The 144,179-nt window shown below is 37.2% G+C and overlaps 1 long non-coding RNA gene across 4 annotated transcripts; it reads right to left on the minus strand.

Annotated features, from left to right (window-relative positions):
• Window positions 1–10,660: 10,660 nt before the first annotated feature.
• Window positions 10,661–120,734, minus strand: LOC139142379 (uncharacterized). 4 transcript variants are annotated; one of them, XR_011554384.1, is made up of 4 exons: window positions 120,497–120,734; window positions 116,528–116,637; window positions 16,218–16,327; window positions 10,661–12,176 (listed from the first exon to the last, which is right to left on the minus strand). It is a non-coding gene; the product is annotated as an uncharacterized lncRNA (long non-coding RNA). The 4 variants fall into 4 exon arrangements; XR_011554383.1 differs by having other exon boundaries at window positions 116,528–116,643; XR_011554382.1 differs by lacking the exons at window positions 116,528–116,637; window positions 120,497–120,734 and adding an exon at window positions 23,536–23,789 and having other exon boundaries at window positions 16,218–16,333.
• Between the last annotated feature and the right edge of the window lie 23,445 nt (window positions 120,735–144,179).

The following is a 144,179-nucleotide window of genomic DNA, read 5'->3' on the forward strand; positions in this document are numbered from 1 at the left end:
ATTCAATATGCTGAGCAGATGACTTTCATTCAAAGGGGAATTAGAGGTGGTATCAGCCAGTGTAATATTCATCATTTACAGACAAATCATCCAGCTTACGGGAATTATGATCCGGAGAAGCCGCTGTCCGAAATAAAATATCTCGATGCTAATAATCTTTATGGCTGGGCAATGAGTCAGGCAATGCCAGTGGGCGGACTTCATTGGTTGACGATGGAAGAATTGTTAGAATGGGAAGACGGAGCAGCCTTGGATTGGGGACCCGGCGCTAGATTTCCTCCAAGTTTTCTAGAAGTAGACTTAGAATATCCGACTGAATTGTGTACAGAACATTCCGATCTACCACTCGCGCCGCATCACTACGAATTTCCTAGGCAGGGCAGTCGACTGATTACAAGTCTTATGGATAGAGAGAGATACGTCTTACACTACAAGTTGCTTGAATTCTATCTTCAGATGGGAATGCGTCTGAAAAAGGTGTATCGGGCGCTTGCATTCGAAGAGGCGCCGTGTCTCGCGAAATATATTGCCTTTAACACTGAAATGAGGGCAAAGGGGACAACACATTTTGAAAATAATTTCTATAAGCTTATGAATAACGCGATGTTCGGCAAGACAATAGAAGATATTCGAAAGTACAGAGACTTTAAATTTGTTTCGGACCGGAACGGTACCGATAGTGGTCATAAAAAGATTCAGAAGTATAATCCAAAGATGAAACATATAACTCTCATAACTTCCGAAGAGGATGGTGATACCTGCGAAAGTGCCCTACTGGAACTGAAAACGGATGAGCATAGATATGTAAAACCAGTTTTCATTGGCGCGGCAGTGCTTGAACTTTCTAAGCTGCTTATGTATGAGACGCATTACAATTACTTTCGAAAGCAGTTCCCTGGAATACGATTAGCCTACATAGATACTGACAGTTTTGTTTACAGTGTGCCTCTTCCTTCTGCAGATACAACTTTCAATGATATAGTTCGGGAAGATGTGGAAAAGAATGGTAAGGAGTCGATATATGATACTAGTGGGATGAAAGATGAGATGGGAGTTCCGAAGATTAATAAAAAGGTGATAGGTAAATTTAAAGATGAGTTGAATGGTGTACCTATTCTTGATTTTGTTGGTATTCGTTCCAAAGTATACGCTTTTTGGACTCCAACTTCCGAGACGAAAAAAAATAAAGGAATAAAAGATGTTTGTGTTAGAAAACATTTGAACTTTGAAGACTATAAGGATCTGTTTGAAACTGGGAAGGAGCCCGAGCGGGCACAATTTGTACAGTTTGTACGGAAAAAACCTGGAGAAATCCGTAGTGAAAAGCGTAGTAAAATCATGATGGCGCCAAATGATATCAAACGTGTGCAGTTATACAATCCAGACACGGGCGAATGGCTGGCAGAAACATGGCCGATAGGACGGAGTTAAAATTGTAAAGACTTTATTCTACTATTTTCAACAGAGACCAGGGCATCGCTAATAACATAAACATGGGCAAATATATTATCATCCCGGCCTTCGATTTTATTATCATCGCGAGAGTCGACACTTTTCACTGAAGTATCTTTCTTCAAGATTTCAAGCTGTATTCCATCCTTTGTGTTCATTACTCTAAGACCATTTCCATGAAATTCAATATCTTTAAAACTACGCAGATCAATAAACAGACAGAATTTATTCTTCAAATAATCGACTTCATCTATATCAATTTCACACCAATCTTTATCTTCAGCAAAATACCGTCGTGTTTCTTTCCAAAATTGTCTTGGTAACATCTTCTGAGCGTACACTTTATTTGCAATGCCTTCGATTGATACAGACACAGATTCAATGGATGGATTAAAGAAAGTTCACTATTCAGTTCTGACTGATTCTGATTTTTAGTGAAGAGTATAGCGATACCTTTAATGCTACGTCGTGGTACATTCACATTTTAATTGATAACCGTGGTTGATTCTTTCATCGGGATTGTTCTAAAATAATGTATATGCTCGTAAAGGTAACTTTTTCCGCCGTTGTAATAACCAGCAGTTGACCTTGCGAGTACGGGATCAGAAATTGTTTCGTATTTCATTTGAATGTTTTTTAATTTATAATTGGGTGTGGGAGCCGGATTACTGACAAGTAATTGGGAGGCGGGTGCCAACGTAATTTCCCATTCGATATGACTCCCTAACTCTTTTGGATATGCAACCCAATGGCCTGTCACGAGGGGATGATTCAAACGAATAGCATATTTTGTTTTATATGTGGTGAAAAGTAAATTATCGTCCAGGACAGCGTGATCTGCACTGGCCGCGTGACTTCTCAATTTTCTTAGATTTTCGTTCTGAATTCCGTACAGTGTCATGTTAGTTCTCTCCTTTTTATGTTTGAAGAGATCACGATAACATTCAATAAGGTTATATTTATTCAAATTGAAAAGTGTGTTTCCCCCAAATGTGAGAACCATACGCCCCACCAAATTTTTTGCAACATTTTGAACCACTCGGTTATCTTCATGACCCATTACTTCGAGATCAAAAACCAGGTCGAAAGTGTTAGGAACTAGGACTACTCCGCTTTCTAACTTTGGACATCGTATGATAAGTGTCTGACCTGGATCTGCCTCACTTGGATTATGAGCATCACATGATGAGTTCTTTCCGACTTCGTTCCCTTCGGTATTCGGTTGGTGAATTCCGGTATAATGATCTATTGTAACCCGTTTTCGTGTAATGTATAAGTAGTGTGGAAGAAAAAATTACAGTTAAAAAGAAAAAATAAATCACATCTTTACATAAATATTTCCGTCTGATTGAAAGATAAATCGATTACCTGTGTCGCGAATCAATCGAAGAACCCAATATTCTTGTAAATGTTGGACTTCCATTTCATCATTGTCAATCTCCTGAAAGACGTTTATGAATTCTAGTCGCTTAAAGAAGTTAGTCTTTTGACATTCCTTAATGAAAGCTAATATGTTATGATATAGATTATCATCTTTGAGTCGGACACCTGGATTTGCTCGAAGTATATGTCGATTTACTCGTCGGAGTTTGCACCATTCCAATTCGACAGAGAAACCAAACAGGTCTTCATTTTTAGAAAGAAACTTTGCAATATTCTTTTCACCAAACATGCTTGGTCATATATTAATATTTATTTTATTTATTATTCCTATGGAGTCGTCTTCAGAATTCGTTAGACTCTGTTTTCAGAGGTCTGAGTCTCTACACTTTTCATGAAAAATTTTCTACGGAGTTTTTCTGAACGCGGCCCGAGTTAACTAACTTTCATATCCATTTAATCCATAATGTTGTAGGTATCGTTCCAGCGGCGGACTAAATCCTTCTTGTTTTTGAATTTCTAGTGCCTGATGAAATATGTCCTGAATAAGTTCTGAGGTGCAGGTATCTTTCTCGTTCCGAAGAGATGCACCTTTTTCTTGTATTTGTGTAAGCAGCTGTTTATAGTGAACGTAATAATGTTTATACTTCTCTCTTCTTTTTGATACTCCTGTTTTTCCTTGTATTACATCAATAATAACACCTGGTATAGGAGTTAAAGCTAAAAGAACTGGAACTGTAGGAATTGCTGCTATGACAGCTGAACTTACAAGAATTCCCTCAGCCACATTAAGAGCCATATCAATTCGACCCATTAATTCATAACTTCGTCGATATGCGGCGCTAGTTCTTTCGATATAATCAGCCAATTGTTCAACACTTTCAACAACTGAGACTGCATCTCTTTTTACTGTATATGTAGGGATGATAAAAAATAATTGTAGTAATATAGAAAGACAATATGGCAGAAGGAGGAGAAGATATACCACTCCAGGATTTCGATGATGCAAATTTAAATAACAATGATGCTACTGCTGAAACAACTTTTTCCTATGATGATACAAACCCCGACCCTTTAGTGTATAGCCCAATGGTGGATACTTTAATTGAACAGAGAGTAACACTTACAAAACTAATGGCTGAAGGACTCTTAGACAAATATAATATTACTAATCCTGTTGCACGAACCGAATTGTTTTTAAATGCTAAGATTATTGGTTGTGAATTGTATTATAAAGACATCAGAGTTACAACAGATAAAGGAAGTAGCTTTTTAGAGAAATCCACATTAAAAAAGAGGAAAGGAGGATCTGAATTTATAAATAAAGTATACTCAAGGAATGGAGCCGATCGCTCTAGCGCAGAGCCCGAATTTGTGAGTTCAACATTGTATTCTGAAGATGTGAGAAATGATAAAATACCGGCTGAGAAGATGACGCCAGAAGACATGGGTATATACAAAGATGAACTGACATTCTTACGGCAAGATGCTTCTGGTAATGCACATAAAATACAAGCTTTTGAAAATAAAATCGATGAATGGAACAATCTAAACCCCGAATATAGAGCTATTAATGATGATTTAAGGATTGCGAATATGCGTCTTGACGATCTTAACAATGAAAAAAGAAAATAACGCTAGAGAAAAAGAAGTTGAAAAACAGTTAAAGGATCCTGAAACGAGCACCCAAGGAAAAAAAATGCCGAGAAACTACTAGCTGAACTCATAACAAGAGAAGCTAAAATTGTTGATCGAATTGAATATGAACATGATAAGATCACTGGGGCACGTGAAAGTCTAGCTACTACTAGGTCTCTTCGTGCTACTACTAGGTCTCTTCGTGATGTAATTTCTGATCCAGAATTATCACTCAGGCTGAAGCTGACTGAGTTATTTAAAGGAAATTGTATTACAATTGCTGCATTACTTACTGCCCTTGGAATGACAATATCAACAATTGCCCTAGCTGTGACTAAAGGAGGAGGAGCAGCAGGAACTGGAGCAAACACAGGGGAGCAGGCTTGCCTAAAATATCACAAAAGCGAAAGAAATTGTAAAGCAATTTAGCGAATGGTTAAAAACATTGGCCGCAAAAAGTGCTGCTGCAATACCAGGTTTAATCGGCTCCCTTGTCAGTTTTCTTTTAAAAACAGCAGGATCGGTGGTCGGATTTGTTGGAGAACAGCTATGGATATTTTTAACAGGTTTAACATTAGTCATAATGAATAAAATTATGTATTGATCTCGACGACTGCACATCATCCAAAGATATGAAGAAGCGAAGTGACGTTTTAGTCAAACTTGGTTTCAGTGCAAGACATGACGGATTATCTGTCTGGGTTTTGACTCAACAATATACTAGTATTAGTAAACCATTTAGGGAAAACATACAGATGTTAGTACTTTTTTACACACCAAGCAAGACAGACAACAAAACTATTATAAAAGAATATGGAATGGAGGTGTCAGAACGGGAAGCCGTGGACCTAATCAAGCAATTGAAAAGTACACCATTCAGTAAATTAGTATTTCATTTACGGCATCCGTACGACATACAATTTTTCGTATAATATGGATCAGTCATGCAGTAGGAAAAAATCCGCATACTTACATCAGCTGGACTCCGTCGACTGACTGACAACATGAGGTAAAAGCCCCTTTATATAGACTAGTTTGATGGTGATGACTCACACGGAATTTCCCTCACGTGTCTATACATGTTGTGTTTATAAATAGGTCAGACAGCTGTGTGTGACGGCTGCATGTATAAACATGTCAGGGAATTTCCCAATGAGTTCAGGACAATGCACTATCTGCTGTATATGACTCATCGCCAGCTGTCGCGCGTACGTGAGTTCATATATAGGTTAGGGTCACACTTCAGCTACGGGAGGGGGTTTTTCCCCTCTGTAGCTAAAATGGGGGTCTTGTAAATACTAATTTGCATCACAAAAGGGAAATTATACTTACTACTTTCAAGTACAAGTGCGATGAACCGCACCTTTCAGTTGTTATTTCACTTGCGGATGCCTCAACAACAGTGGGACGCAGGAGAGTAACTGTGTTCTTCAAAACTATCTGCCCGCCCTTTGTTACCCGGTATACGGTGAAGACAATGGCCAACTCTGGACCAAACAGCCTGCCTGTTGCTAACATATTACAGGAAGAGCTTCAGCTGCATCTAAAGGACAACCGTTTCCCACAGATAGTCTTGAAAATTCCCAACGGTAAGTCACGATCGTCCGACCTCCATGACAGGCCCCACGGTCTTACTGTATTTACAGAGTTCTCACTCTTGTTTCCTTAAATGTGTGGTGTTTCATCATTTTATCGTCAAGGCATGGGCAACTTGCAGCTGAACTTAATTGGGACTACAACATGATCTTAAACGTCATTGAATCTGCTTTGTTATATATCTAACACATGTCACCGTTTTACATATCCATCGACATTGTGTAGCAGAGGCCATGACTGAGGTAATTCTGTGAAGGAATTCATACATCATTTCACCACCACAGTAAGACAGACGGAGAGAAGATAAGTCGTGTTTTATGAGATACTAATTCGTTTTGCCAAAAACTATTGTGTAGGTATGTTTATGTGTGTAGAAGGCTAACAAAAATCAAATTAAACCTCTGCTAATCTTCAACTAGAAGGGATTTACCCGCCAAAATTCTTTTTCGCACCGCTTGTGGTATCAAGTCACGATTGGTTGTGCATAAATGATATGCCGTGTGTTTGATTTTCAAACGTCATTGCTATACTATACGTTTTACTATTTTCACAAAAGGAAATTTTCTGCGCAGCGGAAAAACTTATCCTCAACAATTTCAGCTCTGCGGTCAGTAATGCAGAGCTGGGACAGTGCTGAGAAATGTTATGGTAGAACATATAAAACCCTCTCATCTGCTCCTCACACAGATGTCCCTTGTTTACACTTCATTCTAATTCAGTCTCGCAAGATTTATCTGTAACCAATGAAAGTCATTTGCCCGTTTTACTTTCTCGCCAAAAGTTATTAAATTACTGCCAACGTAGTCATAAGGTTCAGTGTCTCAGACTTCATGTGTTCAATCTTATTGGTCAACATGATAAAGCAAATTAAACTTGTTTCCTAATTTTATTTTTCTTTTGCAGATCAAAAGATTGATGGGCCTGGTTTTCTTTCCTTACAATCGAGTTAGGCCGAAGGGCCATTTTGCAGTTCATAGAGAAGTGTAGGTAAGGTTTAATTTCTTTCTCACCATAGCAATGTATTATACTGTGTATTCTGTGTGTGTCTTCTATCAAATGAATGATATTCTCAGAGATGATAGGCCACCCTATCTAAATCCAATATTTACAGTATACTGTAACAGTTATCATAATTGATCATGCTAAACTAATGTATTTTGTGTTTAGTCCAAATTGATCATAAAATTTATTTGCAAATAATCAAACTTTATATTTGAAATATCAAAAACTATATCATACAGAGAATTTTGTAAAGTTTGTGATGTTCACATTTGCCTAATTAGCTCCGCTGTCATGAGCTTATCAAACACGCTGATTTTCTGTCGTTGCCAATATGTCAGTCCATCATCCCTCAACAGTTGCTTTCTCCTTTGCAAATGCAAGTCTGATTGCTTTGAAATTTGATATGCAGCTTATTTATGATAACCTTGTTCAAATAAGTTGTTAAAATCGTAGTGAAATTTGCATATTTTATTTTTAAGCAATTTTCATCATTTTTGGTAAAAAATATTTGAAAATCTTCCTCAAACTCACTGGTCAGATAGCTTTGATATTTGCTACATAGGTCCATAGGGATGATCTATTTCAGATTTATTCAAATAGTGGAGAAATATGCAATTTTTTATTTTCAAGGCAACTTTTGTCATTTTGGTCAAAACGATTTTTTCAACAAAATCGCTTGTCTGTCAGCTGTGATATATGGAATACAGGTTTAAAGGGATGAGCAAATGTGATATATTTACATTATGATGAAATTTACAGTTTTCGGGCAATTTTTGTCATTTTTGGTCAAAAATTGTCTAAAAAGTATGGGTCTGATAGCTTTGATATTTGCTATGCAGGTTCATAGGGATGATGAAATCTTTTTTTCAAATAATGATTAAATCTGCAATATTGTATTTTTGCAGCTAGTTTTGCCTTTCTTTGTCCAGCCACTGCAATGATCTATCAAAGATTTCCACCTTCATCAATACATGTCAAAAAGTTATTCTCTACAAAACACAGCACAGCTATATTGCCCGCTAGTATACTACTGACAGCTTTACACAATGTTTTGTTTGCATACAAGTGAGTAAAATAACTGATACACAATTGCACAATATGGATGAGAACTTTAAAAAACCAGGTGGACCCAGTGTTCAAAATTGTGTCAGTGTGAAAACCAACTACATATCATGATACATTCGGTTCATTAATATTTACCATTTTAAGTATCAAACAATGAATTCCATCAACTTTATTTCCTATTTTCTAAAAGGTTTCCCGGTTGATTATGGAAAGATAGTTTGTAAAGATAGGAAGAAGCGAACACAATTGCACAATCTGGATGATTGAGAGCTTTTAAAAAAAGAGGTGGACCCAGTGTTCAAAATTGTGTTAGTGTGAAAACCAACTACATGTCATGATACATTGTGTAGGTGTGTGTATGTGTAGTGTGTCTCAAAGCGTAGCTCCCTATAGCACTTGACACCGGAATGCACAATTTTTACACATTTATGTAATTATAGAGTCGCTGCCAGTGAAAAATTTTCCAATAGGATTGCACGCGATGTATAAGTTTTTCGCTGTGTTGTGCGTGCAATGTATGTTATCCTATGTTTTGGTGGTACACCTGCCTATGCGTCAATTACATTCACAATCCATAAGGAACGATAGCATTACACAAATATGTTCACATATCCTCAATGTCAATTATCTTCAGTTTTAAAGTAGCTGGATTCAATCTCAAGTGAAGACTGATTTAATTCCGCACACGTTGTGTTCATGAATATTTACCATTTTCAGTATCAAACAATGAATGCCATCAACTTTATTTTCTATTTTCTAAAATGGTTTCCCGATTGATAATGGAAAGATAGTTTGTAAAGATAGGAAGAAGCGAAGGAGGAGAATAAGACATATAAGTATATAATTAATTTTATATAACATTTTGTAACATATTTTTCCCTCACACAGCGCTCTATGATGAAGTCACTTCCTTCATTAGTGAACCATAGAGTTTGTATTATGTAGTACAAACCACAAATTCAAAAGCATACATTTTCCCCAAACTTTTCTTCAGGAAACATTTCACTATTCACCTTTACTAACAACAGTCCTTCAGTGCCAGGGGCCTCCATGGCAAGCTTGGTAAACATTTTACATACTGTTAACATTCAAACAAGCCATCATTTGTGTATGAAGTTTGTGGGGGAAATTACATGTCAACTTTCAATGTTTACAAAAATATGTATGGCGAAATCTTCTTTTGCTCCGTGAATATCATCGTGATTCCTCATTAGTGATGAACTAGCGATTGTTTCAGAGTCCAAAAAACTGAGCAAGAGGCGCACACTGTGTATTTCAAGCTCAAACATGTTTTTCTCTGTACAGATTGTAGAGGATATGATATACATCATCCAGCAAAATACAAATTCACCAAAAACTAACCAGAGATGAGCTTCAGGCTGATTGGAAAGCAACTGAAGACAGTCTCATCACGAATGGCTGTTACAAAACATTGATGTCAAAGGTAAATATTGTTACCAGGTATTACAAGCATAAAAAACGGGCAGAATATGATAGACAGCAAAGCAATGACACATACATTGCTATTCTGGTACCGTAATGGAAGTTTCATAAACAATGTACACATAAATGAATAGACACTACTCCAGGTCTCTGTTTTTAGCTACTATAGACTATTGTCTATAGAAGCTATTGGGATGGGTATCCGTCCAGTGTCAGTCTGTATCACTATGTGAAAAAGCCAGAATCCATCAAGCATTGTTGTGGATTCCTCCGTGGATTCAATCAGAATCCAAGGGAATCCAGAGATATCCATTGTGGGTACTCAGGGAATCCTAAGGTATCCAATTATGGATTCTTCTATATACGGAACACTTTTAGAATCCACAGCAGAATCCATTACAGCATTTTAATGGATTCCATAAGACAGTCTCCTGAATAATCCTTTGCAGGATTTCAATGGATTCTGCGTGAAATTAGTGATCATGGGAATCCACCCTCTTGCCTTAAATTTTCCCATGGTACATTGCGTGAAATCGAATAAAATATCACTGCTCTGCTGTCATTCCTTTTAATTTTTGAATTTCTCATGAATCGATATTTACTTGAAACAGTAACCTGTACCTTTTGCACATTTTGTACTGTTTCATCATTTTATTTTCATAATTGTATACCAAAATAACCTTGTATTCTGCTTCTAAACATGGCCTCTGTATCCTTTATGTTATTTTTGACAGATCCATTTCAAAAGGCCTTACTTCAGTGCAATTATCAACAATTACACAGGTAATAATGCATAGACATGCTTAGAAAATAGATATGGGGCAGTTAGTTCTATTATGGGGAAACAAACAGGACCAAGTTGATATATATGTACAGCGTGGATATTTAATATCTTTTCTGCATTCTTCCATTTTGTGTTTACAGAATTATGTGCAGGCATATTGCCATAGGATGGTATGCACAATATCTACCATTATTGATTAAAATGTATTACCGGTATTCTCATGATATACTAGTATTCTTTCATTTTACTCATACTCACATGTTACACTACACACATCAACAATTTAAGTTCAGACAACTGTTATGCAATTAAAAAAATAATGTCCTTTTTATTCACTAAATAATACTAATCCAATGAAATATTTACAATAATTGACACATGTGTTAATAAAAAGCTGCGGTTTCTGAAAAAAAATCACAAACAATAATATAACCAGACTTTTTGAAACCAATATTTCAAGTCATTCATTGAACGTCTGTACAATTGTAGCAGCGATTTAAAAAAAAAAGACTTGGCAAAAGACAATGGTAAAAATTTTGCCAAAAATACAATTATGCAAACTTCACCAAATTTTGAAACAGTCTTACTGAGCTGTACCCTAAAAACCTCCACACCAACTTTCAAATCAATTGGAGTTGTGGTCTCAGAGAAGATTTCTTGACCAAGAATAGAAAAAATTCCCAAAAAATACAATTATACAAATAATCACTGTTTATGACTCGTCGGTGTAATAACATGAGTACAGCCTGTATCTAGTCAATAAAATTCAAAGTTGAGTGGTCTTTGTTCAAAACTAAAAATGCATCATTGAGCTTTTAGCAGAATCAAGAAAATGCAAAAACATATGCTTATACATTAAACATTGTCCTGTAATGAGTTGTCAGCGCTGTTGATATTGTCATTTGTCTGTATAACGGCTCATGGCCCACAGTACAATCAATTACCCACAATGCTGTTCGATTGTACCAACGACGTTAGTGTTCTTGTAACTTTTTCAGTTCTGCATAAAAGCAATAATGTGAAGTCTCACGATAATTGATTAATTATATTTATTAAAAGTACGTTGAAATATTGCAGTATAAATTTCAAAGAAACCATTAAATAACCATAAAAGTCACATTCTTCAGGTACTACAAATGTCACAGTTTTGGGAAGCAAGTTATTACCAACTGAAGGGGTCATTCTCTGAAAATAGTTAGCATGTAAATTTCTTTTGTCTTTTCTATTTGGAAAAAATCAATAGCCTTTTGTTTCATAAAACAGGTGCAACAATTCTCCCTACTTTCCATCACTTTATTCTGTATGGCTGAGGACACAATCAGTGGAAAATTTACAAAAATCCTTTCTCTTCTCTCAATCAAGCACAATTTTCTTAATCCTTTACAATGGGAATTGAGAAGAAAGGTGTTTTTAAAAGTACGTTCTCAGAATTTCTACACGTGGTCCAGGAATTTGTCTACACATGGGAGACATGGTAGACTTCACAGCGGAATCTACATTGGTACAAATCATGATGTATTGTGGGAAATCTCTAGTACTGTGATGGCCCACCATCCTCATCCTCAGGCTCTGGTCTGATTGGGGCCACGCCCTCAATGCAAGGTAGCCTCAATATGCATTTCCTTTGATGCAAGTGTTTTTCCATAATGTACGCAGTTTCACTTCTCTCTCTATCCCATGGCAAGTGTCTCCGAATAAAGGCACCACCCTTGCAACTTCTGTCCTGCTCGCTGTCCTCAGAAGAAACACACACAACTACCAAATGTCTTCAGCTTCATGCTAGTCCTTGGATAGCCCCGTTTGCGTCCTTCAATTTCTGTAAATAACGATACACAGAATAAATCATCAGAATTGTACATTATCCATTTAGTTTGTTTTTGTTTAAATCTGTGTATTTATAGACCTTTGATAATTCATTTGAAAGTACTTCATTAGACTAGAATGGTTAAAAGTTGATATGTATGCAAGAAATTTGATTTCTGAATCTCACTGAAATGTTGATTCACTATACACTGGAGTCTATGAGAAAACTATGAATAATTTTTTTACAATGCTTAACAAACACATTCTGTGCTTTCTGAGGTGTTTGACAATTGATACAAATGTACTTGATTCAAATAGGGTGTTTGAAGGTTCAGATGTGGACAACAGTAATGATATTGGAATTTCAACTAAACACTTCTATTTTCATGGTACTAGTGGTCAACAGGTCACTGTTAAATATTTTCCCTGACAAAACTTGCTATATCTTTAATATGTAAGTAATAGAAATTGTTCATTGCTCTCAGTGAGCTCGATTTACAATAAGACAAGCCTCAGAGTTGCCAAGGCAAGATGTTTATGTGGCAGATAATTATACTTTTGTTCAGATTTACACTTAAATAACTACCGAGAGTGAAATAATGCAGCGAATCATTTTATCTCCCAAACATAGGGCCAAAGTCCCTGAAGCTACTATAGACATGGATACAAAATTAAGTATTTCCTGTCTGTATGAAATTATCTCACTAAGGTCATCCTAGGGACCTGTAAACCAAATATTAAAGCTGTCTGACCAGTGGTTTTGAAAAAACAAGCAACTCAACAGTTGACAGAGCTCTGCTGTGTTATGTAGAGAATAACCTTTTGTGACACATGTATTGATGAAGAAGGTGGATATCTTTGATAGCTCATTTCAGGATGGCCTGACCAAAAATGGAAAAAATTCCGTAAAAATACAGATTTGCTTATTTCATCACACTATATTAGTCTATAGTAGCTAATAAACGAGAGTTAATTACATTCTAATTAAAGTAAACAAGACTTGCTTAAATCAAGATTTACGTCATAAAAAAACAGCATATCTGTCAGGTTATAAAGAATCTTGAGGTGAATATCTTTTAATATCAGTATTTTCATCCTATTAACCAAGCACATTTTAACTTTCAAATTAACATCGTAAGTTCTGTTGAATAAGTTGATACTGTACGTACTCAGAGAAAGCACACTGAAGAGACAAATGTTTGAAACTTAAGAAGTTCAAGGTCATCAAAAGCATTATAAGGAATCATGTTACAATTTCATTGCACTGTTTACACAGATTGCATAATTGCTATAAATAGCACATGAGGAATCTTACAGCCAAGCTTTACCATAAAAACCCTATCACTTTGACCACTCTTTTAATTGACCACTCTATTTTTTTCCTCAAAAAGTAATCTTATTTTATCCTTACCAAGTCAACCATAAATGGAAATTAGAACTTTCTCTATCTCTATTTATTTGACCACCCTATCATGACAAACTATTTTGAGCAATTTCTTTTAGATAACATAAATGGTGGTTCAGAATATATCAAAGTTAGGATTCAGGAAAGTTGCCTTTACATGTTTTAATCCTCCAAGATGGTAAGCATTTCACTATGAACTGTCAAAAAAAGTTGAACTTTCTGATAATTCCACACTAAAATTATATTGGCTTTGATGATTTCCTAATTAATTCAATTATTTAAAATCATATTAATTATTTTTTTCTGGGTGAATTGATAGGGTTTATACAGTACAACAATACAATGTAAGTCAAATTTTGACCAAAAATGACAAAAAAATTCCTTAAAAATACACATTTGCATATTTCATCACAATTTGAACAAATCTAAGTTGGGTTATCCCTAGGGACCTGTATACCAAATAACAAAGCTGTCTGACCAGCGGTTATGAAGAAGAAGATTTTTTACCGAAAACACCTTTTTTGGCATTAATTTGCCTATTTTCAACAATATCAAAAAATTAAAAAAATAGTTTCTCAAAATCATATTTTTCATCTACACAACAAATATCAAATCAGTAAGTACTGCGGTTCTCAAGATATTTGAGTGGACGGACGCCTCACAAACGGACATACATACATACATACATACATACATACATACATACAGACTGACGACGGACGCCGGACGGATACCCATCCCAATAGCTTCTATAGACTATAGTCTATAGTAGCTAAAAAATGTTTTGAACACTTAAACTACTTTTTTAACAATTTAAAGTGAACCCCAACCCATTCAAATTGTGCTGGCTGTAATAACTGAATGCTCCCTTGATGAATAAACTGGTCATCTATGTACTGTTGCACATCAAACTGACAAGTTTATGCCATAATATACAAATATGAAGATAAAAATGTTTTTTCACTGATTCATTGCCTATTTTATTATTTACTAAATATTCCTGTTTTTGTTAGGAGAGACTAACATCAATGTATCTCCAAGACACATGGTGTATGGTCGTGCTTCCACTATTAATTTTACAAAACATATCATCAATTAATGCTTCAGCAAATGGACCAAGTCTTTGTACGTTGGTCGAGAACTAATACAGTAAGACATATACGTTAGAATATTAAATCTGCCTTGTAACATTTACATATATTGAACTAAAAAGAGGGCATGTCATGCTGGGGAATCACCCAAATCAAAGACTGAACTGACTGCGTATGGGTGCCAGTATGGATTAAAGGCAGGGGGACTCGGAGCCTATAAATACCCCCTATCTCCCTGGGCATTCATAATCCAACATGAGTGGCACATGGTAACAGCATCAACGAATGCTCCCGAAAATCTGCAGTTTTCAACAACCAAAGAGTAAATTAAAGCACTGTTCCAACATATTACTTTTGTGAATACTTGTGGCATCACCTTGTTGGTGAAATTCTCTTCATTATATCCATTTTAAGTTGATTTTTGATGCGAAAACTGCTGCGATGCTGTGGACGTGTTCGAAGCATTCAAAGAACAATAGGGGAAAGCTTTCAAACAGCTGCCAATCACGAGGGGATGCACGATCAAACATTTGTTGTGTCAATCAGATCGATACGATGTCAACAATGAATAAACATTTGTACCACTGAGCCTTTTATACCATCCAGAAATTTCAAAGCTACAATTTTTTTACCCTGACATATAATACAGCGACCTTGCACAATAATGATCATTCCACTGCTTCTGTTGGGTTTTGTTGGTTTTTTTAAATTCGCTCCGTGGCCCCAGTAGATTTTTTTCAATATGATACACAATTTGAATTTTTTTCAAGGTAAATTTAGTATATTCTCTTGTCCAGGTTGATAGAGTAGACGTCGAACCCGGCACTGTTGACTGAGATCAGGCTTGGGGTCATTTAATCCTGCAACCTGAAGAGTTCTGTATGATCATCGTTCAGCATTTGGGTGATTTTTGTTTGGTCAAAGTAATCAGTAACAATGTACGCAAGATTCCTTACGTTGTTACTATATTGTCACCATCATACACGTATAGGAACGGTTTTCGATTAAACATAGGGCCAAAGTCCCTGAAGCTACTATAGACATGGATACAAAATTAAGTATTTCCTGACTGTATGAAATTATCTCACTTAGGTCATCCTAGGGATCTGTATACCAAATATTAAAGCTGTCTGACCAGCGGTTTTGAAAGAACAAGCAACTCAACAGTTGACAAAGCTCTGCTGTGTTATGTAGAGAATAACCTTTTGTGACACATGTATTGATGAACAAGGTGGATATCTTTGATTAACACTGTGAGTTCTGTTGAATAAGTTGAGACTGTACATACTCAGAGAAAGCACACTGAAGAGACAAATGTTTGAAACTTAAGAAGTTCAAGGTCATCAAAAGCATTATAAGGAATCATGTAACTTTCATTGCACTGTTTACACAGATTGCATATTGCTATAACCCTTTTCCTGCCAAGTCGGTGAAAGTCCGCTTGAAATTCGGTGTAGCCAGAATCTAAGCACTGGTGACCAGCATGTCCTTCAAAGTTCACAACTTTAAACAAAAAACTTATCAGTGCAGACTTTGTACATGTGTATGAAGTACATACCTCTCATATTCTTCTCAGTTGTTGGCATGCCTTTTCGTGTGACTCTGTCATTCCTTGCGGCACTACACTTTTCCTATTTGTTCAACGCCTAATAAATATCTCCACGGGACCTGCAACTTGCAAGGAAATAAATAAAAAGTTAAAAATCCTACTGTGAAAAGTTAAATTATCTTAAAACACAGATGATGAATCATCAGATTTCACGTGACAATAATGACGATGAATCACCATATTAATCTGACAGTCCATCAACACATATTTGAATCAGAAATATATTGACAAGCGTTTTCATTGCCTGAAAAGGCTAAACTTCATTGGATTCACACTGCACTATGCATTCCTGCAGTATCTCAGAGCTGGTAGACTGTCAGACCATTGATGAAAAATTGACTCTTTTTACATCCATGGTCATATCAATATCTAAAATGTGCATGTTGAAAGTAACACCACATTTCATTTTCAGCAGAAACAGAAATAAAATGACATATCATGTTTAGGTAAGATTAAAATTAATCTCATGTTAACTTAAGCCCCCACTAGCTGTATCTTCTAGCATTGTTTTTATGATTTTAACGTCAAGCCAAAATAAGTTTGTGAGAATGTTCTAATTTTGGTGATGTATACACTTATTATTAACTAACACTGGGACTGTACATGCAATTTTGGACAAGATAAAGATTGCAATGTGATTAAATATTTGCCAAAACATTAAATCCCATCACAGTGCATACAAGCAAAAACCCTGTATACTGTGCATATCTGCACTGAAATCTTCACACAAACTGCACAAAGCAGTCCAATGTAATGCACAGAGCATTGTGCAATTCATGCGATAAAATGTTGAATGGCCCTTACTTCATCATTTGATGGGCCACTCAGGGCGCTACATTCTCTGAATTGTTTGGTCACACAGAGTTCATGCTAATGCATGTAGTTCATACATTCCCGCAGTGAAGTTGGGCTCACCTCAGTCATACCGGTAGTGTGAAATGTTAAACAATTTCAATACCCAACACTGTAGCTAACAGAGGTGGAGGTCTGAAGTTTAGTGGAAAGAGATGATTATGTTAACTAAGATTTCTGCTAAAATATCAAGCGACCAGGATGACATTTGACCCAGCCAATATGGCTATAGGTTTGATTTTTGCTGGACGGCCATCATGGGAGGAAAGTGTACAGCAAAAATATCAAGTAACCAGGATGACCTCTGACCTGAATTTAACTTATTTGCTAGTATTAGTGCAATAGCCTTCATATTTGGTGGGATGAGGCGTCACATCATGAATTACTTAAGATCTGTCAAATAAAATATTATTGATGTTGACTATAGCACGTACAGGGACAGCATAACGATTGGGGAGAGTCACTTTTATCAGCATCGTTTTGAAAAATTCGCCCTCCCTCCCTATAAATTTTTTCCAGTCCCTTACCGGCCAGCACAGGTTGAATTCGTGAACACACATATCACAGCACAGGTCACCACTTTATGCACATACAAGGCCTCATTAAATGTGATTTAACAGTGAAGATTAAACGATAAAGTGAATTAGAGTGAAAATTCACCTATTTCTACTAGCTTAAAATGCTAATCATGCAAACTGAACTTTGGCTCGCGGCGAGTGAATTAGCCTTTTTCGTGGTCGTACAGGTAACTCTCTTGTGCTGCAGTGTATGAGTAATTGTCTATGTTTGCAAAGCAGGGGCACTCTCGGAGAAATCCTACCGGTGCGCACAGTAAAAATCACAGTCCTTAGCAATTTGTAGAGTTGTGCAAGTCCAACATATCAATAATTTGTCACATAAGTTACATAAACAATACTATAGGGCAGAATTCAGAGAAAACCAGGACAAAATTGGGAGATTCATTTTTTTGAGGTAAACAAATTTCAAGACTTACAGCTAGTGGTTCTTTAACCCTTTGAACCCGGCTCAGACATAAATGTCTGATGACGTCATAGAGTACCAGGGGGTCAGGGTGCAAAGGGTTAAACATGCTAGTTGTCATGTACATGTAACTTTGCATTATTTATAACCTTCTAAATTAATACTATTATTGTGACAAAGGAAATAAATTGACAACATAAATCATTAAATGTAATGTCTCCCATGACTATAGAAAACAAGTCATCGTTGATGACACAGTCCCCACTTGTTAATGGGTACTTTGATTACATGTCCTCAGAGAGGATAGAGTCCTCTTCATTAATTAGGTCTGTGATAAAAATACTTTGATACAGATGGCGCTCAATGGCCAAGAATGAGTTCCATGGTGATGAAAACATACAACCAATGTAGGCCACCATCCTAAAGTTCAGAAAATGAGTCAACTAGGAATTAATCAACAGGATGTGCAAAACATTTGTGCACACAATTCTAACACTTGACAGATTATCACTGGTACCATATTTCATAAAGTTTGATTCAGTATTTACAACACTATGAGATCAACATCTGTATCAAGTTTCATCACATTTGACGTTGTATTAATTTATGGCTATATCACCCTAATTAGGAAAGTTCATTACTTATGCAATTACAAATTAATTAAATGACACTGATAAATGTCTTTTTCAATGTTAAAGCAATGTGAGCTTAACATCAGTTAGCATCTGTATAAAGTTTCATGAATTGATGCAGTACATATTTCTTGACATATCAGCCTACTTACAAAACTTCAATAATTGACATGTTACTGCTACATGACGTGAAACAAATTGACGAGCATATGTATGAAATACTGGTAGGTCAATGTCCTTGTACCAACTTTGAATGATACTGGTGGAAATATGTCTGATTATGGCTCTGTACATTTGAAAATTGTAACAAAATCACCGCCATGCAGCAATATTTGATCTTACTGTTTCAAAACTCAACACGTATATGTATGACGTAAGTCAATGTACATGTACCAACTTTGAATAAGATCAGTTGAGACTTGCCAGAGTTATGGCTCTCGACATGAAACAACCATAACAAAATTGCTACCATGTGGCCATATTGGACCATCTCGTGAAACCAATCGACATACATAAATAAAAGTCAATGTCCTTGTACCAACTTTGAATAAATTCGCTTGATACATGTCTGAGTTATGGTTCCAGACATGAAAAAATCGGAAAAAAATGGCCACAAAACAAATCAATGTGCATATGTATGACATAGGTCACTGTCCTTGTACAATGATTAAAATTGGTGAATAAAATAAGTTGAGACATGCCCAAGTTTTGGCTAAGGACACGAAAAAATTGTAACAAAATGGCTGCCATGCAGCCATATTGGATCATATCATGAAACAAATTGACATACATATGTATGACATAGGTTAATGTCCTTTTACCAACTTTGAATAAAATCGTTTGAGATATGCCTGAGAGTATATGGCTCTGTACATGAAAAGTCGTAACAAAATGGCCACAAGGCAGCCATATTGGATCGTATCACATAACAAATTGACATGCATATGTATGACATTAGTCAATCTCCTTGTACCAACTTTGAATAAAATTGGTCGAAACATGTCTGAGTTATGGCTCTATACATGAAAAAATCGTAATAAAATGGCCGCCTGGCAGCCATATTGGATCGTATCACAAAACAAATTGACGTGCATATCTATGACATTGGTCAATGTCCTTGTACCAACTTTGAATAAAATCGGTTGAAACATGTCTGAGTTATGGCTCTGTACATGAAAAAATCGTAATACAATGGCCGCCTGGCGGCCATATTGGATCGTATCACAAAACAAATTGACGTGCATATCTATGACATTAGTCAATGTCCTTGTACCAACTTTGAATAAAATCGGTTGAAACATGTCTGAGATATGGCTCTATACATGAAAAAAATTGTAATAAAATGGCCGCCTGGCGGCCATATTGGATCGTATCACAAAACAAATTGACGTTCATATCTATGACATTAGTCAATGTCCTTGTACCAACTTTGAATAAAATCGGTTGAAACATGTCTGAGATATGGCTCTATACATGAAAAAAATTGTAATAAAATGGCCGCCTGGCGGCCATATTGGATCGTATCACAAAACAAATTGACATGCATATCTATGACATTAGTCAATGTCCTTGTACCAACTTTGAATAAAATCGGTTGAAACATGTCTGAGTTATGGCTCTATACATGAAAAAATCGTAATAAAATGGCCGCCTGGCGGCCATATTGGATCGTATCACAAAACAAATTGACGTGCATATCTATGACATTAGTCAATGTCCTTGTACCAACTTTGAATAAAATCGGTTGAAACATGTCTGAGTTATGGCTCTGTACATGAAAAAATCGTAATAAAATGGCCGCCTGGCGGCCATATTGGATCGTATCACAAAACAAATGGACGTGCATCTGTATGACATATGTAGTAATCCTTGTACCAAGTTTGAATGAAATCGCTTCTTGCATCTCTGAGATATCTGCGTGAACGGACGCACGCACGCACGCACACACGCACGGACGGACGCACGCACGCACGGACGCACGGACGCACGCACGGACATGACCAAACCTATAAGTCCCCCGGACGGTGTCCGTGGGGACTAAAAAAGGTCAAAAAATACCAATGGGCCCTATTCTGTCCTTGAGCCATAGTACATACATAAATTTGAGCTTGAATAAGTGGACTTGTGGGATTGAATTAAAAAATCGGCCAACATTCAACTGATTATAGTTTCAAAAGAAAATAAAGGATAGCAAATCTTCATTATCTTATTATTAACCTTCATGCACAGCCATTTTGAGTAGAGGTTCAACAAACAATAGAGCGTATAAATCATGTGTTCCTTGGATTACTTTTCATGGAGACTGAACAGAAATTACAGGGGGTAAGGCCTTTTTTGGGGTCCATTTTTTAAAAAAGCATTTTGAATTGTCATGCATGCCTTTGGGGCAGGGTTACCATTTTTGCGCAATTATTGAAACTATTTGAAAACAAGATGTGGCCAATACAGTGCTTTACCAAAAAAATATCAAATTTAATACATTGGAATCTGTTAGGCAAAATATTGACAGTTTTCCCCTATGCAACATGCATTATATGTACATTTATCCATGTTTGATAATTTATGTTATTCTAGTAGTTGGAATTTGGATGCAAAATACATCTGTGTACAAAAAATTTGATTTTTGGATTATTCAATATACATTGTAGTCCATGAGGAAACCATGATTTTTTGCAATAAATCAATAGCTATATCTGTGTGTTTATAGTGCTTAATTATTGATATTAATGCCAGTGTTCGAAATTTGTGGAAAAAATCAACCAGTCACCAGGACTGGTAACTTCAAAAAGTTGCCTGTCCTGCCAAAAACTTACCAGTCCTGATACTGCGATTGCTTTTTGTGCCTAAGTATTTTTGTTATGCGCTGTTGAGTAGGATGAATTTACGGGAAACAAAACTGTCTTGCCATAAATTTGAATGGGAGCCCAGAGAAAAAATAGCAGACATAGTTTTAAAGAAGACTCCCCACGCTAAAGTCAACCTGTCCGCCAGACTGGTAACTTTTTTATTTTACAAGTCCTGCAGAAATACAACCAGTCTCGGACTGCCAGACAGGTGTTATTTTGAACACTGTTAATGCACTTGATTAGATTGAGCTGGTTACTAGTGAATGTGTGTGCAAGAAATTTGATTTTGGAATTTCACCGGAATGTTGATTCACTAAACATGTACATTCTGGTCTCTGAAGAAAATATGAAAAGGTATTTTGAAATACAACACAAGCTAAATCTGTTTGGCAATTGAAAATGTGCACAATGAGAATATTGGTTGAAAGAACAGATGTGAACAACAAATGTGATATTGGACTTTCACCCTAGTGATTTTTTGTAAAGGTTAAAAGTATTCTTTAACAGTTCAAAGTTAAATGAGAACTTATATGTCAATTATTAAGATATCATTTATACAGACTGTGACTCACAGGGCACATGAAAATTTTGGAGGGACAATCTTTTCCTTGCTAACACTTTTTGAAGGGTCATTATTTTCCATTTTATAAGGCACTTTTGCTGATCCCTGGAATTGAATTGAATTGAATTGAATTTATTTGGCAATTAAAATAAAATATATAAAATGTACATTTCACATTACTGCCGAGGATAACACAAGAAAGCAATTGATGCTTATTTCCGTTGTGGTCCTCGATGTTAAAAAAAACAAAATGACGGATTTGATTTTGACTAGACGGCAATTGTTCTGCTTGATCTATTGGAATACATGGGGAAAATGTCATGACAATTATGTTTTAAAAAGTGTAGATAGATATATATCATTCATTAAAATCAGAGAAACATTCTTGACATTAAGTGGTCTTTACTCTTTTTTTGAATACACTGATTGACTCACATCGTCTTAGTGACAAAGTAAACTATTCCAAATTATGGAACCTGTATAATTAAAGGAATTAATGCCACAACCTTTTACCCTTGGAATCTTGAAAGATGCAACACTATTTCTTGTATTGTAACAGCTTATGTGTCTTTGTACTTGATTTCTCATGTAATCGGGAGCATGGTCATTGAAGATATTATGCATATGATTAAGTTTAAGTTGGTTTACTCTCTGTTCAACAGGCAACATACCTACTTGACGGAATTCGCCCGGCCCAATGTGAGCTCTAGGCGGGACATTCAACAGAAATCTGATAACTTTACTTTGAGCCACTTGTAGCCGTGATTTAGATCGTTTTGTGAGCCCAGAGTACCATGCAGAACAAGCATAATCGAAGTGACATTGAATCAGCGCCGAGACAAGGAGCTTCTTTATATCAAGTTTAAAATCCCTTGCATTTCTGTAAAGAAATTTCACTTTTTTAGAACATTTACTGACAATATCATTTACGATGGAATCACCCGACAGCGACTGATCTAATTTTACTCCTAAATATGCAACTTGCCGCTTTGACTCAATGTCAGTTCCACAACACTTGACCTGTTGCCTTTGTTTAAATATGTAGGAGGACTACCTTTTGTTTTCCATTGAAACTGTAATCTGGTTGGTAAATTTTCTGGTGAGACAATCTGGTGCCAACACAGGCCTCTAAAAACACCAATCAATCCCCCCGCCCGTAATTTTTGTCCAGTCCCTGACAGGTATCAACACTCATTAGCATAAAGTGACCCGGAAATTCGATGTTCATTATTCGTTTGAAATTATCAGGAATATCGATGATTTAAAACAAACAAACGTTCGATACTTTGCCAGATACAGATTTTGCTGGACACGTTTATACCAGAAGGAGTAGACGTATCCCAGACACATTGGCTGGTCAAGAATAAGTGAATAGCTATACTGTACATACATACCTGGTAAATTGTAAGCTTACACGAGAACCGTTCAGCTGATGCAGGACTCTTTGGCGATCACCACACTGGCACTAGATTCAAACGTACCGCATAGTCGTCGAGACGGTCCAGGATTAGAGACGGTCAAGGTTAGAGTCTTTAGTGGACATTCCTAGACACCGGCGGGACGTGTCAGTACTAAAATATAGACGACGCAACGCAACGCTGAGTAGGCGACGCGACGCTATCCATAACAATGGCGTCTTCTGAGTATGGCTCCCCAAGTGCTCAAATATTCACGAAACGAACTTTGCAAAGAATTTGATAACTATCACTTTTCACTCAATCTTGAAGAAAATGTTATTTTTTTGCTCTCGTTAAATAAAAATATTGCTAACTGAACCATATATTCGTTTTCGCCAGCTAAAGCATGGAGGTAGAAAGAAAGAGAGCAGCAGGCTACGAGCTAGCTAGGGGGTCAATTTTCATCAACAGGCTGCTAGCTAGCTGTGCAGTTTACCTCTCAGCATGCACACAATGGGATTTCGATTTACGCATTTTTTACCTTCATGAATATTCCGGTGGCGAGATCTTTATCAAGATGGTCAAATATAGCAGCTATTAGGCCTAATTAAAACTTTGGGAAATATGAACAGGGTTTGAAATCAGTCTGATATGATAACTACCAACCTGTACATGTAGGCCTACTGACGGGAAAAGCGAAATTCTAGCACTTTTTTATGAAATCCATCATCGTATATCACGGTCGCAATTTACATGCGGGACTGAGCTCAGAGTTCACTATGACTTGACGTTGGATTTAATGGACCACGAAGGTAAATGCAGAAAGTGGAAAAGACATTTTCTTGAGCAATAGTCGCTACAGTCGCGGTATCTTTTCCCATACACCCGCTTTTCCGGAAAAGTGTTTTTAATATAAAAATGTGTACAATGTAAAACTTCGAAGTTCATCGTCTAAAAGTTGATTTGATATGCAGCAGTACGGTCTTTTTTATATCAATGGGTACACTGATATTATAAGTTCTCGAAACTAGTACAAATAATTCCCCTAACTCTGAAATTAATGCGCGTTAGTTCAGAATTCATCACGATAGATCGATGCATCAAAATTTACGGATTCATGTGACTGAACTATCTTGTGATTTGTTTGCTATAAATTGACGTTTCGGCGGCGAAAGTCCAAGGCCCAAAGAAGAAGTATGCAGTCCAATCACATATTTTCGAAGAAATAACCACAGCTTTCCATATAATGTGCGAAATCCGGCCCTGACCAATGCTGCCGTCCTGTTTCCGAGAATAACTTTCGAGCGGTGAAGCTAACATTGCCACTGAACAGCCTTGACTCGCCTCCGAGTCGATTTTTGATGTGGTTGAAGCACGGTCCTTTGGTTGAATTAAACCACTGGCGAAGAGTATATTGGCAATATTCAAAAACATACCGGTGTGAAATGTAATGCAGATCTCCTGGTTATGTGTCAAATAAGCAATTTTTGTCGAAAGTCATATCTTGTTTTTCAGAAAGTCGAACTCACAAGAGGGCAGATCGTCTGTGCAGCCGACAAGAACACAAACTGTCATGATACCGGCTACCAAATACTATCACAAGATAGGCTGTCGTCTACTGACTCCACACATTTGTCATTTGAATGAACGATGTGTGACGAAAAGGGAAATATCCCATGTGTAACTGCTGTGGCGATATCGATGACAACCCTAACAAATCGTTATGAGACTGCATGAAGAACGAGCGCATTTTGCGAAAGATTATGATCTTAGTCGTTGTTATAAAACGTGCCTGCCTTTGAGAGTCGTAATTGCTAAAGTCAACTAAAGGGACTGGTCAGTTTATTCGGCGGGGGGTGGATTCATAGGGGTCACCCCGTTTTTGACTATGATGATAGAGGGGGGTCACCATGTTTTTTGAAATGTCCAATTGGGGAGGGGGTTCAGTCTGTTTTAGAATTTTGACACGGGCTCATACTTGCCTACAATGCATCGTGCAAGCGACAAATTTCATCATTCAGTTGCATTCATGGCGCGCCCTTTAGGCGCTTAACTTTAATATTAATAATACTTTTTTCAGAGCCCCCTTCAAGCTAGCACGAAACTTTAATATATCAGACATATATGTCAGAGATATTTGTATGTTTAAAATGTTGTCGGTGCGCCCTTCGAGCGCATTACTTTAAAATATCGAACTTATTTTTCAGCATTCCCTTCAGCCGCATGATTTTCATATATCAGACATATATATCAGTGATATCCAGATGTTAATATTTTTCAGCGCGCGCTCCGGGCGCTGTACTTTAATATATCAGAAATATATAAAAATATTTTGATGTCTGTAAATTGAACGTCTGTTTTGCAAAGTGTACTAATCATAATGAAACCTGCAGCGCATATGAAAAGCATAATAAGTTCCTGATACTTTTCTGTTTTCTCAATGAGAATTCAGCATTAGAAAGCAACATGCACTAATATTTTACAATCAAGCGTCAAACTTCATGATATCTGATAGGCACATTAGATGCTGTTTTATACTATTAGGAAATTAAATTTTAGCCCAGGATTTATTAACGGAACACAGTCCCAGGTGTAGACTGGCCCCCAGTCGCGCTTTCTCTTCAGTTGAGTTACTTGCTGACCAGGCGGCGTTCACTCCACGATCTGCGCAATAGCCTACCATTAACACAACGGTTTGCCGATGTTTAGTCCTTCAATTTATTATTTTTTGATACTTATATGCCCACAGACTTGGAGAAGTCTATCCTGATACTCTTACACTTACATACCCCATAGACAAACCTGGCGGTCATACCGTTATGTGAGATACAACGTTTGCAACTCTAAAATCTGACCAGAAAATACTTGGTACACTAGGAAGCACAGGGAAAAATTTAAAAAAGGGACACATCTTACCTACAAGAGCAAAATAATTTGACCTTACAGCATTGATGTATCTTTTCACATTCATGCTTACCGATGGCTGGCTGTACCGATTTACTCATACGGAAACTATGACTATAGTAGGTTCCCTTTGAGCGTATTTCAAATTACTGGTGCCATCAGCTACAGCAAAGTATTTTCAGTATTGTCGATTCTGTGTTCAGCATTTAATTTTACTCATTATTTTAAAACATTCGTTGTTCGATTTTGAAAGGTAGTCGATTCGCCGGATAATTGCTATGCACTCGCAAGGGCACAGGCGATTTGATAGTAACTATGCGAAACCCGCACGATGCAAATGACAAGTTGTATCATAGGGTTTTCGTCAAGCCACAGACCCTCTGCACACAAACGACGATTGAAGCATTCGTGCACCAGAGTGTTCATAACATTATGCCATACACGTAATGTGGGAGGACATCAGGCAACCTCTCCACGGTACGGTTTTGTGGAGGGACCATGACCACGGTAATTAGGGAAGTCCCTGCCCTGACAATGCTTGTTGCACACTCAAACAAATAATTCCCTTTGTCTGTGTTGCACACTTCACCCTGACTGTACTGCATATGCATTGTGACCATAGAGTGCGTACCGGGGGCCTTGGTTCGACCACTTAATATCGAAAAGGACACTAAATCATCTGGATAAAACGACCGATACATTCACAATTTTCAAATTTGATAATGGCCTTCCCGTCTCAGCAGTCTCCGACTTTTGCCATGGTAGTCAGCTGAGGTCGAGTAAGACAGCAAAGAAAGGCTGTTTTAATCACGGCTATATCACGGTCATCTTTATTTCACGCAAAACTACTCAAGTTACTTTTTTTACTGTAGACGTTCTTAAAAGTTGTAGAACGCACTAGAAGTGGAGTCTGTGCAGTCGTGAATGTAAGGGTACAGGAGGGCCTGATAATCCCTTTCACACCTATTATTTTATCTTTGTCGACGCTGGCCTTTTCAGCTGTGGCATGATCAGGACGGCCAAGACACTCCATGGACGTATCTGTGGTACGTCCAGGGACCACACACACACACACACACACACCACACACACACACACAAACTTCACTCATAATTTTCTATGCATCACAAAATCTTTCAAATTTATAACATTCCTTTTTTCATCCATAGTGCAGTAGGGCTGACAGCGATCCTGCAAATGTGATTCGGGTACAACTCAATGACAATGAGTTCAATCAACTTTTAACAAGTTAAGGAAAAGAAAACAAGTTTACAAGAATTTGATGCAAATTTTAGACTTGAACAAAGTCTATTTTCAGTTAAACTTTCTAGCAACAGTGACTGAAGCAAGAAAACCGCTGTTGTTTATACATTCAAGGGGTTCCTCCTGATTGTTGTTAATGACATATGGCTATTTACACCTTGAGACAATGGAGCAATGAATCAGAGCCCTGCATGACTTGCCATTGCCTGACCTATCACTATTTTCTTCATGACATACCGGTGCAAAATGTAATGCAGGTCTCCTGGTTATGTGTCAAATAAGCAATTTTGGTCGCAGGTCATATCTTTTTTTCACAAAGTCGAACTCGCAAGAGGGCAGATCGTCTGTGTAGCCGACACGAACACAAACTGTCATGATACCGGCTACCAAATACTATCACAAGATAGGCTGTCGTCTACTGACTCCACACATTTGTCATTTGAGTCACAGTCCCTCTATCGGACTGTGTTTGAGTGAATGATGTGTGACGAAAAGGGAAGTATCCTATGTGTAACTGCTGTGGCGATATCAATGGCAACCTTCCTGATATGTTAATGACATATGGCTATTTACACCTTGAGACAATGGAGCAATGAATCAGAGCCGTGCATGACTTGCCATTGCCTGAACTATCACTATTTTCGTCATGACTGCAGCAACATATACTGTGGTATACAAAACGCAAGCTTTATTTCAGTCGAAAGATAAAAAGACAGTTGCAAAATGATAAGAATTCAAGGAGGGATATGTGTCTACTACAGTGCGGGGACTCCAAAGTGCAAACGCTAAGCCCTTCAAGATGGTTTCCAGATGGGTATATAGAGTGAACGTTAGAAATGTGAGCCCAGGGAAGTGATTATATGTTTCTCACTATACATCCAGCTATTCTTTAACACATATAGTCCTTTTCAATTTGTAGAGACTGTAAGTTGTCATCCTCAGTGTTGTTTTACAATCTTTACCTCACACGTAAAATTATGCAACTTTATTGGATTGCATAAAGGTACATAATTTTAGTGAGCCATTAAACCCTTTTATACAAGTGCATACAGATGCATATAGGCACCACCACTGACACCATGTTTACACACCTTTATGCACTGCATAAAGGTGCGTAAAGGAGCTGACCAACTTTATGCAAATTTATGCAATTGCATAAAGAATGTTAAATTTGGATTTTCATCCAGTGAGCTAGTAAAGGTCACTTCCACATTTCTGCGATTTTCTTAGTTTTTTCGGCAATGTGACGCAAGTTCTTGAGAGTATAGCTCGTCGTCACGATGACATATTTGCTTGGTTTTATTACACAGATGGTAATGAACGATTCCGTCCACTATATACCGTCTCAAATTGTAACGAGCTCGAACAAATCCTGCTATCGATCACAGTGGATAGAGGGACTGTGTATCGATAAACGTAAACTTGCAGCAGGAGAGGGGTCAATTTGATCGGGGGAGGGGGTTTCAAGCTGATAAGTATAAACGCAATCCATGTCTTGACTCAAATGATTGATCATGAAAGGCCATAGTCCTCTATCGTTAACGTTGTAGTTCTTGACGTACATTAAGTTTTGGAATTTTGTTTTATTTGTATGTGTATAGGATCTTTAGGAAAAAGCGTTTTTGACACTGCCAATGTTGATTGCAAAACGAATTTACAAGTGGTAATATTTTTAGCTGTTTCAACTTTTGCAACGCTTTCACTCAGCATAAAAAAGTGTCTGCAGTAGTCATACTTTCCGTTACACTGGCTAGGCTAGTATCCATCATAAATACTTTTATGGATTCTCAAAATCTAGCCAGGTCTGTGTTTTTTAGACCCACAATGCATTGTGACACTAGAATCCATTAGTATCCAAAATGGATTTTGGCATGTATTCCCCGCAGCCTTAGTTTTGCTGGATACTTGGGGAATCCATTATGTATTCCGGTGCTGGATTCTCAGTACTGGATAATGATGGATACTCTAATGGATTCTGCTGTATACTGTAAGAATCCATCAAAATGGATATTGCTATAGGTCTGTGGATACGGAACACTTCACATGGTGTATGTATGTATGTATGTATGTATGTATGTATGTATGTATGTATGTATGTATGTATGTATGTATGTATGTATGTATGTATGTATGTATGTATGTATGTATGTATGTATGTATGTATGTATGTATGTATGTATGTATGTATGTATGTATGTACGTACGTACGTACGTTTGTTAGGTGTCCGTCCATCAAATAACTTTAGAACCGCAGTACTTACTGGTTTGATATATGTTGTGTAGATGGAAAATATGATTATGAGAAACTAGTTTTTTAATTTTTCGATATTGTTGAAAATATGCAAATCATTGCCAAAAAGGTGCTTTTGGTAAAAATCTTCTTCTTCATAACCGCTGGTCAGACAGTTTTGTTATTTGGTATACAGGTCCCTAGGGATAACCAAACTTAGATTTGTTCAAATTGTGATGAAAATATGCAAATCCTAATTTTTAAGGATTTTTTTGTCATTTTTGGTCAAAACTTTATTTCATCAAAACCACATGCCTGACAGCTTTGATGTTTATTATACAGGTTCCTACAGATGAACTAAATATGATATATTGAATTTATGATGAAATCTGCAATTTTGTATTTTTGGTGCAATTTTTGCCATTTTGGTCAAAAATGTGTTTCTCAAAAACTACTTGTCTTATGCCTTTGATATTTGGTATACAGGTTCCTAGGGGTTGTCTTAGTGTGATATATTGAAATTTGATGAAATCTTTGGGTCAATTTTTGCCATCTTTAGTCAAAATATTTGTTTCTCTAAAGGTACTCATCTGATAGCTTTGATATTTGGTATACAGGTTCCTAGGCTTTATCTTAATGTAATATATTGAAATTATGATGAAATCTTCAATTTTGTATTTTGCAGCTAATTTTGCCATTTTTGGTCAGGCCATCCTAAAATGAGGTATCAAAGATATCCACCTTCTACATCAATACATGTTTCACAAAAAGTTCTGCTCTACATAACACGGCAGACCTCTATCGACTGTTTAATATGCTTTAATATTTGGTTTACAGGTCCCAAGGATGATCTTAGTGAGATGATTTCATACAGTCAGGAAATGCTTAATTTTGTATCCATGTCTATAGTATCTTCAGGGACTTTTGCCCTATGTTTTTAAAGTTGGAAAGGTTGGCATCGCAATAAATCTATCCATGTTTGCTTTGTTATTGAGTAGTACAGTATTGAGTAGGGTAGAATATTGTGCTGTAGTACATATTTGTATAGTCAATGATTAATTGACTCTCTATTGCTATATATTTTTTTACATTTCGATGCAATTTTGAGTCAAATGCACCTGAAATTTAAAATGGAATGAGATGCAATATGCTAGACTTATGTAATGTCATCAACAGGTTTGCCGTAGAATGAGTGTAAAAAGACTTTATTTTAATGATAAAACACATAATGCATAATATTTTTGGCATTTACCCTATAGGGATCAGAACATTGGCAGCAATCAGAGTGTTGGAGATCACCTTTGGAGGTGAAAGTGCACTGGGGAAGATTGTAACCGTTGTTGATGTAAGTATCATATCTCTCAGTAATTCAACGTAATGTGATAACTTGATAATATTGTGTCATGTTCAGTATGCTGTTTGTCACTTTTGAGTGGCTTCTGTCACCACAGTAGTGGTTTAACTCCGTGTTCACATGCTGGACAAATTTAAGAACAAAGCCTTTCAGAGTTGTATAAAGAACGTTGTCTTATATTGGTTACATATTTTTTACCATGATTATTCTTTCTTTATAGGATGCTGGAAAACTTTCTGTGAAAGGAGAAAAAGATGGCAGACTACCTCGTTTGTGTGTTTTGGTGCATGAGGAGAAGGTTAAGCAGTTTGTTATTTTCCTTGAAGGAATAATCTTTTGCAATGTTGAAAGCAATAATCTTGTTCTTGCACTCCTTTCTTATATGGGAGTGCATTTCCTGTGTAACTTTGACTATGCTCGAGCTGTAAAGAGTGCATGTCAGTTTTTAGAATACTTTTGGCTCACATCTAAAGACAAAAATACAATCCGGGGTAGGGTCAGACAGTTAGGCCTTGCTATTATATATGTCTTCTGAAAATCATGAAACATCAAAGTAGGACTTTGTATGTATGCCTATTTTCTCAATGGGAGTATTAAGAAAACTTTTCATTTGCACAATTTTTGCTTTGCTGTCAGAGATGGGAAGCTGATCAGATAAGCTGACTCATTCATTTTGTCTGTCCTCAAATTTATTCTTCACTAAAACTGCTCACAGATGACATTCATCATGTGACATTTGGACTACAAGCCACTGACTATGACTGATCTATGATATTATCAAAGGACAAATACCTTGCATATGCAAATTTTTTATCTGATTTTATTTGTGTTTTCAAACAGTCTCTTGTCTGATGTGGTTGGTTTGACTGCTTCTCGTCTGATATGGCTGGTCTTACAGCTTCCAAAGTCGATGTGCAGCTTCCTTGGGAGCACTTATCAACTGTTAATGTCAAAATGTAAAATAAGTTTGTACATGTACATGTGTTAGCATTGTTTATATTGCTCAACTTACTTCAGAAATCTTCATTGAAATTGTCCACTGCGAATATTTAAAAAAACGTTTTGGTAAATTTGCTACTTTCTCATAAAGCATTTTCTCACATAGTGTTTATCTGACAGCTCTCAAGTATAGCTTTTAGCTTTGTAGGGATGCTATTTGTAGGTGTTTGTTAAATTAGCATGAAAATAGATTTTTTTTTTGCAAGTACTCTGACTTTTATGCAAATGTTGGTCAAATTTGTATCAGCAAGTTTTTTGGTATTTCCTATGATAAAAATATTGTTGGTATACCACCGGTCCCAGGAACTCCTAATTCAGCAATCTAGCACTTGCATAATATGTTCGTTTGAATTTTTAAATACTTTTCCAGCTTATTTTTGTGATCTTTTTCTCCAATACCATTTGCAATTAAAATTGATTTTGTTTCCAAGGATGACCTCACTATGGTTTGTATGGTCATAACAAGTACTTACTGATCTGGCATGTGCCACTAGAAATTATAAACATTATTCAGAAATGCTTTTATTTTATATAAAAATCACTGAGGATAACCATACTTGTTATATTGATATGATGAGGATAATTTCTTATATAAATTTTTGGCAGCTCATTTTATCATTTTTGTTTGTCTGACATTTATTTAGATGTTACCAGTCGAAAGGTTTTCAATTTTGCTGTGTCGCTGTCTTTCAATACTCGCATGAAGTAGCGTAACAGTTACAGAAACATTGTTAGATGTGTAGAGTAAAGAATGAGGCTGTTCAGGTGGTAGAGTTATTAGCTCTGCTGTCAGCATGCAGACCTTATCAAATATGTGTGGCATTGTCCAGGTGTTTGTCAACTTTTAACATTCCAAGTGGTGCCTTCAAAAGAACTTCTCCAATTTCTTTCATTTTTTTAGTACAGGTCCTCAAGGATAACCTTATCATATTTGTTCTAATTGTTAAGAAATATGCAAATTCGTATTTTAAGGCTTTTTTCATCAATTTTGGTCAAATATTTCTTTTACTATAATTGCTTGTCTGATAGCTTTGAAATTTGGTATATAGGTTCCCAGGTATTATCCTTATATTATGTATTTAAATTATCATGCAATCTGCAATTTTGTATTCTTCTGACAATACTTACCCTTTTTTGTTAAAAAAATTGTTTCTCAAAAACTACTTGTTTGATAAATTTGATATTTGGTAGACATGTTTGTAGGCACAATCTTTATGTGATATGTCGAAATTATGACGACATCTTTAATTGTGTATTTTTGCTGCCAGTTTTGAAATATTTGGTCTTGCCATCGTGAAATGAGCTATCAAAGATTTCCAGCTTCATCAACACATTTCTCACAAATCGTTAGTCTCTACTTAACTTAAATCGTTAGTCTCTACTTAACATAGAAAAGCTGTATTGTTTAAAGAACACCAACATTTTGTGTGACACACACATTGCCTTCTTCAGGTAAACACTGATAAAGGATTTCTTTTATCATGGTTTACCCTGAAGAAGGTGAAATGTTTATCGCTGAAACATTGGTATTCCTTAAATACAATATTTTACTGAAGATTTAAGACCGGTTAAACTTTCTCATTCTTTGCTCCCAACGTGTGCTATGGTCCAGGCATGTTCCCAAACTCCACTCGTAACTTCAATGGCTCTAGTAGGCTTTTGCCACCAAACTAAGACATTTTTAGACTAACTTTTTTATAAAAATTATTTATTTTTTGCATTATTTCTTGAAATACTTTTTCTTGTAAAATGCTTCAGTAGAAGTGATGACATTTCTTTTATAGCAACAATGGAATTATTGTATTGAGTCTGCAATGGTGATGAAATTCACAAATGTACATGTACATGTACATTTACAAGTACGTTGTTTGTCAAATTTTCTCCCTATTTGTTTCAAGTATTGTTTTTTATATGTAACTTGTTAGGTTATTTTAAGCTTTGTTTTGTAGCTTTCAAGGAATGCAAACGGCTCAGTAACAATCAGGGTGCTCTAGAGTGTTTCACTTTTGTCAAAATTTCATTTTGTAGACACATATCTAAATTTACTAAATTCACAAAGCTTAACGTTTGGTACATATTTGCTTGAAAAGTTGTGGACCAAACTTTCTCAGTATTTGCACGGCAACCAGTTCTTTATTGTGTTGACACACCGTCACGGACACTACAAAATATTATGAGTTGATGGAGAAATAACATAGTAGACTATACAACATTTGTACAAATATTCTTTTTAAAAGTTTAACCAGAAAATATATACATCTGTTGTAGAAAATAAGGTGAATGTATCAGGATTTTACCAAGCTTTGCATGATTTCCTGCAAAATGATTTGTTACGAAAAAAAAGAATTTTTCATTTTTTTCTCCCCATGAGCTTATGATTCTTTAAGTTACAGATTTGCCCTTTAGTACATTTAAGTTATTTTTTACTGCAATTGTTGAAGTCTTTAGAAAACATTAATAGTATTTGCAGCAAAATTTTGCTTATTTTTTGTTAGTTTTCTAGTCATTTTTGTAGTATGGTAAAAGCGTCACGGACACTACACATTCAGGAATATGTGTGTGAAACAAACTATTGTTTTCTATAACCAGTAAACCTGTAAAAATAGTAAAATTATGACAAGAATTGATTACAAACAATTCAAAATCATGTTATTAAGGAAGTTTGACATAAAGAATATTTGTAGTACTTTTTGAGATAACTGGTATGTAAACAATGATAACTGGTATGTAGAAAATGCTATACAATGCAAAACTGTCCTAGTAACACTATAAAGTGAACAATAAATGATTTACTGAACATTTGGTTTCCAACATATTATTGTGATCTGTATTTCAGTAGCGTCACGGACACTACACATTTGAATACTTAAAGGGGCAACTTCTTTATCAGTTTTAACGGACAATATTAAACACAAATCTGTATATCAGAAGTCTAATTAAAGTCTTGAAGAGTATAATATAATACTCTTTTGCCACTCATAGTGATATTTGTTGGTGACTGGAGTATTTTAAGTTTTGGTCAGCATCTATTGTGTATAAGGGGGAAAGAGGTTGCATATCTGACTATTTATGGTGGTACTGCAGTAGTATGGGCTCCATTATGGATCTTTATCAATAGTGATGTATATAAAGGGGAGGATTTATGTCCCGTAATGTTATTTTTCTGTTTTATCCCTTATAAGGTTGTATTATTTGTGTTTGATAAAATTTCAGTCGTGTGTTGTTTGTTTAGGGAAAGCTATGGCGAGACATAGTCGGATCTAGCATGTGGTGTCTTTTGAATGCTGTGATCCTGAAACCAATGTTTCAAAACCCCAGTGTGTAGTTTCTCCTCAGTCGCAAAGTCCTGTCTTTCCTAAGTTGTTGTGTCAGATAATTTGATTTTTATATGCTTGTTCTTGTTGTTATTGGCTTCAAAAATAAAGCCGATATTTCCATATTTTTATCTTGATTGAGATTTTTTTGTGATTTTTTTTTTTGACAAGTGTGTCTTTTATGTTTTTGTTTTTTTGTAGGCTTTTATCGGGGGTTCAGGAAAAGGGTTTTTAATGTTTCGTCCTTTTCAAGTTCCTCCAATATTTTGCAAGACTTTCTTTCAAATCTTTTGTTTTAATGTATGGCCTATATGTTGTTGTGAAGATTAGATTATTTGTTGTTTCCTTCTTTATTTTTCTTGTACTTTTTGTTGAGTTCAATTCCTGTGTTTGATTTCTGTTGTAATTCTAGTTATTTCTTTTTCCGTGTATTCTCTGTAAATTAATTTTCTTGTAAAGAAATCAACTATCTCCTTGAAATCGTTTGGGTCATTGCATGCACAGCAGTATCTGAGAATTTCACCTTCAATTAGTCCTTTAAAATTTGATTTAGGTAACATGATTCTCTGTGCAGGTATTGGAATGTTCCAATTAGTTTTGTGTGGGTTTTAATATCCAAAATATTTTCTTGGTTGTGCCTTGGGCCCTTCAAAATTTTGAAGTCGAGAAATGTATTTTTTTCTAGTGGTTTCTTAACTGTACAATTAAATGTTGGGTGCTGTTTGTTAGTTTTATGGCTGAACTCTGCCGTTGGTTTTGTGTTCCAGTTAAAATTATGAAAATATCATTTCTGAATCTTTTTCGAAAGTGAATCACATTTTGGTATTCAGAGATGATTTCCATTACCAGTTTAAGAAATGCAATCATGGCATCTCCAGCAATGCATTTCAGCCCATTAAACAGCCACATATTTAGCGGTAGAATTTAATGTTGAATAGCCCAAAGACTTGAAAGAAAGTCTTGCAAAATGCTGGCAGGAACTTGAAAAGGACGAAACATTAAAATTCCTTTTTACCAAACCATCCAATAACAACCCACAAAAAGAAACAAGAACATAAAAGACACACTTGTCAAAACAAAGTTCACAAAAAGAGACAAAGCGTTAACAATAATCTCAACACAAGATAAAAATATAGAAATATTGATGTCATTATTTGAAGCCAATAACACGTGAAAACATTAACATCAACAAGTATAACAAAAACAACAAAATATCTGACACAACAACTTAGGAAAGACAGGACTTTGCGACTGAGGAGAAACCACACACTTGGGTTTCGAAACAGATTTCAGGATCACAGCATTCAATAGACACCACATGATAGATCCGACTATGTCTCACCATAGCTTTCCCTTAACAACCGACACACGATTGAAATTTCATCAAACACTTATAATACAGCCTTATAATGCAAACAAAGGCTTAAAACAGAAAAATAATTTTAAGGGATATAAACCCTCCCCTTATATACATCACTGTTGACATAGATCCGTAACGGAGCCAACTCTACTGCAGAACCATGATAACGTGCAACCACTTACTCCCCTTATATATCGCCATAGCTTTCCCTTAACAAACAACACACGATTGAAATGTCATCAAACACTAATAATACAGCCTTATAATGCAAACAAAGGGTTAAAACAGAAAAATAATTTGAAGGGACATAACCCTCCCCTTATATACTTCACTGTTGACAGAGATCTGTACTGGAGCCAACACTACTGCAGCATCATCATAAATAGTCAGATTTGCAACCACTTTCGCCCCTTATATTCAAAAACACATTTTTGTTTTTAAAAGGATTTATTATGGTCTATGAAGTTTACTTCAGATGTCAGGTGAATTTAAATGTCAATGCAGTAAAAAAATGGTTAACCATTTGCTAGGTGTAGTGTCCGTGACATGATGCCAGATGCAAATGGAAAGTGGTTTTATGTAAAAGTAAATTAGTTTGTTAAGTGTTATGCCTTAATTTCACTGTAAAAACACTTCTATCTTAAAGTTATATTGGGAAATAACTGGTTACACTATTCCTGTTCCTTTTTTAAAACCCCTACACCGTTATTTCATAGGACAGTTTTTTAACATTACAATCTTAAAAGGTAGAAAAACATCTTTCACTGGTTTAATGTATTTCATTTGATGTCTTACTCAAAAACTAAGTTACTCTCTTATAAAAATGTAACTTCAGCTGGTTAAGAATAGAAGTACCAGCTTAAATCACTGTGACAAGTAATGTATGGGTTTGGTGTCACGGATACTACAGCTGTCACGGACATTACATTTGCCCCCTTTTTGATATACTGAAACAATACAAGTGATAAATGGATAATATTTTTATAACACATAAGGAAAGCAAAGAGGTCCACTTTGGCTAATGACGTCAGACCTTTGCTATCTGAATATGGCTGAAAGTTATGAGGGTGTCACCGACACTAAAAAATTTTGGGTCAAAATCTGTGGGCAACTTTCATGATTTGTCATTCATAATCAATACATTGACCCTATCGACATTAGTACCAACTAAACATAGTTGGTCTTCCAATCAAATAGATGAAACATTCTAGGGTAATGTTTTCCAAGTGATAATAGAGAGATAAATCAATGCTGTTGTCAAAATATAAAAAGCGTAACGAGACACCAATCTCACTTGTTATCACGCCATTTCCATTCAAATCCATGTACTAATAAGATGAAATAACTTGCAAAAGAAAGAAGAAATGCTATGTGATACTTTAAATATTCTGAATCATCGAAAAATTAATCTAACAGTTTCAAAAAGTGAGTTAAAAAATGTGCTTTTTCAGATGAAATAGTGTAACGCCCATTTTGACCTATTTTTAGGGTACTTTTTTCACTACTCAGCTCAAAATCATCACAAAAACTCATTTTTTTCGATGGGGCCTGTTTGGTTCTGGTTGTTTGATATTAAGAACAATGTTTCATTAAATTTTGCTCAACATTTTTTTATATTAGAGCGTAACATGTCGAAATCTGTCTAGAGCACCCTGATTGTGACTGACCCGAAAAGGTAATGTAGTTGCAGTAGAATTTATTTACACATTTTTGATAATAATAATAATAATAATAATAATAATAATAATAATAATAATAATATTTATTTCTTATAGAGCGCATTACATTTTTAAAATCTCAATGCGCTTTACACAACACTAAAAAAGAGGTAAATTATAAATAAAAATTACGAGAAAACACCAATAAATGCAAAAGTTAAAATTTTAAAAAGTGTCTAGGAATACAATGATCTAAAAAGATAAGTTTTTAACTGACTTCTAGAATAGTTATAAGAATTAGCAAGCCTTATCTCAAATGGTAAAACATTCCACAAATGGGGAGCGCATACAGAAAAGGCTCTATTGCCATAAAAAGCCGTGTTGCAAACAGGCTGATACAAAAAGAGCGCACCACTAGACTGGGACCTAAGTGTACTACCAGTATGACGTACTGTAAGCATTTCTGCTAGATAGTCGGGGGCTTGGCCTGTAATAATTGTGTAAGTGAAGCAAAGAATTTGAAAATCAATTCGTTTCTGGACTGGAAGCCAATGTAAATTTTGTAGTACTGGTGTTATGTGGTCCCTTTTCTTCTTTCTGCTAACAAGCCGAGCGGCTGAATTTTGAATAGCCTTGAGTTTACGTATTTCAAAATTCGGAAGACCAAAAAGAAGACTGTTGCAGTAATCCAAACGTGATGTAATGAAGGCATGAACAAGTTTCTCCGTGGTACGTTGGTCAAGAAGATCACGAATCTTTCCTAACCTCTAAATCGCATGTTATGCTGATCTACAATTATTTGTAACATGGTCTGACATGCTGCAGGCAGAGTGCATTGTAACACCTAGATTGCGAACTGATTCAGATGGATATACACGGACATCACCAATCCGAAAATTACAACGACAGTTCCCTCAATCCCAAATTTCCCAAATTTTTATTAATTATTGTTATTGAAATTTATATACTTGTTTTGTAAGGGGCAGTTTTACAGTTTCTGGTCCAAAAAATCATTTTTCTATTAATCAGCTCGACTGATTAGTCTGAAACTTGGCATTTAGATTCCTTGGAGTGACCTCAGGAGTGCCTCCATTTGTTTTTTGTTTTATGCACATATACCAGAGAGCTTATATAGTTGTTGGTATCTGTATGTCTGTCAGTATGTGCAACGTGTGTCCGTCAACATCTAAATATGCAAAACAGCAGCACCTACTATCTTAGTATTTGGTGTACAGGTGCACCCATGGGTGGAGATGTGAATTTGTTCAAACGAATATGTCAGTGTACAAAATATCTAATGAAGTTATAAAGGGAAAATCCAGTAAATTGGCCAAAATTCATTTTCTCTCAATTAACCATTCTGATTGCTTTGAAACTTGGTATACATGTAACTAAAGGCAACCTTATTTGAATGTCTTCAAATTTTGGTTGAAAATTTTCTTATATTTGTATATTTAATCAATTTCCAATTTTTGGTTATAAAGATGATTTTCTCTGAAAGTGATCATCTGTTTTCTGTGAAACTTTGTATGCATGTTCCCAGGGGTGAACTTTATTAAGTATACTCACTCTGGCCTGCCACATAAAATGTGAGCAAAGTGTCATTGAAGCAATTTTTCAGTTTCGAGTCAAAGAATTTATTCTTCAGAATTACTCATTTAACAGCCTTGATGTATTCTAGTCACTGGAAAAGACCTAGTTTAAATTTGAGTGACAGCGTTATTGACACTATGTTTTGGAATCCGATGTTATTTTATGCCATTCATTGAACAGTTGGCCAGTATATATTTTGAATTCTTCATCAGCACTGACTCATTTTAGAGTCCTGTAGTTTTTAAAATATTTTCCACATACAGGAAAACCTGTCTACCTCCGACTCACTTGGACTGGAAATTTTTTGAGATGATATTTAGGAATATTTGTGATTGTGCTGATAGGCAATGGACTTGAAAACCTCTAAAGTTGGACTGTTCTATTAAGGCAAAATTGAGATAACACAGGTTTTGCTGTATTTTATTTCTTACGAAGTTACACTTATTATTTGCTTACGTATATATATATTCAAATCATTATTATTATATTTATTATTATTATTATTATTAGCATAAATGTTTGTCAAGTCATATTCACCGTAATTGTTAAACTTTGTCAAGAATTTTCATTTTATCATAATAATCATAATAACACTAAAGACATTTCTCTGTGTGCTTTCTTTATCAGGTTACCGCCATAGCCCTCTCCCTTTCACTGGACAAAATGCCATTTTATTGGGTTTCTTTACTGTTTCTTACAGGATTATGCAGTTTGTCATCGTTTAGTGTACCGGGAATATACATCAAGACTAAGTCATTTTAATCCTCTTTCTCCTAAGTGATATTAATATCCAAGCTTTGTGTATGGAACCTAATAGAAAGAGGATTAAATTGACTCTAAGAGGACAACAGACAGTAAAGGCATCGTCAGTGCCCAATCACTCCATGCCAGCCCCATATCCTTCCTTCCCCCGACTAGCCCCGCCCTACCTAAAACTTGATGCTCTCCTGGCCTGCCGACAGACCACAAATGTATTATGGATGGCTTGCAAGCAAACCACATTCATGCCTGTCTAACAAGGAAGACCTGGATTGCCTGCAAACTGATGTTTTTTTTGAATTTGGTCTGAATTCAAACTTTTTAGATACATGTAGTTGATTGCCAGCAAACCAAGTCCTACACTCTGTGTGGTCTGTTAACTTGCCAATCTGTTCAATCAAGTGGCCTGTAGGCAAACTGAAAACAAACCAAAAAGCAAGCCAATTTAGGGAAAATGGAGCAATCCGTTCAGCGACAAATAAACTGTTGCGAATTTAGCACGAATTTAGCTTGCCAGAGAGCTAGAGAATTTGCAGTGTAGACATGGAAGTATTAGAGAACTACTTCCATGGACTAACGTACGTTAGTGGACGCCAGAGTAGTAGCCGAAGCCCTTGTGTTATTGAGCATGTTGTCTTTGGTTCTGGCAAACTTTAAAGCCACCTAGGTCTGTGTACTGTGTTTTGTATTCGTCCACTATGTTTCCCTTCATTGCGGTGCAGAGAAATGTAGTGAATGTACAGAAAGCTCCACACAGCATCGTACCTATGGTGCACCAGCTACGTTGACAGTAGCCCACGGTTACTGGAAAACACCGAGAGTAGCCTAATATAACCTGATCTTTCGTACTTAAGCGTCTTTCGTTTTCTGGAGTTCACTACGATGTTGCTTTCCATAACCCAACCATTTAATAGGGCTGATCAAGAGGGCTAGAACACCTGACTTTGACAAACCACATTCAAGAACATGGAAAAAGGTGCTAAAAGCATGCGATAGATATATTGTCGACATAAACATTGAGAATAGGAGAATTAAGAGAGGTTTAACCGGTCCAACCTGTTCAGTTTCTGTGTGGGGGAAAAGTTTGAATGTATGTCTTTTTCTTATTTTGTGCGGAAAGTTTCGGATTCTCTGAGTGTAGTCTGAAAATCGGCATCGTCGAGTCAGATAATAACTGAAACTTATGACACAAAGTGAGTGATTGACAGAAATATTGCAACAAATTAAATACAAACCGCGCACGATCATCGTGTCTCGCTGTCCCCAAATTTGATGAAAGCAGATATGCAGCATGGCGTCGGAAGGAAACAACTCTAATTTCTTTCAAATTTGCTCCACGAGTCCGTGAAAAAATGATTCAGAGGGTCCATCGAAATACACTATCGGGCTACCAAGCATGGAGAACATGGAGAGGCGCAATGATATTGAACCCATGCCGGAATCCAAGACGTATTGTTCTGTTGTCTTAAACAACAGGGGATCAGCGCCACGGTGAAGCCGTGAGCCGTTACGATGATGCGCCGGTCGGCAACGGTCGGCAACACACATGCCTGTGACCGTGGATTCTAGTACGTAAAATAATCGATGAAAAAAATACCCATTCAAATAAACAGTTGCTTCTAAAAAATCAGTTCTAGCTCATTTTTTTCATATAGAAAATGCGTCGGTATTGCTTTGAGAATAACTTGATTTGTTGAGAACATCATACTCGTAGTGACCGTGATGTTGGCAGCCGGCGAGGCTGCGGAAAACTAGCTGCATTCTCATGAACTTCAAATCGATCAAAATCACATCTTTTCGGCGCTTTTTTCTCACAAATTTAGCGAAATTGAAGTTTTTCGTACATAAACTAAATATATATTTGGAATCAAGTATACCTTTCGAACGGACTTTCTTCGGAAAAAATATTCCATCGGCAAGGTGCCAGTGGCCGACGCCACATTTCTTTTTGACGCCAGCATTAAAACTCATGACCTTAGATGGCCTTCATACTAATCAAAACAATTACACTGCTCGTAACAAAGACAACACCATAGGCGCGTCCATCAGCCATCAAACTATTTAACAAATGAAAGATCGGGCTCAAAAAGCCACAAACGGGTATTTAGAAACTGTTTTATGTTTGTGCAGTTCCATGCGGGGAATTCTAAGGGTCGCGAAACTGTTAATCGTACGTGTGCCGTCTAACAGCTGGCAGTGCAATCCAGAAATTACAGGTCTATAAAAATAATCTAATGACGTGAAAAGTATTCGGGAAAACTGCAAAACAGCCGGGTTATTTACCCGGCACCCAGCTTCTAAGGAAAACACTGCATAGTTTGTCTCGACCTATTTTTTGGAGAACTGCTAATGTGATGAGTCGAAGTTAATCTCGATTGTAAAGTATGCGATAATTCACTGTGCAAATTCACGTCAGAATAGTTATAGGGTTTACATTTCCCAGCTTATTCGATATGCAAGAGCATGCAGTTCATATGGTGATTTTGTAGAGAGACATGGTCATCTCTCTAGATCTTACAAACTGTTAAATCAAGGTTACACAAGAGCAAGACTTGTTTCGACATTCAAACGGGTTTTTTTGCAGGTATCGCAAGCTGGTATGTAAATACAATATCTATCTTCGACAAATGATCACTGATGGCATCGGTGACTTGGGCCTTAGTAGTGACCACTACCTCTCTGACTTACAGATTGATATATGTCGGGTGCCACATGTGGGGCAGGATGCGCTTACTATTTTCGAACCACCTGGCATCACTTCTTGGTCTTTTGGCCAGAGGTCCATATATCTTTCTTTCATGAATTTGACTTTGTTTGTGTACTGCCTATTTACATTCTGTTCTGTGCTGTTTTATGTCTATGTTTACAACTATTGTCTTACGAATTCTGACCTAGTGTTATTGGCTTATGGATTGGTATGATTGCGATTATTTTTCTAAATGATTGCGATTTAATTGTTATTAGACGTAATTATACGCTTATGCACTTAATTTAAAGAAACGAACAAAATAATTTATCTGAACTTCAAAACAACCACGAGCGTGCTTTTTCGAATCTGGTTGGTTTTAAGTGCATGTGTGTGCAAGAAATTTGATTTTGGAATTTCACTGAAAATGTTGATTCACTATACATTGTAGGCTATGACTGAGGAAACTATGAATAACACATAGGTTATCATCTCCCAAATTGTTATTCAAAGATTGTTTGACCTGAAGCTTCCAGTTGTTATTGATGACACTATGCACTATTCTAAATAGTTTGTATTCTGTCAAAGTCCTCAAAAAATAAAAATGTACATACGGCGACATGAATGTTTGACACTGACCTAGACCCCATGTATTGTCAATGGGAGAATGTTATCAATAAGTTATCTCCCAAATTGTTATTGAAAGGTTAAGTTGAAACTTTAATTTATTAGAGGCCACTTTTGCTCAACAGAGGGGCTAGGTAAGTAGAATCATGACAACCTTAATCTTTTGCCTCAAGGTGGCTGTTTGGATCAATAATTATTTGATGTACTCTAAAACTTGCGGCCGAAGGGCGCGTGGAAAAAGGAAATGGCAGTAAATGAAAGAGGATATTTGAAAAGGAATTTGATATTCAAGAAATTTTCAAGTTCCCCCTCTGCAATGTCAATATTTTTCACATCCCCTAACATGTTATAAATTTTTTCAAGCCCCCCCCCCTGAAATCTTCTGCCCCCTCCAGAGGTGTTTGTGAATGCAGCCTAACGTCAGCCATGCACTATAAACGCTGCTCTAAGGTCGGAAACAGAGAATTGTAATGTTAGTCCTTCACTGAAAGTATAAACGCTGTTCTAACGAGGTCGGGGACTTAATTGGGTCGTACAACAACACGTAGTTGACACAAACTGTAAGATTCTTAGAGTAACACGTCCGCGTCCAGTTCTAATACCCTGGAAGACGCAATAAGCTATGATGCAACTACCATTAACTCGGGCCCCTCGCTCAGCACTTGTGCCCAGGAAAAAGTTTTATGTTGAAAGTACGGAAAGTAAAAGCTAGTGTACTCAGCTAAGATGAGCGTACGCTACACGGCGTATCAAAGAACTTCACAGCTTTGTCGCTGTAACATGTCTTCTCCGGACAGGAAGCTGAAAATGCGGTGACGATTGCGCAATCAAAAGAGAGGAAACACACTTTCATCGGACTTCGCATTCAAAATCATTTCGTCGCTTAATAATCAGATGTAAAGTGGTACACTACGGTGTACAGTTAATACGGGAGTTTGTATTTAGCAAGACGATTATCCCCATATTTAACTCTGAGTGACAATTGTTTGAATAACACCTAACGCTTAGGCCACGAACTGTCCATTTCAGTGTTCATTTTCTTCCAATTTTCACGTCATATATTATTTTATTCATACCATAAATTCAGACAATTGTGTAAAAAGTTTTGAACTGTATTTTGGGCTCGGAATTTCCACAGAAAATGTGAGCAAACCGGATTTTTACTTGACTTTTTACGGCTCACCCATGGCCATCACTCCGTCGAATATATACCTTTTGAAGTGAACAAAACTCAAAAAACACACATATTTGAGCAAAACAAACACACGCACGCAGATTTGAAATATTCTTACAACTTTTGTAATCTTCAATTGTCGAGCTACCATAATGAATGTTAAGATTCGTTTTAATAGTGAAAATTCAGGTTAAAAGACAAGTGTCTGAAAACATGGGTCTCCCCTTAAAAGGTCTTGTGAAGAGTAAGACTGAAATTGTTTATTACCTTTTACATTTTTAAATGATATTTGACCTACTCATTACCTCTATAGCTAAGCTATGGCAATATAGCTAAGCTATGGCAATATTTCATTCTAAGAAGAAAATCCGAGATGGTCTGGCGTCAATCGAACAATACCAGGTATAGGACCAAGTTTTACACCTAAATTTCGGGAACACCAATTAACCTTTGACCTGTACATCATTTCTGACCAAATTATGCAAATATCTAATTCTGGGCTTGCAAATAGAGCTACACGTTTGATTTTGGTGTACAGGCAAAAGAACGGAAACAAAGTTTTTTTGACAAAACTTCATATGATGGGACACTTCCTGTACCTCATTATTTATGCACATGTGAAATTCTGGGCTAGCCAAAATAAATTGATGTGTGATTTATGGTACAAAAGGATAACTATGAAGGCATTTTTTGGCAAAATATCACATGACCTCGATGACCTTTGACGTCAAATATGCATATATGCCTAAAAATCAGTAACCATAACTGCCATACCCTTCATATCCAGTGTAGTGGGGACCTTATGGCACCACATCCTGTACCTCGTTAGTTATGCACATATCTAATTTTTGGCTGACCAAAAAAAGCTAGAAGTCTGATTTTGGTACACAGGGATAACTATGGACTAAACGTTTTTTTGACAAAACGTCATATGACCTGATGAACTTCGACCTCAAATATGTCTATATGCCTATAAATATGTAGTGCTACACCCTGAAGGTTGAGATATCTTATTGCACCACACCTTGCACTCATTAATTATGTGCATATCTCATTTGGGCCCACCAACAGGGATATGAATGAATTTTGTATATAGGAATAAATATTAGAACACATTTTTTGCCAAAATGTCAAGTGACGCAGATGAAATTGGATCTTGATTTCACAAAAATGCCTATTAATCAGTCACCACAAGTGCTACACCCTTTAATTTGATGGGATGAAGCGCCTAACGGCATAAGAGGGTGATTGATTATCATTCGCTATCTTTTACCAGTGTTTTGCAAGCGCTTCGCCCAAGGATGCTGCTTGTAACTTTAATTTTATTTGTGATTAATATTTTTTGATCGATAGATCTAGATATATAAATAGATCAAGAAAGATAGATGGACAGACTGACAGATTGATAGATTGATAGATATAGCGACAGATCAATAGTTCGACCGAAGATAGATAGATAGATAGATAGAGAGATAGATAGATAGATAGATAGATAGATAGATAGATAGATAGATAGATAGATAGATAGATAGATAGAGAGATAGAAAATAAGTGTATAGGGCACTGAAAACGCCTTAGACGTGTATTTAAAAACTATCGTGCTTTCTTCACTGAATGGACTCTTTTATTCAAGGACCATACACTGTAAGTCAAACTTTTTGAAAATAGCATTTGTACGCTTTGAATGTATTAAGTTTAAAAGCACAGGCAACTCGTCAGACTATAACATTTAAGGGAAGTTCACCAAGGATATTTTTACATAAGTGCTAGCAATGTGGTCACTAATTCCGGAAAAGCCAAGCTTTGTGTTTTCATCACGTGATATGGCAGGGACATCTTCCGATGGGTACACTGCAAATTCTTCTAGCTGGAAATTTAACCACTCCATTTGTAGGTGACTTGCGGGTGAACCAGTGTGTATATGCTTGAAATGTTTCGGTTGGCCCAAAATCCACTAAGATTTTTGTGGTTGAAGTCATTCCACCACACAGAGTACGAATAGCGTGTATTCATACCAATACATAGGTGGCTTATTATAAAGTCCGTCATGGCATAAATTTAAGCCGAATGGCTTCTTAATAAGCCCGTCACAAGATGATTTATTGTTTCAAATTTGAGCCATTTACATCATTGGTTTGTTTGTATACCAACAAATTAATTGGCCCATGTTTAAGCCAACAAAAAGTGGCAACTTTGCGGGCATGGTTTAAGTTTAAACCATTCACGCACTTTAAATTAATCGGCCTGTTTCCAAGCCATGTCATCACAGTCACTGGTTAATATCTAAACCAGAATTGCACATCACGTCACTACATTGATAAGAGCAGGGACCATCCATATCCATGCCTGCATGCCGACATATTGATTAGCTTTAATTTTGTTCGATACAATTTGGTAAAGTTTTCAAATGAACGTGTACAGAAGATATGGACTTGCTTCAAGTCTGGGGGCATATATATATATATATCAAAACAATAACTCAGAAATTGTTACTGACAATATATAATTGATCGCAAATGACGTCATTTTTCTTTCATTAACATGCAAAAATAAATATATATGTCGGACTGTCCTCATTTTCGGAGAGAACGACCAAAGTAAAAACAACAATAATTTATGGCTCAGACTAAAAGCTGCCACATCAGCCACTCATGCAACAACAAACCTTGGCCGAATTTCAGGCAGCGATGTCGCACGTATGCAGCTACGGCTTATTTAGTAACAACCTTACAGTACGATTAACACTTTGTACAGACATATCCTGATTTTTGCCAGGCCAATGCCTTGATCCTGAGACAAGTCCGATGCATTTTATTAATAAGGACATGTTTGAAATGGACGTTCTATGCGCGCCCCTAAAGTGTGCCAAAAATATACAGGCCATAGCTTAGCTGATAATAAGACTGCTGTCAATAAAGGTCAACTGTCCTTTACATTACTGAACAAAGTGAGGGACGCTATGACCTTTGACCCATGTTTCACCCTTTGTAACATTACACTTTAAAATAGTTCAATTTTATTAGAATGATTCGCCGACCGACCTACTTTTAAATTCGTTTTAAATATTATGTCTCCGCGACAGTTTTTAAGAATTATAGTACCGTATTCCTCAGATTCTAAAACCCCGCCCGTTTATAACGCCCCCAGGATTATTTTATGGATTCGTAATTGGTCGTTACACCCAAATTCTGACTGGAACAATAGAGCCATTGTCATGTAATGAGACAAGGATATCCGCGACACCTACGTCGCTAATCAAAGTCACTAACAAGTGCCAAAGCGAAGTATTAAACCTCAAAACAAGTACACTATTGTTTGCTGTTGGAACATGTCAATTGGGAACGGTTCTATCGTTCCTAGCGATACAATTCCACTTGGATTTCGCTACGTAAATGAACATTAAAAGAGTTGGATTTGTGAGCGTCTCGATCTAGTATAATGCCGTCTTTTCGTCACTGTCATTTTGCTAACGTAAAAATAAGCAGATTTTTTAACATCATGATCAAGTACGAATCGAATATTTCGATGCCATTTGGCTACCATAACATGAACATAACGATAGTCGGGTTTTTGAACGCGTCGATCAAGTACGATTCACTCATTTCAGGTGGTGAAAAATTCGTTTCTTTCCACGGGGATCGCGAATGCGCTCGACGGAACTGAAGACAACATGATTTCCGAGGAGATTCCGGTACTCGATGACGACTTATCAAATGAAGCCCTGGACCCGTGTTTGATGAGGAGGGGGAAGATGACGATATAGACTTCGATGGGTTTGACTTCGATGAAGAGGGCAATTGTATCGACAAACGCGACATCCGAAGTTTCTTCCGCGCATGAACTGAAAATACTCTGAATTTCTTTCTTTTATCAATTTTGTACATTTTTTCCCCATGTTATAAATGTATTTATTTTTTGAATGGCATTTCTTGCTTGTGTGTGTCCTTTTCCTGAACTAGTCCCGGCAAAGACTAGGCGATAGTGTAACAGATTTTCAAGATTATGCATGCTTTCGAAGTCTCGCGAGGGAAAAATACCCAACTTCATAAACGGCCCTATACACTTACAGTTAGAACAAAAACGTGCATGTTCGTACCATTCCGAACAGATGATCATAGATGACTGAATTCCACATCAAGAGACATTTCGTTCATCGATACAATAAAAGAAACCCTCAAATTTTATTGCCAAAAATTCAATTCATCAAATTGTAAGCATATTGACGTAGCAACAACTTTCGTCTCTGCCAGCCGGCCAATGCTTCAACACTTTATAAGTTCGAGCCTAGCGCCTACCTTTTCGTAAGATCACATTTGGTTTCGAGATACGGTAATAGACTTTTTGAAACTACTGTAGGAGCAAAATAATAAAACTCACAATGTGTAATTGATCGTTTATTTTAAGGAGTACGCTAATTGAAAATCATAAATAGAAAACATCGGACGGACACACTGTATGCATGTGCTGAACAGAATTTTACCCTGACCTCATGCACTGACACCTTTGACCTATTGCGTAAATTGACCAATCACAGCCAGTGGAACTTCAGGGACTTTCCCTTTACTCCTTGTCTGACCTTTGTGGCCATGCTACGGGGAGCTAGCTACTGCTGGAGCGTACTTGTTGCAAAGAAGTATCGTGGTGATTATCTATACTCGAAATACGAAGATTTATTGCTATCGTATTTTTTAGGAAAAGAGGGTATGGCAAATACACTAAATTTCATAACTTGTCGATCTCCATTAATTTATACCGTACAGATTCGACTGTCAGTATCGACGCAGCATGGCCATGAGTCGATATCAAAAGAATGAGTTGTCTGCAGCGCTCACATGAATAAAAAACATTGGCATAAATTTTGCATAACATTGCATCAATTAGCATAAATTAACTACGACGTTCAATTTCGCGGTGACATCCGTTTATACAACCCCCAAATGTTTTCCGTCACCTTTGGTTCTGAAAAAGGGTTTTAACAGCAAAAAACAGGATGGTTGAACATTCTCATATCATTACGTTTACTTTTTTTGTACGTGGCACACAAGTTTTGTAGATAACATTGAAGATAAAAAGAACTGGTTCATTTGTGTGTCTGGATAGAACACACAAGGGAATAGCTAAATTAGTTATCGAGTTGATAGTAGAGACCGAAGTTAATTAGGACAGCACTCTGGCTAAACAAACCATAATACAACGTATACGTACTGATCCAATCTGTCTAGACACACAAAGATAAACAGTGGAGTGGAGAGTTACATGATTAGTATTTCACTCAAATGAGTCGGTTCTTTTTATCTACAATGTATCTACAAACTTGTGTGGGACGTACAAAAAAGTAAACGTAATGTATATGAGACTGTCCAACCATCCTGTTTTTTGCTGTAGAATCGGAGGAATACGGTACTTTCTGATTGATCGTACGCTCAAAGGGACTGCTGGCTAGTTGAATTCTCATCCCTTCACTCTTGGGAGTTGCGTATTAAATCCTCTGTAGCACAGATTGCACGCCAAAGTTCAAAATGATTTAGGCATTCGCAGCCGAGGTGGTTTTCACCATCGTCCCACCTCTCACGATTCCGAATCAGTACTTCGCATTCCGCAGTTTACCTACAATACCCCGGACAAACAGTTGGTTGTAATGGCTTCCATCATCGATGAAGAATGATTTGGGAAGAATGGTCATGTATCTCAGCGATAACTATTTGCCATAACATTACGTTCGTGATGCAACCGACGTCTTTGAAGTTGAAGGCAAGTAAAAATGAAACGTAGGTTTATACGTATTCCTTTTTGCGTATTCCTAAGTCATTAATTAAAATCGAGCTTGTTTTTCCTAAAAGAATATCGGTCTGCTTTAACCATTTTAAGTAACATGCATGCTTTTGAAAATTGTTTTAAAAAGTGAAACTTTCCTTGTCACAACTATTCGCCATTGTATTCGACATTTACAGCTACACCATGGTGCTCAGCGCAAAATTGATAGCACTGCGTATATTCATATAAATGATCACTACCAAAGATGTAACAAATTGGCCTTTAATTTTATCATATCAGACTGAACTGATATGTGTGCGCCCCTTTGTATGTTACAGTATTGCGTTTGTATGGATTTTATACCCCATTTCATTATCATACATGACGGAGACACCAACAAATAGCCTCAACAAGAGCTATTGCCATATTAGAAAGATACCCATTTTACAAGAAGGAACCAGAAAAAGTGAGTAAACTGCACATTTTGTTTCACGCTACCTTTGTGTATGATCTTCAGGCAAACTGACTTGCCACCGCTCAGATGCAGGTATCCTCATGCCATTCTTTCAATATCAAACATAGACTGTTTCATGGATGATTTCTTATTATTTTGATAATAACCTCACACTGGAAACTTCGATGATTTACTACAGACACATATACCTTTCAAATCTTTCGTCCAAAATGACGGTATGGCTAATTCTATTATTCAAGGCAAATTGATGTTTACACAGGCATGATTTGAACTTTGGTCCCACAATATCATTGCTTATGCAAATCTTGTGAGCCATCTTGTCATTCAGGCAGGTACAGACTAAAGTGATTCATTATCAGCAAATTACTTGATGTACAAATGTTGACTACTGACTATCAATTACCAGTGATAGATATTTATTTGTTTCTTTTTCAACAGATCGTTCAGGACATGATGTATTTGATAGAGAAATGAAATTCCTTCAGCGCCGTAAATTAACAATGGATTCTCTGAGTAAAATGTGGAAGCAGATTGAAGAGTCTACCCTCAGATATGGTGTAACTCAGAAGAGTGATAGTAGGTGATCAAATATCGTTGTGTGCAGCGATAATAATTAAGTCAGGTGTGAATATTTCTCATGTTTCCACATATTACTTTAACACTATTAGTTCTTTTATTGCATATCTGTAGCGTATCTTTGTCGCGGTCACACAACAGACATACACGTTTAGGGGCCGTGGATAATTGAAACATGCGCACGGTAAACAAAACCTATTCCATTTGGCCTCAACCCCCTCCCTAGACGAAAGTTTGGAAGTGCGAAAATCCAACCAAGTCTCATTCTGTATATGCACACCAACGATCTGTAATTACGTCGCTATGAAATCACACGTACGCTAGCGGACCAAACAACCAACCCCTACCCTCTAAAATCAATCTCCGTTCAGCGCCAACTCAACAATGATGCAATCACTAGAATGAAATGAAAGTGTATCCAAAATGATTGTTACGGTTATTTTACTTGTGCACTGATTCACATGCATGATGGAGACTGTTGGTGTATCGTCGGTGACGTACTGGCCTGGTACATGCAAAACAAGATAGCGTAATTTTTTGCGAAACATAAAAATGTTTAGCGAGATGTTGCGATATGAAAACTTGTAGTGAGATTTTTTGCGCGTGATAATGAAAATACAGCCAAACCCCCTCCCGGAAACAGAGAAGTTACGTTTATCGTCCGCGTATTTTACATTACACTTGTTATTGTAATAATCAATCATATCATAAGAACCAATTGTATGTACTTGATTTACGATATCGAATTTTAGTCTGATGTATCGAGAGTATAATTAACATAATTGCCATTTTCCTGATTGTTAATCAGGCATCAAACTTTGACAGTTTTTGGGGTTCTCAAGGGGGTTCTCAAGAGTGTTTTTGGTGGAAAGAATGCAGTTGGCACATTAGCTATAAGTTTTAGCCATTTTGTTCAGTCTTTATTGTTGTATGTACAAACCCTAGTTTCGACAGCTACAAAACAGCATCTTGAATACCAACATTCTGCTTGACAATGTACTGTGTACATGTTTAATAATATGACATTAAACTCAAGTTCAATAATCATTTGCATCCAAGGTAATTCATTACAAGGCCCATGGGACCCCGGCATGGGACATTTGAGATTTACAAATTTAGGTAGGACCATCCTGAACCACTGATAGTTAGTGGTGGTACCAGCAGGTGTCCGGAATGGGTAAGCGTACCCTGCTAGAATGCTTCACCCGTCAGGATTGGCCCCAATATTGTCTAAATATTGTATGAGATGATACAGTATATGAATCATTGTAATAAGTCAAAGCCGGGAATGCTGACCGAGGTGTCATATTTGGCATAATGTCATCATATCGACCGTAGAACATTTTGAAAGTCCTAACGAGTATTTTTGATGTATATCCCTGTCTCACTAGTTTTGATGCTATGAGCTGGGTCGCATTTGAAAATCAGCGTAGGAATCACAAGCCCTACAACATCAGAGAGTTCAGACACGTACACACCATAGTTATCGTTGACAAAGGAATTCTTTTCCAGAGTTAAATTCGATTTTCAACAAACACAATGTTAAATGTACACATATGAAGTGGGTTAATAATATATGCTGGACATTTATCATGCTTTAAGAAGTAGAACAAGAAACTACAGTATATGTACAAAACAAAACCACTTGGAAATTGCCAAAAATTACAGCTAATGAAGCTTTAAACATTCAGGATTTGATTTTTGTTAGATTCAGTACAAGGACTTCCATGTAACCCTACACTTGAAATTTCTCACAGCTCTGTTACATGTACCTTCTGAGGGCTAGTTCAGGGTGTACACATAGCTGTACCAGCCCTGAGAAGCTACAGAGACTGCCAGCTATTAAAACATATTCTCCAATTTAGCATGGTAAGGAAAATATGTACCACAGCTGCATTTCACGTCCACATACCAAGTGTGTCAAAAGTTCTGTACAACAGCTTTGCAAATAGTACAGGCAACACAGTTTTGAAAAATCAGCTTGAACATTTGATTCCAAATCAGCCTTGTATAAGCGATGTGTAATAGTTCTGTAATGGGCGGGGGGATTTCAATGTAACTGGTACATAAATGTCTGCATAGGCCCAATTTAGGCCCAAGTATTGCACTGTGTATTTACAGTAAGGCTGGTACAGGGAGGTAGCTTCTATGTGACCTGGGAGAAATAGGGATGAAAATTTCAACAGGGCTGGTATGCGGATGTGTCCATCATTGTGCCTCAAATGATGAACACAGACCCTTGTACAGGGAGGTGAAAATCACTTCTGATACATGCATAATATAGTGCTATGCACGTTGTATACTGGTAACACACATCCTATGACCTTAATTTAATGTTGATACTCAGACATGTAAGCAGCCGACTTGTTTAGCCTTAGCCCATTGTCGAGTACTTGTCTGTTTACTTGTAAAAAGATATAAACTGATGCCGAAAGTGGTCTGGTAATTGTGTTTCACTCTGCCAAGACCAGAGCCTCTAATATGTTTCTAAGTAAGTCAATGATCTATATGCCTTTGCTAAAACCAACCTTAGTTGTGATTTTCTAACAAAAACAATGGTTAAGTAAGATGGGAGCTTTTTCCCTCGACTATCAATGCATTTCATGTACATTTAAGAACAATCTTTGTGATTCACACATTATTTCGAGGTTGATATGGAATCTGCTGAAGTCACATTTAATCCATGATTAGTCACACTTTCAAGAAAAAGACTATGGATTTGGAGTACAATGACTTAAATAGATATTTTTAAAGCTAATGGGGTTCTCTAAAGGTAAAAGGGGAAGGCGGCTCCGCACACCATACTATTTTTGAGGATGTTCAGTTTATTCATATGTTACTCAAAATATGTGTATTTTGGGGGGTTTAATTTATTTTTCGATGTACTACGACGATTCGTCGTTGGGTCTGTAGTGTCAAAATCATTTTGTTATCCACTTTAACTTGCATTTCGAAACTCTTAAATGTGAGTTCTTCATCAGTCTCTTAATATTGTTATCCTAATTTTGTTCGTGTATGACCTCTAGAATTACATTTGTTCATTTAGTAACGAAACTAGTATTGATATATTTTGATCTGAATCCAATCCTGTGTGAGATTGTATATTTGTATTGTCTGTGTATGGCCTGTTTTCCTTTTGATGTTGTTGAACTCTTTTTTTCTTTACTTATGTGTTTTATTTGTTTGTTTTTTTCTCTTTTTTGTTGATCTTTACGTTGATTTTGGCTCTTACTGCGAGTAATTCATCTTTTACGTTTTTTTCTCATGTATACTATTATTGGTTTTTCAGGGAACAAAAAGTGAAAACGTTCATCGCTTTCAATTACTTTGTATTTCATTGTTAGTGCTCCTTTTATATCGTTTGTTCTAATTTGTGGACTGTATTTGGTTGTATATGTATATTAGTTATTTGTTATTATTGATTTTCTCTAGTTTGAGGTACGCTTCGCGCTTTGTGTGTCCAACTGTGCGGTTTGTATGTTTGTATGCGGTTTGTTGGTCTAACCTATAACCTCGTTTTTTGTAATTTGTGTGTTAAAAATTCAACTTTCTTGTCAAGGTCTTGGTTATTATTACATGTTGTTACACGGGCATACCTCAGCAATTTACCTTTAATTAACCCACAAAAAATACCTTTTCGGGTTGCACGAGAATCTGTCTAGATATTGAAATGGTCCGTTGTTTTGGAGTGAGTTTCTGTGTCGAGATTTCTCCCTTTAGTTTATTGTATCCTGGACCTTTGTAAATCATTATTGGTACTTTGAGGAGAATAGTCTTTCTTAAATTTGAAAGATCAGTGTAACCTATTGATGTTAGCCATAAATTCACATTCAGCTCAGTTTCTGTTCCCGTATAGATCATTAAAACGTCATCTCTGAATCGTTTCCAAAAGGAAAATCTGCTTCTGTGTAGTTTAATGACCTCGGTTTCAAGGTTGTAGAATGTTGTATCAGCGATTTCCGGCGAAACTGGTGAACCCATGCTATAGCCACAAATCTGTTTGTAGAAGAATCTGTTAAATTCAACCGTGTTATGTTGCATAATAATTGTTAGTAATTCCTTAGTGGAACGCTCGATGTTTTTTTAATTTTACTGCTGTAATTGATAGTTGATACTGAATCAAGTGCGTTTGTGGTATTGTTATCTTGCTTATTTTGTTAGTAAAGTCCGTTGTGTCTTAATGTACATTGGCTGGTTTTGTACAGTTAGTTTTAAGAAATAGTCTATCTTATGTATTCCGATATTTTGTATGTTGGGCTAGAGCAGCCACCAATAATTTGGACCGTGACGACAAACGAATTTTTGCTGATGCTGGTGATTTTTTTGTGAATTTTTGGAATGGATAATGCGTTGGTGTGCATATTATGTGTATTAAAGGTATCACGATATTTGAACGTATCATTTGTCTATTGGTTTATTTAAGTACATGTCCGTGTAGTTTTCTGGTTATCTTGTCGCTGTCATTTACATGCACTTTTGTACAGCAATCTGTTTGGCTTAAAAGTCTGTGACTTTCTTCAATGTAATCTGTTTAATTTGATATGCTAATCCACTGAAATTTTGGCAAACCATATGTCATTCATGGATAATTTTAATATTACAACAAAGGATGACCATAAAAGTTGCCTAGCTTATACTGGATACCAAAGCTCCACTAAAACACCTTACAAAGCTAGGTTGATCGCAGGATCTTCAAAATGTTCAACAACAGAGTTATCGAAGATACTGACTTTTTTTCTTTGTACTATTAAACGGGGACTTCAAGCATACTGTGATGTTGTCTTTTCTCGGAGTGGTATATATCAAATGTGGATTTTAAAAAATTCGAAAGAACTCTTGGAAAATTTGAAATCAAGATCTGTTTCAAAAATAACATCTATTAAAACTTTCGATTTTTCCACATTGTATACCACAATACCACATGATAAATTGAAAGAACGCTTGAAAAACATCATCAACCAAGATTTTTTCTACAAAAACGGTTCACGCCGTTACAAATATGTGGTATTAGGGTATAATTCTACATATTTTGTTAAAAATATTACTAACGCTAAAGTGTTTTATACCGAGAAAGACATTATCAGTATGCTTGATTTCCTCATTGACAACATATTTGTTGAATTTGGAGGACACATTTTCCAACAGTGTATAGGAATTCCCATGGGCACTAACTGTGCTCCCTTACTTGCCGACTTATTTCTGTTCTCATACGAGGCAGAATTTATCCCGAACCTTATAAAGCAGAAAAGGGTCTCTGTAGCTCGTACTTTCAACCTTACATTTAGATACATAGACGATGTTATTTCATTGAATAATTCTGAATTCAGTAAATATCTCGCTATGATTTATCCTCCAGAATTGGAGATTAAAGACACTACAGAAACGGCCTCTTCTGCTTCATATCTGGACATTTTACTTGAATTTGACTCCAATGGTCACCTTTCTACTAGGCTATATGACAAGAGAGTTGATTTCAACTTTAGTATAATCAATTTTCCACACCTCATCAGTATTATTTCACTCTCACCTGCTTATGGGGTATACATTTCCCAGCTTATTCGATATGCAAGAGCATGCAGTTCATGTGGTGATTTTGTAGAGAGACATGGCCATCTCTCTTACAAACTGTTACATCAAGGTTACACAAGAGCAAGACTTGTTTCTACATTCAAACGCTTTTTTGGTAGGTATCGCAAGCTGGTTGATAAATACAATATCTCTCTTCGACAAATGATCACTGATGGCATCGGTGACACGGGGCCTTAGTTTGTGACCACTACCGCTCTGACTTACAGATTGGTATATGTCGGGTGCCACATGTGGGGCAGGATGCGCTTACTATTTTCGAAACACCTGACATCACTTCTTGGTCTTTTGGCCAGAGGTCCATATATCTTTCTTTCATGAATTTGACTTTGTTTGTGTACTGTCTATTTACTGTCTGTTCTGTGCTGTTTTTTGTCTATGTTTACAACTATTGTCTTACAAATTCTGACCTAGTGTTATTGGATTATGGATTGGTATGTTTGCGATTATTTTTCCCCTGCCTTTATCCAATGGTTTTATGGTAATATCATGTTTAAATTTGCAAGTGTTTTAATGGCACTTTTTCTGCCAAAGTTATGTTAAATTTTGGTTGTATTGAAATAAATTTCGGAATTTTCCAGGGATGAATTTTAAGCCTCTATTCAATGTTATTTCAGGAGTTAATAGTTTAACACGATTGGAACTAATTGGGACAATTGGATGGTGAAGTAATGTCGATTTAATCTTCAAATGTAATCTCATCTGCTTTTCTTTTTATATTACACTCTTGTTTTTATGAGTAATTTGCGATATTGCAACACTCAGCTATATGGCACCTAACACTTTTGAGAAATTTGCAAAATATGAAAATTCAATTATTCCAAATTAGTTCCAATCCTGCTGTTCATATTCTGAGAGATATTTTAATAAATGTAGAGTTCTTAGGGATTTGTATTTGGTATTCCTGATTGTGTTATTTTTTGTTTCTTTCTTCAATTAATTTTTTTCTTTTGCTTCCATTATCAGAGAAGCTTTCCTGAATCTGTTAAATTATTTCTATGTGTATTTTGAGTATTATGGCCAGGCCATCGTATTTCAAGTGTAGTTCTTCGGCTGAAAAATGTGGTGGCCCTGAAAGAAGGGCCCTTTGGTTTGGTTTGGAGAAGTAGTTTTTTGTACGTAACAACTTATCTTTTGAGTTTATGTGTAAGTTGTTATTTGACTTCTTCTTCGAAACGTCCGAGGAGCTTCTTTGCTTGTTGTATTTGGTGTCTTTCTGTTAGAGCTTGTATTTCTTGTAAGACTTTTGTGGTAGCCTTGTTTGCCAGTTATTCGGCAGTTTGGTCAGATGTTTGAGCAATTGCAAATAGTCGTACAGTTGCAACCACAATAGGATAACCTGGGAAGCAAGCTTTTACCTGTATTTGTAGACCTTTTGGCACTATTCCAGTTTAAATGAGACGACTGAGTGCTTCTTGTTTGTGTATATTGTTGAGAGAGCTGCATGAAGCACAGAGCCTACTTGTACCTCGTTGTAGACTTTTTGTTTCGCCATAGTGTCCCAACACTGTGTCCAAAATTATAGAAGACAAATATAATAAACATATTAAGAGTAACATTTGAAAACACTGAATATCCGCAAAAATAGTATGGTGTGTGGAGCTGCCTTCCCCTTTTCACTGCTGCACCAATTCATCGAGCATTCATTGTAGAATAGTTTATAATCTATTTGGTACAGTTCAACCTTTCCTATTAAATACGGTTTATGTGTTAATTTATGCAAATTAGTATTAACATTTTTTCATCTATGATTACTAACTTTTTTAAGTTGAAGCACTAATAGAAATGTTCTTTTACTAGCAGACTTAAACAATATAAAGCCTACTTATACTGCTTCCATTGGTAATTTGTGATAATTTGGCGGCCGTTTTGTTTATGCTAATTATCTGAAATTGCTCAATACTGACAGAGATCCAGTAACTATTTTTTCGCTTTGGTTATCTCGACTAGCAAAATCCAGTTTCAAAAAAGTTCAGACCCTAAAACAAGGTTCAGTACAAAAAGTAGATTTGGCTGCCGGACTATTACAAGTTGAAGTAAATTTTATCATCAATGACGACTGTTGCACAGCCAGAGTTATAAATGCTTTCTCAAGAATCTTTCCAACTTTTTTGCAAGTCTCAAAAGGACATTGCACTATGACTCTAAAATATCTTGCCTTTTCATAAATTCATTTTGATATTCTGGAATAGAAATTCATTATCGTGCCTTGCTGCATCACTGCCAGTGCACTTATGCAGCAAGACCTATTACTTTGACAATGACTTATAAGACCTATCTTTTTCAAACTAAGAGACTTTACCCTGAACAGTCATGTCAGATTATTGGTGCACCAGGAAAGAATGATTGTGTTCCTGCGGCCAAATATGTGTTTAAGAACATGACTGTAATTTAGAATGCTGCAAATGAGCATTTAAATATGTATTTGTATAAATTCCCTAAACATACCAGTAGTTAGGCCTTGCCTTCGTTGTACCAGTAGCTGGACACTGAGTGTTTTATAAATTGCAATAAATTTGACTCTGAGATTAATTTTGATGCTTTGATTGTTGTTGTTGTTGTTATTTCTATGTAGCATGCAAGATTTCTAACTACTTCAGCTGATGTCTGTTTTTCAGATGTACTACAATTCACAATTTAACTTTGAAAAAAGGTCAGAAATAATTACTCCCCCATTATGGTTTTTATTGAACTGGTGTGTCAGCAAGCCATACAATAGCCCTGGAGTGTGGTATGCCTGCAAGCCAGCTTATAATGGCTTGTTTGTGAACCAGAGGAATCTTCAGTGGCTTGCCTGCAAAACGGAGGTAGTCAGAGATTGGTCTGTCAGTAAGCTCGTCTTCAAGCCACGTGGAGCCAGAATTGGCTTACTATTGAGCCAGAGAAATTGTGGTATTGATTTGTAAATAAGCCATTGTTCAGCATTTTCTGGTATATGGCAGGCTACAGTATCTTAAACATGACTTGCTAGCAAGCCGTGTTCGTAGTAGATTGACTGTATACCATTGTTTAGATCAAACTGGCTTGCTGGCAAGCTGAAATAATCTTGGCTTTGCATGTATATATGCTGTATCATGTTCAGAGGTAGCTTGTATACAAGTCATTAAATTCTTAGCTTGGCTTTCCCATAAGGCAATATTGTAAACCAAACTGGCATGTATAGAAACCAGGCTTGGCACGCAAGGAAGCAAAAATAAGCCAAACCTCACAACTCAAAGCAATCGTTAACTGACAAATAAGCTGGTTTATTTTTGGCTTGAATTAAGCTGGTCGGCAAACCAGAAAAAGTAGCATTGTATGGCATTGTCCACTCATCCACATTCACGCCAGGCTGTGTGTAATTTTATAAACTATTGTTTATACTTGCATAAACAAAAAGATCACATATTTTTTCGAATACCTCCCTAACAAACTCGCAATGTCTTCAAGTCCCTCGTTCTGACTTGCTATAATTTTGGAGTCCCCGGAAAAAGGATGGCAAAATGTGGCCGATATAGTGCTTCGTCCAAAATACCAAATCATATGTGGATTCCGTTGGGTACACTATTAACATTTGTCCGCTAAACTCAAGCTTTATTTCTACATTAATATGTGTGTGGTAATTCATGTATATGTAATTTGCTTAAAGTGGCATGTTAAAAGCACATGTATGTACCAAAAAAATTGATTTTTTTTTATTTGATCAATATGTTGATTCACTTTACATTGTAGTCTACAAGAAAACTATATGAATGTGTATTTTCCAATATAAAACTAGCAATATCTGTTCATCTATAGATGTTTGATTAATGATATAAATGTAATTGGTTAGCATGGGGTGTTTACATATGCATGTGTGTACAAGAAATTTGATTTTGGAATTTCACTGAAGAATGCTGATCCACTACTACGTGGGAGTCTATGACGAAACTGTGAATGATTTTTTCTTAATTTAAAACTTGCAGTATTTATGCATATATGGACCCTGAATAATTGAAATAATTGTACTTGATTAGTAAAGGGTGGTTTAATACATGTGCATATGGTACAAGAGATTTGATTTTCGAATTTCGCCAAAAATATTCATCCGCCCAACATGACAGTATATGAAAAAACTGTAAATATTTTTCTTCCAATCTAAAGCTTGCAATATTTGTGCATATATGGACCCTAAATGATTGACATAATTGTACTTGATTAGTAAAAAAAGCGTGGTTACATGTGCATAAGTGTACACGAAATTTGATTCTTGAATTTCACTGAAATGTTGATCCATTATACATTGTAGTCTGACGAAGCTATGAATAATTTGTTTACAATACAAAACTCGGTAAATCTGTGCGCTGTTTTGCGCTTGAGTATTGATATAAGTGTTCGTCATCAGACGAAAGAGGATACAAGTGCATGTGTGTGCAAGAAATTTGATTTTGGAATTTCACTTCAAGTGTTGATTGACTATACATTGTAGGCTATAACTGTGGAAACTACGAATAACACATAGATATCATCTCCTACGTTGTTTTTCAAAGTTTTTTTACCGGAAGCTTCCAGTTGTTATTGATGACCCTATGCACTATTCTAAATAGTTTGTATTTTGTCAAAGTCTCAAAAAATAAAATATGCATACGGCGACATGAATGTTTGACACTGACCTAGACCCCATGTATGGGAGAATGCTATCAAATAAGTTATCTCCCAAATTGTTATTGAAAGGTTAAGTTGAAACTTTTGGTCATTATAGAGGACAGTTTTGCACAACAGATGGGTTAAGTAGAAATCATGACAACCTAAATCTTTTGCCTTAAGGTGGCTGCTTAGATCAACAAATTGTTTAATTACCCTTAAACTTGCGCCCAAAGGGCGCGCCGAAAATGGAAATGCCAGGAATGAAACTGCTAGGGGGTAATTGAAATGTAATTTGATATTCAATAAATTTTCAAGTCCCCCATTTGCAATGTCAATATTTTTTCAGACCCCCCTGGCATGTTGTAAATTTTTTCAAGTGCCCCATGAAATCTCCCCGCCCCCTTCCAGAGGTGTTTGTGAATGCAGCCTAGATGAATGATATTTCAGGAGATCGAAAGTAACCACCGACAGAAACTTCAATTTTCTCAATCTCTATTCATTCGATCGAATGACCGAGCCTTCTAAAGATTGCTTCAGTCGGGAAATGAACGATATTTCAGGAGATCGAAAGCAACATTGTTACGGATGTGTCGAACCACAGCCAGTCCTGACGAATGACAGAAATGTTGAAATGGTTTACAGGCAATCCACTCTCATATGAACTAGGCTTGCAAGCAAGCCATGTTTAAGATACTGTGGCTTGCCAATGTACCAGATAATGCTGAACAGTGGCTTGTTTGTAAACCAATACCACGCTTCTCTGGCTCAACAGTAAGCCAAATCTGGTTCCATCTGGTTTGAAGATAAGCCAATATTACTGCAATGTTGCTTACCAACAAACCAATTTCTGACTAATTCTGGTTTACAAGCAAGCCACTATAAGCATTCCTCTGGTTTACCAACAAGCCATTACAAGCTGGATTGCAGACATTCCACTCTAGGGCTTTTGTAAGGCTTGCTGACAAACCAGTTCAATATTAGCCATATTGCTGGGGGAGGGATAAATATTTCTGACCATCCTTCAATTTAAATTGGATTTCTTCAAATTTTGCAGACACAGGGGAAGATTATCATCCCATGGAATGGCCTATTGGGTTCTCTATGTGATGGAGCTACACAAAGCAGGACTATAAAATATCTGAAAAACAACAGCTAAAATAGTTAGAAATTCTGCATGCAAGCTACATTGAAAAAACAACAACAACAATCATCAAAATTAATTTCAGATTAACATTTATTGCAATTTACAAGAAATGAAACAGTAATTGTGGCAACATAATTAAATCTAATACTTACAAGGGTATACTCACTGAAAATGACATTCTTATGAATGCTACTTGTAAGATCACAATGATAACATAATTTGATGTTATAAAGATTACCTCATGCATCTGATGCAAAATTGCTAGCTGTTTCACCGGGAAATCCCCTGCGCATTACAGACCACTCATAATTGTCAGCACATTTAGTTCACATCCCACATTTGTCAAGCCAGAAGTACTCTACAAATTGACAAGTTCCTTTCAGATATCTGATGTAATTAAACTTTGAATGCCTAGATAACTAAGCAAACCCAGCAAAACATTGTCTCTTGTCATGGTGCAGAATGTTACACCCACAAGAAACAACACAAACTGCTTGCTCCTTCATAGACGAGCATACCTAAACAGGGCTGCTGCTTTGCATCTCTTCCTCGGAGTTTTCCAGTATCCTGGAATATAAAAGATGTAAATAATTAAAAATTTGAGGCACAAGATTAGATCATGGTTAAACACTCAGTGCCAAGGTACTAGTACAATGAGGACAAGGTCTATCTACTGGTATGTTTAGGGAATTTGTACAAGTATATTGGAATATTCATTGGTAGCACTCTAAATTACAGTCATGTTCTTAAACACATTGTTGACTGCAGGTACACAATTATCAAGTCTTTCTTGGTGCACCAAAAGTCTGACATGACTACTCAGGGTTAAGCTCTTACAAGTTATTGTCAATGTCATAGGCCTTGCTTGATGTGCACATCCCTGAACCAGCCCTAAGAATGTAACAGGGCTGTGAGAGATTTCCAGTGTAGGGTTACACGGACGTCGTTGTACTGAATCAGACAGTAATTATAAATCCAGCATGATGAAAACTCCATTAGCTGTAGCCATTGGCAATTTCCAAGAAGTTTGTGTGTATATACTGCAGTTTCTTGTTCTACTTCTTAAGGCATAATGAATGTCTAACATACATTATCAACCCAGTTCATATGTGTATAGCATGGTTATTGTTAAAAAAGCAATGTTGAAGGACCCAAGTTCAAATCATGCTGTGGAAACATAAATTTGCCTTGAATAACAGAATCAACCATTACATCATTTTGGCCAAAGGATTTGTGAGGTATGTGTCTGTATTAAATCATCTAAGTTGCCAGTTTGAGGTTATTATCAACATGAACAAGAAATATCATCCATGAAACAGTATGTTTGTTATTGAAAGAATGGCATGAGGATATCTGCAAATAAGCTGTGGCAAAAAAAAAAGTCAGTTTGCCTGAAAATCACACAGAAAGGTAGCGTGAAACAAATGTGCAGTTTTACTCACTTTTTCTGGTAAAATAGGCATCTCTTTACTGTGGCAATAGCTCTTGTTGCAGCTATTTGTTGGTGTCTCTGTCCTATACAATAATGACAAAGGGTTATTAAATGCAATTTTCCTGTGAACTGATGGATGACAAAATTTAAATGATTGCCATCTTTCCGTTCAGGATGGACAATGGCAAGGGGTTATTAAATGTACAGCGGACTACGGACGACGTACACCGGACAACGCATCCATGATCCACCTCTCAGAATAGCCCTGCGTACAGGTCTGTGTGTTCCCGGCGTTATAACTTATAGTTATACGGCCTCCGCCACAGCCCTGCAACGGTCTATGGAGATAACTGGGGTCTCTGCGGTCCGGATGAGGACTGCAACGAAAACGCGGTCTTTTTGGCCGAAATTCTGCTCTATCGGGGCAAAATCCTTTCCCTGCCTACCTTTACCTCCTTACCGACCCAAGGAAAGATGCGATTAACTTCTCCTAACATCCAAAACCGCTCGTTTTCTGAAACATAACGTACTCGACAAGTTGTTTACCCACGGGGATCGCCATTTTGAATCTCGCTGCAACAACCCCAGTTATCTCCATAGACCGTTGCAGGGCTAGCTAGTGGTGGAGGCCGTATAACGCCGGGAACACACAGACCTGTACTCAGGGCTACTCTTAGAAAAGCTCCTCGTCGCTGACCAGCTGACACAGTGGAGCTAAGAAAACGCATTTGATTATTCACCGAGCACGGAAGATTTCAGGGAAACACATTCATTCGCGGTGGTGAAAAGCCATACAAACACGATAACATATAAAACGGACAAACACACATCAGTTTGGCCTATTTGTTACATCCTTGCAATGATCATTGATAGTGAGTAGCAGTGCTATCAATTTTCGCTGGTGTACCCGTCCATGGTGTAGCGGTATGTCCATGGAGGTAGAAGTAGAGACGCATGTATGTTACTTAAAATGGTTCAAGCTAATCGATATGCTTTGAGGAAAAAACAAGCCCGGTTTAAATCAATGACTTTGCAAATCTTCCACGGAATATGCAAAAACAAGCTTACGTTTGATTTGTGGCTGTGCATTCCATTCCAAAACGTCGGTTGCAACTTGCATCATGACCCGTGTATATGTGGTGGCGAATAGCTATCGTTGAGGTACATAACCAGTTCTTGCTTGCGAAGTAATTCTTCATCGGTGACGGAAGCCATTACTGTCGACTTGTGCCGGAGTACGGAATCGTAAGCGCTGATACGATCGTCAATAACGCCTCGGCTACGATGCGAAGGCCAGTGGAATTCGGAATTTTGGCGCGCAGTATCTGTGCCACACAGGAATTAATACGCAACTGCCTAAAGTGAAGGGATGGGGATTCCACTAGCCAGCGGTCCCTTTAAGAGTACGATCAATCAACAAGTACTATAATTCTTACATATGTCACGGAGATATAATATCTATAACGAAGTTTAAACATTGGCTTGGTGAATCATTGTGTAAAATTGAACTATTTTAAAGTGTAATGTTACAAAGGGTGAAACGACGGTCAAAGGTTAAGGACTTCCTCCTTGTACGCTGTTTTGGTAATTTGAACGACCGTCTGAATATCAGTTGCGTTTGCTATGGCTTGTGTATATTTTTGGCACATTCAGGGGCATAGAACATCCATTTCAAACATGTCCTTATTAATAAAATGCGTCGGACTTGTCCCAGGATCAAGGCTGTGGCCTGGCAAAAATTCAGGATATGCCTACAATCCGGGCCTACAGAGAATAGCATTGATCGCGATTTCAGGTTTGTTACTACTGCACGCGCGCATTCGGCCAAAGTTTGTTGTTGCATGCGTGACTCACGGTTGTGGTAGCTTTAGTCTGAGCCATGAATTATTGTGGTTTTTACTTTCGTCGTTGTCTCGGAAAATGTTGACAATCCGACGTATAGGCCCTACATTTATTTTTGCATGTTAATGAAAGAAAAATGAGGTCATGTGAATCAACCCTTTTTATTGTCAATTAATTCCTTCAATTTGTTTTGATATTTATGTGCCCACGGACTTGAAACAAGTCCATGCGTCTTTTGTTCAATTGAAAACTTCACATAATTGTATCGCCAAAAATTAAAGCTAATCAATCTGTTGCAATGAATGCGCACGGTCCTCCCTATCGTGCGAAAAGCCTGTCAAGTCGCGACGCGATATGAAATCCTGGTTTAGAAATGAACCAGTGACTGATGATGACAATGACTTGAAAACAGGCCGATTAATTTCATAAACTTGAATGGTTTAAACTCAAACTATGCCCACAAAGTTGCCACTTGTGGTTAGCTTAAAGATGAGCCAATGAATTTGTCGGTATATAACAAACCAACGATGCCAGTGGCTCAAATTTAAACCGATAAATTATATTGTAACGGGCTTAAAAAGAAGCCATTCGGCTTAAATTTATACCATGACGGGCTTGATAATAAGCCACCAATGTATTGGTATGAATACACGCCATCCATACTCTGTTTGGTGGCGTGACTTCAAACCATAAAACCTTAGTGGATTTCGGACAAACCGAAATATTTCAAACATATACACACTGGTTCACCCGCAAGCCACCTGCAAACCAAGTGGTTATATTTCAAGCCAGAAGAATTTGCAGTGTAGGGGAACTGTCCTGTGCTGTACATCGAAAACCGGAAGAAAATCGGACCAATACTTCGGAGAATAGGTAGGTTTTCGCAGTTTCTCGAATCTTTTTCAACAAAAATCGTTATTTTCAGAATCTAAAAATGCCCTCCGTAAAATTTTTTATAACAGGTCGGCCGTATTTTTCCGTGCAAGGCCAATATTTTTTCGTGAAAGATCGTGTCACGCTGAATCAAACAAGATGTGTCATGACAAAATCGATCAGCTAGTTTTCAACGGCTGTGATTTTGAATGGCATGCTGTTTTCTTGTTTTAAAGCATTTCAGATAATGAACGACCATGAGAACGAAATAGGCAATACATGTAGGATATGTTCGAGGAGTCAATTTAGCGTAGAAACTAGACTTAAATTAACACTGTTAGATATCATGGACGTCAATATACATAATTATATAGGGCTAGACACACCAGATGCAAGTCAACCACTATTTACAATCGTGTCATATAAATTGTAGGAAGATTTTGATTTGATTTGGATCTAAAACTGGTGACCGGCGACGGCAGCTTTTTACGAGTAATGTTCGTTGATTTCAAGCCACTAAATGATGATTGGCAGTTGTGTTTTTCCAAACGTAATAAGATAGCGTAGAGACAAAAATTTAAACTTTTTTTTTTAACTTATCTCTTGAATTGATAAAGTAGTTTGTGCATGCTATCATGCTTACTGTGAACAATCAAAAACTGTCACTTCTGTCGTGCATGGACATATACATATATTTATCATGAATATTTTTATCATGTGAAGGCTGCTCATGCATTCCATCCAGTCTACTGTAGATTAATATGTTTCTCATATTTTATTTGCAGAAGGGCCTATTAGTAATACTATTGACCACTCTATGGACTGATGACAGACTTCAAAAAGAGGGAGTCACAGGTTTTGAATGGAGAGATAATTTATTGTACAATAATTGCTTTATGTAACGAATGTATGCAAGTGAAGTATGTACACCTATTAGGTCACATTTTCAACAAAAACAAATCTGTGCAACTAGTACTGAGTTTGTTGGCAGCAAGTGACTGATAAAACTGAAAGTGTGAGAGTACACTGTCATAACGTTGAAAGAATGGCAAACTTCTCATGTAGTTACTGTCTTCTGAGAGTCTTGAGCTGGTTATATGCCATACCAGGCAGGTTAGTTTTTACTGTTACCTCCTCAAGCAGACAGATATGTATCATCAGATACAGCAGCCAGCTGCAGTGTGACTTCTGAAGGTATAAACAAACCTTCCATCACCTTTTACAGTATTTTTGTCTCTTTTTTAGTTTATTTTGCTTATAAGCCAGAGGGCACACTTACCACAAGGGCTCACAATGCTGCTCCCTAGGGAGCAGTCACAGTGAATTATGACGTCATCGACAAAACTGAGGATGCTCAGAACTCATTGGAGAAAAGAAAGCTCCCTCAACCAAACCCAGCAAATTTCTAATGGTTTAATGGGCAACAATGCGATGTGTACTCTATGCATGGGGAGACACCGATGTCACAGTATTAGTCTTTCCAAAACCGGGGATATTTATCTAAGGGGATATCTAAGGAAACTAATTTTATTTGTTTGAAGAATTTATCATTTCATTTGTGAAGAGCATTTATGGTCGATATTTGACGTGGCGACTGCGCGCGGACAGCGAGATATAGATGAAAACATGTCCTCAAAACAGTAAAAGTTTGAATTCCGGTTGTCCACCTAAGTTCAGCTTCCGAACATCGAACGTTCGGCACTGGAGCCATTGTCAACTAAGCTACGGAAAGCTAGTCTACGCTGACGCTACTGTACGCCATACTACCACTCGTGTCGGTGATCGGTCATGACCCTGGAAGAAAGCAGAGTCTTACTGAGTGGACAAAGAATCGAAAAAGAAAGTTTGCTGATTCCACCATAATTTGCATACATTAGGTAACTAGTGTAGCCGCTGGAAAAACTATCGAGAACGCGATAGCATTCTGACCCATTAATAATCGATACATCGATGGTCTGTGACTCATTGCTGGTCGCACACAGATTAACCCTTTCTACAGGAAAACTGTCTAAATATTTAGAGTACATTTGACTTGAAAAACCAACATTTCATCACGGAAACACCCTGGATAATCGCGGTCGGCACACCTAAGTATAACACATCTTTGCCTTGCTAAGAGCGCACTGCACGGATAGCCGACTCGAGTCGACAATGCAATACAATACAGTGGCAATGGACATTGACAGGATTTCAACATTTTAAAACTGAATATGGCAAAAACTACCTTGACGCGGTAGGAGATGATATCAGTGATATAAATCTGAACTGTACATTTTCTTGCATATTCAAATTGGAAACATTTTTACGAAACGGAACTTAGTTTCGGCCGACAGGCTGTCTCAGCACTGGCAGACGACAAAATGTAGTCATCAGAGGCGGCTAATATTTTACACGTAAAAAACTGATATCTATGTGGTATTGGTTAAAAATATAATACAACTGATTGAGAATGATGAAAACGACAAAAACTAAGGAGAGGTTTTAAAAAAACTTACCTAAGGTAAAGGCATAATGCTGTATAAGAAGTCTTCGCAGTGGGAGGTAAATCAATTGCGTAGTTCGAACTTATTATGGACTCCCTATAATATCGTCAATCAGCACAACAACAAACCTTCGGGGGATTTCTGGTCATAATCAGAAACGATCGTAACACTTCGGGATGTGAAAAAATACGCTCGTGATCCGCGCGCAGTCGCCGATTCAAATATCGACCGTTGGCATTAAACATGTTAATAGTGTTACCGAGAGGGAGTGCCACTTTGATATTGGAAAGTTGAGTTACTGTCACGTTCAGCCAATCCAAGCCATTTACAGTTCACACGATGCCGTTGATAAAGCAGCACACCTTATGTCTTTGTTTTTAGTTCAGGATATGACTCAAAAAGAAGTTTCATCGCTAAATTGTCAATCTTGTATCAATGAAATGTGAAGTCAGTTTGATTTGAAACAAGAAAATACTGTGTCAGCTAATCTAAGAAATCATCGCTGAGTTTTGCTGTCTTTTGGCATTGGTTGATCTATCAACATGTTATTGTGGCATGCCGGTTCATAAAGATCGTGAGAACATAAATCTAGTAATTTTCGTCCTTAACAATTACTGTGGATGGAAGTCGATTTTCAAAAATGATTTTATTTCGAGTGGTGCTAAATAATCGGACATAAATTGGAATAAGGCAGGATTGTCAGAGTATAAGCCCCTCCCAAAGGATAACCGCACGTAGTTTTGTGTTGCCGAACCCAGCAAGGGTCTTCACTCGGATGAGTACGCTAATGCATTCCTTGTTGAGTACAATGATTGTTATGTTAATCAATAAATGTATCAAAATTTACAGACTGCTCTGTGCGACTCTTCTACAAATGCGATTTCTATAAAAACATCTCGACAATGAAAAACATAAACTTCTCAGGTGCTATAGGCATACAATATTAGTTCGATGTGCGAAGGTTCACAGATGACAAGTAATTTTCGAAGTTCTCGAAACTGGGCAAAACAAATCTTCGCGCGCTCATTGATGGTTTCTTCTCGTGAACGACCTTGAACCCTGGCACGCAACCATTGTTTTTGATGTGTCCCATGGTTGATTATTGGTACATTAATGTATAAAAATTTGAACAAGAAACATGTCACTGAACTATCTTGTAATTGTTAGGAAATAGACGGTGTAGAGGCCAGATGGCGAAAGTCAATGACCCAGGGAGCATGAGTAGTGTGCAGTATGAGCCGTTGGTTTTTAATAGCGACTACGGGAAATGCGGCTTCACCAATGACTCTGTCCTTAGCAAATCGGAACAATCGAAACGTCAAAGCCAAATATCTAGAGGGTAACATTTCTGTAACCCCTTCCCCTGTAAAGATTTTATTTCGAAGCGTCATGTCTGCTGTGAAGTTTGTGCAAGTGCTGGTGTCTGGAACATTTATCCTGCTTGTCTTTCAACTCTATGGATTTGCTCTACCCTGGCATGGCCGTGACGGTAGACAAAGGGACCAATTCAATACAGTCGCGAGTTGATATTGAACTTTCGTTTACACACCGATATTAGTAATCTTCATGTTGTAAAGTTTCCGGAGGTACTGAAGTCAGACAACAACCACACTACCGATAAAACTACCAGTAGTTCTGGGTGTAAGCAAGGTAAATAAGGAGGCGTAAAGACACGCTTGAAACGAAACAGAGACAGGCCGCAACTTCCTTCGATTAATGTGTCCAATGTTCGCTCCATCAGACCAGGTACCAACAGTAACTTTGATGAATTTCAAGCTAATGTCAGCTCCTTGACCAAGTTCAAGTATGCATGTGTGCTGTCCTTCTCGGAAACCTGGTTGAGCGATAACATCACAGACGACATTCTCTATGTGAATGGGTTTGGAATTCCATACAGATCGAACAGGAACAGAGATGTGAAGGAAAATCACGGGAAGGAGTATGTGTCTATGTAAATGAAAAGTGGTGCAATAGAATTAATATTTTTGTTAGGAGACAGTTCTGTTCATCTGATCTTGAATTGTTATCGGTGTCTTTGCAGCCAAAATACCTACCGCATGATTTTAGACAGGTGTTTCTAACTGTTATGTATATGAAACCACCGGCCAACACAACTGTGCGGCTATACAGACTGCACAATGTGCGCAAAGTTTACAGTCACTTTCACTTGTTGCACCGAATTTTACGTTCTCGAATTTTAATACCTGTTATCTAAAATCAACTTTACCCTCTTTCTAACAGTATGTTTCATGTTCAACTAGGCTAAACAAGACTCTGAACTTATGCTACGGTAATATTTAAGCTGCATGTAATTCGGTGCCTTTACCACCAACTGGCACATAGGACCACAATACCATTCACCTTGTCCCTGCATACCGCCCAAAAGTAAGAGAAAGGGTTGTTGAAAAGAAAGTTGAAGTGTGGTTATCCGACAATACAGAGCGGCTACAAAGCTGTTTTGAATGTGCCGATGGGGACCTGTTCTGTCAAACCAGTGTTGACGTGCATGAGGATGCACGTGTCATATCCGATTACATGCTGTTTTGCCAGGATATGATTATTTCAAATAATCAGCCCTTGATTTAAAAGTCACTTAAAGCCTTACTTAATCAGAAAACGATTGCCAGGCCCTTTAAATCAAATGATCCAAATGAAAGAAGGAATATTCAAATGCAACTGTGCAAAGAAATTAAAATGTGACATTGCTTTGTTTGGTATTGGTTTGTAACTGGGCACAAAACAACAGTTCATGGCAACAATTGAAAACTGTGAACTGAATATTATCGAGGCCAAATTTTATGGCGAAGAAGGAGTCGAGTAATCACACAGGCAAATATGCAAAGAACATTACTTACTACGATAGTCTCGCATGCGCATTGATTATTCAACTAATACTCAGTACAAACAATTGCTGTGCAAATACTACGGCCTAGCGTGAACTGTTGAAGCTTTAAAATGCGACTTTCGGTTATATTTTTATCCATTTATGTAAGAAGTGGCGGGAGTTATAAGAGACAAAAATGCCCTTCCCGGAATAAGCGACCACAAAGCAAGCACGTATGTAAAAATCACCCTTGGTCAACTTCCGCTTTAAGTCGATCAGGTATAACATTTCGTAACGAAAATCTGACATTTTGTACAGCAACAAGTAAACCTAATTTTGGACTTCGTTTTTATTGCCTTACGATACCATCGAGTGCAAGATGTCTTTTTTCTTTCTACCGTTTCCTTCGTTTATGTCGACTTAATCGCCATCCCCATCTTTACTCATGACTGCCTGACTCAATATTAAATTGTTTCACAAAGTAAACAAAACTCTGACTCCCTCCTTGTCAGTCTAAATTGCCAAATTATAGTGGAGATATGGTACTCATCTACTGTTTGGGAGGGTATATATTTCACAAACGAATGGGTCGCCTCCTTATATTAAATCAAAATATTGTTTTATATAAAGAAGGAAAAAGAAAGAAAATGACGACAATGGTAAGACTAAAGCTATCGAAGATTTAAGCAGAATAGTTTTCCATGATTTGAACAAACGAAAAATAAGTGACTCCTAAGGAACTTAAAAAAAAAAAATGTAACGCTCTAACCTATTCCAGAAGCTAATGTGCTGAGCAGTGAATCAAGCTAATATGTTTACAGAAGTTGGAAAAAAAAATATAAAAAAAATATATTCTAAATATATTCTAAAAATATATGACTAAAATCTAAAACAAACATTGAAAACAGTTTCTAAGGAGCAATTTGATCAACATGAAGGAAATTTTCTTGTAGTTTGCAAATTTCATGAATTTTTATTCAGTAATAACAAAAAGAGTCTTAAAGTGCAAAGGTTTTCTGGCCAAATGACGGTTTAAGGAAAAAAAAATTGAAAATAAAAAAGCGACTTCAAAAGTACAAATATTTGGATTTGACAGTACTAAGAACGAATCATAGCAGGATCGATAATCAAAACACATCCTCGACTATAGAATACTGCATTGCAAAAGCATACGTAGGCAATGTAAATAGTTCCCTTAATTATGCAACGCCCTACGACAAGTCTTCCTCGGTTCAGGACTACTCATATTTTATTCAATACCCTTCAAGTCAATGGTTTAGAAATGTTATCTAGCCGCAGAGACAGGCGAAAAAATCGCACACAATGATTAGTATAGTGGTTGAAGACTCTTTTGAGTACTTTCTGCTCCCGGGGTTTAACACACCGATTTCTTTATGAAATGTCTTCATGCTCACTTTGCAACATCCAAGTTCTGTTATTGACCATCGTACTCAGGTGTACTCGTAGTCATGACAACTACGTATGATGTAGAGACTTTAAGCCAAGTCTTTCAAAAGATCAGGATCCTATATTCCTTTTGATTAACCATAATATAGAGTGTGACATAAAGTTCACTGGGTACAAAACCAAAGAGATTTTATAACTTTCTAATAACTTTCTAATAAAACCGTATTTTTACCATTTTTACCATGTATTCCTTTTTCTTGGTTAGGGGGTATTTGTTTCAACTGCAGAAAAGAGAGCTAATTTGAGAGTCCAAAAAGTATTGTTGATGTTATCTGTTTCTAGTACAGAATAGACAGATTATTCGAGAGTCAAAAAAATTATACACATCATTATCTATTGTGTATACTGTCTAGTGTAATTGAGTAGAGGATCTGCGGTTAAGAACGTCGATTTTACCCACTAAGAATAAAAAGTCCAGAATGGCGTTTTCTCATCAGCTGTTTCTTTTGAGAGATGCCTTTGCAGTGTTACGGACATCGTGTGTGATTTGTTTGACATTAGGGGAATCACGTTACCTCGACAATGCGAACGTAGCCATTCTGAGCTGCGACGTGAAGAGGTGTATTGTCATACTTGTCTGACTCTCCAAGCTTGTCCTTCCTTTTTTCTTTTGGGATATGGTTAAGCAATTCCTATTGGCGATAAATTGAATTGTTTTAAACGGCCTTGCTTACTTCATTTTTTTCCTTTAAGACTGTTTATAATAAGTAACATCCTTGTTTAAAAGAGGTGTGATTTTGCACTTCTATAAAGTCATGCACAATATGGAATTTTACTCTAAAGAGATATCAAAATCTTTCGGCCATAGCGTTATTAGAGATATTTCACATAAAACATTGACAGAAGAAGCTTGAGACAACTGACAGAATACCTTAAGTGCATCAAGTTTGTTTTCTTCTGCTGTCCAATAGATGGCGGTCTTGTCGTTCTTATCAGTCGTACTTATATTTGCTTTATGATAAAGTAGGCATTCGATTATCTTTTTGTGTCCGTAACATGCTGAGATCAAGAGTGGAGTGAAGAAGTCTCGGTCACGCTGTTCTATATTCGCATTCCTAGTTTGGAAAATCCAGATAATTGCACTGTGGCTGTTATTATGTAGCTAATATATCAGAAAAATATATAGTGCTATAGTGCTTCAAGCTTAAATATCAAATCACAATACATGGGAATCTATCAGGCAAACTATTGACAATTCCCCCCACACAACAAACTATATCTGTACATTTCTATATGTTTGATAATATGTGTACTAAATGTAATTTGCTTGAAGTAGGCAGTAAAACATGCATATGTGTACAAGAAATTTGATTTTGGATTTCATTAAAAATTTTGTTCTACTATACATGATACTCTAGTACAAAACTGTAACTTTTTTCAATACAAAAACAGGTTAATCACGTATTTATGTATGCTTGATTATTCATATGAATGTACTTGATTAGACTAGAGTGGTTACAAATGGATGTGTGTGCGTGCAATTCGATTTTGTAATTTCACTGAAATGTTGATTCACTATACATGGTAGTCTATGACAAACCTATGAATAACTGTTTTCCAATACAAAAACAGGTAAATCTGTGTATTTATGTACGCTTGATTATTCATAAAATGTACTTGATTAGACTAGACTGATTACAAATGTATGTTTGTGCAAGAAATCGAATTTCTGAATTTTTCTGAAATGGGTAAATTTAGAGCCCCAGAAACTGAGCAATACGCGACTTACTGTCACGCGCGCTGTCAAAAATTGACAAAGCCGGAGATAACTATCTCAACTTGACATACAAGTGCTCCATTTTATTTTGTGATTGATTATGAATTACGTTTCAGCTGTAAAGTTACGATACTTTGAGTTGTTAACCTTATTATTCATATTCACGAGCATGTAATCAAACCATTACCGTGTATTTGTGGTCAGTCACGTGGTCTAGCTCGACCAATCAAAATGCGACGGGCAGGGCATGGTAATTTAATTATAATTATTACGAAAATACCGCAAAGTAAGCACTCAGACATTAGTGCAACGCATCGCCCGACGCGCTAAACGCGCGCTAATGACTACATCTATGTGTTGTTATACATCGTTATACATTCTTTGCGTTATTTTCGTAATAACCTTAACTATACTGAAGTAATCTAAAGTAAACAAAACTAAAACTAAACTAAACTAAACTAAATAGTCAAAATAATCTGATGTTTTAGTGATTTGACTTGTTTAGCTACTAAAGCGGAAGTATATCTGACCTGTTGAGTATGTATGTATGTATGTATGTATGTATGTATGTATGTATGTATGTATGTATGTATGTATGTATGTATGTATGTATGTATGTATGTATGTATGTATGTATGTATGTATGTATGTATGTATGTATGTATGCATCTATGTGGGTAGGGAGGGAGGAAGGGAGGGAGGGAGGAAAGAGTGCCTGAGTATGCCTGTCTATCTATCTATCTATCTATCTATCTATCTATCTATCTATCTATCTATCTATCTATCTATCTATCTATCTATCTATCTATCTATCTATCTATCTGTCTGTCTGTCTGTCTGTCTGTCTGTCTGTCTGTCTATCTATCTATCTTTCTATGGCTGTTATCATTTAATGATAATGGCAGATATTTGGCAGGTATAACCAGTAGGATAGCGAATCAAATTTAGCTTAATCTTAGTATTGCAGGGCAGCTTATTCTAGCTCGTTGGCTAGACCACTAGACAAATTTTACCACTGGGCGATAGCGTAGATTCAAAGGAGGAACACAACGGGAAAGAAATAGATCTGAGAAAACAAAACCATGGCTCAGTAGATATGAATTGTCACCTTTTACATACAAGGAAAAGTGGCTGGTCTGTCGATAGAGCTTTTTATGTCCTTGTTTATGGGATGATTAAAATAAATTATCATTCAGTATTTTAATTGACTGCTTCACGTCAGTGTTTATTTCAGTATATTTTGATAAATATCAGCTGTAAGCATTGACATATTAACGTGCCCTTCCCATCTTATTACCGTAAATTATCGACAATCAACTTTAGAGAAACACATATCATACGTATAGAAGTTGCTTAGAATACTGCAACCTTTCTACGTTCATTATTTTCCACTTTAACCCTTTGCACCCCAAGGCCCTGGGGTGGAGTTGACATTTGGAAGTACCATCTAGCATGACGTCTGACTTCTTAAATTAACAAAGACTGTCCCCATACCATTATATTTTTGGAATCACCATAAATACTTGTCCCAAAAATATGCAAATTATGGTCACGTGACCTCATTAAGTATTCAAAATGGCCGCCAATATATAAATATTGTATTTTTTCAACATATTTCTTTATTTTCATAGGAATTCCTCATTAATTCATCATTTTTCATCACCAAACCTGTTTTCTATCACGTCAGCATGGACTGAAATGAAAGTGTGACAAAAAGTTTGAAAAAACACTGATATTTTGTATCATTTTGACCTGCTAAGTGTAATGTAAACAAAGGCTCTGTATAAGTGTTAGGTCTGTCAAAGCATAATGTAACATAACATCCAGCACCTAATATTATGAAATATTTCCCACAGTAAGTATGTATATTTTGAATGACAATGACACACTTGTCCAAAAATATGCTAATACTGGTCATGTGACCTAATTAGGTATTCAAAATGGCCGCCAACAATATAAATTTATCATTATCTTTACATGTTTTCCATTTTCCAGTAAAGATAATCGATATTTTATCATATCCAATGCTAAATCACATTTTGTAGTCCCATTACCATGGACTTTGATGTAAACTTTAATACATTATGATAAACTTTACACAGATTTGATAAACCTTACACAGATTTTCTTGTCTTCACTCATAAGTGAAGAATTACACACAGCGCCCTTGAATAGGGTCAGACAGGTCAAGGTATCCTATTTTATAACATCTGACTATTGAATTTATCAAACTTTGTCCACAATTACAAGATATTTTTTGGAATTGTAGTATTACAATTGCCCCCCAAATATGCAAATACTGGTCACATGACCTCATTAAATATTCAAAATGACCCCAGTATTCTAAATTTACAATGATTTTCACATATTGCTTCTCTTTCTGACGACATTCTAAAGAATTTATCACTTCCTATTTCTCAATTATGTCTAAATGTATATTAGATTCTGTTGTCTACAACTGATGGTTCCAAGAAAATGTTTGTAACATTATTTTTATGAACCCAATAAAAGCTTCGTTCAAATCACAGTGTACACTAACATTACGATCATTTTGCAAAACTCGGAATTTGATTATTCGAGTTTTGCAAACTCCATCCAATATACATGCAAAGCATAAGAATACACAATTTTATTGTAACCAAAAACAATATTTTTTGTTTTTCTTTAGTAAAAAAAAGTAAAATAATCTAAAAATCAGACCGAAACCCTCAAAATGTCACAAAGGAACCATTTCTGGATAAGGTTGGTTTTGTGGCATGTACATCATTAGTATAATAAAATTAGGCCTTAGAACACAACACTGTCAATGTTGATGATGTCGCTGTCTTTTATCATATTCTGAGCTCTGCATGTCATCTCCAAGCCTCCTCTTTCATCCACCAACAGTAACATTGAAGAGGAAAAAATGCAGAAAGGTCTGCAGTATATTGTCACAGTACTGTATGTAAAACCTACTAAAACTTTCTCAGTTTGTTTTCTCAATTATAAGTTGCATACAATAAATCTTATTCTGTCTTCAATTGCATTTTGACTGTCAACTTAGACCCTCTTATATGGCGTTAATATGATAACCTAGCACTGGTAATTGGATATAATTTCGATATCATTATATGCTATCACATTGTTACGTATTCAGAAACCACAAAGCATTTTGAAATACATACAATATCAGCGGATGTTTATAATTATTACAAAATGCGTTAACTAATGTTACAAACGCATTTTATTACAAAACGCTGATACCCTTATTACAAATCGCGTAAACAATAATTTATTACAAAATGCGTAGACCATTTTATTACAAAATGCTGATACCCTTATTATATTTTGCGTAAGTTGTTACAAATGCGTCATATTACAAAATACCGCAGTACAGGGTCCTACCCTTATATAAGTGCAGGGCATCCAGGCACATGTTTTTGGCAATCAGTATGAAGCCAAAGGTGTTAATTTTAGGTCATTCTTTCGTGGCGAGGCGTCTATGTCATTACCGCGTAACGCACGTCCTATGCCGCAGTCATTCAACATGAGCAGTTCTGCAGCAATACAACTACACGGCATCGGAGGCCGTACGGTGAAAAATGTACGGGGTTTTCATTTACATGTCGTCCAGCGTTTTAACCCAGATGTGGTTGTTTTACAGCTAGGTGCTAATGATTTGTCATCACTTTCAGCAGCTATTGTCGGCTCAAGTCTGATGCATTTCGTGCAGCATTTGCTCGATTACATGGACGTCAAGGTTATTTTTGTTTGCCAGATTTTCCCGCGCATCACATCATGTAGTAGCCGTTTTTAACGAGCGTGTCTCACTGTTGAACACTTTCTTAGAGGCCAAGTTAGAAGGCTTGGCCTTTGGGCATTTCTGGAAACACAAGCGTGTTTTTAGCAAGTGTGCACAGATTTTCTGCGCCGATGGGGTTCATTTTAGCGCACTTGGCGAGATCAGGTAAGGTAAATTGGGCAATTGTGGCCCATGAGGGAATTTTGGCCCACGATACGTTCTCTGCTTTTTAAAGCGCCATCTATCATCAACAAGGGCATACGAACGTCTGCTTATTATAGGAGCTTACGGGGGGCAGTTCTTAAATCATTACGGTTAATTTGAGCGTGTTTTGATGGTGCAGTACTGCCAGTAGTGTCGGTGTTATCAGTTTCCGTACATTCGTTTACACTTTACAGCCTTGCGTACTTGCATATTGGGGTTATTTCAATAGCTGACTTTCGAGTTAGGGGGTTCGCGCTTCTTTGCCTCAAGATGGCGCCCTTGCGCACAGCTTGAGTGACATTCGGTGGGACAACCCACAAATTTGCAGACGACATCTGACCTGACCTTAGACCAGGTTCTACATTTGTAAACAATGCCTGTCTTTCACTGCTGTGTGCCGAAATGCTTTGCGGACTCTCGAAAAAAGTCATCGAGCGGACTAAAAAAATACCCCTGGATGCAAGATGTTACGTTTTTTCCATTGCCAAATGCGAAAAAACAACCTGGTTTGAGAAAAAAGTGGCTAAAACGAATAAGACGTGATCCGAAATGGACGCCGACAAAATATACACGGATCTGCTCCCAACATTTCGTAGACCGTAAACCTAGCGAAGAGAATCCTATCCCAAGCATTTTTGGAAATATGAAGCCCGGTACATCCATTTTACGACCACCTAACAAACTGCAACGCCAGAAGGAGTCACAGTTAGCAGGGGAAAAGACAGCGACGGATGTTATGCAAGACGGCGACGGAGGATATCGGCGTAGGCAGTGATGATCCGGAGACAGTAGCCGACATCGTTGTACTTCCCTGTGATGTAGATAGTACTGGCGTTGTTGAAGTTGTGTCATTTGAAGAAAAAGCTTCGAATATCTCACAAGGTACACAGAATCTTTGAACCATTTCTCTCTGGTGCCTCCTATTTTTTGCCCCGCCCCCTCCGGATTGACGGAAGATAATTTTCAGTAATAACTAATACAAAGGCATGCATATGGGATCACAGCCCCTACCACGTACCCTTTATTATATTGGGAGGGACTGTGATGGAAAGTAATATTCTGTTTCAGTTATGTATTGTGCATCTACCTTGAAACACAGTATTAACATGTAGTTTACTCAAGCTGTGTTGGAAAGGTTTGTAGTGGACCATATCTCTGATATAATTGCTAGCTATATGAGTGAACTGTATCTGACAAAGGTTTTGTTAAGGGACTAAGCCCAGCCCCCCCCAATATTAATTTGGTTAAGTTTCTTTTAAAATGTTATGTTTTTCTGCTTGCTGAACTGGGCTCAATCTCTGGTTGTCACCACTCAACTCACACTCTGTACAACTGTACATGAACATACTGTATAATTCCAGTATCATTTACTTGTTGGTACATACCAAAAATTACTCATAGTAGAATTCCTATGGTATGGTCATGTGCAGGGTAAGAATTGAATTATAACAACTGGCTACTAAGCATTATATTTCAGCAAACAGGTCAACATAACTACCATTTCAAAGAAAACTAAAATAACTGAAATAATGTCAAAAAATGAGCAACTCTGTCCCTAAGTTTAAGGGTCATATTTCAAATGTAAATATTTTTCTTATTTTAGATGTATACATAGGGCCCTACAGATATTAAATCAACAAACACATGATCCTGAAACTTTTTTCCAACTGTAAACTCAAATCAAACATATATCAGGGATAGACTTTATTATTGTAGCGGTTTAATCTCATTTTTTTTTGTGTCTGCGTTACAGGCATGGAAGTGTATCCCATCCCTAGTAGTGACCATAGCTACTGTTGTCATCCTCTATCTGTTGCTACTGACTCTGTGCATGAGGTGGCCTGTCTAACTGATGTCACAGGAAACATCATTTCAACTCAAGAGATGCTAAATCACAGAATGAAATACAGAAGTTGAGAACACAAGTGCAAATGTTACAGAGAGAGAAGCATGGCCTTGAATGTGAAGTCAGTGAGTTGAAAATGAAACTTGAAGACAAAGACAAATTGAGGAAAGAATTATTTTTAGAAACTGTCTTATCTGATGACAAGTCTGTTTTTAAATATACAGGGATGCCAAGTCTTGGTATTCTTAATGGTGTTTTTAATATTCTAAATGCTAGAGATAATGAAATTAAATATTGGCGTGGAAAAGAAAGCTCAAGTAGAAAATCATATCAAACAAAAATGGGGGCAAAAAAACAGGGCCATCAAGGAAATTGTCAAAATATGATGAGTATTTACTCACCCTTATTCGATTCAGGGTGGTTTATTGGTTTTTTTTTGTTGCAGACATATTTGGTGTTTCAGAGTCAAGGGTGTCACAGATTTTTGCAACATGGATTAATTATATGCATTTGGTTCTCAGTCCACTTTTGAAGTGGCCTTCTCGTCAACTGGTGAAAAAATATATGCCTACAGTGTTTAGAAAAAAGTATCCTAAAACTAGAGCTATAATAGATTGCTCAGAGTTATTTGTACAGAAGCCTGCAACTCCAACTGCCCTTGACGTTGAAGCCACTCAGCAATCAGATGTTGAAGCTAGCTGCCATATTTTGTAATTTTTCTCCACCAATTGTAAAGAAATAGGTTGAAAATACCACAATCGAAAATATAGCCAAGAACAATGACTACTAGTATGTTAATTCACTAGCTAAAAGTTCAGTGCAAACACATTGGTGTAGGCTTGGATACAGGGTTGTCTCTGTTGTTTAAACGGACACTATCTGAAACTTTTGGCAATTTTTTATTATTTTTGTTTCACGAAGTCAACCAGAGTTTCTTGTGCTACTTCCAAATGAATTTTATCAGAATCATCTTCTTTTGACTGAGCTTTGTGTAAATTTTTATGACATTGGCAATAGCAGAAGTTGCTTTTCCAACAATTCTCAATGTTACCTGGTAGAGACAAATTCTATGTGTGTGTAATGCTTGCACATCCTTAATGAGATATCACTAGCAAGAGAGATTTTAGTAATAATATTTATGTACAATATATACACATTGAATCCTGTAACTTTTAATATTTAATAATTTCATATTTTAATATTGAACAATGAAAATTGATATTCTGTACTGTATTGCCAGTATTTGTACATGTAAAAGTTTCTAAAGTGGTGTAAAAAGTCAAACTATAAAATTTTTCAATTTATTTAATTAATTCAATAAATTAATTTATTTATTATATTTTTAAAAGCAATATTTATTGACATTTATATACAATAGATAGAATTGTTAAATTATATAAATAGGACAATTTTCAATTCTCCAATGTTTTGTCAAAAAATATGTACTTGACATATTAAAACTCATAGCAGTAATGTAAATATTTTTTTGTAATGATACCAAGTAAAGTAACATTATTGTTACTTCAATTACACAGCAAATTACTGAGTACATCTCATTATTATTTTAGTATTTTTGGTACAATGTATGTCAAATAGAAGAATTGTAGGGATTTCAACATATTTTCCCAAAAAGGATCATCTGCATAAATACGCTCTACACTAAAACCTTTTCTGGTGTACAAGACAAAATCACACCAATGATGCTGTGAAATAGCCAACTGTCCTTGAATCTGTGAGTACCATGGTGATGTTTCTTTTAATTTCACATTTTTGTGTTTATCTAAAAAACAATTATACTGGGGATTTTCTCTACATATATCTTCTGGTGACATATCCTTGTACTTAAGGTTCCAAGACAAGAAATTGACCTTTTTAAGCTTACAATTCTCTAGTGATTAATAGGCCCAGAACTCCTTTAAATTGTATGTTTTCGGAAAGCCTAGACATAGAAAGGCATTTTGGTTACCATAGTGTCGCCATTGTTCACACAACTATCACGTGACAGGTAATTTGCATAACCTTTCAAAAAAGGTTTTCCCTATGTTTTCTTTCAATGCTTTGAGATATGTGCCTGAAATTTGTGTGAGTGTAAGCTGTCCTAAGGATCTTTCAAAGTGTGTCTCAGAATTTTTTTAAACCTTCTTCAACAATTTTTATGCCAGAAAAACTTCCAGAGCGGTGAATTTAACCCTAGTTGATTTCTTTAAAATTGTGCTCCAAAAAAAACTAAGCAAGATATAAAAAATCTGAGACACACTTTTGAAGAGCGTTGTGACAGCTTGCATTCCAGCAAGTTTGAGTCAGATATTTTGAAGTATTGAGACAAAACATAGGGAAAACCGATTTTTGAAAGGTTATGCAAATTACCGTGTCACGTGATAGTTATGTAAACAATGGAGACACTGTGGTTACCAAAATGTTCCCATATATCTAGGCTTTCAGAAAATGTATACTTTACAGGGGTTCTGAGCTTATTAACCGTTAGAGAATTGTTAGATTAAAAAGGTCAAATTTCTTGTCTTGGAACCTTAAATGGACATTTAATTTCTAAAATACCCTTTTCACAACACTTACACAAAACAATACCATCTGGGCTAGCTCCCAAATATGGATACTCCTTACTAATGAAGAGTCCACTGTTCACAACCACTGCATTCTGATGAGACTTTTTGTATTCATTGTAGTAAAAATACCTTGCAACTGGTTCACAATTTATTCCATATTCTGTCGCTTATTACTAAAATACCTTCCCCAACAACAGCTTTAACTATATAATTATCCAGATCATCACCCTGATAATGAACAGCCCTGTGAAAAACAGATGCAGTGAGTCTTCCTTTCCTATATTCAAACCACTCATTACTTTTACTCTGCTCAGACGTCAGATGAAATACTTCCTTTATGTCTGTCTCTGATGTATTTTCACATAAGTAAGTTATGAATGCATCACAAGATCCATTTCCAGTTTCTTTATACTTTTCTACAGTTTGAATGAGTGTCAGAGGTTGTGCTTCAGTGGAATCATTATCAAAGGTACAAGGACTAGTAGGTGGATCCTCAATCATCTCTAAAACACCAGCATGCAAACTTTCATTTTTAAATAAATTATAAATTGCAATTTCCACTTCCCTATCTGACAGCAGAGGGTTCTCTGTCCCAGGGGAGTAATATTGTGGTGTGGGTTCAGGAGTGATTTCTTGTCTGGATTGATGATGAAAGTCTATTTCTAATATTTCCATTGGTCTTGATGTATGGCGAGGCACATCCCATTTACACGGTTGATCTGTAGATGTCTCAGCTGATCTATCACAGTGACGCTCATTGAAGTCATGCAGAGCAAACAGTAGTGCAATGCAGTGTTTACATCTGCCATCATCCCTGTAACAATAAATTGTTCACATTTATCATTATATTATTAGATCACTAAAACTACACAGAATGCCTTGCAGGTTTTGGGGGAGGGGGCTGAGTTCACAAACACTCGAGGGGGGGGGCGAATTTTCGAAAAGGGGGGGGGGGCGAATTTTCGAAAATTATACCTATTTTATTTTCAAATTGCCCCAGACACATTTCATAAAATTTCAGATCACCTCCCAACTCATGATAAAGTTGAGACTCCAATTACCGTACAATTACTTTTTCACTTAAGTTTGACATTGAATCATGATGGGTGTAGTGTACCTATGTAACCTGTGTATGCCATTTTGAATCCTGGCATTTAGTATTGCAATATATCACAACTTACTTTGGCATGACTTTGATGTCTCTGTCATTAATTAACACTATACTTTCAGGTACCCTTCGCAGTACCAATAGTGAAACTCAAGTCACCCTGACAAGTTGCTCAGTTTTCAAGGCCCCCCCGAAGTATTTGTGAACGCAACCATAAACACTGACATCAGTGCAGCAAATATGTATCATTTTCAACTGAACCTTTTCACGTCATTTCTCGTTTGCACCAACCAGAGCCAGATATACATTAACACAAACTAACCTGCCTAGAGAAAAAGTATAACTTCATGTAAATAGTGAACGGTGCACAGTGACTTCCGCCCGGGTTTTTCGTCATGTACGCAGTACGTCTCACACACAAAAGTAAACAAGTCATAATTGATTACTTACGCTACACATTCACAGCCACCGGACAGAATGTTACAATTTTTATCAATCAGCACCCACGTCACATACGGTTGACTTTTCTGTCTCTCCTGTGGAACAACTTTTGCTTTGACATAGAAATAATTGCTCTGCGGCTGGTGTGCGTAAAGTTTCACTTCTACTACATGTCGTTTTGCAAACAGTTGGTACCCGTCTTCCGACTTCAACTTACGCAGGCGACCGCAGTCAAACTGACACACAGCACTCAAATAAACCAAAACGTCAACCAGTTGTACATAAGGTAAATTAAAAAGATCACTACTCCAGTCCTTGGCCGGAATTCCGCGAACATCGGGGAGTTCAAGTTCAATCATGTCGTCTACTTTGACAGCTCGCCGCCGCTTCATTGACGTCTCTAAGTCGTCGGGTTCAGAAATCACCGGCAAGTTCATCATCGCCGCATTCTGAGCTAAACTGATCAACTGAGGCTTCTTTTGGTCGCTAGCAGGAATTCCCCGTTCTTTCAAGTAAAGATTTAGCTCAGTAACTTTCATTTCTGCAAAAAATGTTTGCCATTGTTTACAAATACGCAATAGGTCAGGTCAAATATTTATCGTCTGCGTGTTAGCTCAATAGTGCAAATTTGTGGGTTGTCCCACCGAATGTCAATCAAGCTTTGCGCAAGGGCGCCATCTTGAGGCAAAAATGCGCGAACCCGCTTACTCGAAAGTCAGCCATTGTTTTTGTTGCCACTCACACTGACATACCTCGTCATGACAGAGTGGTTTTACCATCAATATTATTTTTGGTTGGACATACCTTATTTCGTATTACTTAGGCCAAAAAAAAGAAAAGAAATGTTTCTGGTCAGCGCGCGCGTCACTTGAACAACAGCGCGTCACCCTTTTTTTTCTGTTTGTGGCCGGCGGCCGCGGCTGTATGTAATGATTCGATCAAAAATGGCTGTGTGACAGCCGTTTTCTTTCCTGTATTTGATATCCATCCACAGGGTCCCCAGGTATGATCCACAGGGGTTCAAGGATGAAATTAATATTAATGCTGTGTCCATGCATAGGGGCTCATGAGTGCAGATATCTGAGATATGCCTGTGCCAATTCATTTTAAACTTGGTACAGGGATACTACACTATGGCATACATATGCAGGTCAATTTATATTGGTGTGGCATGCATAATTAGTGCTAATTTGCATAATTCTGGATGAGAGCGCTGTTTCTGGTACAACTGTGCCAAATTTGATGGAACTTTGTGCAGATTATTTTCACACAGAGTTCTAATATCAGTCAACGACATATGTCAGTATTGCATCAATTAATTGCTAATTTGCCTATTTGATGAATTTTTGCAATTAGGGTGATGTCTAGAATATACTGCAGCAGATTTAATGAAACAAATGGTACAAATCTTTAGCACATAGCCCTACAATAGTGTACAAAGACACTTAGCAGTATCATGTTAATTAATTGCTAATTTGCATATTTCGTTCCTTTTCCTAATTAGTGGGCTATCTCCAGAAATACTTTTTAAATTTTATGAAATGTGGAGCAGATGTTGATCTGTCAGCATTATAATACTTTGTGAACACATTAAGGAGTATCATGTCAATTAATTGCTAATTTACATATTTAATGAACTTTCATAATTATTGTCATATGTCTAATAATGCTGCATCAAATTTATTGAAACATGGTACAGATTTTTTCCTTCCAGTAGTCAAATAGCGTGCAAAGATATGTAGCAGTTTCTTATCAATTAATTGCTTATTTGCATATTTAATGAATTTTGGTAATTAGGCTGATATGTCAAGAAATAGTTCAACAAATTTCATGAAACTTGGTACAGATGTTGAGCTCAAATTGCTTTAACAGTGAAAAAGACATTTATCAGTGTCAAGTTATTCAATGATGATGTATATTTAATGAACTTTTCTAATTATAGTGATATATCCACAAATACTGCGTTAAATTTGGTGAAACTTGGTACAGATTTTGATCTCATAGTGTTGTAAATACAAATCAATGGCACTTAGTGGTGTCATACATTTATATAAATTAATGGGTAGTTTGCATTTACAAAATGGATTTTTGTTTTTAGGGTGAATGTCCAAAGTACTGCATCAAACTTTTGAAATGTGGTACCGGTGATAATCTGTCAGTGTTAGGATAGGATGCAAAAATGTTTGGCAGCATCCTGTTGATTAAATACTAATTGTTTCATTTTAATGACCATTATTAGTATGGCAGCTTACAGTAGTCCTCTCAGAGGACTTGTAATTAACTCTTTTCCTGCCAGACAGTATCAATTCCCCATCAGCAAAGTCAGTATACAGCGGTTTTGAGCCAAAACACGACGTTTTTTCACTCACTTGGCTTGGTCTGTTATAGCATCTTTAGTCAAGTTAACAGTATTTATGTTTTCAACAGCCTTCAAATGTACAGTATTATGTTAAAATACACCATATGGAATATGTTGTATTTCATTAATTTTAACCATCTTGACCTGGTGTTGAAATATGGACTTGACAGGAAGGGAGTTAAAGTACCCATTAACAAGTGGGGATTGTGTCATTGTCAATGACTTGTTGAACAGAAAAATGGAAATTGGTGCTCTGCACTCATATATAGGACAGGCATGGCCGCTATATATGGGTGCCATTCTTGGTTTGATCCTTCCCTCATTTCTACATAAGCCAGGTGGGGGCCACCATACTTAGATTTTTAGCATTATTGTTAACCAAGTAGTTAAGTTTTCTGAATTGCGTTAACCAGTTTTTGTAATTTCATCAGGTTTTACCTTTGCTTCTGGTCATTTTGGGTGGGGCGGCCACACGATGTGTGGCTTGTGGCGTTTTTGAGGCCCACACCTTTGTGGTAGATTAATATGTGCCTTTTCTCCAGTGTTTTACTGTTGTGTAAATTTTTCCTCGCCAGTTGACCTTTGACCTGTGACCTCCATTGTTTGGGGTTGTTCTGTAGTTTTCTCTCAAATCCAGGAAACTGGCGAGGAATTTTTCATGCTTTCCCATTTTTCATATTTCATTAAAACGTCAAGGATACTTGGCCTTTCGCTCCATCTCATCATTGTTTTGGTGATTATTAATCTCCTACAAACAGAGCGAAATGACCAGAAATTGTTTCGTTGAAATGCAGGGATATAAAACCACGATTATAGAAAGATAATCGGATTTATATACATGCAGTTGTAGTTTTCATATTTTCAAGGGTAGACTGCCCTCTACGGCAAGTAGAGTTCCATTCATTAGTGCCTTAGAGAGGGGGGGGGTCACAACATTGCCCTGCCTCTTTTGGATCACACCGCCAAACAAGCAGCTGGCAGTTTGGTTTTTCCAACAATTTTATCCTCCGGCCTCCATCCCTCCAACCTCCATTGCTAGTCATAGGTTGGTGTTGGCGTTTTTGAGGCCCACACCTTTGTGGTAGATTAATATGTGCCTTTTCTCCAGTGTTTTACTGTTGTGTAAATTTTTCCTCGCCAGTTGACCTTTGACCTGTGACCTCCATTGTTTGGGGTTGTTCTGTAGTTTTCTCTCAAATCCAGGAAACTGGCGAGGAATTTTTCATGCTTTCCCATTTTTCATATTTCATTAAAACGTCAAGGATACTTGGCCTTTCGCTCCATCTCATCATTGTTTTGGTGATTATTTATCTCCCACAAACAGAGCAAAATGACCAGAAGTGGTTTAGTTTAAATGCAGGGATATATATATATATATATATATATATATATATATATATATATATATATATATATATATATATATATATATATATATATATATTATATTGCTAGACGTGGAACTTGCCGTGATTACTCTACAGACTGTTTCATGCGCTTGGCAATAATAAGGATTGAATACACTCTCCTGACTATTGCCAAGCGCATGAAATAGTCTGTAGATTAATCACGACAAGTTCCACGTCTAGCAATACCTATGCCCTGCGAAAACGCATCGAGCACATCTACATTGCCTGAATTGACACCAAGCCACTGATATATATATATAATATATATATATATATATATATATATATATATAGAGAGAGAGAGAGAGAGAGAGAGAGAGAGAGAGAGGAGAGAGAGAGAGAGAGAGAGAACAGACAGACAGACAGACAGATAGATAGATAGACAGACAGATAGATAGATGGATAGATAGATAGATAGATAGATAGATAGATAGATAGATAGATAGATAGATAGATAGATGATAGATAGATACATAGATAGATAGATAGATACATAGATACATAGATACATAGATAGGTAGATTCTAGATATTTGAACGAATATGACTGGCGAACTACCCTTCAATTGATTACTTCAACCTTTTAAGAAAGTTTGTAATTTCTTCTGTTATAAAAAAAGAAAACTGGGAAACATATTAACAAGATATCAAAACATTCTGAAGTTTGAAAACAATAAAGGGTGGTTTCTACTTACTTGGCCAGCAGGCATTCTGCGACTCCTTGTAATTGTTCATACATGCTATGTGCAATAGACTCCTCCCACTTTTATCCAGGACATTTACGGGAGCTTCGTTATCAAGTAAAGCTTCGACTATTTCCATCTTTCGAAGAGCCATTGCTAAGTGACATGGTGTCCTGAAGTTCCGGTCACGGGAATTAACGTCAGCTCCTTAGATACGTAAGAACGTAGGATACATCAATTAGAATGTTACGATACATGTATGGATGTTTTCAGGCAGTTAGGGAATTAAATGTACATATAACGGTTCTTCAGGTAGAAAACCAAGCATACTGTTTTCACATCACACTCTGTGTTCTTGCCCATTCGCAATGCTCTTGGAGCTGTAGATCATGCATATTGTTGAATTGAAAGAAGATGCTGGCATTTTTCGTTTTAAATATTCGTTTTTATACTGGTGGGGATCTGCTACCTTACACTGTCTGTTTTATTTCGGCAAAAAGATACCTTTTCCATGGAAAAATACATCGACGGTGGGAAAGGTTGCTCGAGAAGAGAGTGTGAAACTGAAATTAGTCAAACTGAAGATGAGTACACTAAGTGTACTCATCTTAAGTTTGAATAATTTTAGTCTGTCGATGTATTTTTCCATGGAAAAGGTATTTTTTTTACCAAAATAAATCAGACAGTATAAGGTAGCAGATTTAAAGTCTTTAATATTGTACATAATACCACCATGAAATCTCATTTACACTGGTGTGGTAACAGGGAAAGTGCTAAATTCACATCAACTTCTGATGATATCAGCTATACTTCTTTAGTTTTCAACCTTTGATCATTTTGACAACACTTTGTTTAGTCGATAAACAGTGCCTATAAGGGTAGCGTTTTGACCTTGCTAGGGTATCAATCTGTGGCCGTATACTGATAACGCGTCATGAGTATCGTACAATATTGATCGACTCATTTAATCCCATTACAAGTCACTGTAGCTCAACAGGCAGTCTGTTTTCGAATAATAGCAGTGCGTAGGTGATCAAAGGTTGCAATTAAATATTACAGCTATTGTCATTTGAGTTTTAATGTTTGTCACACACAGATTTCTTGACTGCAAGGGATCGTCTCAGATTGCCACATACGTTCAAAAAGCGAAACTCTTTCGTTTACGGGGGAGGGGGCTTTGACCTCCATTCAATTCATGAACTTCACTTTCGAACTTTTATTTTGTGATCAAAAGTTCGTTGAGTGCCACAAAGTTCTTTGTATGCCAACAAATTTTACAGTAACTGTTTCCAACTCGTTCATGTCCAAAACACATTTACATTGTATCTTAAGGCCGTCGTCTGGGCTAATGTCGGTCAAAATGCTCAAAAAATCAAATTTTATTTTTTTCCTTCATTGTCACCCTCGACATGTATACTTTCAAATAAGCTATATCATTCTTCAAAAAATATTAACTAAAATCGAGAAAAATCGCGTTTTTTTCCCACTGACCCCTGGTCAAATTTTATTTAGTCTAATTATATATTCAAAACAGGTAAATTTTTGGTTGCCTAAAAACTTTGTTGAGTTATGGCATCATGTATGAAGTAGTGACCATTTGCTTGCTTATTGAAGCAGCTTTTCAGAGGTAAAAATATGGCGTTGTGGAAATTGTGAGTTTGAGACTAATTGCAGTCTAAAAAAGCCAGATCAATGAGTAATCGGGAAGAAATTTGCAACAAATGATTCTGTTTTATATTTTGTGTGGATATTACTGAAGGCATATGAAGACTTTCATTCAGGTATAGCAATTAAACCAGAAAAACAAACCATATTAGACGTTATGGTTTCCATATACATAACAAGTAAAGAATCTCACATGAATTTCATTATCATGCTGATTATAAAATCAATGTTTTTTTGATAATAACAGTTCATTTTTCACTTAGAAAGCAATTACACCAGGCTTTTGTAAATAGAATTCTAACTGACAATTTAAACTTGTCGAATACCCTATTCTGAGGTCGTAAACTTCGCATGAAGTATGAGTATCACCTTTATGTTGTAAACATTTCAATCCAATACTCCTAACAATTGTGTTTTGTACTGCATTCGTTTCTTGTGGCAGTAATATCTCTTGAAAGAATGGTTGGAATGCAATGAAAATCAGCCAACATATGTGAAATTAAATACTTTACAAAATAAACCTCAAAAAACAAGGTCATCCAATCATGTCATAGTAGAAACTTGACGGAAAGTTGTGAAATTTATTAATTTTTCAATCTTACCGAGATTACTATGATTTAATTTATATTGACATCTTATACAGTCATAGATTTAGGTTCATATTGTAATACATATACATCTGAATGCTACAGAAAAAATTCGGTTGTTGTATGACTTTTCGTTCAATAGATATCTTTGCCACAAATTTCCTCATATTTTAACCCTGAAATTGTCGCCATGCCAACCGAATACCCGGTTTTCCCCCTGCACTGCATTTTACCATCTACTGCAACAAAAGATGACAAAATCTGAAAACAAGGTACTACACGGTTAGTGTTTTAAAATAGCCCAGACAATAGCCTAAACCTTTCATTCATCTAATTATAAAGATAAAAAGTATCATTTTTTAAAAATGTGCTATAAGCGTAAGCCTGCTGTAGCCACACCTGTTAATTTGTGTTGACGAAACAGCACTAAATACTTTAGTCTTTCTAGACGTATAATTCTCGGTGAAATGCCAGGAAAATCACTCCGTATAGCAGGGCAAATTACTCTGTTTGGTAATCAGTTGCTTGTTCAATTCTTCGCAAATTATCTTCATGAATACGAAATTAGTGGAAGCCTACAACTTTACAACAAGGCGACTTTTCACATTCTAAAAAAAGCACAGAGATGTACAGAGAGATAGGAAAAGGGTGTAATGAGATTAAAAAATGGGAGAAAAAATAAGATGAAAGTTCCATGCGGTAACACACCCGGATAGTACACAAATTTGTTCGATTATTTGACATTATTATGTGACGAAGGGATACACGTTCTTCAGTAGCTATAGCAAAAAGCAAAATTTTACTCTCAGGCAGACATCAAAATTTCGCACTTTCGATCTTTTGTTTAGGGGGAGGCGTTTTGATCTAACAAAGGAATTGTGTTTCTTGAACTTATGCCAAACGTATACATGTAGGTTGTTTGACTCTAACACACAACATTAAAATATGTTAAGATTGCCGCACATTCTCTTATCATGCAGAATGTTTCAAAATAAAGTTACTATAGCAAAAGCTTTACCTCTCGAAAAAAGGTTTTTATATCTGATTCAAGAGAATGATTGGCTCAAAACTTCGTAGTCTTATTCAACTCATGGGGGTAGCTCACAAAGTGTGCTGCCATGCCTCCTTAGTCAGCCAAACCGGAAGATTTGCTTATATTAACATGAAGGGGCATTATTTGTAAATGATAAGTATTGTTAATGGGAATATTTAAATATATGCAAAATTTGAAGCTAGTCTCTATGGAAATGATAAAACATACAGCTCATGGCAGTTTCCTAATTCGATGGCTTCATACGAGCTCAATGTCAACATCCAGTGATACTCAATGTCGACCTGAGACAATAGGTTATACTACGGAGAGTTTCTGAACTGTTCCAGCAAAGTAAAAACCCAAATGTTCTTAACTGTCGTAGCAACAGGGAGGGCGAGTGGACCACTCGAATTAGCAAAAGGAGGTTCTCCTCCTGCCTCAAAAGAGGCGTTCCTTCCTGCAAGAGTTGTTTCCTCTTCTTGAAGCCCCACGGCCCATGCAAGCATACGGACAGCCCTTAGGCACTGCCGAAACCCCACAGCTGACGCACAACAGAGACTTGACTGGCACTGGGGTCTTCCATAACTCGATGAACTGATTTACACCTGGTCGACATATATATATATAATATATATATATATATATATATATATATATATATATATATAATATATATATATATATATATATATATATATATATACATATATATATATATATATATATATATATATTATATATATATATATAATATATATATATATATATATATATATATATATATATATATATATATATAATTTTGGTTATTCCACCGAACATAATCACCGTTAATTGTTCTCATTTGGAAGCACGCTTTCGAAGAAACCACGTTATACATAGATAGGTTACTTCATTGCATAAAATGTTTGATATACAACAATATACACACATATACTGACGGCGAACATTTGTCAAATACGTTGAGTATACACGTACGTATTTTTATGCATAGATATACGCTAAGTATATCAACGTATTGATATATTCTTTATGCGAAGATATACGTAGTATAACATTAAACTGGTCCAATAATCCTTTCCATTCAAGGTAATACATTACCAGGTCCATGGGACATTTGAGATTTACAAATCTAAGTAGGACCTTCCCGAATCACTAATAGTTAGTGGTTGTAACGTGTACAACTAATTTTATCTTCCACATACTTTAATATACGTAAATATACTGAACGTATATCAAGCATTTTGCCCAGTGTTTGTTCCTTGTAATTTAAGAGCGAACGCACTACGGACTATCCTCGTAGACCTATAGCACAGTAATCGGAGATAGATTTAATTTGAGACGTAATGAATTTGCTTGTGCGCCACATTTCTACTAACCTTAGACGTCTGTCTGAGATGCATGAAACTTGAGTTACAGATATCATTACTTTGTACTTGAAGTAATTTGTGTTTATGATATATATATACATATATATATATATATATATATATTATATATATATATATATATATATATATATTATAACAGGTATCATCACTTTGTATTTCAAATAATTTGTGTTATTACAATGTATATAATATGTATATATATATTTTTTTTCAAATACGTAAATACATACATAATATTAAATCTTTCAGAATTTATCAGAATTGAAGAATGTGCAACTCAAGCCGAGTATTTGCTTATGAGTAACTTTTAAATAAATATACCTTCTAATTTGTATCGCGTACTCTTAGGGAACATTTCACATTTCTCCTTCTGATAAACAGTTCATAAATACATTCAGAGAATGTATTTATATGATTAGTAGTAAAACGTTTTGCAAGCTTTTCACTTAGTGGACGATTAGTGACTGCGTTTGTAAATCGTGATCAAATATCATTGTACAATCTACTCCAAAAGCCAAGTGAAGTTCATCTTCAACAACGTTTTACTTACAAAGAGTACATTTTTCTGTAACTTTCGAGCTGGAGCTTCGACCAGTTTTGATTCTAAGATGAAACGTTCCGTTGCGCAGTCTTGTAATCACTGACCTGAGCTTATGTGGTATATTTAAGCAATAAAAAAACAGTTGGGGTATATATCACGAGAATTTGACCAGTTCACAACATATATGCACTCGCTACCGTTCGTGCAAGTACGAAGTAAACTGGTCAAAATCGAGTGGTATACCGTCGCTAGGTGTAATTTATTGCTATTATATCACACCATTATATTGATATTCAGTCATGGAATGTCTTACAAGGATTTTTGCTCCAGCCGAGAGCTCACGTGAGTGCCAGCTGTGGTATATCACGAATATACCACTGCTCTTTTCACCCCATCAATGTACTGGAATGATATAATATGCAATAAATAAAGTTCGGTAATATAGCTGTGTTTACAAGTATGTAGTAAGTTCTCAATTTTGGTTTGTTTAATTAATTACATCTCCCATTTACAAAGTCTTCTGATTTCAATTTCTGGTTCACTTTCTCTAGAATAACACTGATACTGATATTTCGATCATTTCCAGACTTAAACAAATGTGCTAGACCTGGACCAGCTTCTCTGAAAACACATTTTACTCTTTTCCTTATGCAGGTCATCCCCCCCCCCCCCCCGGATTCATGGCCTGAGTTTCATTAATCTAGAACATTCTTAAGGTCACTGTCCTTCATGACCATGAAATCAATTATTAAACATGTGCGCAACTTTCTAGTAGTCACAAGTGGAGATATCTTAGAGCAATATCAATAGAATAATATATCTCAATAGAATTCTTGATTGTTATTATGTTCTCTTATATAACCATTAAAATACTGGGGCGGCATGATTTTCTCTCAGACATTTGGGATCGTGTCTCTAACGTCGTTACTTAGAGACATTGGAAACTGTAGCAGGATTAATTTCAAGACTTTTTAAGACCTTCACAGCAACGCTGGCTCTGTTCTGTGGACTTTGTGCAACCTCAGGCCTATAAGCCAAAGACTGCACCGGCCTGTCTCACTGTCTGATTCTGGAGCCTAGTGCCATCCAGCTGAGATAAGTAGCCTGTAAACTACTAAAGTTTGTAGTTTGTACTTTATTCCTTGACTTAGTAATTGGTTTTATTTTTCGTAATACATTTCGTTTTAAAAGGAAAGTACTGAGTTCACCGTTTTCGTTATTTTTTTTTCACCTAACATCTTCCATATTTTGATCATTTAAAAATATTCATTTTGTTAATCAAGCATTTGCTAATCTCTCTAAATGGGAGATGTAATTAATTAAACAAACAAAAGCGTATAACCTCTATCCTTCGTTTACATTCACCGGACATCCATCAAATGTCACCATACAGTGGTACAGCAATGCCTACTCCGAGGAATGGACGCATTGCACGTTGTTGAACTTTGTCAATACTAGTGATTTCATTCTTGTGCCAAACGGCTGATGAGTAATCAAGAATCGGGACTACCAGTGTATCAAAAAAATTGTAGACATCTGGTAAGACATTCCACCATACGTTTTCCACTTTGTGGGGGAAATGACCTACGTAACACACACCCTCTTCAAAAAAAGGTGGGCAAAACTGCATTACGTACACTCTTGATCTGCATAGATATGCGCTACGCATATCAAGGTGTGGAAATGTTCCATATGCAAAGAGGTACGTTGCGTATGCAATGAATATTTTGTTCAATATACGTAAATATACGTAATTATACTGAACGTATGTCAAGCATTTGTCCAGTGACTCAAGTTACTTTTACTTGGTTCAATAAAGTCACTGTCCAGCAGATACTTAATTTCTTCCTGGAGATATTTCGCTTTCATTGGATTCAGTCCGTAATGATGTGTTTCACAGGCTTACTGCCCCCGACATCAACGTCGTGATAGATGATCTTGGTCTTCGTTGGAACATCTTTTAACAAGTGTTCGCATTCGCGGATTAATTCATTCACCTGTTGTTGTTGTGACGGCTAGAGTGTGCCAACGTAGACTCAAGATTCTCCGGGATTTCTGAATTCTGGAGCTTGACCGATCCTACCTTTGAATTTAGAGTATTTTCCCTCAAGTCAGTTTCATTATCACCACCTTGGTAATTATTTGAACTGACGGCACTGACATGTTATATTACAGTAGGATTATTTCTATCTAAATATGGCTTAAGCATATTTATGGGGCATAACTGTTTTTGTTTTTGCCTGTCCGGCGTTATTATGATGTAATTTAAATCACTTAATTTCTTATCAATGAGATAAGAACGTATAACGAGCATGGCATGGCTTACCAGGAACCGGAAGAAGAACAATAACTTTTTGACCATGTTCAAACTTCCGTTTTTGGGTGTTTTTAATTTCATAGACAGTTGAAATGACTCAAGGTATCCCCTTGCTAATTCAAATGCCTTTGTAATTTTGTACGAAATTCTGATACATATTGTAAAATATTGAGACAATCATTGTCGTCTGACAGGAATTTCTCTTGAAAATTTGAGTGGCCACGGACTTTACGTTCAAATATAAGCCCAAACAAGCTAAAACGAAGAGACTCTTGAATTGACTCTCTATCAGCAAAAAGGAGAAAATGAATTCCCTTCCATCTGGCAACATGTAACTTAGTTCAAGTCAGATTAAAGAGAGGGTCACAGTCAAAATAAATGGGAAGGCATCAACACAAAGATAAACCATTTCACCGATTGATACGTAAAGGAGCTACATTTCATTATTTGCGCTGTCGAGTGTGACAAATGTTGGTATTGGCATTTTCTGCGAAAGTGGCCAAAAAGTAGAATGGAAATAAAAAGAAGCTAAAATATTTCTGCTACTGTCCATTTAAGTTTCAATGTGAAATTCGTAAAATGAATGGACCCACTTAGACCACTCTGTAGAAAGTAGGGCTCCCTGCTTCGTTAATACGTATTAAGGACAGAAAAGCAAAAAAACATGAAAAAGGAAATTACAAGTACATTTCTCTTAACTTGTGCAACAAAGCCGAAAAAACAGTATATTCTAGCAGTTTTCTTGTTTTCATTTCTTGGAAATTACAATAACAATGCTTGGTCGAATGACGCGGTGCCTTGAGGACGGGATCGCCAGAGGTATAGGGGAGGTATCTTCCCGATGGTGATAAGTGGTGCGGATTACCGTCGCCTCGTTGACTGGCGTATACGCGTGCCAAAGACACCTGTGGTTGATTTCCTGTTGACCAGTCGGATGACAGAGTTGAAAATACCTGGACTGAACCATAGAACAAATAATTTCGAATAAAACATCGCGAATGTAACCACATTCCTTAAGTTCGACGTACACTTAATTGCCCCAAAGTACCATGGAATCGCCCGACTTTCGATTGAAGAGATGATAAATGATTTATGTTTTAACCTGGATTCACAAAAGTTTCGCCCAGTGTTCATTTTTTGCCCAGGAATTCCATCTACCCACCCTTTGCAGAGTAGTAAGCTTATGGGGCAAGTAAACATTGATGCTCCGGTGCAATTCAACGATCAGCCTGTATATCGGATCGAAAGTCAACAATTTTGCGGCTCGGACTATGATTTTATAAGTTTATATAAAAGTATAAGGCGCGGGGTAATATATATTGACTGATTACTGTAGCTATAGATAGGCTACATTCAGGACGGGCAGCGACGGGCAGTAATTAGTAGGCAAAACAGGTGGTTTTCACCGTGGGCAGAACTCGGTGCCATGATACTGAACATTAATAGTAAGCCTGTCACCTTGAAGGTAATACTGTAGGTGAAACGAGGACTTCAAACGCACGATGGTACAAACAACACCACAAGTGAAACGTACACATAGAAATACACGCGTTCCTACGTTGTGCCCACCCCGGCCACACAATTAAAATATAACTGATACTGCTGGATAGTGTTAATTGGGTCGGTAAACAGTCAATTAGGCCTAATAGTTTAATTGACTACCTGGGTGATTGGCAGGTCGTGTCCAACGACGTCATATGCAAAGCAGGCCAAAAGACAAAAGCCCCCAAAGATATTGACAGCTGGCCAGGGGTTACCATGAATACGTAATGAATCTTCACTACGCAGAAATCGCGTTGTCAAGCCCTTCTTAACCGGTCAAATCCTCTTCGCATTTCCTCTCATGTGTATATATATATATATATATATATATATAATATATATATATATATATATATATATATATATATATATATATATATATATATATATATATATAATATATATATATATAATATTAATATATATTTGCTCGCAGTTTGACAACTTGATACCACAGGATGACGGACAGGATTTAACCTAACGGCAAAAACAGGAACGTGAAAGATTTCCTGCTTCCGTGGACAAAATGTATACAATGTGCCCTCCCGGTTATCACCATAATGGCTTTATGGCAACCCCGGAACTTGGGTACAGAGAGTACGGTTCAAGATATATATATATATATATATATATATATATATATATATATATATAATATATATATATATATATATAGAGGTGTGTGTGTGTGTGTGTGTGTGTGTGTGTGTGTGTGTGTGCGTTTGCCGTGAATACAAAGTGACGACGTCAACTTGAAGATGCCACACACAAAGTGACGACAGGGGTGACAAAGTAACGACCCTTACAATGTTTTTTTATGGGAAACGATTCCTGAAGTCTCCAAAATGATTTTCTGTGAGTTTGGGGCTGTCGTCACTTTGCACGATAAAAGTGACCATGTGGGTTCCTGTTGGGACACAACACCATGAGCGCCATCTTGAGGCCCGCCCGTCAAACCGATTTTAACAAAAGTCAAAATAGCATGGACATTTTACATCTATCGTGAAGCGTTTACTTTGACGTCGAAAATGTCGAGGGGCTTCACTGGACCGGGTTAACATGGAAGTACATCGTTCACCGGCCCACTACTCCCCGGATGTTCCTTTTCAAATCAATGCATTGATTTGCACTCACATCCTGGCATGTAAAACAAAAAAAGAAACGTGCACTAATATTTTACAATACATTTCATACAGTGATATACTTTAGAAAGAGGAAAATGACAAAATATTCTCATTGATGCAATTATTTACTTTGTGTCACAGGTTTACTGCCATAGGTGCTTTATCTATGACTAAGATAGTACTTAACACAATAAATTTCTGTCATAATTATCTGTGCTTTCATGGTTCAATGTCAAAAGAAAAGGTTCTCTCAGACATCTGCTTAGTATAGGTAATCGTACGGGTTCGAGTGGGTTTACAATTCTAAACCTCACGGCTTTAGCTGGCATGTTGTAAACCGCACACGGCCTTAGGCCTCGTGCGGTTTACAACATGCCAGCTAAAGCTGTGAGGTTTAGAATTGTAAACTCACTCGAACCCGTACAATTACCTACTTATACCACGAAAAAGGAGAAAATTTGAAAAATATCATGGCCTAGTTGTGCGGTGCTATCAGAATGATCAATTAGCATTGCGCCTTAAAACATCTTGTGTCAGGTACAGCTTTCTCATTGGCTAACAAACTGACTGCACTGATCCAGGTGCACATCAATTTGCCACGTGGTATGCTGCATGTGCATGTCACTGTATCGGCCAGGCCACCAGTATGGACGCATACTCGTTAATCTCTGACACAATATATTCAAGCGAAGTGGAAAGGTTTTGCTCGCAGTTTGACAACGTTATGCCACAGGATGACGAAGAGGATTTAACCTAACGGCAAAACAGGAACGTGAAAGATTTCCTGCTCCCGTGAACAGTGCACAATTGACTGAAATACAAGAATCTCGCGTACTTCAAAATACACGCAAGTCTACCTGGTCAGGCGTGTCAGTGTCGGATGCACGGGGACGTACCCGAAGCGAAAAACTTAGAACAACTGAAGTTAAAAGCAGCGAAGTATTCAGGAACCGACACATTTGTGGATGTATGGAATATATGGATATCATAACGTCCATTAGGCAGGTTAGTTTCACTTATTTTCTTATATTTTTAGGCGTGACTGTTATCGTTATTGTTTCTTCCATCGTGTTTTTTGAAAGGTCAGTTTAATGTGACATGATAATAGTATTTGAAATGTTCGATGCAATGTGTCTATCCCGCCCGCTGAGTGTTGTCCTTTGAATGGAGTTTCAAGTGTGGGATTCCATTACTTTTCGCTCAAATGTCATTCCTTTCCGACGGCACTATTTTTCAATTATTGATTATTTTCATTAAATTCAAATTGCTGCAGCAACTTGTTTGTATGATAAGGGCTTCGATGAACAACTGTTGAAGACTGCACTGGTCATCGTCCTGATGAAGAATTTCGCACGTACACTGCGTATCAGCAATTTCCTGCAGAAAACCTTGTCTGACGCTTTACAATCCCCACAACCTGTGGACAAAAGTTGATGTAAATGTTGAAGAGTACCATTTTCTGTGCTGCTCGTCAGATACCACCACATTTACTAACCTCGTACACAAGTTCACCATGCCATATTTTCATTCAAAAGCAACATGGTGATAAGTTGTCATTGAAATGTAATTTCGCTACTTCATTAAAAGTTGTCATGTGTACAATCTGCCTCATATTTTATTTTCGTTTGTTTGTAGCTAAGTAAACCTTTACGCGTGCATTGATATGGAAATTAGTAAACCTTACGTCTGTATTTATATGATAATAAAGTCTATTCATTCAACGTTAAAGTTTACTAATTCCCATATCAATGGACCGTAATGGTTTACTTATTTGCATAAGAACAATTGGTGTTGCGATAATAAACGTACGGTGAGAACAATGTGTCACATGACCACGAGTGGTATAATCAGATTTAGCTTCAACGTATTAATATAGTTCTCTATTGCTTCTAAGGAGATGTAATTGGGTGTCTTGCAAGTCTAAACACACATCGAAGTTTTTGATTTACTGCTTTTCTCTCTTCTTGTATTATTGATTGGCATCCATTATGTACAACACTTTTTGATATCTGGTCATGCACATAAAGTGTGGAATACATTCACAGCTGATTAAAAATATTGACACTCTGAAATCCCTATCTTAAAACTAACATGACAACAATTTAATTTAAACACACAATGACTGAATGTTTAACATATACCCCCAAAAATTATATATATATATATATATATATATATATATATATATATATATATATATATATAATTATATATACACACATATGTATGTGTCTGTGTCTGTGTGTTGTTGAATTTATATTCCACCTTTTGTTTAACCTTTGTCGCGTGGGGGTCACCCAGTTTTCAAAATTTGGAATAAGGGTTACCCTGTTTTTTAAAGTTGGGATAAGGGGGTAAGCTGCGTTTTTGACGTCGGGAAAAATAATCCACCCTCTCCAGGTCGAAGAGACAGCCAGTCCCTTAGGGGGAATGCCTTCATAAGGTGGATTTGGAGCCGCCGTTTGCTAATTCGAGTGGTTCATTCACCCTCCTTACTGCTGTCTTTCCTGCAAGTCGAAATTTCTCTGCAACGTTTCAGTCCCGGGGGGGACTTTTAGGTTTTTGTCATGCCCATGCGAGCGTGCATCCGTGAGTCCGTTTGTCCGTCTGTTCACGCAGATATCTCAGAGATGCCTAGAGTGATTTCATTCAAACTTTGTACAAGGACATTGACCTATATCATACATATGCACGTAAATTTGTTTCACGATATGATCCAATATGGCTGCATGGCGGCCATTTTGTTACAATTTTTCATGTAGGGAGCCATAACTCAGACACGTCCCAACTGATTTTATTCAAAGTTGGTACATAGACATTGACCTATATCATACACATGCACGTCAATTTGTTTCACGATATGATCCAATATGGCTGCATGGCGGCCATTTTGTTACAATTTTTTCATGTACGGAGCCATAACTCAGGCACATCTCAACCGATTTTATTCAAAGTTGGTACAAGGACATTGACCTATATCATACATATGCACGTCAATTTGTTTCACGATATGATCCAATATGGCCGCATGGCGGCCATTTTGTTACAATTTTTTCATGTACGGAGCCATAACTCAGGCACTTCTCAACCGATTTTATTCAAAGTTGGTACAAGGACATTGACCTATGTCATGCATATCCAGATTGATTTGTTTCATGATATGATCCAATATGGCCGCATGGCGGCCATTTTGTTACAATTTTTTCATGTCCTTAGCCATAACTCAGACATGTATCATCGGATTTTATTCAAAGTTGGTACAAGGACATTGACCTATGTCATAAATATGCATGTCAATTGGTTTCACAATCCGATGCAATATGGCTGCCTTGTGGCTATTTTGTTATGATTTTGTCATGCCTTGTGCATAATTTGGATATCTATCAACTGATTTTTTTCAAAGTTGGTACAAGGACATTGACCTATCATGTCATAAATATGCATGTCTATTGCTTTCACAGTCCAATGCAATATAATGGCTGCCTGGTTGCCATTTTATTACGTTTTTTTTACAGAGCTATAACTCAGACATATTTCCACCAGTATCATTCAAAGTTGGCCCAAGGACATTGACCTATGTCATACACTGCACATAATTTGTTTAACGGCATGTAGCAGTATCATGTCAATTACTGAAGTTTCGTAATTAGGCCGATATGTCAAGAAATACTGCATCAAATTTCATGAAATTTGGTACAAATGTAATCTCACATTGTTTTAACGGTGATAAAGACATTTATCAGTGTCAAATTAATGAATTTGTAATTGTATATGTAATGAACTTTCCTAATTAGAGTGATATATCGCTAAATACTGCGTTAATTTGATAAAACATGGTACAGATTTTGATCTCATAATGTTGTATAAAAAAAATCAATGAGACTAGGTGTTATCATTTATATATATGAAATTAATAGCTAGTTTGCATTACATAATGAATTTTTGTTTTTAGGGTGAATGTTCAAAGTACTGCATCAAACTTTATGAAATATGGTACCGGTGATAATCTGTCAGTGTTAGGATAGGATGCAAAAATGTTTGGCAGCATCCTGTCGATTAAGTACTAATTGATTCATTTTAATGACCTTTTGTAATTAGTATGGCGGCTTACATTGGTTTTATGTTTTCACCACCATGGAACTCATTTTGGCCATTAAGCCCCATCTGTATCGCAGTATCGCGAACACTGAAACTCCAAAGTTAAATGAAAAGCACTGTTAGTAATAGGAGAGGAGACAGTTTACACTATTTAACATACAGTTTGTTTGGAAAAGTCACACATATAATCAAAGGGATATGTGAAATTCGTACTTTTACCTTTTGTGTGATGTGATAAACTTACCCTTGTCCAAGCAAAGCTGTACAATCTCAAGATGTCCGTAATTTACAGCCAGATGGAGTGCTGTTTTACCCTCAATGTCTTTGTCAGTCAACATTTCCTTTTTTCAGGGTTGAGAAAAATGTGTTCAAAAGATTCAGCACTACAATGATACTTTAAACTTTGATTTGATGAAAATTGCTGTCACGACACCTTGTGTGTGTACAATATCATACCTAAAGAGGTTGCAAAGCAACATATCATCTTGGTGCCTAGCTTATTTTAGATGTTATTGATTTGAAGATGAATTTATGGAAGCGTGTACTGTATTATATTTCACCAAACTTACTTTGAATGGTATCAACAGCATCTGCGATTAAAATTGCCGCATAAAGGTAACTTGTCACCAGAAAAATAAATTATTAGTTCAATTATTCTATTCATTTCAACAAATATGTTACTTCAAGCTGCAGAGATATTTCTTTATGATGAAAATTAAGAAATGGTGGGCAGAAACGTTAACCTCTAAATTGCTCTATTGCAGTAGCTCATATTTGTTCCTAATTTCATAGTATATTCACTCACTGATTCTTAGAATGAATTGCTTTGAAGCATTGACATTAGACAAACTAGACATATTGTCTAAATCGAGGTTTTGCCAACACTGTCGGGTGCAATTTACAGCTAAGCGGTAACATGAGTCGATCATTAAATAATCAACTCTGAAAGAGTTGAAACATTGACTAGCAGGAGGTCAGACGTAGTCTAAACAACACCACCACATTTGTCCAAGCACTGTCCAAATCATATCACTTGCTTCAGGTGTAATTGTATGTGCGATGTTTGATAGTGAGCATGCGAGCGTGAGTGCTTCACGAACTCTACAACGCGTGGAGCGGTCTCAGTCAGAAAAATGTAACAACTTAGCCGGCTATTGAAACACTTTTTTGGGGAGTGGAGATTTAGCCGAGTGGTTCTCTCTGTGGCCTCTCCGCTAGGCGACTGATGCCGTATGTAGTGGGTTCGAACCCGATTGAAAACTAGCCGTATTTCACTACATCTGACCTCCTGCAAGACAATGTTTCACTTTCGCAGAATTGATTTCTTTGTGGTCGACTGGAATTACTGCTTAGCTGTTAATTGCACCTGACATTGTTGGCAACACCTCGATTTAGACAATGTGTCTAGTTCGTCTAATGCCAGTGTTTCAAAGCAATTCACTGTAACATGCACAGGAGACTACCATGAATGATGCATGATGGTAAATATACGAATGATAGATACCTTTTCGGTCGTGTCATATGCATTTGCATTAGACAACAACAGCTTGCAGATGTTGAGGTGACCTTCCATACTGGCAAAGTGAAGAGGAGTTCTTCTTTCCTCACTGAGACAGCGTAAGTTGATCTCTCCTTTCTCCATCAGTAAGCTGCAACACTTTTCATTGCCATGGCTACAGGCAAGGTGAAGAGCTGTGATCTTTTCTTTGTCAGCGGCCTATGAAATGAAAGAGAACACGGTGGTATCAGTCAGATTCGAACTCCCAACATACGGCAACCATTCACCTAGCACTGAAGGCACAGACAAAACCGCTTGGCTAAACCCCAATCTCAAAAAGAATGGTTCAATAACCGAACTAAAAAAAAGTTGTTATATTTTTCTGACTGCGACCCCTCCACACGCTGAAGAGTTTTCACGCTCGTGCGCTCGCTATCACACATCACACACAAACTTTATCGAAGCGAAGCAAAAAGTGTAATGAACACATGTTAACAAACGCTCTGTTGTTTTGTGACTTTTTTGGGTCGGCCCATTAACCTGTTAAGTTAAAAAGTTTCGAGTTGATAGAAATTCGGTTATCTTTGTCATAATCTTCCAAAGTGGCGCAAATATTAATATTGCATGCTATTGATACATTGACGTCATTAGACTTGATAACTCCTGCCGCAATTCGACTTGATTTGGACTGTAATAATACCCCTGGTACCACCGAATGAAAGCACGGAATCGACAACACGGTCGAACCCGTTTGCACATTTGAAATATAGCCATCAGCGTATCGTTTTCTCATAGAGATATTCGGCATTCTACATTTACTTCCGTATTTATATTATATTGTTACCATGTGTCATATTGACACTATGTGAAAAAGCCAGAATCCATCAGCATTGTTGTGGATTCCTCCGTGGATTCAATCAGAACCAAGGGAATCCAGAGATATCCATTGTGGGTACTCAGGGAATCCTAAGGTATCCAATTATGGATTTTCTATATACGGAACACTTTTAGAATCCACATCAGAATCCATTACAGCATTTTAATGGATTCCATAAGACAGTCTCCTGAATAATCCTGTGCAGGATTTCAATGGATTCTGCGTGAAATTAGTGATCATGGGAATCCACCCTCTTGCCTTAAATTTTCCCATGGTACCTTGCGTGAAATCGAATAAAATATCACTGTTCTGCTGTCATTCCTTTTAATTTTTTGAATTTCTCATGAATCGATATTTACTTGAAACAGTAACCAGTACCTTTTGCACATTTTGTACTGTTTCATCATTTTATTTTCATAATTGTATACCAAAATAACCTTGTATTCTGCTTCTAAACATGGCCTCTGTATCCTTTATGTTATTTTTGACAGATCCATTTCAAAAGGCCTTACTTCAGTGCAATTATCAACAATTACACTGGTAATGATGCATAGACATGCTTAGAAAATAGATATGGGGCAGTTAGTTCTATTATCGGGAAACAAACAGGACCAAGTTGATATATATGTACAGCGCGGATATTTAATATCTTTTCTGCATTCTTCCATTTTGTGTTTACAGAATTATGTGCAGGCTGTTGCCATAGGATGGTATGCACAATATCTACCATTATTGATTAAAATGTATTACCGGTATTCTCATGATATACTAGTATTCTTTCATTTTACTCATACTCACATGTAACATGTTACACTACACACATCAACAATTTAAGTTCATACAACTGTTATGCAATTAAAAAAATAATGTCCTTTTTATTCACTGAATAATACTAATCCAATGAAATATTTACAATAATTGACACATACATGTGTTAAACAAAAGCTGCGGTTTCTGAAAAAAAATCACAAACAATAATATAACCAGACTTTTTGAAACCAATATTTCAAGTCATTCATTGAACGTCTGTACAATTGAAGCAGCGATTTAAAAAAAAAAAGACTTGGCAAAAGACAATGGTAAAAATTTTGCCAAATATACAATTATGCAAACTTCACCACAATTTGAAACAGTCTTACTGAGCTGTACCCTAAAAACCTCCACACCAACTTTCAATCAATTGGAGTTGTGGTCTCAGAGAAGATTTCTTGACCAAGAATAGAAAAAATTCCCAAAAAATACAATTATACAAATATCACTGTTTATGACTCGTCGGTGTAATAACATGAGTACAGCCTGTATCTAGTCAATAAAATTCAAAGTTGAGTGGTCTTTGTTCAAAACTAAAAATGCATCATTGAGCTTTTAGCAGAATCAAGAAAATGCAAAAACATATGCTTATACATTAAACATTGTCCTGTAATGAGTTGTCAGCGCTGTTGATATTGTCATTTGTCTGTATAACGGCTCATGGCCCACAGTACAATCAATTACCCACAATGCTGTTCGATTTGTACCAACGACGTTATTTTCTTGTAACTTTTTCAGTTCTACATCAAAGCAATAATGTGAAGTCTCACGATAATTGATTAATTATATTATTAAAAGTACGTTGAAATATTGCAGTATAAATATCAAAGAAACCATAAATAACCATAAAAGTCACATTCTTCATGTACTACAAATGTCACAGTTTTGGGAAGCAAGTTATTACCAACTGAAGGGGTCATTCTCTGAAAATAGTTAGCAGGTAAATTTCTTTTGTCTGTTCTATTTGGAAAAATCAATATCCTTTTGTTTCATAAAACAGGTGCAACAATTCTCCCTACTTTCCATCACTTTATTCTGTATGGCTGAGGACACAATCAGTGGAAAATTTACAAAAATCCTTCTCAATCAAGCACAATTTTCTTAATCCTTTACAATGGGAATTGAGAAGAAAGGTGTTTTTAAAAGTACGTTCTCAGAATTTCTACACGTGGTCCAGGAATTTGTCTACACATGGGAGACATGGTAGACTTCACAGGGGAATCTACATTGGTACAAATCATGATGTATTGTGGGAAATCTCTAGTACAGTGTGGCCCACCATCCTCATCCTCAGGCTCTGGTCTGATTGGGGCCACGCCCTCAATGCAAGGTAGCCTCAATATGCATTTCCTTTGATGCAAGTGTTTTTTCCATAATGTACGCAGTTTCACTTCTCTCTCTATCCCATGGCAAGTGTCTCCGAATAAAGGCACCACCCTTGCAACTTCTGTCCTGCTCGCTGTCCTCAGAAGAAACACACACAACTATCAAATGTCTTCAGCTTCATGCTAGTCCTTGGATAGCCCCGTTTGCGTCCTTCAATTTCTGTAATAACGATACACAGAATAAATCACCAGAATTGTACATTATCCATTTAGTTTGTTTTTGTTTAAATCTTTGTATTTATAGACCTTTGATAATTCATTTGAAAGTACTTCATTAGACTAGAATGGTTAAAAGTTGATATGTATGCAAGAAATTTGATTTCTGAATCTCACTGAAATGTTGATTCACTATACACTGGAGTCTATGAGAAAACTATGAATAATTTTTTTACAATGCTTAACAAACACATTCTGTGCTTTCTGAGGTATTTGACAATTGATACAAATGTACTTGATTCAAATAGGGTGTTTGAAGGTTCAGATGTGGACAACAGTAATGATATTGGAATTTCAACTAAACATTTCTATTTTCATGGTACTAGTGGTCAACAGGTCACTGTTAAATATTTTCCCTGACAAAACTTGCTATATCTTTAATATGTAAGTAATAGAAATTGTTCATTGCTCTCAGTGAGCTCGATTTACAATAAGACAAGCCTCAGAGTTGCCAAGGCAAGATGTTTATGTGGCAGATAATTAGACTTTTGTTCAGATTTACAGTTAAATGACTACCGAGAGTGAAAGAATGCAGCGAATCATTTTATCTCCCAAAAATGTTTTGAACACTTAAACTACTTTTTTAACAATTTAAAGTGAACCCCAACCCATTCAAATTGTGCTGGCTGTAATAACTGAATGCTCCCTTGATGAATAAACTGGTCATCTATGTACTGTTGCACATCAAACTGACAAGTTTATGCCATAATATACAAATATGAAGATAAAAATGTTTTTTCACTGATTCATTGCCTATTTTATTATTTACTAAATATTCCTGTTTTTGTTAGGAGAGACTAACATCAATGTATCTCCAAGACACATGGTGTATGGTCGTGCTTCCACTATTAATTTTGCAAAACATATCATCAATTAATGCTTCAGCAAATGGACCAAGTCTTTGTACGTTGGTCGAGAACTAATACAGTAAGACATATACAGTAGAATATTAAATCTGTCAAATTAGGATGGAATATTGAGGTAGAAATATTTTTGTACCATGCAGCTTTGACCTACAGTGCCTTGTAACATTTACATATATTGAATAAAAGAGGGCATGTCATGCTGGGGAATCACCCAAATCAAAGACTGAACTGACTGTGTATGGGTGCCAGTATGGATTAAAGGCAGGGGGACTCGGAGCCTATAAATACCCCCTATCTCCCTGGGCATTCATAATCCAACATGAGTGGCACATGGTAACAGCATCAACGAATGCTCCCGAAATGTGGAGTTTTCAACAACCAAAGAGTAAATAAAGCACTGTTCCAACATATTACTTTTGTGAATACTTGTGGCATCACCTTGTTGGTGAAATTCTCTCATTATATCCATTTTAAGTTGATTTTTGATGCAAAAACTGCTGCGATGCTGTGGACGTGTTCGAAGCATTCAAAGAACAATAGGGGAAAGCTTTCAAACAGCTGCCAATCACGAGGGGATGCACAATCAAACATTTGTTGTGTCAATCAGATCGATACGATGTCAACAATGAATAAACATTTGTACCACTAAGCCTTTTATACCGTCCACAAATTTCAAAGCTACAAGTTTTTTACCCTGACATATAATGCAGCGACCTTGCACAATAATGATCATTCCACTGCTTCTGTTGGGTTTTGTTGGTTTTTTAAATTCGCTCCGTGGCCCCAGTAGATTTTTTTCAATATGATACACAATTTGAATTTTTTTCAAGGTAAATTTAGTATATTCTCTTGTCCAGTTTGATAGAGTAGACGTCGAGCCCGGCACTGTTGACTGAGATCGGGCTTGGGGTCATTTAACCCTTTCACCACCATGGTTTGTCCCAAATCCATTGTTTTCTATAGTAAAGTTGGACCTGTATACAGGGAACTGGGGGTGAAAGGGTTAATCCTGCAACCTGAAGAGTTCTGTATGATCATTGTTCAGCATTTGGGTGATTTTTGTTTGGTCAAAGTAATCAGTAACAATGTACGCAAGATTCCTTATGTTGTTTTTGTCACCATCATACACGTATACGAACGGTTTTCGATTAAAAATGGTAAAAATATCCAGTGCTTGTAAATGCATGCACAGATTCTTCAGTGACTGTTTATGCAGCAGTCGTCGATTCGACAAGGACTTGCCACCATGTAACAACTGTAACAACTGTAAAGCTACTGCCACGGCCGGCAGCAAGTTTTTGAAAGATGACTTAGACGTAACATTTGCATTAAAAACCAATAAATTTCAGGCAAGTCCAGTCAGTTACTCAGTTCGATATCACAATCGGTCCAGTGAACTTAAATCAATGCATGACATCACAGGTCAAGTCAGATCATTATTTACGACCAAGTGGTCACTCGCACTCGGTTCATACCATAGACGAGCGCACTGTGCTCATTTTATTTTGAAAAATTACTAGTTTAATTATTTTATCAAGACATAATATGCCTAAAATGCTTGGGCAAGTTTATCATGGCCTTGCTACGCCAGCAAACCACGGCCATGACGTCACAGGTCGACAGGTCATTCAATTATGGCGTCCGTGTTCTAATAACTTGCCGCGCTGCATCGCGGTGATCTTGAAACGTTTTTGTGCCCAATTCAAGTCATGTATCAAATCAGGATCTGATCCGGTAATGAAACGAAAATCGGGAACGGTCGTTCTGCGATTCAAACAATTGTCAATCATTCAGTGACGCGCAGAGGTGAAAACTGGTCAAACATTTGCTGTGCATACGAGAATAATTACGATGTAAACAAACCATGTGTAAGCTAAGAGTTACATGTATATTGGCGTGCACACAGGATGAAAACTTCGTGGTTCTCATAAACTATTTTATTAGCAAGCGTTTATGATGCAATGACATCGCGAAAGTGAGCCATTTTCGGTCGTGACTTAGCAAGAGATGAGTCAGTACCGGTACGATGTATCCTAGCGAAAAGTGCATACACTGTATTTTACAGAACTGCAGGCAGAGTCCATAGTTTACAATGACATCGAAAACAACTAAATATTAAGGTAGCGACTCAGTTTCATTGTCACTTATTTTCAATCCTCATTTTCACAAAGAAGACGTGGTCACACACCCGACATGTGGTACTTTTTTATCTGCTCGGTCACCGAAGAGTTCAGAAAATTTGTTAGTTTTCAAAAACAAGTGCGCATACTGCTGTTTTACTCAAAAACACGTGTTTTTTAGTTTTTTTACTCAAAAAGTGTAAGTACAAATCTCCAATCGGCCTTGGTGATCTGTTTACGGCAATCGACGGCTGGGTATAATGGGCAAAAAACCGTGTCCCGGATTTTTGAAATTCGCTTTTGTTTTCGCACAATGCACCTTCAAAGTGTCAACTTGACGTTTTTTGCATAAATTATTGGCCTTTGTTCACGTTTGTCAGGATATCTTCACTTCCAGGCCCTTTATCGGAAATCTGAGACACGTTCTTTCAGATATATTCATTCACTGTCCACAGGTGAAAATCAGGCTAGTCTGTCCAGGCGCCGCCGACTTATACTTATTTGAATAATGTACGCACTGCCAAATACGGAACTGAGAAAATCGACGATTTGTGTAAACGACCTATGCGTCACACATTGTGACCAAGAAGTCCGACTCGCGCACTATTTTCTGCGAATTTTCTTATACCAGGAATAAGTTGAAATATTTAGAGTCAGTTTTGGGAATTTTGAATATGTTTAGGATTGCAGATCGTGTGAAAATAGAAAGAAATTATACACTAAACTGGCAAATGCTTAGTGCCAGCAGTGGGTGGTATTTACACAACAAACACAGAGGGGTACTTAGCGATTTAATCCATTTTTGGAACGTTTAACTAGCATATTAACTGTATACTGTTAACTCAACGGTTACAATCTGGTTACCAGTGTACACAGTCAAAACGAAGACGTCGAAACTTGTGTAAAAAAGTCTATCAGATCGAGACCTGTGTGCTGTCGTCGCGCGATCGCGTCGGGCATTCACTTGTTCTTGACTCAAGTTGTCTACTTCCTGTCTCGCGATCGGCAATTTATGCATGTTCTTTGTGAAAGTGATTGTCAAGTTCATGTTAGCGCCGACACTGTGCGAACGGGACGTCACTTGCTAGTTTTCCTACCTCAAGATGAGACGAACACATGTAACTCTTGACAACATAAAATGTCTGTCGTATTTTCTTAGCTTTTGCACCGCACTACAACTTGTCGCCCTTCGTTACGACGGAGAGATTGACTCGTGTTATTTTTTCAAACTTTATTTATATGTGTTCTTGTACCGATTTTATCAAACTAATAATCATCACGCCGTAGCGTAGAACAGTGCAGGCTGTCATCGACAGCGTGTTCCGAGAGACAGAGTATCGACTAGTCTACACAGCTAGTGGAGTCACTCGACTTGCGCAATACCAGCGCACACATTATTATTTCGGAGATTTTTACTTTTAGTCAAACTTTTGATGACTGACCTCATATAGCAAAAATTGCTAGTTTCAGCACTTCTAGAAGTTGAGCCGGATTTGTTTTACGTTCAGTGTTGAGGTCCAGCTAGCAGCTGTGGAGTCTGCGGGTAATTGATAAGTTTAGACAACACAAGACTCATTTGTGAACTCTCGCAATTCACATTTGATGTAATTTAATTTTTGGGTTATATTTAAAGAAAGAAAAGGCATGAAATAAAAAAAAATATTTCCATTTCGTTGTTTCGAAAAATTAGCAGATCGGTTAACTTGCTCTTGTGAATCTACATTATGTGTGTATGAACTCCTGCACTAGCTTGGGAAACTCCTTGACATAAATGTCACTTGTTGTCGGGTACGGTGTTGTTCAAGGTTTCTCAGCAGACACGAAAAGACTGCACGATAGAAAACTCGAGTTTAAAAATATAAAGAACACGATACTAACACCAAGCATGTACAGCAAGAGTGATAAAATTATCGCAACTAACAGAAGTTTCATCTCGCTCAGGCTAATTTTTGGACTCGGGTATGCAATCAGCATAGCCTAGGATATGTTCGAAAAGCAGCGTGTCAAATACTTTCATAGTTGTCTCCGTTATCGTCTGCGTCCTCGGCCAAATATGACTCGTCACTGCATTCTTGATCGTTATTGCAGGGAGTATGAGTCAAAGTCGGACTGTTTTACATTTAAATCGACCTTTGCGCACGTTGCCATCTTTTTCAGGTCCGCTTTTGTGGACCTCGCTTGCTTTTTCGACGGTACGGAGCGCGAGCGCCGGCTTTGGTCTGCTCGACGTGTTTGCCGTACCGATACATGTGGAGTTCAAAACGCTGAGCACTATACCGCAAAGCCTATACATAATCTCTGCGTGTTTATCAAAGATATCGTGGTCGGTAATCCGCGACCGTTAAGACAAAAGGGAAATAATGGCACGCGGTGTAGCTGATAGTTTTCCATTTTAGTAATATTTCAGGAATTTTCCCGGTACGATGTGACCCAACACCTTTCATCAAAAGAAAGACCATGTGTCAGTGGTTCGAAATTTGAAATAAAAAAAAAATTGCTGAAATTGACCTTTGAACCTGAGTCGCATCGTTAAAGGATGGCGGTAGCCTCCATGATAAATTTAATTACAATCAGTCAAAGAGAGCCATTTTTTTTTTTTTAAACAGCCCCCTAAATCTACGACCGAAAGTACCGGTACGCTACAGTCGCTTTGATATAAATGCTAGCCCTGAAAACGGCCGTATGGTTTGTGTATAACTATATGTACACGACGTGATCTCACACATGTTAGTGACATGTCGTGTTCGGAGGGTTGGTAAGGTTTTGACATACGGTTGCCCCAGTAACGTTTGGACTTCTGTTATGAGAATTAAACAAAGCTTGTAAAGACATCAAAACTGTATTTGTCAATGTCAGGTCAAGGTGAGCAAGTGAGCCGTCATCACCCGATCTTCTTTGAAAGGATTCGGCCTATTGCAGCTATTGATACGTGACACGTGTGTCCGAGATCGGCTCATTGAGTTGGCACTACATCGTAAGATTTCGACAAAGGTTGGACTTTAATTTCTTCAATAACGAAGATACCTATGAACCCAGTCCGTGGTTCATCCCATTGCTCCGAAAATAAACATAACTCGTGATGAGTTGTCCGGGTCACCCTCAAAGCAACCGCGCAGCCGACCTCAATCGCTTACATATATCGTGTTATGCGAGATTCATGGAAATCTCGACCCTTCCGTGATGTAGTGTACTTTTTTTTTATTGACGTCGCGTCGTTCACCTATTTCCTACCATTTTCCTGACCGTGTTTCTCAGTCAATGTTTAGATCGGTAATTCGTGATTTCAACATACGAAATTGCCAGCTTCGGATTATTTTTAATGTTTATGTTTATTACTTTCTTGATGATTATTTCCACTACGTACGGCGCCATTTCCGTATGTAGATATGGCGGATCATTCTCGAACGATGACATGAACCCGAAACTTCAGTAAATCAACTCAGCAAAAACTTCAGTAGATCAACTCAGCACGCTCCTGTTTTTATGAAATTGATATTTTTTCCTTCTTTCTTTTTTCTTTCGCGTATTGCGAAGGCTGTACCTAAGCTTATAGTCAGAGCATGAGTTGAGAGCAAACAGATTACGCAGATAATGCGAACGATAGCAACCGTTACCAACAGACTCATTATGCAGAGCCATGCCCCAAAACGCCCACCCAAACTTGGCATTAATCCGGATCCCGGTCCATTTCGCCCCGGGCTTTAACCATGTTCATGTACCATAATTCACCAACACTGGTGCTTTGGTTAGCATGTCCTTCAAAGTTCACAACTTTAAACAAAAAACTTATCAGTGCAGACTTTGTACATGTGTATGAAGTACATACCTCTCATATTCTTCTCAGTTGTTGGCATGCCTTTTCGTGTGACTCTGTCATTCCTTGGGGCACTACACTTTTCCTATTTGTTCAACGCCTAATAAATATCTCCACGGGATCTGCAACTTGCAAGGAAATAAATAAAAAGAGTTAAAAATCCTACTGTGAAAAATTAAATTATCTTAAAACACAGATGATGAATCATCAGATTTCACGTGACAATAATGACGATGAATCACCATATTAATCTGACAGTCCATCAACACATATTTGAATCAGAAATATATCAAGCGTTTTCATTGCCTGAAAAGGCTCAACTTCATTGGATTCACACTGCACTATGCATTCCTGCAGTATTCAGAGCTGGTAGACTGTCAGACCATTGATGAAAAATTGACTCTTTTTACATCCATGGTCATATCAATATCTAAAATGTGCATGTTGAAAGTAACACCACATTTCATTTTCAGCAGAAACAGAAATAAAATGACATATCATGTTTAGGTAGATTAAAATTAATCTCATGTTAACTTAAGCCCCCACTAGCTGTATCTTCTAGCATTGTTTTTATGATTTTAACGTCAAGCCAAAAATAGTTTGTGAGAATGTTCTAATTTTGGTCATGTATACACTTATTATTAACTAACACTGGGACTGTACATGCAATTTTGGACAAGATAAAGATTGCAATGTGATTAAATATTTGCCAAAACATTAAATCCCATCACAGTGCATACAGCAAAACCCTGTATACTGTGCATATCTGCACTGAAATCTTCACACAAACTGCACAAAGCAGTCCAATGTAATGCACAGAGCATTGTGCAATTCATGCGATAAAATGTTGAATGGCCCTTACTTCATCATTTGATGGGCCACTCAGGGCGCAACATTCTCTGAATTGTTTGGTCACACAGAGTTCATGCTAATGCATGTAGTTCATACATTCCCGCAGTGAAGTTGGGCTCACCTCAGTCATACCGGTAGTGTGAAATGTTAAACAATTTCAATACCCAACACTGTAGCTAACAGAGGTGGAGGTCTGAAGTTTAGTGGAAAGAGATGATTGATTATGTTAACTAAGATTTCTGCTAAAATATCAAGCGACCAGGATGACATTTGACCCAGCCAATATGGCTATAGGTCTGATTTTTGCTGGACGGCCATCATGGGAGGAAAGTGTACAGCAAAAATATCAAGTAACCAGGATGACCTCTGACCTGAATTTAACTTATTTGCCAGTATTAGTGCAATAGCCTTCATATTTGGTGGGATGAGGCGTCACATCATGAATTACTTAAGATCTGTCAAATAAAATATTATTGACGTTGACTATAGCACGTACAGGGACAGCATAACGATTGGGGAGAGTCACTTTTCTCAGCATCGTTTTGAAAAATTCGCCCTCCCTCCCTATAAATTTTTTCCAGTCCCTTACCGGCCAGCACAGGTTGAATTCGTGAACACACATATCACAGGTCACCACTTTATGCACATACAAGGCCTCATTAAATGTGATTTAACAGTGAAGATTAATCGATAAAGTGAATTAGAGTGAAAATTCACCTATTTCTACTAGGTTAAAATGCTAATCATGCAAACTGAACTTTGGCTCGCGGCACGTGAATTAGCCTTATCCGTGGTCATACAGGTAACTCTCTTGTGCTGCAGTGTATGAGTAATTGTCTATGTTTGCAAAGCAGGGGCACTCTCGGAGAAATCCTACCGGTGCACACAGTAAAAATCACAGTCCTTAGCAATTTGTAGAGTTGTGCAAGTCCAACATATCAATAATTTGTCACATAAGTTACATAAACAATACTATAGGGCAGAATTCAGAGAAAACCAGGACAAATGGGGAGATACATGTATTTTGAGGTAAACAAATTTCAAAACTTACAGCTAGTGGTTCTTTAACCCTTTGAACCCGACTCAGACATAAATGTCTGATGACGTCATAGAGTACCAGGGGGTCAGGGTGCAAAGGGTTAAACATGCTAGTCGTCATGTACATGTAACTTTGCATTATTTATAACCTTCTAAATTAATACTATTATTGTGACAAAGGAAATAAATTGACAACATAATCATTAAATGTAATGTCTCCTATGACTATAGAAAAAAAAGGTCAAAAAATATCAGTGGGCCCTATTCTGTCCTTGAGCCATTGTACATACATAAATTTGAGCTTAATAAGTGGACTTGTGGGATTGAATTAAAAAATTGGCCAACATTCAACTGATTACAGTTTCAAAAGAAAATAAAGGATAGCAAATCTTCATTATCTTATTATTAACCTTCATGCACAGCATTTTGAGTAGAGGTTCAACAAACAATAGAGCGTATAAATCATGTGTTCCTTGGATTACTTTTCATGGAGACTGAACAGAAATTACAGGGGGTAAGGCCTTTTTTGGGGTCCATTTTTTAAAAAAGCATTTTGAATTGTCATGCATGCCTTTGGGGCAGGGTTACCATTTTTGCGCAACTATTGAAACTATTTGAAAACAAGATGTGGCCAATACAGTGCTTTACCAAAAAAATATCAAATTTAATACATTGGAATCTGTTAGGCAAAATATTGACAGTTTTCCCCTATGCAACATGCATTATATGTACATTTATCCATGTTTGATGATTTATGTAATTCTAGTAGTTGGAATTTGGATGCAAAATACATCTGTGTACAAAAAATTTGATTTTTGGATTATTCAATATACATTGTAGTCCATGAGGAAACCATGATTTTTTGCAATAAATGTGTTTATAGATGCTTAATTATTGATATTAATGCCAGTGTTCGAAATTTGTGGAAAAAATCAACCAGTCACCAGGACTGGTAACTTCAAAAAGTTGCCTGTCCTGCCAAAAACTTACCAGTCCTGATACTGCGATTGCTTTTTGTGCCTAAGTATTTTTGTTATGCGCTGTTGAGTAGGATGAATTTACGGGAAAGAAAACTGTCTTGCCATAAAATTTGAATGGGAGCCCAGAGAAAAAATAGCAGACATAGTTTTAAAGAAGACTCCCCACGCTAAAGTCAACCTGTCCGCCAGACTGGTAACTTTTTTATTTTACAAGTCCTGCAGAAAAACAACCAGTCTCGGACTGCCGGACAGGTGTTATTTTGTACACTGTTAATGCACTTGATTAGATTGAGCTGGTTACTAGTGAATGTGTGTGCAAGAAATTTGATTTTGGAATTTCACCGGAATGTTGATTCACTAAACATGTACATTCTGGTCTCTGAAGAAAATATGAAAAGGTATTTTGAAATACAACACAAGCTAAATCTGTGCTTATGTAAATGTTTGGCAATTGAAAATGTGCACAATGAGAATATTGGTTGAAAGAACAGATGTGAACAACAAATGTGATATTGGACTTTCACCCTAGTGATTTTTTGTAAAGGTTAAAAGTATTCTTTAACAGTTCAAAGTTAAATGAGAACTTATATGTCAATTATTAAGATATCATTTATACAGACTGTGACTCACAGGGCACATGAAAATTTTGGAGGGACAATCTTTTCCTTGCTAACACTTTTTGAAGGGTCATTATTTTCCATTTTATAAGGCACTTTTGCTGATCCCTGGGATTGCCTTTGTTTAAGTATGTAGGAGGACTACCTTTTGTTTTCCATTGAAACTGTAATCTGGTTGGTAAATTTTCTGGTGAGACAATCTGGTGCCAACACAGGCCTCTAAAAACACCAATCAATCCCCCCGCCCGTAATTTCTGTCCAGTCCCTGACAGGTATCAACACTCATTAGCATAAAGTGACCCGGAAATTCGATGTTCATTATTCGTTAGAAATTATCAGGAATATCAATGATTTAAAACAAACAAACGTTCGATACTTTGCCAGATACAGATTTTGCTGGACACGTTTATACCAGAAGGAGTAGACGTATCCCAGACACTTGGCTGGTCAAGAATAAGTGAATAGCTATAGCTATACTGTACATACATACATACCTGGTAAATTGTTTAGCTTACACGAGAACCGTTCAGCTGATGCAGGACTCTTTGGCGATCACCACACTGGCACTAGATTCAAACGTACCGCATAGTCGTCGAGACGGTCCAGGATTTCAAGATTAGAGTCTTTAGTGGACATTCCTAGACACCGGCGGGACGTGTCAGTACTAAAATATAGACGACGCAACGCAACGTTGAGCTGTTGAGTAGGCGACGCGACGCGACGCTATCCATAACAATGGCGTCTTCTGAGTATGGCTCCCCAAGTGCTCAAATATTCACGAAACGAACTTTGCAAAGAATTTGATAACTATCACTTTTCACTCAATCTTGAAGAAAATGTTATTTTTTTTGCTCTCGTTAAATAAAAATATTGCTAACTAAACCATATATTCGTTTTCGCCAGCTAAAGCTGGAGTAGAAAGAAAGAGAGCAGCAGGCTACGAGCTAGCTAGGGGGTCAATTTTCATCAACAGGCTGCCAGCTGTGCAGTTTACCTCTCAGCATGTACACAATGGGATTTCGATTTACGCATTTTTTACCTTCATGAATATTCCGGTGGCGAGATCTTTATCAAGATGGTCAAAATATAGCAGCTATTAGGCCTAATTAAAACTTTAGGAAATATGAACACGGTTTGAAATCAGTCTGATATAATAACTACCAACCTGTAGGGCCTACATGTAGGCCTACTGACGGGAAAAGCGAAATTCTAGCACTTTTTTATGAAATCCATCATCGTATATCACGGTCGCAATTTACATGCGGGACTGAGCTCAGAGTTCACTATGACTTGACGTTGGATTTAATGGACCACGAAGGTATGCATTTAAAATGCAGAAAGTGGAAAAGACATTTTCTTGAGCAATAGTCGCTACAGTCGCGGTATCTTTTCCCATACACCCGCTTTTCCGGAAAAGTGTTTTTAATATAAAAGTGTCAATGTAAAACTTCGAAGTTCATCGTCTAAAAGTTGATTTGATATGCAGCTGTACGGTCTATTTTTTATATCAATGGGTATACTGATATTATAAGTTCTCGAAACTAGTACAAATAATTCCCCTAACTCTGAAATTAATGCGCGTTAGTTCAGAATTCATCACGATAGATCGATGCATCAAAATTTACGGATTCACGTGACTGAACTATCTTGTGATTTGTTTGCTAATTGACGTTTCGGCGGCGAAAGTCCAAGGCCCAAAGAAGAAGTATGCAGTCCAATCACATATTTTCGAAGAAATAACCACAGCTTCCATATAATGTGCGAAATCCGGCCCTGACCAATGCTGCCGTCCTGTTTCCGAGAATAACTTTCGAGCGGTGAAGCTAACATTGCCACTGAACAGCCTTGACTCGCCTCCGAGTCGATTTTTGATGTGTTGAAGCACGGTCCTTTGGTTGAATTAAACCACTGGCGAAGAGTATATTGGCAATATTCAAAAACATACCGGTGTGAAATGTAATGCAGATCTCCTGGTTATGTGTCAAATAAGCAATTTTTGTCGCAAGTCATATCTTGTTTTTCACAAAGTCGAACTCGCAAGAGGGCAGATCGTCTGCGTAGCCGACACGAACACAAACTGTCATGATACCGGCTACCAATGCTATCACAAGATAGGCTGTCGTCTACTGACTCCACACATTTGTCATTTGAATGAACGATGTGTGACGAAAGGGAAGTATCCCATGTTTAACTGCTGTGGCGATATCGATGACAACCCTAACAAATCGTTATGAGACTGCATGAAGAACGAGCGCATTTTGCGAAAGATTATGATCTTAGTCGTTGTTATAAAACGTGCCTGCCTTTGAGAGTCATAATTGCTAAAGTCAACTAAAGGGACTGGTCAGTTTATTCGGCGGGGGGGGGGGCAGTAGATTCATAGGGGTCACCCCGTTTTTGACTATGATGATAGGGGGTCACCATGTTTTTTGAAATGTCCAATTGGGGAGGGGGTTCAGTCTGTTTTAGAATTTTGACACGGACTCATACTTGCCTACAATGCATCGTGCAAGCGACAAATTTCATCATTCGGTTGCATTCATGGCGCGCCCTTTAGGCGCTTAACTTTAATATTAATAATACTTTTTTCAGAGCCCCCTTCAAGCTAGCACGAAACTTTAATATATCAGACATATATGTCAGAGATATCTGTATGTTAAAATGTTGTCGGTGCGCCTTCGAGCGCATTACTTTAAAATATCGAACTTATTTTTCACATCCCTTCAGCCGCATTACTTTCATATACCAGACTATATATCAGTGATATCCAGATGTTATATTTTTTCAGCGGGCGCTCCGGACGCTGTACTTTAATATATCAGAATATATAAAAATATTTTGATGTCTGTAAATTGAACGTCTGTTTTGCAAAGTGTACTAATCATAATGAAACCTCAAGCGCATATGAAAAGCATAATAAGTTCCTGATACTTTTCTGTTTTCTCAATGAGAATTCAGCATTAGAAAGCAACATGCACTAATATTTTACAATCAAGCGTCAAACTTCATGATATCTGATAGGCACATTAGACGCTGTTTTATACTATTAGGAAATTAAATTTTAGCCCAGGATTTATTAACGGAACACAGTCCCAGGTGTAGACTGGCCCCCAGTCGCGCTTTCTCTTCAGTTGAGTTACTTGCTGACCAGGCGGCGTTCACTCCACGATCTGTGCAATAGCCTACCATTAACACAACGGTTTGCCGATGTTTAGTCCTTCAATTTATTATTTTTTGATACTTATATGCCCACAGACTTGGAGAAGTCTATCCCTGATACTCTTACACTTACATACCCAATAGACAAACCTGGCGGTCATACCGTTATATGAGATACAACGTTTGCAACTCTAAAATCTGACCAGAAAATACTTGGTACACTAGGAAGCACAAGAAAAAATTTAAAAAAAGGACACATCTTACCTACAAGAGCAAAATAATTTGACCTTACAGCATTGATGTATCTTTTCACATTCATGCTTACCGATGGCTGGCTGTACCGATTTACTCATACGGAAACTATACTATAGTAGGTTCCCTTTGAGCGTATTTCAAATTACTGATGCCATCAGCTACAGCAAAGTATTTTCAGTATTGTCGATTCTGTGTTCAGCATTTAATTTTACTCATTATTTTAAAACATTCGTTGTTCGATTTTGAAAGATAGTCGATTTGCCGGATAATTGCTATGCACTCGCCAGGGCACAGGCGATTTGATAGTAACTATGCGAAACCCGCACGATGCAAATGACAAGTTGTATCATAGGGTTTTCGTCAAGCTACAGACCTCTGCACACAAACGACGATTGAAGCATTCGTGCACCAGAGTGTTCATAACATTATGCCATACACGTAATGTGGGAGGACATCAGGCATCCTCTCCACATTCCGACATTGACCACGGTACGGTTTGTGGAGGGACCATGACCACGGTAATTAGGGAAGTCCCTGCCCTGACAATGCTTGTTGCACACTCAAACAAATAATTCCCTTTGTCTGTGTTGCACACTTCACCCTGACTGTACTGCATATGCATTGTGACCACAGAGTGCGTACCGGGGGCCTTGGTTCGACCACTTAATATCGAAAAGGACACTAAATCATCTGGATAAAACATAGACCCTCGAGGAAAACGTTTTTCTCGAGAGTCTATGGATAAAACGACCGATACATTCACAATTTTCAAATTTGATAATGGCCTTCCCGTCTCAGCAGTCTCCGACTTTTGCCATGGTAGTCAGCTGAGGTCGAGTAAGACAGCAAACAAAGGCTGTTTTAATCACGGCTATATCACGGTCATCTTTATTTCACGCAAAACTACTCAAGTTACTTTTTTTACTGTAGACGTTCTTAAAGTTGTAGAATGCACTAGAAGTGGAGTCTGTGCGGTCATGGATGTAAGGGTACAGGAGGGCCTGATAATCCCTTTGACACCTATTATTTTATCTTTGTTGACGCTGGCCTTTTCAGCTGTGGCATGATCAGGACGGCCAAGACACTCCACGGACGTATCTGTGGTACGTCCAGGGACACACACACACACACACACACACACACACACAAACTTCACTCATAATTTTCTATGCATCACAAAAATCTTTCAAATTTATAACATTCCTTTTTTCATCCATAGTGCAGTACGGCTGACAGCGATCCTGCAAATGTGATTCGGGCGCAACTCAATGACAATGCGTTCAATCAACTTTTAACAAGTTAAGGAAAAGAAAACAAGTTTACAAGAATTTGATGCAAATTTCAGACTTGAACAAAGTCTATTTTCAGTTAAACTTTCTAGCAACAGTGACTGAAGCAAGAAAACCGCTTTTGTTTATACATTCAAGGGGTTCCTCCTGATTGTTGTTAATGACATATGGCTATTTACACCTTGAGACAATGGAGCAATGAATCAGAGCCCTGCATGACTTGCCATTGCCTGCGACCTATCACTTTTCTTCATGACATACCGGTGCAAAATGTAATGCAGGTCTCCTGGTTATGTGTCAAATAAGCAATTTTGGTCGCAGGTCATATCTTTTTTTCACAAAGTCGAACTCGCAAGAGGGCAGATCGTCTGTGTAGCCGACACGAACACAAACTGTCATGATACTGGCTACCAAATACTATCACAAGATAGGCTGTCGTCTACTGACTCCACACATTTGTCATTTGAATGAATGATGTGTGACGAAAAGGGAAGTATCCCATGTGTAACTGCTGTGGCGATATCAATGGCAACCTTCCTGATATGTTAATGACATATGGCTATTTACACCTTGAGACAATGGAGCAATCATAGACTCCGTTTTCCTCGAGAGTCTATGGAGCAATGAATCAGAGCCCTGCATGACTTGCCATTGCCTGACCTATCACTATTTTCGTCATGACTGCAGCACAACATATACTGTGGTATACAAAACGCAAGCTTTATTTCAGTCGAAAGATAAAAAGACAGTTGCAAAATGATAAGAATTGAAGGAGGGATATGTGTCTACTATAGTGCGGGGACTCCAAAGTGCAAACACTAAGCCCTTCAAGATGGTTTCCAGATGGGTATGTGTGAGCCCAGGGAAGTGATTATATGTTTCTCACTATCACGGTCCCTTTTGTGGAGGGACCGTGTCACTATACATCCAGCTATTCTTTAACACATATAGTCCTTTTCAATTTGTAGAGACTGTAAGTTGTCATCCTCAGTGTTGTTTTACAATCTTTACCTCACACGTAAAATTATGCAACTTTATTGGATTGCATAAATTAAGGTACATAATTTTAGTGAGCCATTAAACCCTTTTATACAAGTGCATAAAGATGCATATAGGCACCACCACTGACACCATGTTTACACACCTTTATGCACTGCATAAAGGTGCGTAAAGGAGCTGACCAACTTTATGCAAATTTATGCAATTGCATAAAGAATGTTAAATTTGGATTTTCATCCAGTGAGCTAGTAAAGGTCACTTCTACATTTCTGCGATTTTCTTAGTTTTTTCGGCAATGTGACGCAAATTCTTGAGAGTATAGCTCGTCGTCACGATGACATATTTGCTTGGTTTTATTACACAGACGGTAATGAACGATTCCGTCCACTATATACCGTCTCAAATTGTAACGAGCTCGAACAAAACCTGGTATCGATAAACGTAAACTTGCAGCAGGAGAGGGGTCAATTTGATCGGGGGAGGGGGTTTCAAGCTGATAAGTATAAACGCAATCCATGTCTTGACTCAAATGATTGATCATGAAAGGCCATAGTCCTCTATCGTTAACGTTGTAGTTCTTGACGTACATTAAGTTTTGGAATTTTGTTTTATTTGTATGTGTATAGGATCTTTAGGAAAAAGCGTTTTTGACACTGCCAATGTTGATTGCAAAACGAATTTACAAGTGATAATATTTTTAGGTGTTTCAACTTTTGCAACGCTTTCACTCAGCATAAATAGTGTCTGCAGTAGTCATACTTTCCGTTACACTGGCTAAGCTAGTATCCATCATAAATACTCTTATGGATTCTCAAAATCTAGCCAGGTCTGTGTTTTTTAGACCCACAATGCATTGTGACACTAGAATCCATTAGTATCCAAAATGGATTTTGGCATGTATTCCCCGCAGCCTTATTTTGCTGGATACTGGGGAATCCATTATGTATTCCGGTGCTGGATTCTCAGTACTGGATAATGATGGATACTCTAATGGATTCTGCTGTATACTGTAAGAATCCATCAAAATGGATATTGCTATAGGTCTGTGGATACGGAACACTTCACATGGTGTGAGCTGTTATTGCATTTTTAAATCATTCATGATTTTGGATAGAAACATTGTAATATGCCCCCTGGACAGAGTTATACAGGTAGAGTCACTCACAGACTCATGGCCCCACTCCCTCATTCGAGGGATACTCGTATGTTTCAAGTGCAGGGCCCTTAGGCCAGCCATGGTCCCGTATGCAATAAACAGTTAGTTCAATCTCTACGCCATCACTCAGTTTCAGAGGAGTCTTCCTCATCAAATTATAACGTTCGAATGGTCAATTAGTACTTTCAAACAAACCCGAAATCAATATATTGTATATGTATAATAATATTCAGGTCTGCTATGAATTGAAATAATGGTGCTGTAAATGTTGAAGAGCGTGATCAATTTTGGAGACATCGAATGTTAGGAAATAAAGAATGTGAAAATCTGCTGTGTTAATACCTGTAATGAATGATGACGATAACTCGAAAACAATGGCAGATAATATAAACACGATTGGAACTATTTTGTGATTATAAGATCTTGAGCATTTTGTTGTAATCTATTTAAAAATCATCAATCTAACAGTGTTTTTGTGTGAAGACGAGGGCAAATTTTATAAATTATTGATAATTGCACAATCATCAAATACATCTCTGACAAATTTTACATTTTTGTCTAGCTTTTCGCACTCTCAGGAAAGGAGAACCCATTAAATGTAACTGATTTGTCAATTTTGTTTAGGTTTAAGTGAAAATACAAATTCCCTTTCCAAGGTTGATTTGTAGGCATTTACTATTCTCACCAAACGATGCATGATAAAATTTTAAATTTTCGATGGGAAAATGGCCTTCTACCTCTACCCAAATCAGTTCTAGTGTAGTGTATGTTTTTTGGTGATCTCTCTTTCAAATGATTTGGTAGATGTTAAGAAAATGACTTGTACATTTATTTATTTCATATACAAGGAAATGAGACCTGGTAAATTTGATAAAACTACCTTTTCTTGTGCGTTTGCTAATTAATGCTGGAAAATTTTAAAAACTCACTGAACTATTTCAGCCTTCTATTAAAAATGAACTCTTTTTGGTAGATGCAAAGAAATGTAATCAATATCATTTGTCTGTTGAAACCTTAAAATATTAACGGCAGAAACCAACAGTTTTTGTCTGGAATTTTTAGGGACTGTGCAGAGATGTCTTTGCAGCTTTCAGGGACCACTCCGAGGAGACCCTAAATCTTTTAGAGACCACACTGACTTGACCTTGAAAATTTCAGGGACCACCAAGATGAGTCCTTGAAACTTTTAGGGACCACCCAGATGTGACCCTGAATCTTTCAAGGACTATCCTGATGTGACATTGAAACTTTCAGGGACCACCCAGATGAGTCCTTAAAACTTTCAGGGACCACCCAGATGAGTCCTTGAAACTTTCAGGGACCACCCAGATGTGACCCTGAATCTTTCAAGGACTATCCTGGTGTGACTTTGAAACTTTCAGGGACCACCCGGATGAGTCCTTGAAACTTTCAGGGACCACCCAGATGAGACCCTGAACCTTTCAAGGACTATCCTGATGTGACCTTTGCTCGTCAGCTTGTGCATTCACAGCATTACTTGGAAAGCTGACAGGCAGACGAATCACTGAAAAGATAAGGTCCAAATTCCCGCACATACAGCGTCAATATTCATGACGGTCGAAGTTAAGATTATGTAATGGCTTAACACAGCGTCCTCATCGCTCCCATGTGTGACTGGTTGGCCGGCTCCAAAAACACGTCTTTGCATATTTATCACGCGACGAGATCTACAAGGCATGTTCTTCCCGGCATAAATGTGATAAACTGGGCAGTGGCTGAACCTTCAGTCGACTTAGACGAGCAGTCCTTGACGATTAATGGTAATTTACTCGCTGGTTGAAGTATGCTGTCACTAGCCGACGCGCCGCTGGTCTGAACAGTAAACAATTAATTATTCGCAAACAATCAGTTCATGATGGCACATTCCATTTTAACCTACAGGGGCATCTAGGATTGTGCGATTGTGTAAGGTCCCGGGTAAGGTACATGTTGCTCTTTTATGCTGTAAAGTTTTCCAACCATTTAAAATACTGTGGTTGTATGTTAGTCTTCATGATTAATTTGGAGATGTAGTCAATGATACTTTTCTCATTAAGCGAGACACTGAATCGTACACCAACTAATATGGTCCTTGCTAATTTACATAGTAAAGGTCACGGGTCACATTGTTGTGAGGCTCTGCATTGTTTCAAGTCGAGTGTGTAAACATCGTGATGTTCGAATGGATTTTGACTACTGCACTAATTCCTTCGTCGGGAAAGGTTGCCGATTCTGAATGTAGGACGTCCATTACCCCAATTATTTAATGACAGGACTACATGGAAAGCAACGGAATACTGGATATCTCCGACGAATTTGATGTCTGTTACCACGGTCCTTTGTGGAGTGACACTGACAGTGCTGTTCCCGATCTCGACAATGATGTCAGCAACTGTGATTGTAGCGTGAACATGACTAAGACTATGAGTCCTTGAAACTTCCAGAGACCAACCTGAGGTGTCCCCGAATCTTTCAAGGACTATCCTAATGTGACCTTGAATCTTTTAAAAACCGCCATTGCAAGACGAGTCCTTGAAACATTCAGTGACCACCCTGATGTGTGCCTGGATCTTTTAGAGACCACTCTGATGTGACCTTGAAACTTCCAGGGACCACCTGGATGAGTCCTCGAAACTTTCAGGACCACCCGGATGAGTCCTTGAAACTTTCAGGGACCAACCTGAGGTGCCCCTGAATTTTTCAAGGACTATCCTAATGTGACCTTGAAACTTTCAGGGACCACCCAGATGAGTCCTTGAAACTTTCGGGGACCACCCTGATGTGTCCCTTAATCTTTTTAAGGGACCACTTAGATGTGACCCCTAAACATTTTTAAGGACTGGCCTAGAGAGGCACTTTGAAATAGTAAAGAACCAATCAGATATGATCCCGAAACCTTTAAATGCATCCAGGTCCTCTAAACAATACAGCAATCATCAAGTTTTGACCTCTAATCTTGACATTTTCAAGAATGTGTATCAATGAGATGAATTATCCTTAAAAAATTGTCAAAAAGGATAAATTTACAATTTTTGAAAAGCAGATGGCTTTAAATACTACAATTTTTTTAATACTACTTTAACATTTAATTCAATAATTACAGTTTTGATGTTTTCACTAGAAAAATTGATAATTACTAAATGCTTTGAGTAAACCCTCTCTTAGAGAGCACATTCTGTGACTTTTACTGTTCATTTTATAATCACAAAATAGTTCCAATTGTGTTTATAGATAATTAATACCAAAAGTATAGGCTACAATTTATGATTTACGAGTATTGAAAGAGGACATCGTCAGAACAAGGTACTAAATTTTACTGAGCATTGATTATTCCTTAAAGTATTGATTTTCCTTAAATTCGCTTACGTAAATATATTTATTGAACATGAAGGTATTTTTGCATCTTTGATTACATGTTGCTTGCAAACGTACACGAGCACGTAGATGTGTCTAAGCGATGGGTCATGTTTCGTTCATATATAAATATTTCTTTCATAGAAAGAGTGAAAGCCGTACGCTCTCTGCATTCAGCTGCTCTCTTTTTACCAAGAAAGAGCTATTATGTAAATCTCACTATATTAACAGCATACCTCTCTAATAACGGATTAAATTCACAAAACTAATCCATATCAATAATCAATATCGGCTGTTCCTTGTGATAAATCAGCATTAGTTTCATTTATGATGCATGAGACACTCAAGTTAAAGGTTATGCAAATTACCTGTCACGTGATAGCTATTTTTAAACCTTCTGAAACAATTTTTATGCCAGAAAATTGTGCTCAAATGAAAAGTAAGCAATATATATAAAAAATAAAATTAACCACCACAGAATTGTTATATTAAAGAGGTCAATAAGACACACTTTTGAAGTGTTGTCACGTGATAGTTATGTCAACAATGGTGACACTTAGGTTACCAAAATCTTCCCCTGTATCGAGGCTTTCAGAAATAATAATATAGTACAGGCTGGTTCTAGACCACATTACCCATTTAAGACTTAATTCAAAATAATAGGCCCTCAAACTATTTTGTTGGAGGAGGCCTATAAAGGTCAATTTCTTGTCTTGGAACCTTCAATGACAACATCTTATTTGTGATTTCACCTCCTGAAATATCATTTATAAATCTCCATACCTCACATTCGATATTTTCACAGTCGAGCAATTCTTTCATCGGTACAGCATTTCCTTTAATGGCGGCATAATGCAATGGTGTTGATCCATACTCGTCCTTGGCATTCACATCTGCTTTATATGATACCAAGTACTGTATAACACTGCCATCTTTACTCTAAATAAAGATGAATTATAAAAACGATTCCATTATAAAAACTGAACATATTTCCCCTAAAACAAAATATTTTCATCGAATGACAATCTTGATGTGGGACAAGCATATAGTAGACAAGCTAGTGAACATATAAAACAAAAATAATTTCGTGAGTAATATAGTACAGGCTGGTTCTAGACCACTTTACCCATTTAAGACTTAATTCAAAATAATAGCCCCTCAAACTATTTTGGTTGGAGGAGGCGAGGCCTAGGTAATTGAGGGAGGGTCTGGACCCCTCCCTCTACTCCCTAATGCATTACGGCAAAGCAGCCCTTCTGGAAGAATCCTTTAGCAATAGGTGATGCACAGGAAAAAAAGACCAAATAACATGCTTTGTTTGAGATGCGGGGACAATATGTGTTTATGGTGCTGCAGTACCGAGAGCAGCTACGAACTTTGCGACAGTACACAAAGAAGGGTATCAAAATAATGTTTACTCTGGTGACGGACATTCTATCTCAGTTTTGAGGTTGGTGTCAATTGGTAAGACAGACATATATATATATATATATATATATATATATATATATATATATATATATATATAATATATATATATATATATATATATATATATATATAATATATATATATATGCATATATCTTTAATCTCTCTCTCTCTCTCTCTCTCTCTCTCTCTATATATATATATATATATATATATATATATATATATATATATATATATATATATATATATATTATATATATTATATATATATATATATTATATATATTATATATATATATATATATATATATATATATATATATATGGCCCAACAAGTGGCCAAGCAAGTGCTCGAGGATCGGAACCTCAACTTCAACCACAACATCATGAAGTTACAGGTATGTCACACCTAGAAAACATTATTTTTAACTTTTTGTCAATAAATAATAATATTATTTCGAAACTAAACTGTGGTGCGTTTTTTCTTTATTCCGTTGATAATAATTGTGACAATGAAAAATATTCGTGACTTGACAAAAAACCTCCATTAGGAACATATCCATTTCTGTTACATTATAAGTAGCGTTCGTGAGTGTAGGACGGAGAAGCTATACACAATATTGCAGAATTGCATCTTTCTCAAGTTCTTTCTATAATTCAGAAAGTAACAATCACTTCTCTAATAGAATGTTGGTTGGAATGATTGCTGGACAGGGTAGCCAGTGATGAAGAGTTTGTTCTTACAGTAACTGTGAAAATGATTCAGGAAATTTTGTAGGCGTAGATTTTGTGCCTCAGTTCACTCAGCACGAAAATGTCTAACGGGAGCAGCCTGCCGCTATATAGTCGAGTAGGTCAATGCAAACAATCCGCAGCTTCACAATAAATCTAGAAATTTTTCCATCTAACTGCCCTGTTCTTTACAAAAGTTATTAGAGCAGAATAGTACTTTAGCAGGCCCTAATAGAGAAGAATATTTCTTTAGCAGGCCCTACTGGCTGCTAAATTGATCCTGTGCTTTACTGGAGTACATATGAAAACAGCTGAGATGCCAGGCTGACCCCGGTTGGTTTTGCTTTTTTGTCTCGGTGCGTGGTACCAGTTACGGTCAACTGGCCAAAGCCATCACGTGACACCCAATCCTATTGGCACATGAGCCTACCAGAGTCCAGAGTACATTGCTTCTATGTTACCTCACCACAAAAGTGACAGTCCTTTGATTTATTCAAATTCCTTAAATTTATTCTCATATATACATATAAAAACATACAAATAATAACAGCTGAGATGCCAGGCTGACCCGGTTGCTTTGCTTTTTTTTTCTCGGTGCGTGGTACCAGTTACGGTCAACTGGCTAAGGCCATCACGTTGACACCCATCCAATTTGCACATGAGCATACCAGAGTCCAGATTATATTGCTTCTATGTTACCTCACCACAAATGTGACAGTCCTTTGATTTATTCAAATTCCTTAAATTTATTCTCTTTTAATATTTATATGCCAACAAACTTCGGACTAGTCTATCCAGACACCGGTTCAAGGAAATATATGGAAAGCCGTAGCTGTCTTAAGTAAAGCAATTGATTATGTGATGCGCAGTTGTTATACAGTGATGGGTATTTGTTATATGGTGATGAGCATTTGTTATATGGTGATAGCAATCCTTTATATTGTGACGTGCATTTGTTATATAGTGATGCACATTTGTTATATGGTGATGCTCATTTGTTATATGGTGATAGGCGTTTTTTATATGGTGATGAGCATTTTTTATATAGTGATGCACATTTGTTATATGGTGATGCTCATTTGTTGTATAGTGATGTGCATGTGTTATATGGTGATGCACATTTGTTATATGGTGCTGTGCGTTTGTTATATAGTGATGCACGTTTGTTATATGGTGATGATGATTTGTTGTATGGTAATGTGCATGTGTTATATAGTGATGCACGTGTGACGTTTCTGGATGTGTAAACGTCTTTGTAATGGTTTCTTAATTAGTTAAGTGTCTTTTAATTGTTGTGTTTACGTTTAATTATAGTAGCCAGTAGCGTACTGTCCTTGGTACATGCACTTAAGAGGTCAGTAGACATATCCGATGACATGACTGGCCTGCATTCCAATGCGTCTCTTTGTCTTAGAGTGTGTAGTAATTTATCACTTCTTCTGACAGTTGTTTTTGCCAACGTGGCAGTATTAGTATTAAGATTATATTAAGTAGGGATATTAATATACAGATTAGGCAATCATAATGAGCGAAATACTGTATGTCATTGGCTTAAGGCTTTGTTCGTGTGCAAAATTAGCTTCTGATTGGCGGAGAAGTCATACTTAAGCCAGTGTTTTGTGTGATTTTGTTGAGTTAGCATCGGGCGCTACTCCACGCACAGGAGAAGGATGCTGTTATGCCCAGCAGTAGTAGCAGAGATCTCTAAGCTCTGGACTTAAAGTTTTGTAAGCAGATAGACGGAGTTGCTGATAGAACGGAGTTGCTGTATGTGCACGAGACGTCTCAGACGTCTCGGCGGCAAGGCTTGCAGATATCCTGAGCAGCTGCTGACTTAGCCTCGAGGGGCTTCAGCATTGATCCAGCGGCCAGTGTGCCGACAGCCAACCCCACTGAGACCAGGTTCCTGTTAAGCGAGCAGAGGGGTAAGTCCAGTTAAGGACTTGGAAAAAAGTTGGTTAATGGCAGTATGCTGCTCGTTCCTGTTCCCAGAGTATCACCGTAAACTCTGGTGTTGCCGCTGTAGCCTTGCCAGACTGTCTTAACAGACAGTTCGTTCCAGTACTCCGTTGCTGTCAAATAGTTCCAGTGGGCATACTTGGCATTCCAGACATTCATTCCCTGCTGAGTGGAGCTACGTACGATCCAGAGTTAAGTAAGCAGAGAGTTTAGAGAGCAGAGAGTTTACTGTTGCTTTAGTTCCAGTAAAGCTGTTGCTTTAGTTCCAGTAAGCTGTTGCTGTAGTTCCTGTCGAATGCTGTATTTAACCATTAAAGAATATAAGCCGAATGGCAGAGAGCTGTAATACACGACTCCCAGTGTTTTATTGGCCTGGGTTGGGCCGTTAACCCCAGCAGAACTTCGCCGGCAGGTACCATTAAGTCAGAAACCCTTACGGGGCCTCTAAGCAGTGTTGTATTACTCAGGCCGGCTACCACTTTCCTGTTAAGATATACTCACTGTGTTAAGCCCTGTACGAACCCGACTGACGACACAAAGGCCAGAAAGAGAAAAAGTTGTCGCACACGTTTGTTATATGGTGCTGTGCGTTTGTTATATGGTGATGCTCGTTTGTTATATAGTGATGCACGTTTGTTATATGGTGCTGTGCGTTTGTTATATGGTGATGCTCGTTTGTTATATAGTGATGCACGTTTGTTATATGGTGCTGTGCGTTTGTAATATGGTGATGCTCGTTTGTTATATAGTGATGCACGTTTGTTGTATGGTGATGTGCATGTGTTATATGGTGATGCACGTATGTTATATAGTGATGCACGTTTGTTATATGGTGCTGTGCGTTTGTAATATGGTGACGCTCGTTTGTTATATAGTGATGCACGTTTGTTATATAGTGATGCTTATTTGTTGTATGGTGATGTGCGTTTGTTATATAGTGATGTGGATTTCTTATGTTGTAATGGTGATTCATTATATAGTGATGTGGACTCTTCATGAAGTGATGAGGACCACACAACCCCTATTAATCGGATGCAAATAAGTGTTTGTATTTTAATGAGAAGTCTAACATCTTGAAATTTAGTTTTTAAACGTTAACTATACATGTGATACGATGTAATGAAATCAAGAATAAGTGGTCTTATTACACTTTGTGAGTTTATTGATAAAAAAGAGTTGGTCTCTAAATAAACGCCTGTAGGCATAATATGAATTTTCCTGTAGGCATGGGCCAACAGATTGAGCATGCGCATAATGCCTTCACTGTTCATGGGGAGCAAATGCGTGCACCCTGTTGAGCCTTCCTTTGCCCTGCTGCCTGCCATGCACACAGCTTCTTACACTTAAAATATGGAGAACATTCTGACAAGACTAGGTCTGTCGACCTTGTGGTCTGTTTTCAACGAAAATGGCATCACCCCACGAATGGTCGACAGATAGCTGCAAAATTGTAGCGCTACGGTGATGCGGTCGGTGATTTTTGGTTTTTGCGACTTCGCTCACCAGTAGCGCTACAAGGCCGATGGCCCTGGGGAGTATCATATAAGCGCACCCCACTCGACCAGGCGTGTTGATGTGGAATGCAACATATTTACTGCATTTGGTCGTACCGATTTATCACTATTGAAGACTAAACAGTATACTGCACTAACTTTGTCGTTTATGGGGTTTGAAATTTGTTCAAACACGACGATCGCGTTCCGAAAACATTGAGCGTGGGGCGTTGGTGTTTGTGGGAGCCGCCATTACCGAAGTTGGTATGACGGCTCCCAGAAATGTTTCGGAACGCGATCGTCGCGATTCTAGATTACAGAGGGATAACTATGAGATGCAATTTTTTTTGACAAAATGTCACATGACTTCGATGACCTTTGAGCTCGATTTCACAACTACTGTAGCCTTTCATCTTTTTTGCATATTTATTTCTCTATTGTGCCTGTACAGACAGAAAGATGGTAAACATTTTGCAGAATTACTTAATCGTCTAAGAGTTGGCCAATATACACAAGATGGTATTTATGGTATTTTCTGAAACACCTGTAGGGTAACAACTATGGCGGAATAAAATGAAACAGTATTTTCATCAGAAATACGGACCCGGTAAATTGACACATGCTTTGCATTGACCACAATTTTTACAATTGTTTCCACCCTTTAAACTCTGTCGGAAAACCAATGGTTCAAGTTGTTTTATTGCTTGGCAAATGTGTAAAAACCCTGAAATTGAAAGCTTACCTATATATGGTGATAATTTTAATGCATTTTACTTCATTGCAATCTAATGTTTATAATCATTGAACCAGAAAATTATTTTCCGAGATTGCATGACAATTTTTCAGGAGACATGAATCTATATCCCCTGAGAATGGTTACTTATTATTTCAACTGCTGTATTAAAACATCAATGCCATAATTGTCCGATGTCCAGTTCGGTGGTATGTGTGCTGAGAGTGCCTCTTCACAATGCTGACTGAACTGAAATCCTATGGGGTCAACGATCGGTCTTGAATAGGCCTCTTGTTCTGAATCATCACCATGCACAACACCTTCGACACCATACGTTTCAAAGTTAGTCACCTCTATTCCTACAGGATCTTGTAACTGTCCTGAGATCCACAGCGAAGAGGGGACGACTTCGTTGTGCGCATTCTGTGGCGACACCATGCCCTTCTCCATATTTCCAACTTTTCGTTGATCTTTGGCATAAATACGTAATGGAGTGCGGCTAAGTGCAATTCATTAATGGATCTAAGATACCGTTATCTTCCATGAGTAGAACAGCTGATAATAGAGACTTAATATGCCATCATACACATCTTTCCAAAGCCTTTCAATTCTTTGGTCATGAACACTTTTCCCAGTTATCATACTCCCTCTGTTAGGGCCTCTCTTTCTTACCATATACTCTGCTATTGCCTTGTTTTCTAATCCCAAATCTGATCTGACTCGACTTGGCAGTCCATAATTCTCAACACCAGCCATAAACAATTGCAACAGGGTAGTAGCCTGGTTGTTATTGATACATGATAAAATGGAAGGTAATCTACTAAAACCATCAATTCCTCCAAAGATGATAAAATGCCACCTTACAAGCTTGTGATTAGTGTCTATGTGCCACAAATGGTTTGGTCCTTGCACATTATAAACGCGCCTCTGTAAGCGCCCTTTCTTCCTTGATTGGACACCGTTATTGTCAACACGATGGATGCTGTCTCTTAGCCTCATCCTTTGGACTTTTAAGCCCTTATCGTATAACATCTGCTTTATCATGTTTTTTCACCACAATATGGGAATTCCGTGTCAGCTGCCTGATGTTAGCGTCAAGTTCATCATCACATATATCAGAAAAATCCATTTTACTCAGATTATACTGCCTCATTCTGCGGTAAATGGTGCTCTCAGAAACTGACAACATTGACGCTACCTCTGCAATAGTAAAGCCTTCACCAAGAAGATGCTCTAATACACATTTTGGAATCGTAAATAATGATGCGCCACCATTGGGTCCTAATGTTTTAGCTGGCGTTCTTTCTCCAAATGTGGTGCAAGCTACACGTAGTGCCATAATATCGGCCCTATTATGCAGTCCGAGTGTCTCCATGCCTACAGCTGATAGTTTACATACCATGTTGGGGGTTATTTTCTCAGAAGTAAATTTATCAACGAGGTGTCCCAAACCTACAGCATCCAAAATATTCTCCATACATGTAGTTGTCGCCATGATGTGTGGTAATCTCACGTGCTATAAGTAATATAAACTGAGCATGTGCATGGCGAGGCATTATGGGTATCATTTTGGTCAATAATTAACCTTTAAAATTCACTTTATTACTGTATAAAAATGCGCATCACAGTAGAACAAATGCCTGTTACTGTATAACAAAGGCCCAGTACTATATAACAAATGCGCATCGCCATATAACAAATATGCATCACCATATAACAAATGCGCATCATAACATAAAAGATTCCCATCACTGTATAACAAATGCCCATCACCATATAATAAATGCACATCACTATATAACAAGTTTGCATCACCATATAACAAGTGTGCATCACCATATAACAAATGCGTATCACAATATAAAAGATTCCAATCACTGTATAACAAATGCCCATCACCGTATAACAACTGTGCACCACCATATAACAAATGAACATCACTATATAACAAGTGTGCATCACTATATAAAAAATGCACATCACCATATAACACACGCACATCACCATATAACAAGCATGCATCACCATATAACAAATGCACATCACTATATAACAAGTGCGCATCACTATATACCAAATGCACATCACCATACAACAAATGAGCATCACCATATAACAAATGTGCATCACTATATAAAAAATGCTCATCACCATATAAAAAACGCCTATCACCATATAACAAATGTGCATCACCATATAAAAAATGCACATCACCATATAACAAACGCACATCACCATATAACAAATGCGCATCACCATATAACAAACGTGCATCACCATATAACAAATGCGCATCACTATATTAAAGATTCCAATCACTGTATAACAAATGCGCATCACCATATAACAAGCGTGCATCACCATATAACAAATGCGCATCACCATATAACAAGCATGCATCACCATATAACAAATGCGCATCACCATATAACAAGCGTGCATCACCATATAACAAATGCGCATCACAATATAAACGATGCCAATCACTGTATAACAAATGCGCATCACCATATAACAAATGCCCATCACCGTATAACGAACGCGCATCAAATCATCATTTTACTTCACTTAAGACAGCTACGGCTTTCCATAGAAATTGATTTAGAACCAATATGGCTGCCAACCCGCATTTTGATTTTTCACCAATAAATTGACAAATCCTATCGTTGACATTTCTAATGGAGAGAGACATTTTACAGCATGATTTGAGCGTAAGACGCTTTTTCTTGTATACCGAGAGTAGTAAGAGGAAAGCGGATACAAGGATGGGGATTCACCTAATCCTTGTATCCGCTTCCTTTACTACCCCTGCAGCTGTGTGCTAGGCTAATCCTTTGTATACGCACTGACATGTCTATACGTGCAGTTGACTTTCATATGAACCTAAAAACCATTACAGAATTAGACTCCGTGGGGAATTCCCCTAATCCTTTGTATCCGCACTGACATGTCTATACATGCCGTTGCGTCACGCACAGCTCTTTGACCTATTTATAACTCACGTTCCGAAGCATTCAGAAGGGGGTATGGTATGGTGACATGTATAGACATGCACGGGTGAGTCATCACCGTCGAGCGTCTAAATAAAGGAGTTTACTGGTGCTGTCAGTCAGTCGCACAGCCAGCTGCTCTTCCTACGGAGTCTAAAATAGTACAGGCTTTAATCTACTATTCTCAACAGAGACCTGTGCATCACTGCTCAAGTAAGTTAATGCATAAGTGTTTGTACCCGTCAAGCCAAAAGTAAGACAATGATCAATTATTTTTAAAAACCACCAGATAGGATTGATATTTGATCTAATTATTGAACTTATTAATCCTTTAAAAAAATGTCTGCCTAAATCTTGACGAGTTGTGTCACGGGACCAAATCTGATATTTTCCCGCCAAAATTTACGTCTTTATTAATTTTAATATTCCAACTGTAACCCCTTAAATTTCCTTGATTTTCTCTGCACTTTTGAAACAACATCTATCATATTCTTTCAAAAGACATGGCACTCATGAAACTCTATCTTTACTTCTTTCTGACATTCAAACATTCATGTAACACGTCAACAATATTGTATTTGTTGCTTTTTGTGAAGAAATTTTATTAAAAATTCAAAAATTTTGCATCTGCCAGTAGTTTTAACACTAGTTTCTATCCCATTTTACATTAATTGGTAGTAATATTTTTAAATATTTTGATGTTTAGCGGTTGGAATGTTCAGTTATTTGCAATATACAATTTTGGCGGGAAAATAACAGATTTTGGTCACGTGACCTGACTTAGGTAATTTATTATGATAAATTTCAACTTAATCAAATGCAAAACATATTTTTGGCAATTTTCACAATTTTCTGACCAGGTCTGATTAAAAAGTATGTTCAAACTGATTTTACATGTAAGTAAGCCTATGCCCATGCATTAACATACCTGAGTGATAACATAAACATGAGCAAATATGTTATCATCGCGAGCGTTGTCACCCTTCACTGATGTAATTTCAGCTCACGCGATAGATAAAATTTTAGAAATTTCCTCCGAACTTAAAATACGCCGGAAGACCATTACTTCAAATAAAATGAGACGCTTTAAGTAAATGGTGCTGATGTATATCTAAAGTGTAAGTAGTTAAATCTTTTTCACAAAATGAAATGTTACTATTTTCTACACTACTATGAGCGACAATATCTAAATCCTTTTTGTCTTATGGTTATGATAATATTGCAAATAATATTCGACAAATAATCACTGATGGCATCGGTGACATTGGGCCTTAGTTAGTGACCACTACCTATCTGACTTATAGATTGATATATGGCGGGTGCCACATGTGGGGCAGGATGCGATTTCTTCCGAAATGATGGATCGGAGGGACAATACAATAGTTTCATCCCTCTGAAGGTAGACTCTGGATTAACCAAGGCTGGTCTTGCCCGCCTCAATGAAAGCCTTGAAGCATATGTCTATTGCATCCTTGGTGCACAAGCGAATATTCGTAGTACCATTGTAGGCGATACTGGCAGCGCAGACCAAGTTCCAAAAGAATGCTGCGTTCTCCTCGAAGATGAAATTTGTAATACCGACAAGTAATCAGTTATCGGCGATCCAAGACACAATAACGAATACGGGTGTCCACCTTGATATGGCCGTTTTGCCTAATTCACTTCTCTTACCATCTAAAATGGTCATTTTTTCAGGTCCTGCAATTGCAGGTTATAATAATGAATTGCAATACGCAACAGAAACTATGGTCTTCGGGGTAAACGGAGGTGTGAACACAGAAATCGAGAAAGTGCTATACATGAGATGGAAGGGAGGAGGATCCTGTGAAGTGGCAGGACGAGCCCGGAGGCACCACCTCACAATGACACGACTCGGTCGCTCTAGTCACTGCCTCACACGGCAGTCGCTGCTGTCGCAAACACTGCTGGCGCGGACCCTATTCATGAATTCAGCAAAATTGGTTTGTTATCTTTAGCCATATTCATTACATTTATGTACAGTATATAGATAAAATGCAACCACCATTCAACATGATTATAACTGGGCCGACAAATTCTGGCAAAACGGAGTATGTGATGAATCTCCTCACCGGTCCGTACCTAGGGAAATTTGAATATGTAGTCTTCATTTGTCCGACATTCATGAACAATAAAACGTATAATAAAAAATTCATATTTACGGATGACAATGTATTTGTGTTTCCAGTCGGACTCGATGCTGTGGATGAAACTCTAGCCTTCGTACGTAACAAATGGGCCGGCACAAACACTCTAATAATCCCCGGCAACTGCACCTCGTCCAAAGATATGAAGAACTGCAGTAACGTTTTAGTCAAACTTGGTTTCAGTGCCAGACATGATGGATTATCTGTCTGAGTTCTGACCCAACGATATACTAGTATCAGTAAACCATTCAGGGAAAACATACAGATTTTAGTACTTTTTTACACACCGAGCAAGACAGACAACAAGACTATTATATGGAATGGAGGTGTCAGAACGGGAGGCGTCGGACCTAGTCAGAAAATTGAAAAATACGCCATTCAGTAAACTAGTATTTCATTTACGATACCCGTATGGCGTGCAATTTTTAGGATAAATGGGTAAATATAGAGATAGAAGCAAGCTACCATGGAACATGAAGGAACCCTAAGAGAACTATATTACAACCCAAGAACTGGTTTAGGAGGTGTACAAAAATTATATGAGGCAACACGCCAAAGCGGACTTAAAGTTACTAAGAAAGAGGTACAGGATTGGTTGCAATCTCAGCTTACTTATAATCTATATAAACCGGTCTCTCGTACTCGCGGTGCTACGGGCGGACGGCGCGTCTTCGTATCATCGATAGACGCCCAGTGGGAGGCCGATCTTGTGGAGATGCCTTTACCTTTCACAATAGACAATAAGGGTATTCGTTACATGCTAAAAGTAATCGATGTGCTTAGTAAATATGCATGGGCCAGGTCTATACAGTCAAAAATGGCCGATGACACTCTGAGGCACTAAAACACGTAATTAAGAAAAGTGGGAGGCAACCCGACAGACTTCAGACAGATGAGGGGCGGGAATTTACTAACCGGAAAATGCAGAAATGGCTTGAGGAGTCAGGTATTCACTGGTTTCACACGTTTAGTGATAAAAAGCTAGTGTTGTAGAACGATTCAATCGTAACTTGAAGACCATGATGTGGAAATACTTCACATACCGACAGACACATGAATGGCTCTCTATTCTACCACAATTTTCGAGAACTACAACAACACTGTACATGGAAGTATCAAAATGAAACCCACCGACGTAACAGAGGAGAATGATTGGCAGGCATTTTATACATTATATGGTCCTGAGATGGCGGCCGCAGGCGTCACTCCTGAGTTCAAGCTGGGAGAACGGGTCCAAATTACAAAATACAAGAGCACTTTCAGGAAAGGATATTTACCAAACTGGACAGAGGAGATCTTTATAGTTACAAAAGTGGTGTATGCAGCTGGACTGGGAACGCCGCCCGTTTACAAGATAAAAGATCTGAATGGAGAGGAAATACTCAGCACTTTCTATTCCGATTAACTGCAGAGCGCCCCTGGCGGAGCTGATGAGCTGTACAGAGTTGAAGGAATTCTGAAGATGAAAAAAGTGAGGGGAAAGAAATACTACCTGATAAAATGGAAAGGTTATCCAGAAAGTTTCAATAGTTGGAAGCCAGAGGAAAATGTTATTAGAACTATGTAGTACTTGCGCTAGTTCTTACGAAGTACTTATGAAAGTAATGACGAAAGTTATTCAATAAGTACCACAGAGCAGGTCCTAATTTCAAGAAAGTAGAATTACTATCCCATCCCCCTGGCCAGGTATTTATCATGTATTGTCGTAAGTAGTGTTCACTTATTGCATCCTTGTGGGCTGTATGTGGATGAGGTGAAGAATCGTGAAGAATGTACTGGGCCAACTGTCTCGGTATCAATCGTTGGATTAAGTATGTTCTTGTTCCAAACATCGAAGTCTGTAGTCATCACAAATTTCTAAGAATATGGGTAGCAACTGCTTATGTACATTTTCCAATTATTTTGAGGCGGACTCGGTTATTTCATATGGTCTGGAATTAGTCAGAATATTCCACCTGCAATAATCCCAACGAACGTCTTTGAATATGATAATGAAACTATGTAAATTGTCAAATGCCCATGAAACGATCTTTTTTTCTTGCGACCGCATGGAAACACCCCAGATTGGAGAAAAAGTCAGATGTTGAATTATACTTGAGTCACAAATGATGTAGTCCGTTGCGCCAGCCCCCTTCTGCACTGCACACTGTAAACTAAGAGAATGATCTATAAACTTATTGTGAAAATCATCGCTAGCTATTTTTCCATTATAAAAGTCTTCAAGGTACTAGAAATACTGGCGTCAAATCCTGGTACATGTAAGAGTGCCTTTGGGTGACCGGGAGTCAAGTCGTCGCCGCCTGTGACCAAATTTACTGCATCATAACTCTTACCACTTCCAGTTGGACCATTTATGAATATGAATGACATTTTGTGATATCTATATCATAGAATTTTTTTAAAATTATTTTTGTAAAGATATATTACGGTAAGACAATGGCAATCCTTTCTATTTCAGAT

The sequence above is a fragment of the Ptychodera flava genome, chromosome 10, assembly GCF_041260155.1.
Source record: "Ptychodera flava strain L36383 chromosome 10, AS_Pfla_20210202, whole genome shotgun sequence".
In the NCBI taxonomy this organism is placed as follows: Eukaryota; Metazoa; Hemichordata; class Enteropneusta; family Ptychoderidae; genus Ptychodera; species Ptychodera flava.